General features: G+C 47.6%; 5 protein-coding genes across 10 annotated transcripts; 1 reads left to right on the top strand and 4 right to left on the bottom strand.

The window, feature by feature from the left end:
- Window positions 1–31,496: 31,496 nt before the first annotated feature.
- On the bottom strand, window positions 31,497–84,077 carry tnk2b (tyrosine kinase, non-receptor, 2b). Of its 4 annotated transcripts, XM_030115027.1 has the most exons (19): window positions 84,061–84,077; window positions 70,176–70,370; window positions 46,915–47,092; window positions 45,966–46,036; window positions 42,969–43,220; window positions 42,729–42,881; window positions 42,355–42,518; window positions 41,617–41,736; window positions 41,358–41,484; window positions 41,115–41,261; window positions 40,809–40,903; window positions 40,326–40,520; window positions 39,982–40,073; window positions 39,543–39,665; window positions 38,883–39,316; window positions 37,642–38,802; window positions 35,519–35,614; window positions 34,211–34,341; window positions 31,497–33,120 (listed from the first exon to the last, which is right to left on the bottom strand). In XM_030115027.1, exons 3-19 carry the CDS (start codon window positions 47,075–47,077, stop codon window positions 33,114–33,116), a joined length of 3,531 nt encoding a protein of 1,176 aa, XP_029970887.1. In that variant the 5' UTR covers window positions 47,078–47,092; window positions 70,176–70,370; window positions 84,061–84,077; the 3' UTR covers window positions 31,497–33,113. The 4 variants fall into 4 exon arrangements, with proteins under 4 accessions (XP_029970887.1, XP_029970886.1, XP_029970885.1 ...); XM_030115026.1 differs by lacking the exons at window positions 70,176–70,370; window positions 84,061–84,077 and adding an exon at window positions 57,876–58,069 and having other exon boundaries at window positions 39,621–39,665; XM_030115025.1 differs by lacking the exons at window positions 70,176–70,370; window positions 84,061–84,077 and adding an exon at window positions 50,085–50,614.
- A 1,568-nt stretch (window positions 84,078–85,645) lies between these two features.
- Window positions 85,646–97,718, bottom strand: LOC115405209 (transferrin receptor protein 1-like). Of its 2 annotated transcripts, XM_030114714.1 has the most exons (19): window positions 97,617–97,656; window positions 94,071–94,082; window positions 92,119–92,168; window positions 91,806–92,043; window positions 91,306–91,495; window positions 90,995–91,220; window positions 90,798–90,920; window positions 90,591–90,686; window positions 90,368–90,507; window positions 90,134–90,285; window positions 89,942–90,061; window positions 89,764–89,849; window positions 89,588–89,651; window positions 89,308–89,375; window positions 89,158–89,222; window positions 88,394–88,487; window positions 88,050–88,271; window positions 87,807–87,965; window positions 85,646–87,693 (listed from the first exon to the last, which is right to left on the bottom strand). In XM_030114714.1, the coding sequence occupies exons 3-19, from the start codon at window positions 92,149–92,151 to the stop codon at window positions 87,451–87,453; spliced, it is 2,319 nt and encodes a 772-aa protein (XP_029970574.1). In that variant the 5' UTR covers window positions 92,152–92,168; window positions 94,071–94,082; window positions 97,617–97,656; the 3' UTR covers window positions 85,646–87,450. The 2 variants fall into 2 exon arrangements, with proteins under 2 accessions (XP_029970574.1, XP_029970573.1); XM_030114713.1 differs by lacking the exon at window positions 94,071–94,082 and having other exon boundaries at window positions 97,617–97,718.
- A 4,607-nt stretch (window positions 97,719–102,325) lies between these two features.
- Window positions 102,326–116,912, top strand: rgs11 (regulator of G protein signaling 11). Its single transcript, XM_030114717.1, has 19 exons — window positions 102,326–102,528; window positions 102,638–102,885; window positions 110,143–110,219; window positions 110,521–110,617; window positions 110,876–110,926; window positions 111,674–111,780; window positions 111,981–112,032; window positions 112,141–112,199; window positions 112,333–112,409; window positions 112,539–112,620; window positions 113,280–113,348; window positions 113,765–113,788; window positions 113,891–113,952; window positions 114,273–114,386; window positions 114,491–114,606; window positions 114,828–114,915; window positions 114,995–115,133; window positions 116,207–116,289; window positions 116,365–116,912. Exons 3-19 carry the CDS (start codon window positions 110,157–110,159, stop codon window positions 116,483–116,485), a joined length of 1,404 nt encoding a protein of 467 aa, XP_029970577.1. The 5' UTR covers window positions 102,326–102,528; window positions 102,638–102,885; window positions 110,143–110,156; the 3' UTR covers window positions 116,486–116,912.
- ints15 (integrator complex subunit 15) lies at window positions 104,485–108,526 on the bottom strand. The gene is made up of 8 exons (XM_030114716.1): window positions 108,433–108,526; window positions 106,637–106,841; window positions 106,338–106,559; window positions 106,059–106,224; window positions 105,691–105,968; window positions 105,356–105,593; window positions 105,070–105,109; window positions 104,485–104,992 (listed from the first exon to the last, which is right to left on the bottom strand). Exons 2-8 carry the CDS (start codon window positions 106,829–106,831, stop codon window positions 104,695–104,697), a joined length of 1,437 nt encoding a protein of 478 aa, XP_029970576.1. The 5' UTR covers window positions 106,832–106,841; window positions 108,433–108,526; the 3' UTR covers window positions 104,485–104,694.
- A 12,498-nt stretch (window positions 116,913–129,410) lies between the features above and the next one.
- On the bottom strand, window positions 129,411–141,025 carry pgap6 (post-glycosylphosphatidylinositol attachment to proteins 6). Of its 2 annotated transcripts, none has more exons than XM_030115777.1 (13): window positions 140,883–141,025; window positions 139,289–139,472; window positions 138,946–139,147; window positions 138,355–138,482; window positions 138,013–138,275; window positions 137,537–137,883; window positions 137,350–137,446; window positions 132,470–132,584; window positions 132,224–132,366; window positions 131,950–132,128; window positions 131,724–131,870; window positions 131,533–131,649; window positions 129,411–131,456 (listed from the first exon to the last, which is right to left on the bottom strand). In XM_030115777.1, exons 1-13 carry the CDS (start codon window positions 140,944–140,946, stop codon window positions 131,121–131,123), a joined length of 2,322 nt encoding a protein of 773 aa, XP_029971637.1. In that variant the 5' UTR covers window positions 140,947–141,025; the 3' UTR covers window positions 129,411–131,120. The 2 variants fall into 2 exon arrangements, with proteins under 2 accessions (XP_029971637.1, XP_029971638.1); XM_030115778.1 differs by having other exon boundaries at window positions 132,224–132,363.
- Between the last annotated feature and the right edge of the window lie 638 nt (window positions 141,026–141,663).

Genomic DNA, 141,663 nt, shown 5'->3' with positions numbered 1-141,663 from the left:
CATTTCTGTCAAAATCAAACTATCACCTCAAAACCAGTTCTCTTGTGATCAAAACCACACTATGCGTTCAGATCTTACACACAGCAGGTAAAAACATGTTCACCTCAGATCATTCATTAGACTCTACATGAAATAACTGAGGACACAGCAGCAGTCCACACTCTGAAACCTGCTGGGTTATTTTCCCAACCCATTTTCTGGGTAGCCCTAGATTTTGTGCAGATTGGGTCACTTTTACCCAAAATGAGGTGAATTGTGTTGACCCAGCAGAGTGAGATGATGATTTTGTGGATGAAGGGAAGAGAAGAATCACCATTTTGAACTTTCCTGCAACTCTTTCTCTTTCTTGCATCTGGAGACTTCTGGCAACACATGCAACAGAAAACTGGAGTCCTGTGTTCTCACAGAAGAGTATTGAAATGGCAAAGAAGGAAAAGACGTATGACACGCCTCTCCCTATGGACATGTGTGGCTGTGGCTAAGTTGGTAGAGTGGTTTTTTTTAGCAGTTATGAGGTTGTTAGTTCAAATCTTTTCCTCTATATGTCAATGAACTGCACTGAACCCCAGTTGGCTTCCAGTGGAGGGTTTGACAGCCTGGCATGGCAGAGGGCACTTGTGTGTGAATTCTAAGGGATTACATTTTTAAAGTAACCTTCCCAGACCCGCTGATAAATCTTGACCCAGCATCAGGGTCAACTCTTCAACCCATACGGCTGGGTAGAAATAACCCAGCATTGGCTCGGTCCCTTTTGGACCCAGCGCTGGGTCAGCAATTCCACCCAATGTGGGTTATTTTTACAGAAACCCAGCAGTTTTACAGTAAGAGTGTGTAGTGCACAGAAAATGTTTATTTTACATATTGTAAATGCATTTAGTCAAAGTCAAAGTGATATCTAAATTCACTGTCTTACAGTTTTTCACAATTGCTAAAACACTAAACCCCATTGCCTGAACCAAATTCTCAGTGGCCTAAACTTATTTTTCGAATCAAACACTCTTTTGGCAAAAACTTAAATGCTGTTCTGGTCCTATGCTCAATTTGCAAAACCCATCTGCTCTTTTTTGCAAAACCTTAGACACATTCTCAGTCACTAAACACATTTCACAACATTTTTGCAAAACTGTAATCACTGGCAGCAAAATGTGAACACAACTCCAACACAACTGTCATCTTTTACACACAACAGCTCAAAACTGAACACACATATTTCTAATGATGTGATCAGACCAAGTGTGCACAAAGACAAGATGCTGGAGACTGAATCTCCATGACCGTGACCATGCAGTATGAATTTTGAATACACTATGAATTTTGACAACTCATCTTCAAGTCGGACCACTTTTTTCACTTCAGCAGTAGTGCGCCCGATAGCGCTGTCCACGTTGTGGTCACCTGCTCCACTCAACGTTTTTCCGTTTGTTTGTCCCTCCACTGCTGTGTCCTCCAAAAAGGACAGAAGACCGGCTCTCCACCTCACCAATAAGGGTTTGGATTTCTGTCCGAGGCTCCAACGTCCAGCAGCCAGAGAGGGACCCGCAGCATCGTCTCAAACCTCCACACAGTGGCAGATCCACCGCCTGCATGCGGCGCGTCTCACCTGCTGGCCGACACTTGTGTTCTGCGCCTGCAGCGAGACGCTGATCGCCCTTGAAAAGGAAAAGCTGCGTTGTACTCTGAGCATGCTGAATGAGCGATTAAATTGTAAATGCCATGATTATGCACACTTTTGCTCGTTTGGCTGATTAAAAAGTGTTTTTCTATCGTTTTCGTTCATTTCTTTATGTTTGGAATAAGATTTAATAAGTTTTTTTTTATTTGAGTGCGGGGCCCCCCTAAAAGCTGGGACCCCAGGAAAATGCCTGGTTTGCCTCTGCCTAGGGGTGGAATTGGGGCGGGATTGTGTGTGGCATCGACCACCGCCATGTTCTCCGCAGGATTTGGAACCGTTACTTGGCAATTGCGCGTACAGCTGTGCTGCGGACTTTTTTTTAGCTCCCGAATTTTTTTTGCAGACAGACGTTTGCGTTGCGTTGTGTTCCCACGCACAATTATTGTCAGATTTTTCCGCAGAGTTTTATAGGTAAGGCCCCTGATTTATCGGTGTGATCGTACCTGTTGTTTTGACACGTGCACCATTAGATGGGTGTGTGTGTGTGTGTGTGTGTGTGTGTGTGTGTGTGACTGGGAAAGTGAAGCAGAGCTACAGAAGGCCTGCATTGCCAACATCTCCACTGCCAGCTTGGCAAATTAAACTTGTTTTTCACCCTGTTGGAACCACAATGCATTGGGAAATCTCACACTTCCTTCTGAGCCGTATTGTTGCTCCAGAGAACATTACTGCATCATTACAGATCTCACACTGCGAAAGCGACCGAAAGCCGAGCCGGCAGCATTTCCACCTCTGCAGCATCAAGGTGAGTTCAGCCTCTGATAATGGCCTTAGGTGTGAACTCATTACCGGCAGGACTTTTGTCAAAGGTGACCGTGTGTTTTGACCCCTCCCCTTCCCCTTTGATGGAAAAGGTGAGCCGTCTGTCTGAATGCTGAACTCCGCAATGGAAAATGAGTAAGCTATCTCTCTCACACTGTTGATCTTTCATGGGTGAAATGGAAGTCTTTCATGTTAGGAGCACGCGAAAGGCCAACGACGGAGAAGAAACCTGTCAGAGTAAAATTTCAGTTGTGCCTATTTGATTATTTTCTTTTTTCTTTTTAAACTTTAAAGTCGCCAAGCAGCAAAATGACATTTGCATTTCAATTCAGACTTATTTTGAAGTAATATCAGTACGAAAGATTAACTTTTAAAGGTGACAAAGTTGGATGAAGAGATTACAGATTAAATATGCACATGAGCATTGCTTATTAGCTTGGAAATACATGCGCATGGACACACTGGTGTTATATACAGCTTGTCTCTGTGCCAACAAAGAGGTTTGTCTCTTCTCTCTTCTTGTTTGCATCGTCACAGTTTAATTCTAAAGGAGGAACTAAAGTGATGAATGAATAAGATTTCCACATTTCTACGTGCGTTCAGCTGTCTGATGGTATCAAATGCCATGTTTCTGTGATTTAAGCCAGTCTGAAGTATATTTAAATATATAGTGATGTACCAGGCCTGACGTTAAAGCACTTCTGTGTACTACTGTGAAGACTCAGTCATTTTGCTTCAGCATTTTTGACTGAATTTACAATTAAATGGACAATTAAAAATGGGTCGAGCTTTTATTTTTCTCAAGTGTTGTATTAAATTTCCATCAAGTGAAGAGTCAGTATTTCCACGTCTTCCTGTGTGAGCGCCTCGTGGGACTGCAGGCCATGCAGAACCTTCTGCTCTTCATAATTCACTCTGATTCAGTCACATCTCAGAGGGAATGTTCGGCGTAGCCTGGTTATTTTGCAGGTTTTCAAGCCGATTGTTGGGGAAGAATTCTGCTGGCAGCTGGTCCAGTGGTGCAGTGGTTTGGGGTCTCAAACCGCCGACCCGCAGTGAGGACTGTCCCCGTTTGAATCACATCTTCTCCCCATGCAAGTGTGGGTTTTCTCCAGGTTTTGAATTTCAAATGTGTGTGTGTGTGTGTGTGTGTGTAGGGCTGCGCGGTATGACGGTATAATACCGTGTGATGGTGTAAAAGTGTGTACCGGATGAAATTTTGTCATACCGTTTACACCGGAGAGAGAGCAGACGTCTGCTGCAGCTCGAGTCAGTGGACAGTCGTCTCACTCGCTAACAGGACAGCCGGAGCACAATTGTTTGGGTGCGTTTGTGCATTTTCACAGCGTGTCCCGACGTCGTCTGGGGTTTGTTCGCTGCGTTTCATTGGTCAGGTAAGCACAGGGTGCGCTCGCGAACAACACCAGCGTATCCAGGAGTGGTGGGAGCCATAATGGCGGACGCAGAGATTAGCGGCTCCGGGAGTGACGCTAAAAACTCAGGTCTTTTTTTTCCTGCAGGAAAAAAGTTTGGCCAGCTAGTGTGACTTCTCGGACCATCGGGAGGGTGCTAGCGGCTACCGCTAGCGTGAGGCTTTGCACCGTCTGATGGAGAGAGAGAGAGTGCCGCACACGTGGAGCGCAGTTCCCCCCCCCCCCCCCCCCAACCCAACCCTGTGTGTGTGTGTGTGTGTGTGTGTGTGTGTGTGTGTGTGTGTGTGTGTGTGTGTGTGTGCGTGTGTGTGTGTGTGTTCTCGTACATACGCAAAAGTAAGGACCAAAATTCGTTTTTCACCAACAAAGTGAGAACATTTTTGCTGGTCCTCACTTTTCGACAGGCCTTTTTTGACCTTTTTGAGGGTTATGACTTGGTTTTTGGTCCAGGGTTACAATTGGGTTTAGGTCAGGTTTAGGGCATAGGTTAGGGTTAGGCATTTATTTTTGATGGTTATGGTTAGGGTAAGGAGCTAGGAAATACATTATGTCAATGAGTGTCCTCACAACGATATAAGTACAAACATGTGTGTGTGTGTGTGTGTGTGTGTGTGTGTGTGTGTGTGTGTGTGTGCTTCTCAGTACCTGCCCTGTGATGGACTGGTGACCTTTTTCAGGGAGTATCTTTCTTCTGCTGGAGCCAGAAGGGATGAGCTCCAGCACTCATTGACCTTGAGCTGGATAAAAGATGTGTGTGTGTGTGTGTGTGTGTGTCTGTGTGTGTGTGTGTGTCTGTGTGTGTGTGTGTGTGTGTGTGTGTGTGTGTGTGTGTGTGTGTGTGTATTTCAGCTGCTTCGGTCCTGCAGACGTCGTCTCACCTGTTATCTCCAGTTATGTGCTTCTTGTTTTTAAGTCTCACTGGCACAGAGTGCTTCATTTCAGCATGTGGCGTGTAAATGCTTCGGTCTGTCCAGGGACTCCACATGAAAAACCAACGTCTGGGCTTTTATTTAAACATAGAAAGATAGATTTGAAAAAGAAAATATCAGAACAGAATACACTGACATGGAGCTGGGTGTACAGAGGAGCAGAGAGAAATAAATGGAAGGCGGCATTATTCCCCTCAGAGCTGACAGCATGCTCCTGCCCGGCCCCATCAGTTCAGACCCGCCGCATTAATCAGCTCCTGCAGATGCAACATTTGCAGAAAAACAGTCCCAGCTCTCCGAGAACAGATGTGATTGTTAAGTGTCACATGAAGTACTTTTTTAAAGCATTTTTTTCATGATCGCTGTTGTCCAGTAATCATCATTTCATTTTCCTATTTTGAAAGCTTTTTTTCTCTGATGTTTCAGACACAAATTACACTGAAGTGACTTGAAAAGTCAAAAAACACATTTCACAAAAGAAGAAAAGAAAGAAAAACAAGACTTTTTTTTTTTAAAAAGCCATAAGTTTCCCACAAGGGCTAAATGTATTAGTCCTGATAATATGCTGCAGTTTTTCATTCTAATGTGTTTGAGTCTTGTTTTTTATTTTCTTTGTTGCGAAGGAACAGTTGGTGCAGTTTGAAACTTTATCTCTGTTTTGGTAGACCAGCTGCAAGCCTGGCGCACCTGCTCTGTGCCTCACCTGTGCAGCACCATTCCATGCAGTGTTGGTCTCCAAAATTACCAATTTGTTTTCGCACGGTGGTGAAGAAATCCCCAGTGAGGAGACTGCGCTACCCTGCACTGCGCTGCGCCGCTAAATTAGAGCTCCAAATGTCTACTGGAGCAGGAAACAAGTGATCATGGGAGAAGGCGCCATATGCCCTGGGTACCTGTCCATCAAAAGGCTAGTTTATCACTTAGAGAGGTAAATCTTTCTTAAAAAATCTTTCATTTTTGCTTTTTTAAAGCTAGTGGCACGCTTCAGAAGAGCAGCGAAGACTGAGCAGTTTCGATATAAAGCTGAAGATGACAGTTTCAGATGGTGAAAAGAAGAAAAGAATCCTCACGGAAGATGTTTCAGGAATGTGGTGCAGGAGGGGGAGGCCAGAGACGAGGTGAGACGGAGGCAGGAGGTCCACGATGGCCGCCCTGAAGACAACTGCCAAAAAGAAAGAAATAGAAGTGCACACACACTGAATAAATAATGAGTGGACACCTTCACTGGTTTTGGATAGAATAGAATAAAAATCCAAAATCAGATTCTTCCTTCAGCGACAGAGGTAATCCTGCTTTAAGCATTCGATGCATTTCAGTTTGAGAAAATGTCATTTTCAGGTGGAAAAGCACTTAGGATTGTTTACAGTCAGTTTTGCTGGAACAGAGGAGGATTTCAGAGACGCTGCCGGTGACGCACTGAAGAACAATTTAAACGAAGATGAAAGTGGTGACAGAAGAAACTGATGAAAAGCAGATACGCTGCCAAACGTCTGCCTCATCCCAGACCTAATATCGCTTTAAATGCACCTAGAAAGAGCTGTCTGGTTAAAATTCAGCAAACGGTCCCAAAAAGTTCCAAAAAATTGTGAATTCAGCCCTCGGCACATAATGATGCCATACATCCAGCACGGAGTTCTGGACCGATGCATTTTCCCAACTACTTCTCAGCAGAAGACGCTTCCATCCGGTTCACCTCGCCCTGCTTCGGCTGCTCTCATCACTCCGGTACTGTTTTCTCTCCTCCTGCCCTCTTCGCCTTCCCTCCTGTCAGCAAAGCTCAGTGTTTCACCTGGCAGCCCCGGGCATCCCTGACGGCTGTTCACAGCACTAATGGGGCACTGAGAGAGAGAGAGAGAGAGAGCGGGCGAGAGAAAGAGGGATGCGTAGAGGAAGAGAGAGACAACTGAGGTATGAAGTGTGCTTGAATAGACAGCCTGATCAATACCAGAGCCCCATGGGCAAGGCATCGCACCGGGTCCACGGCGGGTGGTTTCTCCGCCCTTTACCTTTTCTTTTCCTTCCCGTGTGTCAAGCACCCGCTTGACCCAATTATCCAGGAAGGCCTCATCAGCCGTGAATCGCACACGTATTGATTCTGCTGGTTCTGGTGTCAGGGCGGGTTTAACATTTCCGAGCGCTCAGGCTCGGGCGGATCCATCACAGCTTCCTTTACGGCTCCTTATCCGTCACGGCGATGGAAAACACGCGCGGCCGTAAATACAGGAAACAATCACAGCCCGGCGCCGCACCTGCATGGTTTATGTACGCGTGAGGAAATGTGATGTTACTTTTGCCGAGCAGTTTCAAATTAAAAGTGATGACACGGCTGCAGACGGCCGATATTTATGCCCGGCTGTACGTTCGCTGCAGGCAACCAAAGTGAAATACTGCTGCAACAATGTGATGTAAACCGAGATAAAGCCAGGCATAGATAAACAAACACCGGCCGCCGCATCGGGCCTCCACGCCGATTCTCCCATTTTAGCCATTGTCGAAGTTTTTCCACAGTGTAATTGTTTGAGAAAGTTGGATTTTTCTTCCCTTTGAAGACCAGCGATTGCAGATTCGGGTTTTACAGTGTGGCGTATTCTATCTGTTCTGCTCTGTTTAACTGAGATGGATGGGCTGATCAGTTCACGCCGTTTCATTTGTTGTTACTAAAAATCTATTGTGCAATCTACTGAAACTGATGAAGCAATATACTCAACAACTGCCATCGGCCTCATTCCGCACCCTCCCCAGTATTCCGCTGGAAAATAAGCTGAAGCTAAGCAAACTGACCGTCAGAAAGTTTTCAATGTGCCAGAAGATCCCGACCTTTCAGTCATTTGCTGTAAATCACTGGCAACTCTACTGTCCTGAAACTATCCAGTCTGGATGTATAGGAGACAGAATATTGCACAAGAAGCAGCATTAATATACAGTAGATGACTGGACGAACGCGGTCATTAGAACGTATTCACGTGGGGACGCTGGTCGAAGTCCTGAACCGTCCATCCCTTCTGTCATCCTCTCTCTCTACAGCCAGCTGTTGCTCAAAGCAGTCTGGAAGCTTTTAGAATTCCACATCACGCCTGCTGTACCTGCTGTAAATCTTCCTGAGAGTTTCTGAAGTCAGACAACATCCATGAATCCTCCGGCATATTTCTGGTCTGGCCCGGCAGAGACATCACCTGAAAGAGAATTTCATCTCTTGGACATGCAGTCAGGTTATTTGGTTGTTTTCCTGAAGATTTTCACCTCATCTGTGAATATTTACCGCCTTGAAGTTTGTCCAGAAAACATCAGTGCAGCACCCACTGATAAAATTCTTTCATGAGTGATTTCAACACTAGAGTGACATGAAAAGCACAAACCAGTCACAATACTCACAGCAGGTGCCATAATGTCTTTATTTCATTCCTCAACGACAAACACACCACGATAATCCTCCGTCTATTCCTTGAAATATGGTGGCATGCTGAGTCATCGCCCGAGGACCAGGATGAAAGCCATGTTCAAGAAAACACTTGCTGATGAATAGTGCTGGAAGCGTTGGAGCCTGAGCGCTCCGTAAAGAAACAAACTCGGCAGTTTGTTCAGCACATTTCCCCTGAAGCCTGTTTAGCCTCACGTTCCGTCCTGGAATCTGTCCCTCCTGCTGTGGCTGATAAAACGATTATTAAAAGTGAGTCATCTTTAGTCTGCTCTGTGCTTCCATTGTGTCTTGTTTGTGTATTTGTTGTGTACTTGCTCCACCTCAGTTGACCCGTCGCTTCCTGTGTGTGGCTCCGTCTGGATCACTGCTCCCGTTTGGAGCATGAAGCTCGTCTGCAGACGACTTCCTGCTCTGTTTCAGCCTCCTGTTGTTAGTGAGGGATGAAAATGCTTCATCTGCTGTTTCTGTTAAAAACTCGGTGCTCGAACATTATAGCAGCAGTCCAGGTCGGCCGTGCCGCCGTCCACAGCGCTGCTTTCCTGTAACAGAAACACTTTAACACACCGTATGGTTCAAGTAGCAGCAGCAGTGAGGACTCAGTGCTAAATGAGTCTTTTATTCCCTCGGATGCAAAAGCCAAAAGCGCCACTTAGATTTATTTAGAATAACATCTCACATTAAGCAAGAGGAAGATGCAGTTTGAACAGGATAATATGGGCCAGAGTGAAAGCAGACATCAGTCATCCTAATTTAATTTTGCCATTAACGTGACTTTCAGCATTAAGATGCAGCTTGGCATTATGGGAGCTGATTTATAAACATTAGAAGCCAGACCTTAGTCATTTTGACCTTCTTTCCATCCAATTCACTTTGTTATAAGGCCACTCTTTACGCTTCAAATGCAATCACAACACTTTTCCTTATTGACGACTATTTCAGGACCGGAGAGCTCGGCTTTTACTCCGAGATAAGAGCAAAGATCAGCTGCACAATGCATCTTAATAATGTTTTCAGTGCAGAGTTAAACTCAGAAAAACAGCTCCGCTGCACAAATAGGAAAACATTCTGCTGCAGTGTTGACATAGTTATCACCTGAACCGCATTTTAAAATATGGTTATCTGCCAGGCGGTTTATAGTGGGGAGGAAGTAATATGAATGTAAGCAGACCAAGAAACACAATCTCTGTGCAGTCATGTTTTAATTTGCTGTATTTCCGTGCCGCTGCTCTCTTCCTTTTCATTCTGAGGGTTAATAAGTTTAAATCTCCGTGCTGCTGACAGTCTGAGTTGGTGGAGCAGCTGTTCACACACTGTAAGGCTACCTGGACTGTATTCACACTCTGCGTTAGAAATATGGACGGCTCTGGGAAAACGAGCCACTCGGAGCATCTCTGGAATGAGAGTTGTTGCCGTCTGTACTTTATGGTCAGAGTCGCTCGTTTTCATCTTCAGATGATGGTTGCTGACGTTTCTTTGCACAGAGTTTTTATTTACAGTAAAAATCCTCTTTACATAAAACTTAAAAATAAAGAATTCTGTTCTTTTTCTTCTGGCAGCCTCCTTCAAGAGTCTCCCCTGCAGGTAATCTCCCTCCATCTTTCCCTGCCATCTCTGCAGACACAAATCATCTCCATGCCTTCCTTCACTCCTTCCATGAATCTTCTGGTCTTCCTCTTTTCTTCCCGCCTGGCAAATCCATCTGGCCAAATATACCTATTTTCTCCTCACACACTCCAAATCCTCTCATCCTGCCTTCTGTAGCGTCATCTCTGACGTTTGAAACAGTGTGAATCTCCCCAACCATACGTCCCACCACACTCCTGGACCTCCGGACTTCAGTCTTGCTGGTGATCCTCTGCTGCATTCACTAATTATCTCTGCCTCCACTTCTTTTCTGCTCCGTCTGACTCCACCTCTCTCTCCTGATGACACATGTTTTTTGCTTTGTCCAAACTTTGACCCAATTCAGTGACTCAGTATTTGCTGAACAAGAACAAATAATCAGGTTAGTGACATTCTGTCCTGATTGTTCTTGTGAAGCAAAACGGGGTTTCGGCTGAACTGGATGGTTTTTTTTACCGTGAGAAACTGCGTGTTTGAAGGTAATACCGAGAATCCCGAAAGTTTTGGGGTGGACTGAGGTCCTGGCGCACGACCTGCTCGGTCTGTGTTGGAGTTCAGAGCGATCAGCTGACAGAAGGTGTCACCGCTGCTGTAAACAAGAGCGGTGCAGACATACAGTAGGAAGCAGGAGTGTCTTGTTTCTCTCGGATGAGCTGACGGTATATTTACTGACATTTCTGCAATCCGGGCAGAATCCTGGCAGCTGAAGGGCAGCTCGGTGCCTTCCAGACAGCAGCGCTCTGCCGCCTTACAGGGTCTGTGTTTTAACTGGGGTCGGCTCAGCTATCCTGCGGCGCTTTAAGTTCAACCAAACAGAAGTTTGTGGATGGGAGGGCCCAGACTGTCGGATCGGTGTAGCAGCTGTGTCGCTGAGTTGTTGACTCTCTGCCTCCATGTTTTCTTCCTCATCGATAATCAGAATGAGGCGATGGAGTGCTGCACGGAGGAGCGATATGAAGTCTGCCTGCTTTCTCTCTCCCAGCCGTCCTCACTTTTCTCCGGGGTCCTCATCATTTTAGCATGATTGAAATTCTGACCGCACAATCTGAATAACCGCCCGGTCAAAACCGCTTTGGGCAAGAGGTGCCCTTAAAATTACACACCTCGGAAAAAAAAAATGGTGGGGGGATATTTTGTCTCGCTGGTTGGAAAGGTAGCCACTTTAGTCTGAGTCTGGGAGAATGAAGATTGCAGACTTGGGAAGTCTGCGGTCCAGTTCTGCAATGTGTGCCTCTGATAAGAATCCTGTTCATCATTTCTCGCCGGGGGGGGGGGGGGGGGGGGGGGGGGCTGTAGATGCCAGCCGAAATTAAGAAGTGAAATTGTCTGACGGAGGAACTCCGGACGAGCAGCGGGTCCCGACAAGTTTGACAACAATTGAAAACTCACACAATACAGTAGGAACGTTTTAACACAGTGAATCTATTGTACATTTACAGTTTGAAATAAAGGACATTTTTTTAAGCTACTGCTGCCACTGTGGCGAGATCACTCTCCCTTCATCACAGATCAAGTATGATATTCAGAGTTCTTACACTTTAAAGCCTCCTGGCTGCATCTAAAGCTCAGGAAAGTCTGTCTAATGGCAGTAAAACAAGATTTTAGTGAGTCACAGAAACACTTCATCACAAAAACAACAAACCCTCAAAACCTGGAGCAGCAACTTTTTACAGCTTTGCTGCAAACGGATGGAAGGCAGAGGATCAAACAGCAGGTCAACCCAACGCCGACAGAATGGCGGCGCTCCTCCGCTTAAACATTTCCTTCCCCACTGAGTGCAGCAGCGCTGACCTCTGACCTTTAGGCCTGATTCACACATACGTGGTCACTACGCGGGCACGGGGCGGACGCGTAGACGGCGCGGGCGCTGGAGCGGCGTGTTCTGATGTCCCTTTCTCACCGGAAAAATAGACGGACCAGAACCCTGGCAAAAGCCTCTTGTGTGACCAGTTTGTGGGCAGACATGAGCTCAATACATGCATGGAAAGCCGAGCTGACGCGAGATGTGTGTTTATGCCACTGGTTTCAACGGGACGCCGTGCACAGCCCGCTCAAGTCCGCGCAGAAAGATAGACTTGATTTCTATTTAGAAATCGCCGCGCGGATTTGAACGGGCGACACGCGTTCCCCGCGCGTGGAGTGTGAAAGGACTGATCTGTTTGCATGCAGTTCTGACTTTTCCGTGCAGAAACCGTGCAAACCCGGACACATCCGCGCCCGCACAGCCGCGTATGTGTGACTGAGGCCTTACTGTACAGTAACTGTAGCTTTAGCCCATGAAAAATGTGAAATGTTGAGGGATCGGCATTTTGAAGCCTGCCGGTGCCGTGCGCTCCCATGATCCCGACAGACCTCAGAAACACAGCAAAACAACAGACACACACACACACACACACACACACACACACACACACACACACACACACACACACAGGAGCTGAGCATTTACAAAAAATAATAAAAATATAAAAATAAAATATCACAAAGAGATTGCAAAACATTCCACTCATTGTTGCATCTTTATGGCAGATATGTCTCATTTTAAGTAAGTAACTATTTTCTTTTATTTTCTTTTAATTCTGTCACTGACTGGGAAAGAAAAAGTGTCTTTCCTGCGATCCTCTTCGAGTCTCTACATTTAACACGGTGCGTTTAGATTCTGTCAGACTGAGGCAGCAGAGGCTGCTGCTGGTTTCGACGTCCCGACTCTTCAGAAATACACAAGCTATACATGCATGAAATCAGCGCATATTGAAGGAGAGGAGAATGAAATGTTGCAGGTGATTCAGTGTGTTCATGGTTTGTTTTTGTTGAGGGAGATACTGCAGACGGCTCCAAAGATTAACACAAGTTTGCCCAACGTTTAAACCATAAACGCGGCGTTGGGTGGTCAGTGTCGGTGGTGTGGGAGGTGCGTGGATCCGGGTTTTGATGAGCAGTGTTCTGTTTTTTAGCATATGATTCACTAGAATATAGAGCCTGTGTCTGCCGGTGACACATCACACTCTACTAACAACGGCTTTGTTTTCTTTCTCTTCCAGCTGCTGACAGTAACGCTTCCAGAGACGCAGCAGCAAGAAGTTGGAGAAAGTGAAAAGAGTAAACAAGCAGCACAGGATTTCAGCCATGACGAACAATTGACTTTGCAATTAGGAGCCTGCAGCACAAAGCATGTTCAGCATACCTGTTAAATGTTCTCCGCCTGGCTACACTGTCCCCCCCCGAACAAACGTGAAGCTGGACGTAAAGCAGCTCATCTAATGCCACGTTTATTTTATGGCTTCCAGGTTTGTTCATGTATAACAGAATAATTGATGACTTGCAACATGGTCAGAGTTATAAACACATATAGTTCAATAACAATCATAATATTTCTCCCACCAGGAGCATGAAAAATCAACACTTTGATGGATGTTTTTAAGAAATAGCTGAAGGAATTTTAGCCTGCTGCTGGTGCCAAAGCTGAAGAGGGAGGACAGATTTGTTTGATTTTCATATTTAATAATGACCATCAGAGGTAATTACCAGGATGTGGGTTGTGCCGGGATTGCTATCTGGACTGAAACAATGTGGGATTTTAAAAAACAGAAATAGTAGTTGTGCTGCTTGTTGTGTGGAATGAGTTTCCTCATTTCGACCGACGACCGACACAGACGTGGACACCAGGCAGAGCTCTGAGCGGAAAAGGCTAATAATACCAGAGTATCCGGGTAGATTCCCCGCCGCTGGAAATGACATCAGTTTCATCAAAAAACTATTTTTTTTTTTTCATAATTTTCACTTTAAAAAAGTGGCAAGGCGGCCCCCACAGGTCAGCTGAGGCTGAGAGACAAGTCTTCTGTCCCAGAAGTAGACCTCATCCAGGTCTCTGACGGGTCTGTCCCACCGCCCAGTCCCACTCACATTCATAAACGGCGCTCTGCTACAAACACTGCCGTCATTTCCCACGTAATTCCCTGTTTTCCAGGCGTCTTCTGGAACTCGTTGGTTTGACACCTGCAGCAGAGTCTGCCACGGACGAGGTTTAAGACACATCAAGTCCTGAATACTGAGAAATAAATCCAGAGCCCTGCTAACCCCAAATCCCGCCTCAAACTCCAGCCTCAGGCCGTCCAGTCAGCAGCATAGAGTAATTCCTGGAGTCAGAAGCAGCGCTTCACCGGACGTTTCTGTCAGATTGTTAGTTTACTGGCGGCTCTGTTCTGTCGTCATGATCTGGTTCACTTCAGTCATGTTTCTCCAGCTTCTCCTCCTCGAGTCTCCGGCTGGTCCAGTCCGTTGTTTCTGCCATGTTTGTATTAGTAAAAAACTTTTTTTCAACGTTCTCCTGTCCCATTTCAGTCGCCTTGGTTAAAGAACAGGTACCTGAAAATAATACAGTGTTTTTTAAAGGATTTTATTTTATTTTTGTAATTTCTTTGTACTTTGGGCTTTTGTTCATGTGGTGAAATCCGGTTGTGAACGTTGCACTGACTTGCTGAGGAGGAGCGATCTCTCTCATTTGGAACCGTGTTGTCGGTTTGTAAATCTTCCACTTTCCATAATTATGTTTCTGCTTCAAACTGATCCCTGAAGAAAACTTTTATAAATATCCTTGAGCTGCCAGACGCCTCAGAGACAAACTGCTAACTTTGCATCTCTGCTGCGTGTTGATGAGCAGCAGGGAAACAAAGTGTCTGCAGGGATCAGCCAGGATGAAGAAAAGAAGGTTTTCTGTGATTAAACAGCAAAACAACCAAAAATCCACAAACATAAGAGAGAATGTTTTCCAGGACGGAGTCTGAATGGTCTCTTCCTCTGGCTGGGAAAAGCCCAGAGAGCAGAAGCCACACAGGATCTGAGTTACGGAGCCCACACACACACACACACACACAGACGCACACACACACACACACACACACACTTTCAGGCTGTCTTCCCCACACCTCCAGATGAGGAGGTTTTCAGGGTTTTCTTTTTCTCCTCTGCTGCAGTCAGGACTTTCCGGAGCTCCGTCACCTGAAGTGTCACTTCACAGAAGTCATTTCTGGGATTTAAAGTCTCCGAGGTTTGAAGTCATTATTTTGTGCTTATTTAAAGAGTTTGGACTGCCTCCTTCCTCCTCGCCCTGTGGGAGCTGAGTCGTCTTCACTGCTCCTGTCACACTCTCACCGATGGAGGTGAAGCGCCGCACTTCGTAAACACAGAAAGTTGGTTTTAAGTTGTTTCTTTGTGGCCATCAAGAGCGACTCTGGTAAAATGTCCTCTTTTGTCCACTTTTCTCCTCCTGTCCTGAGCTTCAGGTGGTGCTTTAGGTTCAAATGTCCAGTTTTTTAATGTTTTTCAGGAGCCTGGAGCACATATTTAAATAGATATATCTTAATTAGACTCTTTAAATAGACATATTTAAACAGCTTGCACAGAAAACCGTTTTCAGGTCAAATGCAGCATTTGAGCACCTGAAGGCACTGTGAGTTTGTGTTGCTGGTTTTTTTTTCCTTTTTGGAAATCAAAACGTTCTCTTCCTCTGCAGGTGGTGGAGTCAGAATCGAGCTGAACACAGAGTACTTCTTTCACAGATCGCCATGTTTAGGAACGATTTGGGGTCACCGGTTTGCTGCTTTGGCTCCGGGGGTGAACCGGAGAACATGCAGGAAGAGTGTTAACCAGCTCTTCAGCCCCAGCAGCTCACCCCTTCCAGATGTTCCTCAGGTCTGCTTGTGAGTCTCTGCAGCTGGATGTAGCATAAACTCACATTTCCCCACCAGTCTGAAGACTCCAGCTGGTTTTGTCGGTCCGGCTCGGAGACGTCCTGTGGACGTCCAAACTGTCGGACTTCACTGCTGCAGCCTTGTTTCTGTTCGTGGTTCGGTTTCTGCTACGTCTGTAAGCCTTTCTTTTCTCACATTGTTTTCAGCCGTTGCCCTCAGTTGCTTGTCTCCCTTTTCTCATAATGAAATAACTTTACATTTTCCTTGCCTGCTGCTTCTATTCACCCTTTTCTCCTCATTTATCAGGGTTTTGAACCTTCAACACTGATGAGAATTAATGAGCTTCAGCTGAACGTTTGCAATCAAGGAAATCATTTTTCTTCTTTTTTTATTCCCAACCTGAAGTTTAAAAGCTTTCAGTTTGAAAAACCAAACTGATCCTTCAGCTTCTCGGTAACTAAACTTCTTTCCTTTAAACGTCAGAGACTCTGACAGGAAGAATGATCATGTGGGAGGTTTTATCTGGAACAATTCCTCCTGAAGATGAGACACATGAACATCTCAGCCTCCTCATATTTCTGCAGAATCACAGCCGATCTCATTTGCTTGAACACACTCCGGTTACTGAAGAACCTTTTCTCTGGTTGTTTTAAAGGCTGTCGCAAAAATTACAACACGCTCCTGATTCTTCGCCTCTCCAGCACCGTTCACACGTGCACCTGCTCCGTGCGCTACGCCCCGGCATGCACATGTGTCGGCACTTCCCAGAAATCCAATTACATCCATGAGTGGAGGTCGGCCAGAGGAACATGCACATAATGTACCGATTTAACAGCCGTTCACGAGCCCGGCGCTCCGCCGCCGACTCACACCTTCTGCTCTCATTATGTGGAATGACGGGACACGCTCCGCAGCTGCTCCGCATTTCTGATTACATCCTGTGAGGTCTGAGGTCTTATGGGAGATTAATTTCAGGATAAGTTAGAATTATGCCTGACGAGGCGGAGGAGGGCCGTATTGAGCCGAGGGGAAGAAATCGTTGCGATGATGGAGTTAAGAGATCACACAGGACTTCATTAGCTGCTAAAGGTTAGATAATTCTATAAAACCCACCAACAGGTGGGGGCGTTGAACAAAAGACCCCCTCCAGCAGAGAGCACAATGATTAATTGATGTTTTTCTGTGGTGTGTGCTTCATTATTGTGTCTTCGCCTTCAGTGACAGAACACACTCTGCTCTCACGCAGCGTCCCAGTGGACTTATGCAAGCAGGTGACGGCGCATCCACTGCCGCTCGCCATCGACCCGGGGACGGCACGTAATGTACTGTACTTCCACTGCACTGTTCACCAACCAGGAGAGAGCTCAGGTCACTGGCCAGAAATGACTGAGGAAAACGGGGGAAGAGGTTACTTTCTTTTCCTTTGTCTCATATAGGAGTTTGTCCAGTCTCAGGATCCGATATATAATCTGAAACAAAGGCCACAAAACAAAGGTCTGAAAGTACAGAAGCACACACTGGAGCGAGATGGTGGAAAAGTATAAAGGTCCAACTCACCGATGTGAAAACTCCGACATTCGTCTTTAAAAAATGCATGTTTTTCTCAATAATGACAAGTTTCCCTGAAACAGCAAAACATCCCTTCAACACGACACTGAGGCTCCATGTGGGAAGGAGCCACAGCTGTGGTGTTTTCCATCTGTAATGAGCCAAAGGGATTAAAAACACATTAATATGCTGTGTTTAAGAATGACTTTCACTGTAAACAGTGTGCTCCTTCGTCCTGCTTCTCCACCTTCGAACTGACTTCAAGTGAGGGGGGTCGCTCCGACCCGGTGCTGGTCGCTGTCGTCTCCAGACGGCCCAAATACAACAAGGACTTCATCAGTGAATTCACTGACTTCCTGGCGGGGATCATGCCCAGGTATGATCGTGTCCTTATTCTTGGAGACTTCAACATCCATGTATGCTGCCCTGATAAACCTCTGGTAAAGGACTTTATAACACTCATTGACGCTCTCAGTCTGACTCAGTGTGAGTCTGGTTCCACACACGAACGAGGACACACACTAGATCTTGTTCTCTGCCATGGTTTTTCAGTTACAAATCTGGAGATATGTGACAGTGTTTTCTCTGACCACCTGTCTGTGGTATTTGAAGTCGGGTTGTTCTGTGCACCAGTTAAAAGCTGCGTTCCTGCTCGGCGCTGTCGGACCTTTAACCCTTCCACCGCTATTCTCTTCTCTGCTGCCTTCAACCAGCTCTGTGTTCCCCCCGAACTAACGGGTCCAGAGGAGCTCAGCTCGTGGTTCCACTCCTCCTGCCAAACAATCCTGGACTCCGTGGCTCCATTAAAAACCAGGCAGCCTAAAGCCAAACCCGAGCCCTGGTTCAGTGAGAGAACTCGGGCAGCTTGGAGGGAGTGTTGCAGAGCTGAGCACAGGTGGAAGAAGGACAAGCTGTACATTTCTTTTCAATTTTTAAAAGACTGCTGGCGCAGATATCAGAACAGCGTTAAAGGCGCTAAGACAGAATATTTGTCCAACATTATTATGGAGAACCGCCATGACCCACGTGTGCTGTACAGAACCATAGACTCTGTTCTCAACGCCCCACAGCCTGTCTGCTTAGAACCTTCCTCTGAAACCTGTGAGAACTTCCTTCAGTTTTTCATTGATAAGGTTGTTTCCACCAGGGCCCTGACTTTGACACCTGACCATGATCCCTCTGGTTCTGGTCACTGCTCTGGTGTATTTGATGAGTTTGAGCCAGTGACCTTATCATCCTTACAGGATGTGGTTGCCCACATTAAGCCCTCAGGTTCCCCCCGAGACGCCGTTCCCCCTGATCTCTTTAAAGACATTTTTCCCAGCATTGGTCAGCTTGTCCTTGCTATCATTAACAGCAGTCTGTCCTCTGGTGTTGTCCTTGTACATTTCAAACATGCAGTGGTCCAACACCTTCTAAAGAAACCTGGCCTGGATCAGGATGTCCTGGCTAACTTTAGGCCCATCTCAAAGCTGCCTTTTGTTTCAAAGATCCTGGAGAAGGTTGTCTACTTGCAGCTGAGGAACCACCTGGACAATCACAACATCCTGGAGGTCTTCCAGTCTGGTTTTAAACCCCCGCACAGCACTGAGTCAGCTCTACTCAGGGTTTTAAATGACATCCTGCTCGTAAATGACTCTGGTGACTATGTGGTCCTGGTTCTCCTGGACCTCACTGCTGCATTTTACACCGTGAACCACAACATCTTAATATCCCGACTGCAGCACCTGGTTGGCATCAGTGGTCCTGTACTGCAGTGGTTCAGGTCCTACCTGACAGACAGAGTGTGTTTGTCTGGGCAGGTCTGAATCCTCCTCGGCTCCTCTGTCGTATGGGGTTCCACAGGTCTCAATCTTGGGGCCACTGCTTTTCTCTCTGTATTTATTACTACTGGGGTCCATCCTGAGAAAGCACGGCATCTCCTTTCACTGTTATGCGGACGACAGCCAGATCTATGTTCTATTAAAAGAAGAAGGAAGTCTTTTCGTTAATGCCTCTATTACGGTGCCTGGAGGACATTAAACTTTCTGAAGTTTAATGATAAAAAGACAGAGGTGATTGTGTTTGGTCCCAGTGATTCCTGTGAACCTCCACCTGCTGACCTGGGCCCCTTGACTGCACACGTGAAGGCAACTGTTTTAAATCTGGGTTTTAAAATGGACAGTGAATTTAAACTAGATCCACAGATAAGCACAGTGGTTAAGTCCACCTTCTTCCACCTCAGGAAGCGGGCCAAAGTGAAGTCTATTCTTGCACATGAGCACTTTGAAACAGTAATCCATGCCTTTATTACATCTCGGCTGGATTACTGTAATGCACTTTATGTAGGAGTCAGCCAGTCGTCCCTCACACGTCTCCAGTTGGTCCAAAATGCTGCAGCGCAGCTGCTGACTGGAGTACGTAAGCGGGACACATCACTCCCATCCTGGCCTCCCTCCACTGCCTACCTGTGCACTTTAAAGTCAACTTTAAGGTTCTTTTATTTGTTTTTAAGTCCGTGAATGGTCTCGCCCCGCCTTACCTCTCTGAGCTGCTTCGCCCCTACACTCCTGCTCGGTGCCTCAGATCAGCTGATCAGCTGCTCCTGGAGGTGCCGAGGTCCAAGCGTAAGCTCAGAGGGGACAGAGCTTTTTCCGTTGTGGCCCCCAAGCTGTGGAATGAGCTGCCACTGCGCATCAGGCAGGCTCCCTCACTGTCCAATTTTAAGAAAGATCTTAAAACACATTTTATTTACTGGCTTTTAACTGAGCCTGAGACTCTGCCCTTGGTGTGTTTAATATTTATTTAAATGTCTCTTTTTTTGTTGTTTGTTTTTGTATTCTTTGTTTTTAATGTTTTTAATTCTTGCACTTGCACTTATGTATTATGTGACCTTGTACAGCACTTTGTGCCAGCTGCAGTTGTTTTTAAAGTGCTGTATAAATAAAATTGAGTTGAGTTGAGCCAAGCAGCTCAGTGACGGTTTCACTAAACTCCTGTTTCAGTGGTTGCAGCCGTGAACACTCACTGAGCAATATGGAGTTTAGAGACACCTGAAGTGTCTTTGTTGCTCCTGGAAGAGTTTGAATGGTGGCTCACCTGTGGGAACGCTTGCCGTTATCTCAGCTTTTCTTTTCTTGTCTCTCTGTAGATATTTGGCGTCTCATGGACTCAGAAATAGTCTTTCTGTTCCATTTCTTTCTTTTGTGGCCTTTTCAGTGCCGGGGCTTCCCCTCCAGCGCCGGCGCTGCAGCAGGACTTCACCTCCATCCAGGACTGCTGTGATTGTTGTTTTTCCTCCCCTCCAGCAGAATGATGCATGGGCGCAGCCAGACCGCCCTCAGGCGCTGGCGCAGGACAATGGAGAGTCTGGCCAGGTGTGATTAGTTCAGGAGCAACCGGTTATCAACTCTGGTTGGTTGCTTTTGGGATTTTGCAAACAAGTGGGTGGATTCTGTAATACGAAAAACAATTGGTTTTGGATTACAACTTTTTCTCTTCGTTATCTAATGCTGGTGTTTTGTTCAGCACTTAGGTGGCCTTTGTTTTATGCTAATTTAGTTTAAGATGTGTGAAAATGTAGAATGAGAAAAAAATAAAACAAACCAGGAGGAACTGAAACGTTTCTTGGCACAGCATTGACACATTGTTACTTGAATTTATATGGAAAATTAACAACATGTATGTTTACTGATGCAGTCCTGTTACTATGAATACACACAATACACAAATTATTAATTATTCTTGAATCCAGATGTGTAGGAAGGCGTCCGATGTTGTTTGAATGGCACTCCCGCTTTTAGAGTCAAAGTCATTTATTCATAGTGTTCAAAAGGCACAGAGAAAAAAAATCCTTTTAAGCCACAATTTGGCCATATTTTATAAAAATATAACTAAATATACATCACAAAAGTCTGTTTAAGATCTTTACTGCAACACAGAATTTTATGGGGATCAATTCATGCTGGTTTCCTTTACATTCCTTTGTTTGTTTTTTTTACTTCAGTGCAAGTAAAATAACATCAAAACCGATATAAACGTCAAACAATATATAAATTAGTGCTGTCATGCAATCAAAAAAATGAATGTAATTAATTACAGGATTTGTAATTAATTAATCTAATTAATCACATTTTAATCTAATCTCTGCTTTAGTTCCCCAAGTGAAGAATTCAAATTCTTGGACGTTATAGAATTGTAGTGCTTGACTCATCAAATGAGTACACTGAGAAGAGAAGATCTGAAATCCACATATTTATTGATGATGAATGAAAGGTAAGTCAGGACGTCTTGTCCAATATAAATTCTAACCCCAATCAGGCAAGTCAAATAACACTTTCAGTGTGTTTCATTAATGAAATTCAAAAGAAGAAAAAGTTTAAAGCGATACTTCAACATTTTGGCAAATTGGCCCATTTAGCGCAATTCCTTAGTCATTTCGAACAGCATACTTACTTTTTTGTGAGGGCGAGCTGTTGTTTATTCAGAGGTGAGTCGGGGAAGGTTTTCGGGACGGACACAATGGAAGTGAATGGGATTTTTGCTTCCCCTCGTCAAACTCATCAAATACAAAATCCAACAATGCCAAAACACTTTGGTGGACACGTTATAATCCGCACATTCACTACGCTGTGAAATATTAATGCAAAATTTCCAGATTGAGTTGTTTATGCAAAGATTGCTAAGACGGAACTACTTACTAAATATGGTGTCTGGGCGTAGTGATTTCAAAAGAAAAAGTAGTTCCCAGTATTTGCTTCAGTGTCGTAACGCTACAATATTATTTGTTGGTGTTCCACAGCGTAGTGAATGTGCGGATTATAACGTGTCCACCAAAGTGTTTTGGGGTTGTTGGATTTTGTATTTGATGAGTTTGACAAGGGGGAACAAAAATACCATCCACTTCCATTGTGTCCGTCCCAAAAACCTTCCCCGACTCGCCTCTGAATAAACAATAGCTCGCCCTCACAAAAAAAGTAAGAATGCTGTTCGAAATAACTAAGGAATTGCGCTAAATGGGCCAATTTGCCAAAATGTTGAAGTATCCCTTTAAGCACATCCCAGCAAACCAGTTCGGCCTGGTGCACTATTCAAAAAGGCAGTACAAATATAGATTAAAAAAATCTTAAATAAAATAAGGCTGAGTCTCAAATAGCCTCTGAAGCAAACTAAATTCAAAATGAATACTAAAACTAACTCAATACAGCAATTCAAAATGAATACTACAAGTATAACATGCCTCTAAATAAGACAACAATTCCATTCACATTGAATTGCCTCTCAAGTGTGCTATAATTAATCTTAGATTAATTTTTTTATTGCATTAATTGGCGATGTAATTAACTAATCTAATTAATGCACTAAAGTGACAGCCCTAATATAAAAACAATATATAGGTACATCAACCACAATACAGTATTACAATGTCATTTTGAAATGTATCTTTGAGTACGAGACCATCTGTCCATGAATATGTCCATTTTCATTTGAAGACTTGCTGTGATTTGCTCCATATTATATACCTCTTTTAATTTACTCTTCCATTGGGAAATAGTGGGGGGCTCAGGTTGAAGACAGGAGACCGTAATCATTTTCCTTGCTATTAATAGTAGGATTTTTAATTGAAATGTTTCACATTTTTATTGAGTACTGTTTGGAAATATTCCTAGAATTAACCGCTCAGCCAGAAACCATTTTTAGTAGTTACTGGACGTAACTCCAGCTCTAACCCCAGTTCAGGCGGGGAAAACCCCAGGTCCGCGATCACTCACCGGAAGCGGCAGCCGGGCTAGAAGCTTCAACACGGCAAGCGGCAGAACCCCTGTTCCCGCTAAGCACCGCCACTCAATACGGCAAGCGGCAGAATGTTCGTACCCGCTAAGCGCCGACACAGTAACAACATCCGCTGGCCGCAGCAGAGCCAAGCGGCAGGCGGGAAAGCCCTGGTCCGTGACCCCAGCCGGGCCACAGGGACCAACACGATTAAGTGACAGAATTCGTGTTCTCGCTGAAAACCGACATGGCTACAGTGTCCGTGCACATATCCATCAGATATGAACGCACAAAAGTGGACATGGAGGCCCAGGAGGCAGCCTGGCAGATGTCACTCACCGTGCCACCTCTGCACAGGGCCGCAGAGGCAGCCACACGCCGTGTTGAATGAGCACGAATCACTGCCGGCGGCGAGAGATTCTGTGCCCTGTAGGCAGCTGCAATAGCGCCCCCCACCCAGTGGGCGAGACGCTGAGAGGTCAGCGGGGCTCCACCCCCCCTGGCTCGAAACCTCACAAACAGCTGGTCCGTAGTGCGAAAGCCAGCAGTGTGCTGGACATAATAACGCAGGGCCCTGACCGGGCACAGCAACTGCAGCCATGGGTCGTCCCCAGACGAACCAGGCAGGGAGCTAAAAGCGTTCTGATCCGGATCACTCGCAATCGGAAGTCCGAAGTGATCACCTTGGGATGAAAGGCCGGATTAGGCCAGAGGTGCAGGAGTCCCCCATCCTGGCTGAACAACATGCAGGATGGGTGGACCGACAAGGCGCAGAGCTCCCCAACTCTCTTGGCGGATGCTAGCGCTAACAAAATGGCGGCCTTGAAGGAGAGAAAGCGTTCTTCCGCCTGCTCCAAAGGCTCGAAGGGAGGTCCCTTAAGACCCTCCAGGAGGGAGACCACATGCCTGGGGGGTGGCCGTAGCCGACGCACCCTGCGCAGAAACCGATAGTGCAGGAGACCGGGTCCAAACCCCACTCCAAGCACCACGTTGTGAAGAGCTGCCAGACCTGTAGGCCTTGACAGTAGAGGAGGCCCTGGCACTCTGGATGGTGGAAACCACCGTTGGGGGGAGATCTAGTTCCACTAGCCTCACCCGCTCAGGAGCTCGATGTGCAGGACCTGGGCCGTGTGCTCCACAGCCTCCTGATGAGAGGACGCTAGTATGAGCCAGTCGTCGATGTAGGTGAGGATCCTCAGACCACAACGACGGAGGGGCTCCAGCGCTGCTTCGACACACTTGGTGAAGGTGCGAGGAGCGAGAGAGTAGCCGAAGGGGAGCCGGGTATATTGAAAATACCGGTTTCTTACGGCAAACCGGAGGAAGGTCCTGCGCCTCCTCAGAATGGGGATGTGGAAGTAGGTCATGACCTGTATGATGACCTGTATGTCAGGTCCGAAAAGAGAGGAGGTGGACAGGGGGAGCCCCAGGACTCCCCACTGGTCCCACTCCGACAGTAAGGAGAGGCCGAGCCACAGATGCCTCATGGCGAGCTGTGCATTGGCCATGATGTGGCCTCCGTTGACGGCGATGGCTCTGCACATCCGCATCAGGACCTCGGCCATATTTTGGATCTCCTCAATGTCTTCTGGAGAAAGCTGGGACTTCTCATGGCAGATCTTGTCCTCAGAGCCCAGCAGGAAGGTCATGTTGTTGGCTAGGGCGAACGTCTGGTTGCTGTTAGCGTAACCTCAATCCAGGAAGTTGGCCATGCGCCTGTCTCTTTCCAACGGCAGCATGGGCTTACCTCCAGGCCAGGCGGAGGATCTCAGGAGAAAGCACAGTGTAACGGAGTCCTCTATGGCAGGCACTCCGGAGACCGGCAGCCAGCCATTCACACAGCAATATTGTGCCCTTGGCGGTGAGCGGCGTACCCCAGTCCCGCTGCACATGAGCTTGGAATGATGGCACGGCGGGACATAGCACCTCAGTCCGGGACCAAGTCCGCGACTGGGTTGCTAGCCCCAGCGCAAAGTCGCGCTGAACTGGCTCCAGAGGCTGCGGCGGCAGCGCGAGGCCGGTCCACTCGGCAGCGGACGTGAACAGCCCCGCGAGGTGCTCCACAAGCTCACAGGGGGCGTCCTGTCGGCTGGCTCGCGAAACGGTGGAGACGGAGTCATCGTGACGAGTCGAACTCCGTGACACCGAAGCGCTGCTGCTGCTGCTGCTGCTGCTGCTGCTGCTGCTGCCACTGATCTCAGCCCAGTCATACGTGGCGGGGGCAGCGGTGTCCTCGGCATCATCCTCGCGGGCGGGAACTGGAGAGGTGGGGCCCATAAAGGCCGCTCACCGCTGACTCTCTTCAGCCAGTAGAGCGAGGCAGGCAGGGCAAGAGGACCGCTGGCGGTGATGCTGCCAGCCGAGGCAGAAGAAGCAGCACTCGTGATGGTCTTGCTCGATGAGCAGCAGGCGAACAGCCCGACGCCCGATGGCGACTGGTCACAGGCCGGAGAATCCATCGTCTTGATCCGCAGAATCTTGATCCGAAGAATGTCTTGTGGCTTCTTATGTCTCAAGAGATGCTGAGGAAGAAGAAGGGTTTGCGGCTGCAGCCGCCTTGGAGATATACCCTCGGCGAGGGGTGTGGTGCTGCGCCATCACGCGGTGGGCATTGGTGTGTCGAGCTTTTTGTTGTCTCAGTTGATTGGCTGCGCCAAGGGGAGTGCCACTAGCGAAGCCCGTAGGAGGGCTAAGCACTAATGACATAGAATTAAAAAATGATTTTACCTTTGTGGTTTCTCCTTCAGAATCATTTTTACCGGTAAATCCACAGTTTTCTAAATACACGTGTTCCAGGGTAACAAAATCACGTGGGCTTGATACTGATAGACTATTTGAGAAGCCAAACAAAACCTTGACAATCTTCCAATGACAAAGCCCATCTGTTCTGACAGCTCGTGTTTGGCTGGTTCTGATTGGCCATAAGTGCTGTCAATCTCTTTCACGTGGACACGACTGCATTCTATTGGTTTCAAGCTATCCAGGGCTGTGTCATATGTCGAAATCAGCCAATCCATCTTTGAGATACAGACATGCGCACTGAGACTTGAACAGGATCTGTGGATCTGACCAGAGCGCAGAGCACAGGAAGACGCACCGCTAGAGGGCGGAGAAGAGACTTTTTGTACTGTTGAGAGTTTTATATCATCATAAAACATAAAAAAAGGGCTGAGCCATTTGACCCATTTGTTGGTAATCTTTTTCTTCTTTTTTGACCATGCGTCTGGATTTACAAACAGAACTGTATCAAGAAATATAGGTGATTCTCTGAATTCGGTGCTCTTTCAGTTCTCTGAGTATTGAAAAATATTCCTCAAAAAAATTGTGAAAAATATTCCTCAAAAAAATTGTGTTTCTAATAATTGCATCTGATGAAGGCATATTTGAACCTCAGAGAAAATAGGGATTCCCACCTTAGGCATGAAATCTAAATGAATGTGAAATATTATTGATTTAAGGGACTGGCTGGTTTAAGAACAGTGCAACATTCAACCCCGTAACAGCGCTTCAACCCTGTAAAAGTGTTTTTTGTTACGGGGTTGAAGATTTTAGCCAAAAGTAGTCACACATCCACATTAGCTAGGGTGTAGAGCATCATATACCATGAGGAAAACAAGAAGTTGATTTATTTTACCAAGACAATTATTTGCTTTTACTTTAGTATCATTTATGTATGTAACAGAGTTGAAAGGTTGAGCTTGACGATGTCAATCTGATGATAAAAACAATTAAATATCACAAAGAAAGTATGCTAACACTTACCTCTCTTAACAGAATGTGCGGGAAAATGATGAGAAATGTCACTTTCTGGATGCTGAAGAACTTGAGCTGAACCATTACTTTGAAAGGGGGTGGGGGGTGGGGGGGAGGGGTGATATGGTGTTACGGGGTTGAACAAAACCGAGGGACCTGATTAAATAAAGCCATTGTATACATTTTTAATGTATTTTTCTTATATTTCTTTCATTTAGGTAATCATAGACAGGAAAATTATTATATTAGCAAAAAAATACAGTTACTGGATATTTTTATTTGGTTTATATTCAATGAAAAAGTAACTTTGGAAAGTGGGGACATCTACATTTCAGAGAATCACCTATATTTCTTGATACAGTTCTGTTTGTAAATCCAGAAGCATGGTCAAAAAAGAAGAAGAAGATTACCAACAAATGAGTCAAATGGCTCAGCCCTTTTTTTATGTTTTATGATGATATAAAACCCTCAACAGTACAAAAAGTCTCTTCTCCGCCCTCTAGCGGTGCATCTTCCTGTGCTCTGCGCTCTGGTCAGATCCACAGATCCTGTTCAAGTCTCAGTGCGCATGTCTGTATCTCAAAGACGGATTAGCTGATTTCGATGTGGAGATGTGCAGACCTCTAGACCTCGACAAGTCATAAAATGTTTCTAAGCATAATTTTAAAAATATATTTGTGTGCTATAATGCAAATACACATGGATCCTTCAAATTCTTGATTTCGAATGCCTTTTGTGATTCACTTTATATGAAAATCTTTGAGGTAAAAGCGTGGGACACCGAAGTGCACCGAATTCAGACAATCAGCTTGTTCCATCTCCCCCCAGATTGATTCCTCCTCTTGGCAACCCCATATCAACATTGACCTAAGTTGAGCTGCAAAATAGTAATTTTAAAGTTTGTTATGTTCAGTCCTCTGAGTTCTTTGGGGCACATAAGGGTTTTAAGTTTAATGCGAGGCTGTTTATTTCATGAGAGCAGCCTTAACACGGATCTGACATCTTTCTCCACATCAGTCATACCATCCGCCAGCCTCCGTCACTGGAGTTTCAGGTAATCCCATTCAGCATCAGCAGAAGAGAGAAAAACTATCCTAAAAGCATTTGAGATGAATGAAGAGCCATTCCTCACGGTGGTGGAGTGGTTGGCACTGTTGCCTCACAGCCAGGGGTCCCTGGTTCGAGTACAGTTCCAGTTTATTCACTTCCAGCTGTCAAAGTAGTGACAAATCACGACACTTCATTCCCCTCTGTAAAAATATAATTAAAGAACCGCTTTCAGACCGTCTTATTTCAGAGATAATGTTTATTTTGAATCAAACACCTGTTTGTCATTTTAATCTCTCATTTTAGAGGAACCACAGGAGAACTCAGTGGATGGCGTGCCGAAGGCGTCGCCTCTTCTCCAGCTGAGTGAATCATCAGTGTTTCCTGACGGCGAGCAGCTTTGATCAGTGGGAGGAGGGAAGAGGTGAGGCTGAGACCTGAGCCGCTCCTCTTCCTCCTCTTCCTCGCATCCCGCCCCGGCGTCTTGTCACTCCACAGCCAGCCCAGCCAACGTGTGTGTGTGTGTGTGTGTGTGTGTGTGTGTGTGTGTGTGTGTGTGTGTGTGTGTGTGTGTGTGTGTGTGTGTGTGTGTGTGTGTGTGTGTGTGTGTGTGTGTGTGTGTGTGCGGGGCACGGTGCACACTTGGCGTCGAGGCAAAGTTTCAACTCCAAACAAGAAAAGCAGCTGGTGGGGGAGAGAAGCAGCAGCGTTGGGGAGGGAGGCTATATTTACCTTTCTTAGAGAGAACACAGATCCAAACAGCGGAACGTTCATATTAATACATTTACTGTAGAAATGTTCTCCAGGAGACTCTCCTCTGCTGCTGGAACTTTTCGGCTGCTTCCTCTCTGCTCTTTCTTGTCTTTCTCTTCTCTTTATTTACCTTCTTCTGTGATAATTTCTCTGGGGATCCAGTGAGCCTCTGGCAGCGCCCCGAACACACACACACACACACACACACACACACACACACACACACACACACACACACACACACACACACACACACACACACACACACACACACACACACACCCATAATTTACCCGTGAACTGAATAATAGCACTGTACCTGCACACACACACACACACACACACACACACACACACACACACACGCACAGTCTTGTATTTCTATCCTTGTGGGGACCGTCCATTGACTCCCATTCATGTCTAGCCCCTAACCCTGACCCTTACCCTAACCCTAACCCACACCACGTCAAAGCCTAACCCTAAAGAAATGTTTTTGCACTTTTACTTTTTTCAGTAACAACAACATGGTCAAGAAAACACTGTTTCTCCTACTTAGGACCGGAAAAAGGTCCCCACAAGGCACGTCGTTCCACGTTTTGCTATCCATGTGGGGACATTTGGCCCCGACAAGGATAGAAATACAAGAACGCACACACACACACACACACACACACACACACACACATAATTTACCCGTGAACTGAATAATAGCACTAGCACTGTACCTACACACACACACACACACACACACACACACACACACACACACACACACACACACGTCTCACAGAATAGGCAGTACGTCAGGCCTCTCATTAGTGAGACGGAGTTCCTTGTGTCAGCAGTGAGGCAGTGTGTGTGTGTGTGTGTGTGTGTGTGTGTGTGTGTGTAAGTAGGGAGAAAAGGACAGTGAATGATGAGGGATTGGAAAGAATCAAAGATGATTAGCATGTTTGTGTTTCTGATTGTGTGTGTGTGTGTGTGTGTGTGTGTGTGTGTGTGTGTGTGTGTGTGTGTGTGTGTGTGTGTGTGTGTGTGTGTGTGAGTGTGCATGAAGGTTCAGTATTTGCTGAAATAGCCACAGTGTTGTTTTGTAATCAGTTTCTATGTTTTATTGAGCGGAGACATGGTCCACCATCAGGATTCCAGCGCTGTAAACAGATGAGTCGGCGCCGTGTGAGCGCGATCAGATCCGACGGCACTGGAAAGAGTCCGTGAAGCGTGGATCACGCTGCAGATGGCAGCAGGAAGACGCCGGGTCGGCAGACGGCGGTGTGACGGAGTGAATGCTGCCAGAGCTTCTGTGTCTAGAGTGGACTGTCTCAACACAACGATCACAAACAAACACAAACTTATTGATTCAGAACGACTGGTCACCAAACACCAGCACTGAGGCCAGTGGAAGGAGGAGGGATGATGGATGGATGGATGGATGATGGATGGATAGAGGGATGGATGGAGGATTGATGGATGGAGGATTGATGGATGGAGGGATGGATGGAGGGATGGATGGAGGATTGATAGATGATGGATGGATGGACGAATGGATGGAGGGATGGATGGATGATGGATGGATTGAGGGATGGATAAATGGATGGAGGAAGGATGGATGATGGAGGATGGATGGAGGATTGATGGATGATGGATGGATGGATGGAGGGATGCATGGAGGATTGATGGATGATGGATGGATGGAGGATTGATAGATGATGGATGGATGGAGGATTGATGGATGGAGGGATGGATGGAGGATTGATAGATGATGGATGGATGGAGGGAGGGATGGAGGATGGATGGATGGAGGATGGATGGATGATGGATGGATGGAGGGATGATAGATGGATGGAGGAAGGATGGATGATAGAGGGATGGATGGAGGATTGATAGATGATGGATGGATGGAGGATTGATGGAGGGATGGATGGAGGGATGGATGGAGGATTGATAGATGATGGATGGAGGGAGGGAGGGATGGAGGATGGATGGAGGGATGATAGATGGATGGAGGAAGGATGGATGATAGAGGGATGGATGGAGGATTGATAGATGATGGATGGATGGAGGGATGGAGGGAGGATTGATAGATGATGGATGGAGGATTGATGGATGATGGATGGATGGATGGAGGGATGGAGGATGGATGGAGGATTGATAGATGATGGATGGATGGAGGGATGCATGGAGGATTGATGAATGATGGATGGAGAATCAGAGAATCCAGAGAATTCCAGAGAATCATCCTCAGCAGCATGAAGCCAGACTCATCACAGCTTTAGCAATGCTCCCAGGTTATTGTGTAAAAACAGCCAGGCTCGTGATTCAGACTGAAATCTGTCGACACCATAAGTCAGATCAGACAGGGATGGAACGTTTATAGGTTTCATTTATTAGGCTGTTTTAAATGTTTTGGTTTAAAAAGGATTAAAAACAAATCAAAACAAAGCTAAACCAGTGTGTGATTGATTTAAAGGGCCTGTAATCATTACACTCCATTGTCCCTGTTGTGTTACTGCTGTTTGGTTTTCAATCATGTGTTCAGGAATTGAGAATATTTATCAGTATGAAGTGTTGGAATAATCAAGTGATTACATTCAGTTCACCCAGTTCCACAAATCGCAGTTTAGAAAATATCCACAGGAACATGGCAGGATCGTTATTCACTCTAATTTATTCAGCATCTTTATTTATTTGTATATTTTCAGATTCTTTTTTGTCACTTGATGAGTTTGTCTCAGATATAAGAGGGTTTTCTCTCCAGTGTGTGCTGCAGTCCAGGTTCTCAACCTTTCCTAAACAACAGAACCATCAGTGACGTGCCGGAGCAGCTTCTGAAGCCACGCCTGCAACACCGAAACAACTAACAGAAGAATTCACCACGTAAATTACTCTATAATATCACAGATTTATGTGAACTAAATTTATTTTATCCTAAAATTTAACAAAATTCATCAATTTGGGGTTCAAAACTGGCAAATGTTCATAAAAGTCATGGTTGTTGTATTTTTGTCATGTTAGGCGTCTGACTGATGTTTGTAGTGCAGAAAGAAAAAAACACGGGAGAAAATAAGTAAAAAATAATCAAATCTTTAATAAAAAATACATTAATAAATTCGGCAGCATGAACTTCATTTCCATCGATCCGGGAGGAGAAACACCATGAAAACCCAACGGGACAGTCGGCGTTTAGAACCAAACATTCTGGGAGGCAAACGGAGAAAAGAGGAGGAGACGGCGAGCGGAAGGAGGAAACAGCAGAAAACGAAACCAGTAGAAGACTTCTTCAGTTTCAAACCGTTTGAGCAGGAAGCGTTCCGGCAGACAGGAACGGGGATCCGGGTTCGAACACCACACCGGGTTTGATCACTTCGGTCCTTCTGACACGACAGCAGCAGCTTGAGACCGACGAGATGTGGAGGGACGGAGGAGACGGCGAGCGAAGGACGATGGCAGAACCCGCCTCCAGCCAGTTCCGGGAGTCCACTCACTTCTCTTCTCTTCAGGTCCAGACGGGTCCAGATCTCCGCTTCCTGAGGGACGGACGAAACGGGAGCGGACGTGCTGCAGCCGGAGAAAGCGTTGACCGGCAGGATGAGCTCTGAGGCCTCGGTCCGGCCGGCTGGCTCCAGAGGCTTCCTGTGGCGTCCGTCCAGACCGAGTCTCACACCGGACAAAGGGGACAGGCCGTCCTACGGCGATTCAGAGGAAGACCACTGGTTGGGGTTTTTTTTCTTTCCTTTTTTCAACATTCCTCTGATCACATGCAGATTTCAAAAGTCAAACTTCACAGGGACGAAGGTCAGGGCGAAATGTTCCGCTTGCCGACCGTCTTCACGGCGGCGGCGGCGGCCAGAACCTCTACGGTCCAATGGAGTCCCTCCAGAGCCAGAGCGGCCCTCCAGCCCAAAATAACAGCTGTGGGTTTCCGTGGTGACTGAGAGACGGGATCGTTATTCGCCGCCAGCGCAGAGCGAGCTGAGGCAGCAGGACGGCGGCGGGACAAAGTGCTTCATGGGAGGAGAAGAGTGAAGGTGGAGGAGGTGGAGGAGTGAAGGTGGAGGAGGGTTCTACTGACTGGGGAACTCCACTTTCTTTCTTCTTTAATCGAATGAGGAATGAATCTCAGAGGGTGGAGGTAAACCGCTCTACGGCTGCTCTGAAGATTCAAACAGCTCCTCCTGGTGGAGACCAGATGAACTGGACTTCCTGTCTCCAAGCGTTAAAGCAGCAGCAGCGGTTCCTCAGTGCAGAGCTTCATCTTCCTCCTTTCAGCAGCAGCCTTCATCATCCTCATCATCCTGAATGATCTCATGAGGTCAGGGTTTCCTGAACTGCAGCTGCTGCAGGAGGCTGACCTTTGACCTGGTGGGTTTGGCAGAGTGGATCTGGTGAGAAAGTGCTTGTGTGTACATTGTGCTCATCTCAGGGTTCCGGCAGAGCGGCGCGCGGCGGGTCGGCTTGACTCTGTGGCAGTGGAGACGGCGTGACGCCGGAGTCTGACATCCCGCCGTCACACAACGCGCGGTCGCTTCTGGACGGCGGCGGACTGTTTCTCAGTCAGTGCAGCAGTGGCAGAGCGTCCAGGACCCAGCGCCTCGCCGGCGCTCGGGCTGGGTTCAGCGTTCTGTGCTTCATCCTGGTCTGACGGAGGCGACGGGCGGAGCGGGGCAGGAGAACATCCCCTCCACCCCGGAGGTCTGAGCAAGGTGGGGTTCCCATCAGTTCCTGAGAGTTCTGTCACCGTCTGTAAACATGAAGCATAAAGAAGAAATGCTGAAATGAAAGAGCGACAGACAGATGGAAGCTGGTGTGAGCGACGCCGGGCTGCAGCTTCCTCTCAAAACCAAACAACATGCGTGGAAACGTTCTGCCTCCAGGATCCTGAGACTTTAATGAGAACGGCGACCTGCTAAAAACCCGGTGATGCTTCATAAATTCCCCGAGTCATTACTTCTAAACTATTTATGGAGGAAGTTTTAAATGTTCATGCAGAGCTATGCCCTATTAGACATTAACTTCTACAGCGGTCGGCCTGCGGCTGCATATTTGCGAAGCCGCAGCATTTTATATAAAATAGAGCGTTCGTTGGAGCCGTCTCCTCACTGAATAACATCAAATATTTGATGTTTTGATGAAGAGCAGTCATGACTGAATACTTTATCAGTATGTAGAAGCATTTGTGGAATTATTCTTTTCTTAAAAGCAATATTAAAATATGGGAAATTAAGTGTTTATCATCCAGGAACGACTGAGTCTACCATAGAAACAATCTGACCACTTAGGTGATGATTTCTGAGGTAGAAAGGACACGAAACACATTAATTAGTGCAAAAAACTTCACTTTGACGTCCAAAGCAAAGACGCCTCACTGATGAATCGCCGCTGAGAGTCACTTTGACCTGCTCTCCTGTTTCCGGGTGAAGTTTATTCATGACGCTCGCTGTTTGCAGAGACTCTGCAGTGAATCCCGGGCCCGGACTGCCTCGGCCATACACTAAAAAAATAAACTCCATTCTATGCATTCTCTCAATAGAACAGTTTAACGATACAGAAAAGTTTCCCGCTGTGAGCCAGATATACGTTCCGGCCTCATTAAGAGCGGCGGGGTTGTGTCAGACTGCTGCCTGTCTGTGGAGCAATGCGTTCTGGGAGGGAAGCTTCTCCTGCAGCTCCTGTAGGAAGCGAGGTTTAATGGTACATCCTCCAAAGACAGACATCATAAACCTGGTCTCTAATGAGGGACGCCATCAGACGGGACTGGATGCAGATTCTGCGAGAAGCCACGAGGGTCGAGAACGAACGGCGGTGAAACAGTGTGAGTTATAAAGCAGCACCTCTGCCTGCTGGTGGATCCATAGCTGTCCAGCATCTGAGTGCCGGCCGCCTCCAGGTTCCAGTCGCACTCCTCCAGCAGCTGGAGGCAGTCGGAGCGGCTCCTCAGGCCCAAACAGAACAGCTGCTCCACCTGGACAGAGGAAGGACGGCCCGGGTCAGACCGTCGTACCGCGACGGGCCACGGCAGAGGCGTGGCTTCACGCACAGAGGTCAAACGTCACGCTCTCACAGAGAAGGAACACGGACTTGATCTTTACTGCACTCTGAAGAGCGTCTGACTGCAGCACCGTCTTCACACACGCTCACTGCTGGAGCGCACGCTGGATCTGTGACGCTCGCATTGCCTTTTTCTTTATCTTAGAGACTCTGCCTCTCCGATAAAAGAGCACTCAAGTGCTCCCCTGTGTCCACTGCTGTCCAAACATCCTCCATCCTGCCTCAGCCGCGGCCTGTTAAGGGCACATTCAGGACGACACAGAGTCCATAAGCTTCATATATATATATATATATATATATATATATATATACACACATTTCTGGCTCTCTGCGGCAGCAGGGTCCTATTCTTCCCTGAGGAGCTCCAGAGTTCTCTTAACATATCCTGATATGAGCCTATAAAGTAGAAATTACATTCAGCAACTTTAAATGACGACCTGCTGGCCGTTCAGGCGGCTCAGACGAGGTTATTAGAGAAAACAACCTGAGACACTGAACGGGACCTCTGAGGATCGTTCACAGTACAGCAGTGAGAACCACTGAGAACTCCGCTCCTCTTCTGGTAATTGCTGTAAGCGCCGTATAACAGTCATATTCATTGGATCTTTATTTTGATGGACTGGAACAAAGAACGTGTTACTCTGTGAAACCTTAGAACGAGCTGTTTCTGTGTACGGCTCCCGAAACGATGACAAAGCTCAAGGAAATACTAAAAACCAGGAGAAAGTGGTTCATGTGTCGATATACAAACAGTATATATTATGATTTGTGTAACAACATTAATTTGAAAAATGAAGAGAAAACACTGAAAACACTGAACTGTGTGAGAAACAGATAAAAGCCTTTATGCTGAAGTCTTCTGTAGATTAAACAGCAGAAAATGAAACAGACCGAATTATTCACCAAAGTCTATGAAAGGGAGGTATTTATGAATCCGTCCTTTCACTTCACATCATTTCACAGATTTACTGAACCACCTGTGTCAGTTCGGTGTCTCCAGACCTCGTTCAGGCCCAGAGGGAACTACAGGAAGCAGATGCAGCTTGAAAGACTTTTCAGTGTGGTGAAAAAAGAGAGAGATGATAGTGAACCTTCAGATAGTGAACAGCTTTCTGTACGTTCCAGTTGTGGTTCTGAAGAGCAGCTTGGCACTCCTCTATGGTCACTCCATGGACTGCCTCCTGCACCTGCAACACACCGAAACAGCACAAATTATAACGATCTTGTTTTAATTCAGTACAGAAACCTGTTTACAATTAAAACTTTTTATGAAAGTTGGAATTTTGCGGCATCCTAAACCTTCTGCTTGTGTTTGTGGTGGTTCGGCTTATATTAGTGGAGGTGAAGATCAGTTTAAATGAAGCTACAAACCACTTTTCAGGAACGTGATGAGCAGAGCGAACCAGGAACTCTTTCTTTCTGCTCATCAGCATCAGTTTGATTTGACCGACTGGCTTTAATTCCACCTGAAGGCTGCTAGTGACAAGCATTTGACATTTACGTTTCACCTGAATAATTATTGTAGCTGAACTCACCTTGAGCCAAGTTTGATTAAAAAGAGATAACAGCATCAGAGCGCTACCGCCGTAACTATCACTCATCTGAACTCTGTATAAACAACATTCACCATCAGAAGCCTCTGGAGAATCGGACGCCGCTGCAGCCTCTTCCCGGCACGGCGGCTCGGATGTAAAACCCCGGCCGAAGCCTCAGGTCTCAGCGCCGACACCAAATACCAAACGCTGATCGACACAGTGCCGCCGCCGCCTCTGCCTCTGCTTCAGTCACTGTCACAATCGATAGCTTCATCCAGGAAACTCAGCACACTATTGTTACCTCATCAAACACTCATTACCTCATCAAACTATCGTTACCTCATCAAACACTCATTACCTCATCAATACCTCTTGAAACTATCGTTACCTCATCAAACTGTCCTTACCTCATCGATACCTCATCAAACTATCCTTACCTCAGTAAACTATCCTTACCTTAGCAAACTATCATTACCTCACCAAACTATCGTTACCTCACCAAACTATCATTACCTCAGCAAACTATCATTACCTCAGCAAACTACCGTTACCTCATCAAACTATCATTACCTCACCAAACTATCGTTACCTCACCAAACTATCGTTACCTCACCAAACTATCATTACCTCAGCAAACTACCGTTACCTCATCAAACTACCGTTACCTCATCAAACTATCATTACCTCACCAAACTATCGTTACCTCACCAAACTATCGTTACCTCACCAAACTATCATTACCTCAGCAAACTACCATTACCTCATCAAACTATCATTACCTCACCAAACTATCGTTACCTCACCAAACTATCATTACCTCATCAAACTATCATTACCTCAGCAAACTACCGTTACCTCATCAAACTATTGTTACCTCTTCCAACTATCGTTACCTCATCAACACCTCATCAAACTATCGTTAGATCATGAAACTATTGTTACCTCATCAAACTATCGTTACCTCATCATCACCCCAAACTATCATTACCTCATCAAACTATAGTTACCTCACCAAATTATCCTTAGCGGGCTTTTCAAGTCAAACTTCAGAATTAAAATTAAGATGAAGAGTTGAGGAAGAAGTGAAGAAGCCCTTGTGTTCCTGTGAGGATCGGTTTACTCTAGGAAAGTTATGTAATAAGTGAAAATATTCAGCTGTAATTTGCCATTATGATTGACTTTTGTAGTCTCAGCTCCAGAGAACTGTGGTGTTACACAACACTTCTCTGTCAGACTCTGAACAGTAAAAATATCTGTTCCATCTATTCCATATCTGAACAGTTAAAAACGAGCAGTTAACATGTTGACACGAACCAATCACTCTTCATTTCAATGCAGCGGAAAAGAAAACGTCCTTTCTCCCCGCAGACAGTCCGTGGAACCCGAGAACGTCCTTACTGAGGAACTCACACTGGCTTCAGAACAGCGTCTGATATTCCACTGCATGAGGACTGAGTCATACTCCTTCACATTAATTATAGAGGACTGAGAACAAATGGCTGTGTGGTTAAGGTCAGCGCTTCATGGTTGATTGAAAGTAATCCAGGTAATGTTAATGAGAACAAAAGGTCAACTACATATATAACAGCTGTATTTTCCTGTTGCAAGATTCATGATTAACACCTTTAATCTCGTACAATAAATCCTAACATTTTAGGTGTATTGTTCAAATATCTCACCATTTTGACCCTGTCGGCCGAGCCTCCTCCTCCGTCCGTCCTGGCACAGGGATTAGCGACGGCCGGTGCCGTCAGGCCGTCGGAGCAGACGCGAGGAAGGCTGACTGATGTCTTCATCGCCGGCCGAGGTCCACTCAGGCTGCTGTTATTGTTGGAGGAGAAGTTGGCCTTCAGCTCGCCGGGCTGGACAACCCCCGGCCCGAGAGCCTGGCCCTGGACCGTCTGTGCGCCGACCACCATGGGCCTGACGGTGGCCGTGTTGGCGTGCCGTGCGTGCCTGTCCTCCGTGCCGCCGGCGGGAAGGCCGTCCGCCTCCCTGAAGAAGCGGTCGAAGCGGTCCAGGTACGGCGGCCGTTCCGGCAGAAGGTAGTAGTGGGTGCTGCTGACTTTGCGGCCGTCGCGGACGATGGGCAGGATGCAGGGGCCTTTGCCGCCGGCGTCCTTCCCCTGCGCCTGGATCACTTTGGGTGCAGCATATTTCGGGTCTGAGGCGAAGCTGTGTGTCGTAGGCATGAGTTTCCCCGGAGAGGTGGAGAGGTAGGAGCTGTAGGTGTGTGCCGAGGGGCTGACGGAGTAGACCCTCTGCTGGGGGGAGCCCACCACCACGCCCATGGGGCTGGGAGTCCTGGAGCCGGGCTGAGACAGGGGGTCTCTGGGCGGGATCTGAGGCGGGTGGTCCGGGCACGAGCCCGAAACGTCTCCTGAGGGGTCAGCTGGCAAGGGGGAGACGGAGAGGTCCCTGGACCAGCGCGCCGCCGTGTAGTCGCCCCGTTTCACGGGTCGAGGCGGGATGGGAACACGAGGGGGGATCTGAGGCTTGTCCTCAGTGGAGGACAGGGCAGTCTGCGGCTGTCCCTCTGGGGTCTGGGGGTTCAGAGGGGTCTGGGGACACGAGGCTGAAGTCGGCTGAGCGCTTCCTGCCGGGACGTTGAGCCTCCTCATGCACTCCTGCTGGAGCTCCTGAAAGATCTCCGCAGACTGTGAGAAGGAGGTGGACAAGCTGGAGCTCTGCTTGCTGGGGAGGAACAGGTTGTCCTCCAGACCTGCTCTGGAGACCTGAGTCTCACCCTCCACCGTCTGTCCCGACGACGGCGCCTCGTCCGGGTGACGGACGTCGCTCTGCTCGCCGTGCTGCTGCTCCCAGCTGGTGATCGAGCTCACCTTGGTAGAGAAAGAAGATTAAACTTTTTGAAATCTGAGCAGCAAGCGACCATCATGTGAGGAGGATTACTGCACCATACCTCCATGTCGTCTTCGTCCTGTGCCACGTCGTCGTAGGCAGGGGGAGGGGGTAACGGCCGGGCATCCCAGTCCACCACCGGTGTGGGATGAAGAGGCCGAGGCAGCGACCTGGACGGGCTCTGAGGAGGAGTCCTGTCCATGATGTTCTCGGCCTCCAGCGCCAGCTTTGCTAATGTGGGGATCTGGATTTCCACCCCGGGGGAGGGGGAGGGTGTGGACGGGCCAAACTCCTCCCCAAAGTCAATGAGGGACACTTCGCTGCTGGGGTGGTGGCCGGAGCCCGAGGTCCTGCTGTTGCCCTGCCTGGTGGCAGAAACCCAGGCTGCGGGTTTCAGCTTGAGGCCTTTGACCGAACCGGCCTTCCGGAGTGATAATCGTTTCAGTCCGGAAAACGTTACATCCTCATCCTCATTTACTGGATCGTAGCAAGGCTCTGTTAAACAAACAAAAAACCCAACATTCATTCCTCTGTCGAACAGTTTAGAGAGTAACGGCACACTGCTGCTCAAAAAGTTCCCAGACGCGAGGTTAGTCTAACTGCAGCGACACCGCACACCTTGTTAGAGGGACGTGGCGGCGAGATGGAGCGGCGGGACAGGACTGACGGGATCACAGCAAAGTCAGGCAAGACAGGGACAGACGCAACACTAGCCATGTACCTTTGAGGAGTGGAGCTAGGAGGGAACAGAGGTGGCAGGAGCAATGGGTGGGGAGCTGCTGAGAGAAACCAGACTTACTCTTCATTAACACAGCTGGCTGAGGAGGGCGGGGCGGAGGCTCCTCTGGAAACATACAAATCCAAACCGCCGCAGCAAGTGAAGAAACAAAAAGGAGCAAATAAAAAAAAACAAAAAAAAACACAGTGGCAAAGGAAAAAGGAGACAAGCAAATTTCAGGTCAAAAAACAAAAGCTTGGTTAGAATAAAGAGAAGCGAGCTGTCTGGAGTGACCAAGGTTAATGCAAAGAAATGTGTATAAAAACCAGCGAGCTGCATCGCGTGTGTGTCGCTCCTGTAGTGATTCATTCTCTGGCTGGTCCAGAAGACAATTCACAATGTTTCTGAGAGTTTGCACGGGAGGTTCGAGTTTTCCACTCACTTCTGGCTCGTCCCGGCAGCTGTGTGGGCCGAGCGGCACCGAGGTCCAAACCCAAAACATCAGGAGGGTCCATGGGATTCCCCAGGTACAAACTGGAGGGAAGAAGAGAAACACCGACTGCAGTGAACCTCGCCATCCTGCACGGACACAGCGAGGCTGTGGACCTTCAACATAAAACATGCTACTGCCATCTACTGGTGACAGACTATTAATGCTACAGTCAACAAACATGGATCAGACTGTCAATAACAATATGAGCAACTGTGTTCATCAGTCTGACTGTATTCTTTATTTTATCATCGCATCAGAAAATACAGATCCAGCTCAGTAAATCAGGCACTCACTCATCGATCCTGTCCGGGAAGCCCCAGCAGCGGTGGGGGTTGCTGTCTCCGTGTCCCGTGTGGATGAAGCTGTTCTTGAGCGGCCGGCTGATGTCGTGCGCCGACAGCCCCGCCACCGCCGTCACCACGTTCCTGGGGAACTGTCCCACTTTGAGGGTGCGCTTGTTTTGACCTCGCCACCAGTAATTCTCCGCCCTGAAGAAAGTGAAGACATTGAGTACTTGTTGAGTTCAGCGCTTGTTGTTGAGACTCGGAGACCAACTTATGCACTAAAATTTATTGGCGTTATTAGAAACTTGATGGCAGTTTCATGAGAGCTGTAGCTGGGATGGTTTGGTGAATACCCGGGCCTGAAAGAGTCACACGAGGCAGTCACAGCTTATCTCAGACTTGGGGAACTGATCCACACAAATGTGCCATTAAAAATAAGTAAAGGTGTGTTTTGGCCTGGTTCAGTGTGAATGACGCCGGTTGAAGCCTCACCTCCCCTCGATGATGGTGATCACGTCGTTGAGCTGGATCTGGAGCTTATCGGCCTCGCTGAAGTCCTGCAGAGCACACATGTCTGTGGGCATGGTCTGAAACAAGCCAGAGACGCTGTGTGAGAGCCTTCTCCTGTGGAGTGTATGTATCGCTCTGTTTTGAGGGAAATCCACCAGGTGGAGCTAAAGGTCCACATATTGAAAGACAGCTGCGCTCACGCCTGCTCTTGGTGCACTGTAGGTGTTTGTCTGGTTGTTCCTGTTCATTTCACATTAACGGTCGGTCCAGCGACGACCGTCTCCTCACCTCAAGCAGGAACTCGCGGAGGGCGACAAACGTGGGCCTGTCATCCGGTTTCTGGGCCCAACACTGCAGCATGACGTTGAAGATGTCCTGGGGACAGTCCTCTGGCTTCGGGAGACGTTCTCCCTCCTTGTCAATCTTATGGAGGATCTACAGAGGAGATAAATGAAAGGTTAAACCACATCAGCGTACAGCAGGTGTGTCTGCAGGCGCTCCTTCTGGCCTTTCTGTGCTCGCTGTGTTTACCTGGCTGCCGTTCAGGCCCAGCCACGGCTCCTGCCCGTGTGTGAACATCTCCCAGAGCGTGACTCCAAACATCCATGTGTCTGTGGCGTGGGAGAACGTCCTGGTCTTCAGACTCTCCGGAGCACACCTGCAACACGACGAGAACCCGTCAGCAAGGCAGATTTCGAACTTTCTAATTCGCCAACATAAAATCTTAACAACGGAAACGAGACGAGCAGCAGCAGAAACTTTCATTTTCCTGCGCGTGCGGTCCACCCACCACGCAAAGGGGACCTTGCGATGCTCCTGCATGACGTAGTGCTCGTGGTTGTTGGGCAGCGCCCTCATCAGGCCAAAGTCGCCGATCTTCACTCTGTGAGCAGAGGCCAGCAGGATGTTCCTGAAGAGGAGCGACTGTGTTCAGTGTTCGCATGGAAGTTCCCAAACCTCAGTCAGAGTCATCACAGTTCTGCTAAAACGTTCCCTTGACTTTACGGTTTGTTTTTAATATAACTCAACCGAACACTACAACGTAAAGCCATCATGTGAAATGTATGAATAGTATAAATATAAAAGTGTACTTTGTGTTCTATTAAAGGCTCCCATCAAAACGGTTGAGGATTTCCTGCCTCACTCTGACTGCAGCCCTCCGTCCCGGGACTTTCACAACAGGCATCAAACTTAAAACATTCTGGTATTTACAGAGTTGAATCATCCAGCAGGACGCTGCTCTCAGAGATCCAGAATATAGTGCAGGGTGACAGATACATGGAGTCGCTGCAGTTCTAGCATCATAACTGAGAAAGTGACTAACTTCTACCGTCCGCTGAGGTTTCTCTCTCAGACATTAAAACGCTGTTAAAGTTTTAGTGAAAGTGACTAATTCGGGCCGGACCAGCCAGCCGCTGAGTCATTCAGCACACGGCCCAGTCTCTCAGTGATGGCTTGTAAATGTCTGGGTGGAGGAGGAAAGCGATGACCGTGACCTTTCGGCCGCTGACAGAGACCGGTCTCTTACCGAGCCGCCAGGTCCCGGTGGATGAACCTCCTCTGCTCCAGGTAGGCCATGCCTCCCGCCACCTGCACCGCGTACTGACACAGCGTGTGGATCAGCACGGGGCCCTGCGGGCGGACGCAGCGCAGGCGCTCCAGCAGCGACCCCAGGGGGGCCAGCTCCGTCACCTGCAGGGCGGCGAGAGGGGCGGAGCGCAGAAACAGCAGAGACGGTGGAGACAGGGAGGAGACACACCAAAGAAACCGGAGTGAAAGAAAGAACGCTAAACGCTACAGGAAAGTTTCAACAAGAAAAAACAACAACAACAAAAAGCCAGCAGCCGCTGTGTGTGTGTGTGTGTGTATGTGTGTGTGTGTGTGTGTGTGTGTGTCCACTACCATCTTCATCGGGTGTGTGAGCACCACGCCGTACAGCCGGATGAGGTTCTGGTGGTCCAGGGAGTGCATGGCGTTGACCTCGCAGATGAAGTCCTCCAGAGCGTCGGGCTGGCTCAGCACGTCTGTCTTCAGACACTTCACCGCCACGTTCAACTGGAGAAACATGTTGTCATAGCAACCAGCATTTTGACGGTAACACCGTGGTGTTTCTAAATTCGGGGTCAGTGACAGACGTCTCACCAGCTTCCCAGCAGGAGTGAGCCACTCGCCTCTCTTCACCACGCCGAAGGAGCCGTCGCCCAGCTTCTCGAACAGCGTCAGGTCCTTCTCCGGGATCAAGCAGGTCAGGGCCTGCTGCTGCTCGCCGGGGGGCGGAGCCTGGACGCCCTCCCCGGGCGCCAGCGGAGGCGTGGGAGACCGTTTACGGAAGGAGGAGGCGGGCTGGCCTTGCTGGGGGAAGTCTCCTCCGTCTGGACGCTTCCCACTGAACACCTGGACAGGAGAACCAGGAGCTCAGTGTGAACCAGGCTCAGAGAAGACAGAAGGAACAGCAGGCAGCGTAGCAATCTGAGTTCATGTTTCCTGTAGGCAGAGAGACGACGACAGGCTGGAAACGTGAGGGATATTACCGAAAAACAGCTCATTTTGCAACCAATTAGGTTGATCGACAACAAGTCAGTGAATTAATCAGGGTTGGGGAGTAACGGATTACATGTAACGGCGTTATGTAATCAGGGTACAAAAAAATGTAACTGTAATCCGCTACAGCACACACAAAAAATATGTAATCTCGTTACAGGCATGTCTGATAAAAACACGGATTACTGAACAGGATTACTTTTGAAAATCAGACGGAATATACCAGAATTACAACAGACATCCAGACCGTATACACACATTGTGACATTTTACGGCACTTTACGGCATTTTACAGCACAAACCGCCACATCACAGATCTATAAACAATAGACACCGTAGATATATAAATGATAGACGCCGCATCGACCGCTGTCTCGGAGCAGCCTCCCGCTCTACTGATATGTTTAACCCTGAATGAAACAACCCGCGTTGCCATGAATTTTACCACCTGCTGCTGGAGTCTATGTTTTGAGCAGCTGACACTTCTTCAGTCTCTTTTATAAAAAGCTCGTCCCTGCTGCAGCAGATGATTAAAGTGTGCTGATTGTGTCTATGAGAGCTTCACTGCCTGCAGCCCAGACGTTCACCGGGCAGGAACGTGTTAAGAACAGGACATCATTCTGGTCTGAAAATATCACCGGCCAGTCTCCTGAAACCCTGAGGCGTTACAGTCAGCTGCTACTGGATGAAGAGATGCAGCAAAACGTTAAATACGAAGCTTCTTCCAACCTTTTTAAAGTGTCGCTGCTGTCAAATGGTCTGAAACCGTAAAAGCTTAACTTTCACTGATTGGTGAGTTTTCTGTGTTCCACTGTGAATGAAATAAGGCTTAACTGCAGAAAGACAGCGAACACAGCTTCTCACTTTATTGTATAACATGAGGACTGTCATGGGTAAAATATGAACCTTTTCACTGCAACTCTTATGAAAACTGGAGATGCACTAAGTGGTCTGTCTTCCCCTCAGTGTGCACTTTTTAACATGAACAACAAATGAAATAAGGCACTGAGGCCAAAAAAGAGATTGCACACATATGCAAACGTGAATACACACATACACATGCACACACACACTTTAAGGAAGGGAAAGAGACATTTCCTGCCACTTGACTTGAGACAATAAAGACTGACTTACTGAGCGGTTTAGGAAGTGCTCATTAGAGAACACTATTAGATTAGGTCAGCCAAATGTTTCTCTGTCTGTACGCCTGTGTGTGTGTGTGTGTGTGTGTGTGTGTGTGTGTGTGTGTGTGTGTGTGTGTGTGCGTGCGTGCGTGCGTGTGTGTTCCATTCCCTTAAATACGAACACATGAGCCATTAAGGGAAACCTTTGTTTAGACACCCTGAATTAGATTGTTTACCAAAATAGGAATGTGTTTTCTGTGCATCAGGAACTGCAGATGGCGACGCAGCCAATAGCCAGGCTGGTAAAGGACTAACCAGGCTGGTAAAGGACTAACCAGGCTGGTAAAGGACTAACTCGGCCAGTAAAGGACTCGCCAGGCCGGGAAGGGACAAACCACATGCAGGTTTGAGTTGTTGTCAGTCGTTATGGGCTCACACCCGGCGCTCAGGCAGTATTCAAACACTATGTCATGGGGAAAAGGGGTGGCAGTGTGTCTCCAGCGCCACACACACACACACATTGGACCGGCTGGATATAAACAGCGGCGAGCGGTTTGTGGTTTCACACTCACAGCGGAGCAGACATGACATAACGCCGCAGACCTGTTTAAAAACACCGGCTCTGTGGTCACAGCGCTCACTGGGCCCAAACGGGAGGGCCGACATTCAGAAGGTTCTGAATATGGCACAGAACACACACACACACACACACACACACACACACACACACACACACACACACACACACACACACACACACACACACACGGCAGGCTGAGGATGCAGATTACTCTGTCACATGGGGCCAGAGGCGGAAACAGACAGGTGTAATTATAGACGGCAAGCAGCGCCATGCAAGTCCCACCAGTACACACACACACACACACACACACACACACACACACACACACACACACACACACACACACACACACACACACACACACACCCAGCACAGACACACACGGTTGTGTCTGCTGGGATGGATCCTCCAGCCAGAAGCTGTGGGAGAGCCGGCGCTCAGTGAAACAGGCCTGTAGTGAAGGATGGTGTGTGTGACGCTGGCTCGTGTGGCTCGCAGTGTGTTTTCCTGCCTCGTCTGAACAGGTTTACCAGCAGTGAGCTCTCTGAGGAACGGCTCCTGGCTCGGAGTTTGTCCTGTGGAACTTCTGACGACTCCACCATGACGGCAGAAGACGCAGTCCCGTGTGAGACCGTCCACATGCTAATCTGAACCCAACTCCTGACTGTCTTCATGTGAAGGCTGAAACAGGAATGTCTAATAATATCATCACATTCACCCAAACACCAGATAAGACAACGTCCCCTCAGACACTGGAGGAAACTGTGGACGGTTACTGTTTTCACATACAAACCGTCACACACACACACAGACACGGCGGCGGCGACACGAGGCCCAGCATGCCATGCACCGTACTGAGGGAGTCCTCTGTTGTTGTGTTGTGTTTGTCACCTTGCTCATCCAGGACTTGCGCTTGCACATGGCTTTCCTCCGCTTCACAGCCTCCCACAGCCGTCTCTGCCCTGGGACAGAGGGACAGAGACAAGGGACAGAGCAAGAGACAAAGGTTAGCGAATAAAGCCAAAAGAAGGTAGACTTCAGCTTCTTTAATCAAGACGCACCACGAGACGGTAAAGACTCAAACGACTGAATATCAGAGTGTCATCTGAAGGGAGCAATGACTGAGGAGACGTCAAAGTGACCTGGAATAAACTGGACAATAACACCTGACATCGATAGAACAGAAGCCAAAGAATGCATAAAAAAACTAGATGGGAGCAACAAAGAGGTAAAACAGAAAGAAGAGGCTTTAAAAGCTGTGAGAGCAGCGACATGAGGGAGAGTGAGTGAGTGTATGAGAGGCAGAAGTGGCTGTGATTGGTCTGTAAGCAGCTCTATAGCTGAAGCCCTGAGGGCCTCAGTAACTGGGCTGAGAACATTACTGCTATGACACACATACACACACACATACACACGCGCGTACACAGACACACACACACACACACACACATGCTCTGGTCCTCTGGTGTCTGCTCCCGTTGCACCTAATTACCAGTCGTGACTTCTAAACGATATTAAAGGGAATTAGTTGGAGGATTTAGCCCAGTAACACGGGGGGTGATCCAAATGACACACTGCCCTCGCCGAGCAGAGAGGCCTTGCTTCTCTTACATGCCTGCACATACAGAGAATGCAATAGTGACTGAGGAAATACGATTAAAAAATAGTGCGAATTATGCTGCGATCACCGCGATACGCCAGGTGGATAAAGGAACAGTAAAGACGCTAAATGATCTGCATCAAAGGAAGTGAATCGAAGGTAAAGCCGTGCTTCTGGTTGACAAAAGATTTTTTCACACTGAGCAGAAGTGAAGACTGATGGGGAAAACGACGGTCTCACCAGGTCGACCCATGCCGATTTTCTCCAGGTCTTCGTTCTTGACGTAGTCGAAGTGGGACAGGCGCGTGACGTTCAGGTCGTCCCGGATCCGCAGGAAGTACTGCTGCAGCTGCACCTCCATCAGCAGCTCCAGCAGCCACTCGGTGCCCTCCTCACACTGCATGCTGCTGCCCAGCTTCTGCCCACAGGAAAACACACACAGCCAGAGATTCTGTCAAAACAAATCCACGTTCAATATTCACCGACAGTTTACTCACAAGTCTGGAACAAAGTCTGAAATTCATCTGAGGAAACGTCAGAGCAACAATCAAACCATTCTGTTTGGTCGGGAATGAGAGGAAACTGAGCTCAGAGGAAATATTTCCACAGGTCCAGTTACTGTTTCTGGCCCCCTGTGGAGATCCTCAAACACCGTGCACTCCTCAACTTTCAATTAAACACACACACAATGTGGTCTGCTCACCCTAAATGAACCAAAAAAACAGAATATAATGGGTAAAAAGCCACAAAAAAGAATACTGCCAAGTTCACATCTACTGTCGCTGCAGGAATAACCAGCTAAAATTTAGAATAAAACATCCAAACAAAACAAATAAACCCAGTCCTGAAAGGGAACGTTCTATTTTTGGCTGTCTTGCTTCAGGGAAAATGATTAATGGGATGTCTCTCTGCACATCTGGTCCATAAGCAAAGACAAACACCTCAAAAAAAACAAAGTGACCACAAAGGTGTACATCAGTCCACACAACACGGAGACACACCATCAGCCTTCACTGTGAAAACAGGAGTCCCAACCTGAGACATCGTCCATCACCGTCCACTGTCATTTACACCTGATGGAGTAAAGTCAATCAGACATCTAACACAGCAATGTAAAGCACGTTTTCAGTGCACAAAGGCCTTGATGGTTACACACACACACACACACACACACACACACACACACACACACACACACACACACACACACACACACACGCACACACACGTACTCATACATACTCACAACCACATCGACAGTGAAACAGGGAGACCTCTGGGAGGATCCTCTGACCTCCAGAGGTCACCTCTCTGAGACATAATGAGACTTGGTGAATGGGGAACTTCCTGTGCTGCTTGAAGAAAGGTCACAAAGGTTAGAGGGAAGGGTCACGGGGTCAAGGTCTTTGTTCTGAGGCATTAAAATGTCCCAGTGGACCTGGCTCCAGACCACTTCCCACTGCTGAGTGACTGCAGCCAGTGTCCTCAAACAGAAAAGCATAAAGTTTGACCCTAGTTCTAAAAAGTTTGATCACTGAGTAAAATCTAGAATACAAACAGAATGTGCAACAAGTTGTTCAAGCTCTGCCGTTATTGAAGATAAACACGGCACACGCCCATTAAAAGAATGCCTATTTTAAATGTAACGTCATGCTTCATCGCTGACTCTATAGCAAGTGTTCTACACACTTTAAGTCTTCCCAGACTCAGTCCGTCCAGCATGTCCATGAAATTCAGTAGCCGGATCGGACTGAGGTCGATCGACGTCCACTCCTCAGTCTCCAATGGTTATGCCAGACGTTGGTATCCTGATACAAACCCACTCCAATCATCATGAAAGTGGGCCAGCTGTCTGAGGCAGCAGCACGGCTCGTCCAGTTGCTTTCTGATGCTAAATATCACACTGAAAAATCCATCGGGGTAAACTCTGAAATCTACTTGTTTGTGAGTTGCAAAAGGTAAAAAGGTTTCCCCCTCCCGAAGAAAAACCCAGGTAACACGATACACTGACCTGCAGAAGCCTGAATGAGATGGAGATCCGGGTGAGGCGAGTGCCAGCAGTGCCAGCAGTGCCTGCGGTGCCTGCGGCTTTGAGACTAACTACGGCCGCAGTCATTTGATTCCAGCTCCATATTCTGCAGTTTGCTGCATCATGCTAGACTCCTGCTCTCAGAAAGGTGATACAGGAGTCTGCTGGGTTGGTAAAGCTGTGCCAAAGGGGCGTGTTTGGATCGAGGAGGTTTAAAATGATGATTATTCCTGACAGAGGTAATAAAAGCCTTTCCAGCCCCTGTAGGCAACTCCGGCTACTCCTCCACCGCTCAACTCTGATCCCCCTGGCTGTCAACACACAAGTGATATTTCTCCGGACGGTGCCAAAGACGCAAGTCAGCTTCCTCCCGGGCCTCTCTCCATGACAGTGTCATATCTGAAGCACGAGGCCTGGAAAACAGCACTGAAGCATTTATCTGACCTCTTGGTTGACAAACCATTAAACGGGAACACCTAAACGGTTGTATATTTAGCACATGTTGCAGTTTTCGAGACAGGAGCTTTGTAGCACATGTCCACTAATAGAGGTGGTTAACGAAGGAAGATTACGGATTGTCAACCGGCTGAAAATAAAAAAAAAATAAAAAAAAATCACAAAAACAGTGTGTTCCCGTGGCGCTGGACTCCTCCTGTAATGAGGTGAAGATGAGAATGCAGTGAGGGGATGTAGGTTTGAAGGGGGATGCTATGTTCCAAGCGTCAGGCGTGACTTGTGGCAGCAGCCTGAGGAATCCAGCGAGGCCCGGACGGCCAGGACCGAGTCCTCAACACTTATTCCCCCCGCTCCACGGGAGGCGAAACACTTTCCCTTTATAACAACAATTAAGATGCATGGAAGAACATAAAGTTTTAAATTTACTGCTTGATAATCCAGAGAGAGAAAACAGAGAGAGAGAGAGAGAGAGAGAGAGAGAGAGAGAGAGAGAGAGAGAGAGAGAGAGAGAGAGAGAGAGAGAGAGAGAGAGAGAGAGAGAGAGAGGAAGGGATGTAAAGAAACAACATGACGGCTCTGCTGAGAAATACTTCTGGGCTGAACTCATTCCTCATGGCAGTGGAGACACACGCATGCACGCACACAAGCACACAGACACACACACACACACACACACACACACACACACACACACACACACACACACACACACACACACACCAGCCAAAAACCAATGTCCTGTTCCAGATCTCTAACATCCTGCTGCAGAAACAACAAGGCTCCCCGAGGGGAGCCGGGGTCCAGCTGGTCCACACAGACCCTGACGGACCCCCGACCTTCACCCACAACCCATGATTCCTGCGTTCGAGCCATCCACCTCACTTCAACACTGACTCAGGCAGACGGTCCAGAACACCAGACTTACTCTGTAGACGTGGAAGTGCGCCAGGAAGGGGAACGTCTTCCTCAGCTGGTCAAAGCGCCGCATCCTGAATTCCTCGTCTGGATCAGCAGTGGCTGCAAATCCAACGCATTGGCGTTTATATGGCCGGAGGCCGCCTCTGGCCCGTTACGCCATTACCGAAGCCACGGCGCTCCTGACGGGACGTTCCGGGTCTCTGAGGGAATTCCAAGAGGCACGCAGACTTTCTGGATCCAGACCCAAGTCTCCGAACCCGTGAGGGGGAAGAAACACTTCCTGCAGCCCCGGACGCAAATCTCCAACATTCCATGGCGGGGGCAGCCCTCCTCTGAGCCCCTTCCACGGCCCGGGCCCTCTCTGGGAGCTAGACGGGAATCTGTGCGGCCCTGAAGTCCAGCTGGTCTGGGACGAGTGCCGAACAAAACCAGAGAGAGCCTCCAGCAGCCCCCTGCGCCCGGTCCGGCCACGACGGCAACCAGCCGCTCATCCCAACTCTCAACTTCACAAATAAGTCACTCCTCCTTCCTCCCTCGCTTCCCTTCACTGCCTCTCTCTCTCCCTCCCTCCCTCTCTCTCTCTCTCTCTCTCTCTCTCTCTCTCTCTCTGCTACTGTCTGTTTGCTTTTCCATCCTTCCATCGAGCATGGGACTAAAAATAGAGCGAGTTTCTCCCCAGTTCCATCTCTCAGCAGCGGGGCAGGCAGCAGCGGCGTGCCGGGCGGAGTGCCGTCTCTGGTTTCAGGTCCGAGTCCGAGGGTTCTGGTGGTTCAGGGCGGCAGCAGGCGTTAGTTTGTGTTCTGGATCCAGTTAACAAATCCCCCCATCTTCAAGTCTTCTCTTCCAGGAACTCTTGTTCTTCACCTCCTCCTGTAGCGCTAACTCCTCACGCTCTGCCTGCCCGTCCCCCCCGTCCCCCCGTCCCCCCCTGCCAGCAGTTAGCCGGTCCGTGCAGTGCAGAGCAGTGCAGAGCAGTGCGTGGTGCAGAGGACAGAGGCTTCATGGTATTCAGCCTGGAGGAGCATTTGATCCGGGGCCAAAGGGTCACATTCAACTACAGGATGGGGAGCTTGTTTCCTGTGATGCCACGACCCCCCCAACCCCCCACCCCCACCCCAAACACACACACATCCATATACACAAGGCCCAGGCTGGCCGTGAAGCTTTCAGCAGAGGGACTTCTGCCACTCAAACCAGCAGTTTGAGGAATTTTCACTACAGACTCGTTCAGGGACTCAGGTGCAGGTTTTCCCTCTGCGTAAAGACGATTTCATTTCTATTTATTTCATGAACATCATTTGAGCCGATTATTCACTTTTTAAACATGCTTTAGATTCTATTAGTATTTCTGCTCCAGACCCCTCAGTCCCTGCTCTCCTTCATCCCTTCTTTCGCTCCCCTTCCTTCCTTCCCTCCCCGGGGGCCGAGCCAAACCATCGCATTTTCTTCTTTATTTGGTGCTGCCTTTTATTTCCTGCCTCTAATCCACAAAAAATGTTATCTCTCTTCCACCCTGCTGACTATAAACAAGCCCTGACCGGCTGCTCTTGAGCCTGGGCAGCGGCGAGCGCCCGCCGCTCCTCCGGCAGACGCCATTCAGCTTTCTGGCTTTCCAATTTCACAGGTTCCTGCTCTCTCATCCCCTCGTGTTGTTCGCTGAGAGTTAATCCATCAATCTGTCCACCATTCGGCTCTGTGGTTGGTTTTCCACTTGTTTTTCTTGTCCTGCCTTCCCTGGTTCATTCACTGCCTCTCCTCTGCTTTCAATTAGGAAGTTTGGAGTTTACGAGAGGAAGGGAGGGAGGGAGCGAGCGAGCATGGTGGAGTCTCCGGGGGAAACGACAGACCGCGTGTCCGCCTCTAATGAAACGCAGGGCGAGAGGTGCGGCTTCCATCGGTGATCCAGGTCTGAGTCGCCTCTCATAGACGGACACGGTCGTTCATTCAGGAACATGGAATTAGATTTAGAGTATATTATATAAAAGTTTTCCAGTGTTTTCAGCCTGAAGAGGAGTAGTTTGTGTTCTAATCAGCTCATGCAGTTGTTTATCTGCGCCTCTCGGATGGTCTCATACCGTCAGCTTCACCAATTTTAAACATCCTGACATTAAAACATCAGCTGAAGCACGCTCGCGTTCCTTAATAAACACAGAGGGGAGGATTCGTGAGAGCTGGTCTTCATGAGATGCCACGGATCCACAGTCCCTCAAGATCATCACTGAAATCTGCTCTCAGCTGTTGTTTGGCTGATGGCACTGTGGAATCGCTGTGACAAACCAGAAAAAGATGCTTGTTCTGGAGCGGTTACGTAACTCGCAGGACTGAGAGACGGAGGACGACAAATAGCCGAAATTCCTCAACGTTAGCACGGACACTGCAAATAATTATTCAGCCGACTTAAAGTCCTAATGTCTGTTGGAATCTTCTGAAAGCCGAAAGGAAAGTTCTTCACAGAGACTCGGCTCTACGTGTGTGTGTGTGTGTGTGTGTGTGTGTGTGTGTGTGTGTGTGTGTGTGTGTGTGTGTGTCAGTATAAAGAAGCTGAATTCAGAGGAGCGGGTGAATGGCGGAGATCAGCTGATGCCCGGAATGCGTCCCGGCCCCGGCGCTGTCAGCTGCCTCCTGACTAAGCAGATTAGAGCAATACGATTAATGCTGCACACGTAAACAATGCAGCTCCGCTGTGACACCACTAGGTGGCACCAGGTCCTGCCATGAGGAGGCTGAGAGAGCTTCCAAAAGCTTCCAAGCCTCCATGTGACTTCTTCATCTGTCTGGCTTCTCAACCTTTGATATATCGCCACAGATTCATACCGAGTATTGATCCCTCACCAGACGTTCATCATTCATGATATTTGCTTCCTGCTGGATCATCTGCCTCCGACTCCCCGTATCTCCTGAATCAATGTCAAACAGAAAGCCTCCTTCAATACATCCAGGAGTCTTATCCGTTTAAATATTCACTCCTTCCTCAGCAAATGTCCAAACTATCTCCTTCTGGCCTCTGCAGCTTTGTCTCTGCATTTCTCCACGAATGTCTCTCAGATCTCTTCATTTTTCCCTATCCGTTCTAAAAATATCTGTATTTTCATACCAGTTTATCAAGAATCAGCCCAAAGCAGGACCAGTTCAAAGCCAGACTGGCTGCAGGAGCGCAGCAGCACGTCTGCCTGCAGTGAACTCCTGAGCTCCGCTGGATCTTCTCATCTGACCTGAATGACCTGAATCATCACCCACTCACCGTCTGTCTTAAATGTATATTTAAATTCTATCTAACTTATATCCGTTATTACTGCACATACGTATCTGTCTCAAGTGTTTAACTTATATCTGTTATTAGTATAGTACGCATATCTGTCCGTCTTGAACATATATCTTAATTATCTCTTTGTATTTGCTAATGTATATCTTTATATCTGTTATTTATTTCATTATATCTGTCTGAGATCTTTATGTAAATTATATTTAATTTATATCTGTCAGTTTATATCTAATACTTATAATCTGTCTTAAATTTGTATTTAAATTATATTTAATTTCCATTTAATATTTAGTTCTGTCGGTCAGTATATTTCTGTTGTTTAATTATATCTATCCTAATTTTACATACAAATTATATTTAACTTTTCCTTGTATGGTTGGGCTTTTTATTTTTCTATTTTTCTTACTATGTTTTTTGCTGCTGCAACCCTGCATTTTCCCCATGCGGGACAAATAAAGGACTTTCAACTCAATTCCATTTCAATTGGCTGCTGCTGACGGGTGACGAGCACACAGCTTCATTCATGACCCTCTCGGTTATTATCCCAGCAGCCCTGTGTTAGACAGGCGTGAGGCAGTGAGGTGATGAGATACCAGCTGAGATGCCATATGAATCACAAATGTTATTACATTAAAAAAATCACCAAAAGGCTCGGTACAGGTTTGACTCCAATTTAACCATCTAAAACCAGGAATAGTTCTGGAATTACAGCGAACATATATTTTCTTTATCAACATTTATTCTCATAAAACAAAGTCAATAGAGGTCAGTAGTTATATTTCTGTACATTCATCATGAAATTAGGGTCATTTGGTGGTCACTGCATTAAAAACACAAGAATTGATAAAACCGACTATTTTCAATAAATATGTAATCTGTCAAAAACTTTCACATGGAAACTGAAATCTAGTAAAACGGCCCCTCGTGTGTGATTCACTAGGCTCTGCAGTATAGTGTCACACACACACACACACACACACACACACACACACACACACACACACACACGCGCGCGCATGTGTGTGTGCGTGCGGGTTTTCGTATGGTCGTGGGGACAAAATGTCCCCACAACATAGGAAAACCAGGCACAATGTCATTTCTGGGGACATTTCTTGGGTCCCCATGAAGGGAAACAGCGTTTTCTTGACCATGTTGTTGCTACTGAAAAAAGTAAAAGTGCAAAAACATTTCTTTGGGGCTATGCATTGTTTTGGTGTGGGTTAGGGTTAGGGTAAGGGTCAGGGTTAGGGGCTAGACATGAATGGGAGTCAATGGAATGTCCCCTAAAGAGTGGGAAACCCAACACACACACACACACACACACACACACGCAGCTTGTTTCTGCAGTGTGAGGCTGACTGTACACAGGCGCAGGCGTGAAGAGGCCTGCGTTTCATTCACACTGACCCGCAGCGCTGCTGGATTTAAACGAAGCTTAAAGCTCGTGTCCGGAGTTTTGAAAGAGATATTTTTTTTTAATCCAAAGTCTCAGGTTCCGCCCTCCCTCTGCTTTCATGAGCGACCAAGCCACGCCCCTTTGATTGTGTACGCTATTATCTGTCAGGTGAAAATGAGAGCCTCCGAGTCCTACAGCATCCTACATGTTTAGCTGTTTACGGTGGATGTTCAGCAGACAGCGGATATATCCGAGGTAAGCGGGGCGGCTGCTGCGTAGCTAACTCACCTCTGCCTGGGCGAGCGGCCGTGCTCTCTGGCTGCATGTACACGTTTGATTGACAGCACAACAAGGCGGAAGCTCGAAATCTATTGGCTGACGCTGACCGGCGCTTTTTCGGATAACATGGGGGTCTATGAGACGAAGGCGGAGCTCATAAATAAATTTTTATATTACTTTATGCTAATATTATATTGTAGTATCGAACCAGACTGACACATTTAAGCTCTGTTAAAAAATGATACTTACATTGGAAACGAACGGAAACAAACGGACACAAGCTTTAACGGCAGGCGGCGTGTTTCTACGATATGTTACAACCTTTAAATCACAAAACAACAATCTGTGGTTCGGAGCTGGACGCCCAAAACTGGCAGAGCAGACTGAAGGAGCAGCACAACAAGCAGGAGTAATTCATCAAACAACACAAACACACACACACACACACACAGATGATGCTTCTTGACAGAGGGCTGCCAGCACAGATCGAGAGAGAGAGAGAGAGAGAGAGAGAGAGAGAGAGAGAGAGAGACGCGTCATTCCTCATTTCACAACCATCTGCCAAAGTCTGGCTTTTAAGTTCTTAAATCCTCAGATTTAAGGGGCGCCGCGACCACCGTCAGTCGAGCACGAGGACTGGCGTTCAGTCTGGAGCTGAAAACAGCTGGAGCTGCCATGGAATCAGCGGAGAATCTTCACTGATGTTGTACCGAAGATTCCTCAATGAATTCAATCTTTGTCGGAGTGCAGCTGGACTCCTGATCCAGGACCGGCCTCTAATCCGCCCGGCGGCCCAGGAGGGGGGCAGATCTCCATCAGATCTGTTTAGAGGATAAAATGGCTGCTCTTGTTGAGACAACGCCAGCGTTTGACAGTTCATCACAACACTGACCAGTTTCTTCATTCTCTAAGGCTTTCTGTCCTCATTCTCGTCTCTCTCTCTCTCTCACACTCTCCCTCTCTCTGACCCGTCCGTCCTCACGCCTCTCTGAAGACAGACCCTGCTGGCAGCGAGGAGGCTGCTCACGGTTGTGTCCGGAGGAACCGCTGCATTCAGCACAGCGCTGCAGCTGTGGAGGGAGACTGATCTGATTCAGCCCCCAGCGGCCAGGACACACACACACACACACACACACACACACACACACACACACACACACACACACACACACACACTTTCATTTACTGTCTCTTGTCCTACGAAGCCGTGTTCCCTTCCATCGTGTCTCAAGGCAACAATCTTTCAGTCAATCCGGCTACAGTGACTTTCTTTTCCTTGGCTGTTCCAGGATCGTAGCATCTCCAGCCGGGCTTCACTGGCCCAAAGTTATCCTGACACAGGTGATTTCATGAAATTCTGATTATTTGTGAATAAAGTCACTAGAAAACTCAAAAACTGTCCGATTCATAAATTTGGTTTTCTAAGGCCCAAAGTTTTGCTAATGAAATCAGAATTTTAGCTAAAAGTTGAGTTGTTACGAGGCTGGCCCACATCAGGAAGTGCTGGTGTTCGTTTGGAGTTTGCATGTTCTCCCTGACAGCGAGTGGATTTTCTCTGGGTGTACTCCAGCTGATAGTGGCTGTCTTTCTCTGTGTGTTTGGCGATCTGTCCAGAGCGTACGGGAGTCATGATGTGGTAATAAAATGATGGGTGGAAGCTTTAAAGGCTTTCCAGCATCCTCTAGTTTTACTGTGACACTGCTGGGATTTTGGCAGTCGGCAAGTTGGCATCATCACACTGAGTTGAACTACAATCTTCAAATATTAAAACTGTCAGGTGGTCTAACAAACATTCCAACTTTGCAAACAGCGAGTAAAACACACTTTCTGATATTTTCACAGAGAACTGAACAGCATCGTCTGTTGTGGACGGAGTGCACAACAGGTCAGTTCTTCAGCGAACTGACCTGATGCTCAGTTTCTAAACGACTTCACGAGCAACCAAACATTACAGGAAGCATATGAACACGTTCCAACATCGGCAGTAAGTTAATACTGGGTTAATTAGCTCACAGTTCCTTTATGATTCTCGATGACAGTGAGTCACGGCGATTCTGAACTCATTCCTCTGATTTTTCCCAACTTTAAAACGATGCCTGTATGACGTCCTCCGACGACCGCTTGCAGACCGTGTTGACAGAAACGCCGCGGCCCTTTGTGAAAAGGCGTGGAGCTTTGCGGAAGCAGTGGGACGGTATAAAATGTCACGGCGCTCCTTCAGCAGCGCCTCATCAATGAGCTCACGCTGCACAGCCGGCCCTTATCGTGGGTGAGAATGGCTGACGAGGGCGCCGCTGACTCGCCGGTGTAAAAGAGCTGGAGCGGCGTGACAGGCGAACGAGCACATGGGGAGAGTTCAGACAATCCAGCCGGCGTCTCTGCTCGGCGGTCATCCGACTACCGGTTTCACTGCTGACAATCACAGTCTAATTTAGTGGAAATAACACAAAAGCATTCTCTTCCTACAGCTGTGGCTCGATAACTCCGCTCTAACAAACATCTCAACAGACTTTATAGAGGATCAAACTGAAAACAGGATTCCCTCGGCTGCCACTTCATCATGTGCTCCTGAAGCTTTACTCCTCCATCATTATGCAAACTGAACTCAAGAAACGCATCGAAATGTGATTTAAAAAACTGACATATATCAAGAAATAAAAGCAAATACGGATTATTTGTGTCTGCATTAGATCTGTGCAGTGACAGCATTTCCAGTCAGACCAAGCCATCCACGGCCTTTCATTTCCCTGTGACAGGATGAATCACACCTGCTGAGATCCCTCTTTGTCATGCCTGTTAGCGTAAAGCGGACCGTGCTAACAATAGAACGCCGTTTCATGAAAAGAGCTGCAGACGTCTACCTCTTCATCGTCGCTGGGCAGGCGCTGATAGTCCGACTCCGACGTCTCCTGCAGCCTCTGGTATTCTGCCGTCTCCCCCATCCTGGCCGGTACCTTCCCGGGGCTGCGTGTCCTCCGAGTCCTCAGACAGCCGCCGCTGCCGCCGCTCCGGTCAGTAACCCTCAGTCACTCAGTCAGTCGGTCAGTGGAGCTCGCCGTCGTTCACAGAACAGGGCGGCGTCGTTTCACACGTCCGGTTCATCACGTCTCACAGTTCGGCTGCTCCTCCGATCTGCGCCGCCTCCATCGTCTCCATCATTCAGGCTGACTCAGCATTCCTCGAAAATGGAGCGACCACAACTTCCTCATATCAACACGTTTAAAATGAGGCTGCATCCCCTGGCCGTCCTGTAAACACACAGGTGTTGATCTGTGGAAATGCAGACACAGTCCCTGACGCCCAGTGAACACAGTCTTCGATCTTATTCAGACGAACCGCAGACGAGGATCCAGTTTGTCGTCGTTCCACCGTGAGCAGCTCTGGTCGGGCAGAAGCGTGTGGAGTGTCACACTGACCACTCGCCGCTGATTTACTGACCTCCTCGAGCTACACTGACAGAAATCCCTGAGCGTCCTCAGAGCCGCCTGATGGAAGGAAGAACCGCCGAGCTGATGCCTTCAAGGTGTGGCGGAAAAAGAAAAATATCTGGTGGGCTCTGTCTGTACGGCCCCATCAACCCCTGCCCTCAATCTCTCTCTTACTCTGCTGCTGTCACCGTCTCTCTCTCTCTCTCTCTCTCTGGCTCTCGTTCACTTTGCCTCAGTGCTGGCGCATGCTCGCTCGCTCGCTCGCTCTCGCTCTCTCTTACCTCCTCTCGCTCATCCGCAGGAGTGAAATATCAGAGCATCGTAAACATGAAGAACCAGCTGTTAATCATCTTTTTGCACTGAATCCCTCTGTGGTGAGGTCCAGGGATTGTCCCCGGCTCTCCAGCAGCTGTCCAATCAGACGAGCAGCTCAGCTCTGATGAAGGCGGCTGAAATCTGGGAGGATTGTCTTTTTTTTTTTTTTTTTTTTTACACTGCTTTGTCCTAAATAGACTTCCCAATTGCTCGGCCGAAGCCTAATCCCTTGCTGTTGTTGTTGTTGTTTCCCCCGCTGCTCTCCTCCCTTCAGCCCCGCCGGTTAACCCGCTTTCTGCACCCCTCCACTTCTCCTTTCTTTTTTTTTTTTCCCCATTTCAGTCCCAGCTCGATGATGTGCTGAGTGGTCGCCTCCTCTATTGCCGTGGCAACATCAACCCCATCCCGCCTCCTCGCCGCTCCCGTGTCCTGCAGACGCAGCGATCCACTCAGCGGCGTTCCCGACACGGGCAGCCAATGGCGGCGAGGGAGGCCGGCGGGAGAGGGAGGGGGAGGAGGGATGAGAGCGAGAGGCGGGGGACCTAATGAGGAGAGTTAATCTCCCCTCTGAGAGAGAAAAACACGGCCACGCTGCTGTGTGTGTGTGTGTGTGTGTGTGTGTGTGTGTGTGTGTGTGTGTGTGTGTGTGTGTATGTGTGTGTGTGTGTGTCAGGAGCACCTCTCCACTACGGGGAGGGGAACCAGGCCATCTGGAGGCCTGCTGAGAGGACATCTGGATGCAGGAAAAAATAGACCAAAAGAACAATGTGTGTGTGTGTGTGTGTGTGTGTGTGTGTGTGTGTGTGTGTGTGTGTGTGTGTGTGTGTGTGTGTGTGTGTGTGTGTGTGTGTGTGTGTGTGTGTCACACTGCCTACTGGCCCTGTATTCTGTACAGCAACACAGTCGTCAGCCACTGATGACAGTAAACACATGTTAAACCTGGACAAACTGCACCGCGCTGCTCATCTTCTGCTTTCCTTCTCTCATCCATCCCTGCTCCTCTGCCTCTCCACCTCCTGCCTCTCCGCCTCTTTGCCTCTTTGCCTCTCTGCCTCTCGTCTCATTCCCGTCCTGTCGATGTCCTCAGGCCAGATGTTTGCAGCCCACTGAACAGCACAAGGCTTTTTCTTTCTTTTCCTTTCTTTCTCGTTTCTCCAGCTCTCCCTGCTCGGTCCTTCTATCTTTCTCCACAGAGCCAACCGTCATGGCCGTGGAAGACACGCACTGTTGCACTTTAGAAAAATAAATACATAAAAATGAAGCATGCACACAATTCCAACCAAACAACTGTATGCACATGAATGAGGAAGTGACTTTTTTCTTATCTTTTTTAGTTTCCAGTCTGTATATCAGTGTCAACAACTGCAGTCCATCTGCAGAGTCATGAGCAGGACTCACACACAGCAGAGGGCTTTTACGAGCTGCTCCCTGCTCTTGTGTCTCTTTTTATGGACAGGGCTTTGTTTTCTGCTCTCTGGGGTTTGCTGCTTTATTATTACTCTGCTCATTTTGGCTGAATCCTGAATCAATGATCCTGAGACGCCTGAGGATGAGACTCGACCATGGCACAGAGGACCGTGGGACTCAGACTTCAGTCTAAATAGATGCTATTCACACTCCGAGTCACATCCAAACAGACTATTATGCTCTATATGTCTGGTTTCATTCATTCAGCCATCCTTCAAACCAAACTGCAACCACAAACACCAGTGACCGCAACACACTGGATGTGAGAGCGTCCCAAAGTTACAGTGGAGGGAGCGAGAGAGCGGATCTCCCGCTGGACTAGCTGGTCGACTGAGGCCATGATCAATGAAGCGTGGCTGAGAAGTGGCGCGATGCGGGTTCACGGCTGCCCGCTCCGATGAGGTGAACACACTGCATCACAGCCCGGAGGCCAGTTTGAACCCAGGCTGAGCGTCTGGCTTTCCTAACGTTGAGCGAATTTTAAAAAGCTGATCGGAAGGCGGTGAGGAAGTCTATGACCTCCGTCTTTCCACTGTGAACCACACTTCACAGGCTCCGCTCTACAAGCCTGGAAAACCCTTCAAAAACCAAACTGTGGGGTTTTAACCTTTGACCCTGGAAGCGTCATTTGTCAGCCGCCCCGCGTCAGCAGGAAGTTCGAGCCGAGCCTGTTAAAGTGTGTAAACGCCTTCTCCGTCCCGTGACGCCGGGCAGCGAGGCGCGCCGCAGACAGGCGGTGGGAGTCATGACAAAGTGTTCCCAGTCCAAACATCAGAAGCCGTGTGGAGCCGGCCTTCAAGAGGCCATTTAGAGCCCTGAAAGAGAGAGGCCAGCGACTCCCGGGGCTCTGCTGTCTCTTTACGAGCGCAGACTCTGGGGGCTGCGCTAAGCGTTTCTACAGGAGCTGGACGAAATCCCTGATGTCGACCGCTGATGTGGGGCTCGTAGAGTGGAAAGATAATCAGGGCAGTAAACGGACGGTGCTGCACGGCTGGTTATGGAGTCTGTGGAAAAAAACTACTCCTCTGGAACATTATCATCTACATTACCGTCTATTCATTTCACCAGCTGAAAACGGAAGGTGTTGCTGAGATTAAGACGATTTGAACAAAACTGTAAAAACATTATTATGACTGAATCTATAAAGGGTGAGAAGATCGAGCAGGCATTGACATGTCTAAACAGAGCGATTAAAGCTCATCAATTATCAGTCGCATACAAAACGGTCTCTGTTTCTTTATCAATGACCGATGCGCTCAGGAAATCACCACAGTTTATATCAGAATCCTAAAAGCCCATAAGCCACTGGGGTGATGCTGTAGTGCTGTGAATCAGCTCTTTGGTGATTTTGTGTTTTTTCTCTGTGAGCGGCGACGTGCCACAGCTTTGGCGTCCAAAACAAATTTCCATGAGGTGACAATCACATCACATCCCTCTTATCGCATGATGTAATCCATAAACCTAAAGGGAGAGTCTTCAAACTGGGAGTCAACGTTTCATAAATCATAACCGTACAGAAAAATCAGTAACCCTGTTCACATCATTTTCCTCCTCCTCTTCGTTCTTCTTTCACTTATATATAATGTTTTTGGGGTGATGATTTTGAATGAAAGCCTCAGATGATAGAGTATTTGCAGTCATGTGACCCGGGAGTTGTCAACCGGAGGACCGCCGCCATATTTAAGTAAAAACAACCAGCGATACGTGGTTTCATTCATAAACAGCAGTATGCGTTCGATGTTCTTTAACATTGAAAATGTCTGCTGATAAGGAGAGTAGGGATGTTGTTGTGTTGTCAGATCAAGTGGACAATCTTGATGTAACACACAAAGACCGGTACCAGGAGAAACTACGGATTTCAGGCTGCAGAATGACCCGTACTTGACGCCAGCCGCCTGTTCCAGCCACGCACGGCTGAGACTCAAGAACTCCCCGATCTGGAGTACACGGACATCTACTGTTATCTAATCGATAGTTCTTCGGCGTGCACAAAAGAAGCATGAAGGCGTACAAGTAGCAACAGGGTCCTGACACATCACTGAGGGGGCGGGGCTACACCTCGGTCACAGCTTGACATGAAGGGTGCAGACTAGGGCTGCACGATTATGGCCAAAATGATAATCCTGATTATTTTTGTCAATATTGTAATCAGGTAATAGGTAAAAATACCTTTTAATTGCACTTTTTTTTTTTTAATCTGCCGCTGCTGCAGGGTTCCCTCGCTTGCTGTTTAGGCAGCGTAATGATGAGGCCCTAACCTCAGTCGCCCCCTGATGGTTGGCTGACTATTGGGTTGAGAAAGTGCTTGATTTGACATGCAACAGAGCCACTTTTTCAATTTTAAAATCGCAGACGACCATCTAAATTTAATCGCGGCAGCCAAAATCGTGAGCGTGATCATTTTACCGACCAGAATGTTCCTTCAGGCTTTGGGCCGTTTCTCTTCAGATGACAGCTACTAGCTTTCATCATCATCACCAAAAACTGGATCTAACAGATCAACACACTGACGGCAGTCACAGGCTGATCCAGCTGCAGGGCAGATGTGACTATCTGCACATACCATGTCAAGATGTGACCGAGGTTTAGCCCCGCCCCCTCAGTGATGTCACGGGATCACGATGCTAGCTAGCTTCGCAGCTACAAACAATGCCTGAACTGCTCAATAATCAAAGGAATGACAATGGATATGAGTCACAGTGATGTATATTGAAAGAATCAGTATCGACATGAGTAATGCAGCCATGACAGGCCAATAACACCAGCGTATGATGGTTTGTGACCGTCTGTCTGCACCCTCCATGTCAAAATGTGACCAAGCTGTAGCCCCGCCCCCTCAGTGATGCGTCAGGTTTTGGGGATAGTTTGGCCCGATATAGGGCAAAATTGGACATTGTGGGTGTAAAAGTGTGCCCCTTCAGACTCCCTGCTGACGAGTGATGAATCCCATATGTCCCAACCAGGACGGTATGAGGGAAATTTTTTTAGCAATTCATGTGTGAAGCGGCATTGTCTGAACAGCCCCGTCTGCTCCGCTCCGTCTGTGTGTGTATAATTACCTCGTGCAACAAAGTAGTATCATAGCATTGTGTGCAAAGCGCCGGTCAATTTATGTTCACGTGCTATGAAAAACAGTGAACACCGGACACTGTCCTGAATTTATAAAACCCGCCCGGACGCCCCAGACAGGACGTAAAAAGTGGACATGTCCGGGAAAAAGAGGACGCTTGGTCACCCTATCTACACAGCCCAGGTTACAGGAGACAGTGCAGGAGGAAGTGGAGGACAGGGTGGAAGAGACAAGAAACACTGAAAAATATCATCAATAATAAATACAAACCTGAAATAAAATGAGCTGAGCACACATATGTGTAATAAGATCTTGGATGCCATAAGTTGTTGTAGAGAGGGGTCAGGCCATTTTCTGATTTCGCTGTCAACTTTCAGTTTATGGCTTTCAGCCACAGTCGGCGCCTTTCTGGTTCCGTACACTCACTCAGTATCATATAAAATGATAGAGTAGGATTTTTCCTTTTGTTGTTGGTGCAGCCGACCACACAACAACTTTTAACCATCTTAAACTTCCCTCGTATTGTACGTCTTTACTCTGTCTAAGCGAGCGGAGACGATGGCGTTCCCCTTTGCACTAGTTGCTATGGGCCGACGGACCCGGATGTTGGCCAAATGCCCGGATGTCCGTCTGTATCAATGCGCCTGAATGTTTGTTTTCACTCCAACATGGCGGCGACTGCCCGGCGTGCATTGCGAGGCCGGGTGTGTGACGTCAGTTATAGCATTAGCTAACTAAATGTTCCCTCAGTTATCCTCATACAGAATAGATCCATGCGGCGCAACATTACGTGGTTTGGAAAAAATACGCAGCCACAACCAGAGTTGCGTTCAGGTTGACTCAGCTAACAACAGAAACTGTGTGGCAGCTTTTCTAACAAACTGGAAACACTGCTGGGTGGAGGATGAGTCAGGAAGAGCTGGTTTACATCAGCAGAGACCAGCCGCCATGCAAACAGCCAATTAGTGCCAATGCTAGCTAGCTACCGCTAGCGGCTCTAAAGCTAGCATGAGGGATTTTATATGCAACAAATCAAAGGAATGTGACAAAACACTGAGTGAACATGTCATCAACTTAACAGCTGGAACGGTGGCCCTTTTGTTTGATAACTACTGGAATGTCTGATTTCATGGGATTATGAGGTAGTGTGTCTCAATGGAGACAGCGCCCTCTAGTGGCCATATAGCACAACTGCGATAGAAAAAGATCACTAATCTCTGACGCCACGTGTAACCGGTTAACGTGGGCTAGCAGTCCCGGTTACGCGGGTAGAAAAAATTGTAAACGTTGACAGCCCTGATTTAAACTTCACACAGAAACACTGCAGCCTGCACTAAAGCCTCTCCCTCCAGTCTGATGAAGATCCCAGAACTGTCTGCGTTTAGCTGAGGACATTCAAATGCCAAAACCCAGTGGTGTTTGTCATAAAATTCACAATATTTTAATGGGTTGCCGGTGGCCCTTTTGCCCAAAAACAAAATTCCATTTCTGAAATGTGACTGTGGAGAGGACAGTCTGAGGTCCGATCCATCTGAAGGTGCGATCTCACATTAGAAGAATGGTCTTTTCTCTCTCTGGTGACCGAACAGCTGACAAGCAAACGGCCAACAGCCCCATGTACCAGGTATTTAGTTAAACTGTGTAAGCGACCCGTTTTACTTCCCAGACTCTGTCTGAATTCTTCCTACAGCCAACACATAAAGACCCACGTAAGAGGAAATTCTTCTCCCTCTAGGTCATGGTGGCAGCACCCACAGCTTCTGGTCGCAGATCCAATCTTGTTGACTTCATGAGTGAAAAGCAGACATGCAGCTACGTGACTCACGACTCCACAACACAAAGAAAAATGTTTGCGATTGACCGAAGGCGGAGGTCAGAGCTGCTGGGAAAGTGTTGACACAGTCAGAACAGCCTGATGGAGCTGCGGTCTGGCTGTGGACTCAGTGTTAAAGCAGCGATTCTCCCTCTCTTCTCATTTATACCTTCCCAGTCGACACGGCGCTAACAAGTCGCCAGTGGAGCAGAGTGCATCAGTCTCAACTAAACCTCTTTTCCTCCCTAAATCCTCGGCAGAGGCAGAAAACACTAATGAGATTCTCGCGTGTGAGTGTGAAGCTGCTGCTCATTAGAGGAAAACACTGCAGCCCGGGCTGCCATCAGGAAGCACATGGAGGCATGTTGTGTGTTTTTTCTTCTTTTCACAAAGTTAGGTTAAAAATTAGAAAACAGGTATGTCATACCTACAGAGCCCCTAAAGGGACATGAAAAAAAAAAATTAAAAAACACAACAGTTTTCTTCTCCACAAAATGACAGTAGAGGAGTTGGTGCGCGTGTATTTTGACTTGGGACTTCATTATAAAGAAATTGCCACTTTGCTTGCAAGCCGTCATGGTCAGAATTAAGCGCACCTCTTCTTTCTTGACACGCCATCCTGCCTCTTTACATTTTACATTTCGTGTACATCCATCCATAGCCGCAGAGCTGGCCAGATGTTTGACGGTGTTCCTGTATGAAATCAAATACACGATCCAAAGCGGTGTATCCTTTACGCTGAAACAGGCCAGGGGACTTCAAAAGTCTCTTCAGGTTTCTCTCGGACACTACGTGACCATGACGGCTTGCAAGCAAAGCAGCAATTTCTTTACAAAGAAGTCCAGAGTCAAAATACATGCGCATCAAATCCTGTACTGTCATTTTGTGGAGAAGAAAACTTTCAGGTGTGCATGTGAAACATTTCAGGTGCGCACAAGAAAGTTTGAGGTGAGTACCTGAATTTTTTGTTTATTTTATTTTTTGCATGTTCCTTTAGGGGCTCTGTACATACCGAAAAAGACTGAGTTTTTAGCTGGAACAGTTATTCAGTTTATAAAGAATTTCAACCCAGCTGAACATGTGAGCTTGGCTTGTGGTAGATTCAGGGAACACTACATTTATTATAAAGCAACAAAGAAGAATTCCGATTGACGTTAAAGCAAATCATCTTATATTTGTAATTTTTTTTTAAGTAACAAGAAAAATGAAACTGGCTGAATCAGAATAAAACAAAGAGAAAGAGTAAAATCCGCTTGTTCAGTGTGTGCCGGATCTTCTTAAAGCGCGTTTGCTGGAGATCAATCAATCAAGGCTGATGAGAGAATCGAGTCTCCGGATGACTCGCTTTACTCTGTATGATCCTCGACAAATCCCCTCTCAGCGCCTCATTCGCAGAAAGCTTTCCACTTCAGCCGGACAGGCTCGCTGGGCAAATCCCCCGAGGACAGAGAGCGGTGAGGAGACGGACACAGAGTACGCCCGTGTGTGAGTGACACACACACACACACACCTCTGCGCTACATAATCCGCCGCTCTCATGTTGTCTTTCTAGGAAGTGTGGAAGGTTCACGTGAGCGTGCACGGTGTTGGCTTTCTCTGGTCCCTGCCGGCCAAACAGGTGGGATTTAAGAGGGTGATCTAAAGCCTGCGACACCGGGCTGGGGGGTCGGGGGATGGGGGGGGGGGGGGGGGGGGGGGTCAGGGAGGGGGGGTCCACTTAATCTGCGTGTGCCTTTGTGCCAAGGTCGCAGGTGATGAGGAATTCAAATCATCAGCAGATCAAGCTCCCATCTGGATGCCCGTCACACACCAGGCCAGGCCGGCTTTGTGTGCGCACATACAGTGTGTGTGTGCGTGTGTGTCTGTGTGTGTGAGTGTGGTGACATTGAAGTGACACCACACATACTAACTCATTCACACCTCTCAGCTCACATGACAGCCCTGAGGCAGAGGACTCACACACACACACACACACACACACACACACACACACACACACACACACACAGAGCGATCATGAGCAGAACAACATGAACGCCTGTTGAAAATCTTTCATGTTAGGATTTTTACTGAATCCAGAACGAGGCGGCGCTGCCCGCTGAGGTGAGGAATGTCACTTTAACCTTCACACCACCCTCACACACACCCCCAAGCATTTCTCCCAGAATTTACTGATCAGCTTCTGGGTTTCACTTTGCATGTTTTTAAAATAAATGCATCTGAAGTGCAGTCTCTTGAATCTTAGACATCATGTACAATCTACTGATGCTTTTTGTCCTCCAGATGGAAAAAAGGAAAATACCATCCCTTTCAAACTCAAACTCATCTCAAACTCATTGCCTCCGAGCATTAAGTTCTCATTTTGTTTTGACTTAAACAACTTCAAATTGAAAAGACCCCCAAACTTTGAGGGGACTGTAATGATTTAATGATAATAACAGAGAGGAGGAAAGAGGTTTAATTCACTTTGAATCATCTTGAGTTTGATGGATTTGCAAGGCCACAGTCGTTCCCTAGTCTGGCCACACGGGGGCAGCGTGTGGCAGACAGAATGAAAGGAAGCGTTTATTGAATTCTTAAACTTTTTTATTTAGACAGATGAACCAGATTTCATCCATTGATATGTTCTTGATTAGATTGGGCTGCAGGGAAGCTTCTTAACCGACAGCTGACATGATAGAAACGATCTGTTCAACCGAGAGTTCCAGTTACGGCTCAGTAGGAACACATCTCAAAATGAAATCCCGTAACTACTGTGAGCGTTGCCCTCTTCTATCCCCTATTAAACACTAACTGATAGAGCTGACCCAGCCGCTGAGATGGACCAAACCCACCAAGTGACGTCCGTTTAAATGTTAATAATTCTCTGCAGCGTCTGTCTGCAGTTTCCAGGGATGTAATCTGCTCTATTTTTAGCAAACACACACACACACATACACACATCCGTCCCCTGGACTGATAATGACATTCAAAAGTGTGAGGCTTAACCTTTAACTTTGCCAAGAGAAAAAGAAAATTGAAACGTCAGTTTAATGATTTTAAAGGAAAAAGCGGTTTTCAGCTCTTAGACAGAGAAACGCCAGATTTTAAGGCGCTGCAGCATTTCACTGCTAACTTTTTGCTGTTCACTTCAATTCCACTTGTATGTGTACTTCATCAATATCTAAATACAATCATTAAAAAAAAAACTCCACTTGGCCACAACTTTCAAACTCTCAATCAACATTTCAAAAACTCTAATGTCTGACCTCTGACCTCTGAGGAGGTCTGAACCAGATTTTCTAACAAGATGTTTAAAAAAACATCTTTGTTGCGGAATGGGCTGAATGCGGCTTTCTTTCAGATTGTTTCTCAAGTAAGAGCACAGGACGTGTGTGTGTGTGTGTGTGTGTGTGTGTGTGTGTGTCTCAGGTCAATGTTTAAGCCGCTCTTCCGGTCCCCTCTGCTCGGAGTGTGTAGCAGATAAGATAGACGGAGACAACAACACACACTCACCCAGTGGCCCTGACTGTGTGTGTGTGTGTGTGTGTGTGTGTGTGTGAGATGGGACTGTTATGGCACACTAAAGCAATAATTGTGATCATTCTCATTGTGATTATTGTGAAATTAAACGGTTCCTGTCAGGTGAATTCTCACATTCTTTGTGTATTAACTTCATAAAGATCCCGTCGAGCACAGGGTCTGGAAACACACACACACAGAATGTAAAGAGGTGGTCGGAGTTAAACCAAACTTTTTCAGTTTTTAACAGTAGATGAGAAATGAGTTGTTTGGTTGAGCAGGAGATGCAGAGACAGGCTGCGTCTCCTCTAAACCCCCCGATCCAGGAGGTAAGGAGTTAATAACGGAGTACAGACACTGAGCTCAGATATATCCGAAATACCTCCAGACATACTGAGTTTCACATTCTCCTTACGAAGGCTGATAACATCTGTGTGAATCATGATGAATTCAGTTCGTCTGCAGCTATGGGAGGTGTTGGAGGTGTTTGTTTGGTGGCTGTGAGCTGCTCCAGTGTCACATGGTGATCCGTTACACAACACAAGGCTGGATACAATACACCTGGAAGCACCTGGGGGGGTGGGGGGGGGGGGGGGGGGGGGGGGGGTAATGCAACACCGGAGTATCAGCTGGGAGGATGAGAGAATAAAAGGGATCATGAGGAGGAGGAGCTGAGACAGACAGTGAGGCCGGGGGGGGGATATGGTGTGACAGCCGGATACAAGTTCATGGCTAAAATAACACGACACTCTCTCTCTCTCACACACACACACACACACACACACACACACACACACACACACACACACACACACACACACACACACTGCGACTCCCAGAGGGTCTCTCCTGTCAGTCGGGCCCCCAAGGCCCTCCAGGCATTCAGAGACACTCTCCACAGACGGCTGGCCGATCGCCACGGCTATTCTGGGCGCTTCCTCTGCCTCCCAGACCCACTGCAGTCTCTCTCTGGACGTCCTCACACCGTCCTGCGTCTGTCCACTGTCCCTCCGCGAGTCCTGCTCCTTCAGTGAGACGCTGAGGGAACGCCACTCACCGGCTCTGCCGTTCATGAGGAAACTTTAAGACGGAACGAGAACAACCTGCGCAACGACCGAGGAAACACCTGGAAGTCTGAGGAACAGAGGGTTGGTTCTACAGCTGCGAGTATCAGTCCCTTCAGGAGGGAACCATCGCTCAGACTCTGTGACCCACAAATAGAAAATAAACCAACAGGAGAGCCGACTGATCCCGTTACCACACCAACACCAGCCTGCTGAAACAGGAAGTGGTCGACTGCGTCCCTCTCAATGAGACCTGAGTCCGTAAAAACAACACAAAAACACGAAAACCAGGCGCGAGAGCCCAGATCCCGTCATCCTCACTCTCTTTAGGTAAACAGTGTCTCCCGGCAGCGAACTAAATGCTCGCCAGTGTTTGCTGTCACCTCCCGTCTGCACCGCTCAGAACAGAAAACAAACACCGCCCGGCTTCGCTCCCGTTCGCCGCCACACCCGACGGCTCGCAGCTCCACTTCCTGTCTGGCAGCCGAGGCCGGATCTCTCACCTGGGAAGTCCGACGGTCGCCCGGGAAACGGGAGCAGCTCCTCTCAGGTGGAGGGCCGCAGGTCGACCGGCCGCAGACGGCGGGCCCGGTCCATCCAGGCGGGACGCTGGCGAGCTACAGGTCCGCGGCGCTGCCAGGTCAGCAGGTCACAGGAGTTCATCTCCATCCATCCACGGTGCCGGCTGCTGCTAACGCCTGAACAGAAAGAAGCAGGACTGCAGCGTCAGGCTGTACGGAGAACAGTCTGAGTGGGAGAACCCGCAGCAGGAGACAGATCGTACACAGACTTCATCTACCGTGTTGTGCTTCAGTCTAACCTCCCTGCACTCGCTTCCCTTCACTGAAAACCAAACTTCACGTGGTGACGACTGAGTGACGTGCACCCACGTGCACGTGGCACAACAGAGTGCTGGCTGAACTGTATAATGTAATACTAATAGAAACCCATAATCACGCAACTTTCACACACAGTGACAGAAACACTGATGTGAAATAAATTCATTTTTTTATTCTTTTCAGGCATTTCTGGAACTTATCAGAGCCTAATAGAAAAGATAAAAAAATAAATGAATGAAAGCGCTGGACGCTCGGTGTCCTGCAGCCGGCCGACCGGAAGCAGCGTCCAGCGCAGGACGAGAATCGACGGGACATTATTCCACGGCAGGTCTGGGGGCCGGGGCAGGAATGCCCGAGGGGCCCTCGGCAGGAGAGGGCGGCGTGAATGAATGAACCGCGATTCACACGAGGACACGAGGACGCAGTCCTCCTCCCACCACCGAGGGGACACGCGGACCGGAGCCTCCAGTGTCCCCCCACAGCGAGACACACCAGGCGATTCTCTTTCCCCCGAACACACTCCACAGAGGGACTCTTTGTCCCGGAGAAAGCAGCACCAATGGAACTGCAGCGGGACAGAAACACACACTGATCACACTCACAGCGTCAACTGTAAACACACACACACACACACACACACACACACACACACACACACACACACACACACACACACACTCCACTGTCTGGGAGCTTTTAGGACAGAAGCAACCAGAGACGTCGATCAGTTATCGACGCATCCAGCTGGCACATTAGAGGCAGAGGTTAAAGCAGCCAACACACACAACACACACACACACACACACACACACACACACACACACACACACACACACACACACACACACACACACACAGGCCCAGTGGATTTCTACATTTTCATTACGCAACAGCAGAGCGCTGTTTGCGGGCTGCAGCCATCGCCCTGGAGCAGCAAGACACACCAGCACAACGCCGCCGCTGATGCATGGCGTGAGAACGGCAACAAATAAACCACAAAGACTCAACACAACACAACACAACACAACACAACACAACACAACACAACACAACTCTGACTCCTCCTGTCTGAAGATCAACGTCTGCAGCTTCAAGTAAAATGTCGGCTTTATTACTCATGAGAATTCAGGAGCATAATTTGACCGATGCTGGGGGATTCAGAGCATTTGAGGTGAGACGACGCAGATCAGCCGGGCGGACGGACCTTTAGAAACCCTCCAGCGGCCCTGGATTAGAAAACTCCTCTGCTTCATCATCATTTAACGTCTCGGCGCCTGGACGTCCCGGACGAGGCTCCACATCAGGAAGAGAGTTCGACAGAGGAGCTTCAGACCATCACCGACATGTTGATGTGCTCGTGGACGAAACATGAAAATATGGCTGAATATGTGACTTTTAAAGATGAAGAACTCTTGGATTTTTGCAATAGTAAAAAAAAAAATGTTTTGGTATATTTATGGATGATGGAAAACTGACAGAAAATACTGAATACTTGAATACTTCCTGAATTTATTTTCTTTACCTTAAACCATTATTCCGTGGGTCCGTTAATAATAAACAGGACACACACACACACACACACACACACACACACACACACACACACACGCCCAGTCTTGTATTTCTATCCTTGTAGGGACCATCCATTGACTCCCATTCATGTCTAGCCCCTAACCCTGACCCTTACCCTAACCCTAACCCACACCACAACAAAGCCTAACCCTAAAGAAATGTTTTTGCACTTTTACTTTTTTCAGTAACAACAACATGGTCAAGAAAACACTGTTTCTCCTACTTAGGACCGGAAAAAGGTCCCCACAAGGCACGTCGTTCCACGTTTTGCTATCCTTGTGGGGACATTTGGCCCCGACAAGGATAGAAATACAAGAACACACACACACACACACACACACCGAACAACTCTCCAAAAAACCTGTTTGAGTTGCATCACCTTCAGTTCCCCGACACCAAATCTAAAAAGAGAACTAACCTGAAAACAAAGCATCATTCATATCAATCCTAATAACTCTGATAACTCAGATTCACTAGAAACAGTGAAGAGGAGAGGAGAGGAAAGAGAGAGAACTCGCCGGCGGGACAGGCCAGGCCCAACGGCACCGAGGCAGAGAGAAGAACTGAGAGGAGGAGAGGGAATATTAGAGGAGGAGAGAGAGGGAATACTAGAGGAGGAGAGAGAGGGAATACTAGAGGAGGAGAGAGAGGGAATACTAGAGGAGGAGAGAGAGGGAATACTAGAGGAGGAGAGAGAGGGAATAATAGAGGAGGAGAGAGGGAATACTAGAGGAGGAGGAGAGAGGGAATACTAGAGGAGGAGAGAGAGGGAATACTAGAGGAGGAGGAGAGAGGGAATAATAGAGGAGGAGAGAGGGAATACTAGAGGAGGAGAGAGAGGGAATACTAGAGGAGGAAAGAGGGAATACTCGAGGAGGAGAGAGGGAATACTAGAGAAGGAGAGAGAGGGAATACTAGAGAGAGGGAATACTAGAGGAGAAGAGAGGGAATACTAGAGGAGGAGAGAAAGGGAATACTAGAGGAGGAAAGAGGGAATACTCGAGGAGGAGAGAGAGGGAATACTAGAGAGAGGGAATACTCGAGGAGGAGAGAGGGAATACAAGAGGAGGAGAGAGGGAATACTAGAGGAGGAGAGAGAGGGAATACTAGAGAGAGGGAATACTAGAGGAGGAGAGAGGGAATACTAGAGGAGGAGAGAGAGGGAATACTGGAGGAGGAGAGAGGGGGAATACTAGAGGAGGAGAGAGAGGGAATACTAGAGGAGGAGAGAGAGGGAATACTAGAGGAGGAGAGAGAGGGAATACTGGAGGAGGAGAGAGGGGGAATACTAGAGGAGGAGAGAGGGAATACTAGAGGAGGAGAGAGAGGGAATACTAGAGGAGGAGAGAGAGGGAATACTGGAGGAGGAGAGAGGGAATACTGGAGGAGGAGAGAGGGAATACTAGAGGAGGAGAGAGAGGGAATACTAGAGGAGGAGAGTAAGGGAATACGAGAGGAGGAAAAAGGGAATACTCGAGGAGGAGAGAGGGAATACTAGAGAGAGGGAATACTAGAGGAGGAGAGAGGGAATACTAGAGGAGGAGAGAGAGGGAATACTAGAGAGAGGGAATACTCGAGGAGGAGAGAGGGAATACTAGAGGAGGAGAGAGGGAATACTAGAGGAGGAGAGAGAGGGAATACTAGAGAAGGAGAGAGAGGGAATACTAGAGAGAGGGAATACTAGAGGAGAAGAGAGGGAATACTAGAGGAGGAGAGAAAGGGAATACTAGAGGAGGAAAGAGGGAATACTCGAGGAGGAGAGAGAGGGAATACTAGAGAGAGGGAATACTCGAGGAGGAGAGAGGGAATACTAGAGGAGGAGAGAGAGGGAATACTAGAGAGAGGGAATACTCGAGGAGGAGAGAGGGAATACTAGAGGAGGAGAGAGGGAATATTAGAGGAGGACAGAGAGGGAATACTAGAGGAGGAGAGAAGGAATACTAGAGAAGGAGAGAGAGGGAATACTAGAGAGAGGGAATACTAGAGGAGGAGAGAGGGAATACTAGAGGAGGAGAGAGAGGGAATACTAGAGAGAGGGAATACTCGAGGAGGAGAGAGGGAATACTAGAGGAGGAGAGAGGGAATATTAGAGGAGGACAGATAGGGAATACTAGAGGAGGAGAGAAGGAATACTAGAGAAGGAGAGAGAGGGAATACTAGAGAGAGGGAATACTAGAGGAGGAGAGAGGGAATACTAGAGGAGGAGAGAAAGGGAATACTGGAGAGAGGGAATACTCGAGGAGGAGAGAGGGAATACTAGAGGAGGAGAGAGGGAATATTAGAGGAGGACAGAGAGGGAATACTAGAGGAGGAGAGAAGGAATACTAGAGAAGGAGAGAGAGGGAATACTAGAGAGAGGGAATACTAGAGGAGGAGAGAGGGAATACTAGAGGAGGAGAGAAAGGGAATACTGGAGGAGGAAAGAGGGAATACTCGAGGAGGAGAGAGGGAATACTAGAGAGAGGGAATACTCGAGGAGGAGAGAGGGAATACTAGAGAGAGGGAATACTCGAGGAGGAGAGAAAGGGAATACTATAGGAGGAAAGAGGGAATACTCGAGGAGGAGAGAGGGAATACTAGAGGAGGAGAGAGAGGGAATACTAGAGAGAGGGAATACTAGAGGAGGAGAGAGGGAATACTAGAGGAGGAGAGAGGGAATACTAGAGGAGGAGAGAGAGGGAATAATAGAGGAGGAGAGAGGGAATACTAGAGGAGGAGAGAAGGAATACTAGAGGAGGAGAGAGAGGGAATACTAGAGGAGGAGAGAGGGAATACTAGAGGAGGAGAGAGAGGGAATAATAGAGGAGGAGAGAGGGAATACTAGAGGAGGAGAGAGAGGGAATACTAGAGGAGGAGAGAGAGGGAATACTAGAGGAGGAAAGAGGGAATACTCGAGGAGGAGAGAGGGAATACTAGAGAGAGGGAATACTAGAGGAGGAGAGAGGGGAATACTGGAGGAGGAGAGAGGGAATACTAGAGGAGGAGAGAGAGGGAATACTAGAGGAGGAGAGAGGGAATACTAGAGGAGGAGAGAGAGGGAATACTAGAGGAGGAGAGAGAGGGAATACTGGAGGAGGAGAGAGGGAATACTGGAGGAGGAGAGAGGGAATACTAGAGGAAGAGAGAGAGGGAATACTAGAGGAGGAGAGAAAGGGAATACGAGAGGAGGAAAAAGGAATACTCGAGGAGGAGAGAGGGAATACTAGAGAGAGGGAATACTAGAGGAGGAGAGAGGGAATACTAGAGGAGGAGAGAGAGGGAATACTAGAGAGAGGGAATACTCGAGGAGGAGAGAGGGAATACGAGAGGAGGAGAGAGGGAATATTAGAGGAGGACAGAGAGGGAATACTAGAGGAGGAGAGACGGAATACTAGAGAAGGAGAGAGAGGGAATACTAGAGAGAGGGAATACTAGAGGAGGAGAGAGGGAATACTAGAGGAGGAGAGAAAGGGAATACCAGAGGAGGAAAGAGGGAATACTCGAGGAGGAGAGAGGGAATACTCGAGGAGGAGAGAGAGGGAATACTAGAGAGAGGGAATACTCGAGGAGGAGAGAGGGAATACTAGAGGAGGAGAGAGGGAATATTAGAGGAGGACAGAGAGGGAATACTAGAGGAGGAGAGAAGGAATACTAGAGAAGGAGAGAGAGGGAATACTAGAGAGAGGGAATACTAGAGGAGGAGAGAGGGAATACTAGAGGAGGAGAGAGAGGGAATACTAGAGAGAGGGAATACTCGAGGAGGAGAGAGGGAATACTAGAGGAGGAGAGAGGGAATATTAGAGGAGGACAGAGAGGGAATACTAGAGGAGGAGAGAAGGAATACTAGAGAAGGAGAGAGAGGGAATACTAGAGAGAGGGAATACTAGAGGAGGAGAGAGGGAATACTAGAGGAGGAGAGAAAGGGAATACTGGAGAGAGGAATACTCGAGGAGGAGAGAGGGAATACTAGAGGAGGAGAGAGGGAATATTAGAGGAGGACAGAGAGGGAATACTAGAGGAGGAGAGAAGGAATACCAGAGAAGGAGAGAGAGGGAATACTAGAGAGAGGGAATACTAGAGGAGGAGAGAGGGAATACTAGAGGAGGAGAGAAAGGGAATACTGGAGGAGGAAAGAGGGAATACTCGAGGAGGAGAGAGGGAATACTAGAGAGAGGGAATACTCGAGGAGGAGAGAGGGAATACTAGAGAGAGGGAATACTCGAGGAGGAGAGAAAGGGAATACTAGAGGAGGAGAGAGGGAATACTAGAGAGAGGGAATACTCGAGGAGGAGAGAGGGAATACTAGAGGAGGAGAGAGAGGGAATACTAGAGAGAGGGAATACTGGAGGAGGAGAGAGGGAATACTAGAGGAAGAGAGAGAGGGAATACTAGAGGAGGAGAGAAAGGGAATACGAGAGGAGGAAAAAGGGAATACTCGAGGAGGAGAGAGGGAATACTAGAGAGAGGGAATACTAGAGGAGGAGAGAGGGAATACTAGAGGAGGAGAGAGAGGGAATACTAGAGAGAGGGAATACTCGAGGAGGAGAGAGGGAATACTAGAGGAGGAGAGAGGGAATATTAGAGGAGGACAGAGAGGGAATACTAGAGGAGGAGAGACGGAATACTAGAGAAGGAGAGAGAGGGAATACTAGAGAGAGGGAATACTAGAGGAGGAGAGAGGGAATACTAGAGGAGGAGAGAAAGGGAATACTAGAGGAGGAAAGAGGGAATACTCGAGGAGGAGAGAGGGAATACTCGAGGAGGAGAGAGAGGGAATACTAGAGAGAGGGAATACTCGAGGAGGAGAGAGGGAATACTAGAGGAGGAGAGAGGGAATATTAGAGGAGGACAGAGAGGGAATACTAGAGGAGGAGAGAAGGAATACTAGAGAAGGAGAGAGAGGGAATACTAGAGAGAGGGAATACTAGAGGAGGAGAGAGGGAATACTAGAGGAGGAGAGAAAGGGAATACTGGAGAGAGGGAATACTCGAGGAGGAGAGAGGGAATACTAGAGGAGGAGAGAGGGAATATTAGAGGAGGACAGAGAGGGAATACTAGAGGAGGAGAGAAGGAATACTAGAGAAGGAGAGAGAGGGAATACTAGAGAGAGGGAATACTAGAGGAGGAGAGAGGGAATACTAGAGGAGGAGAGAAAGGGAATACTGGAGGAGGAAAGAGGGAATACTCGAGGAGGAGAGAGGGAATACTAGAGAGAGGGAATACTCGAGGAGGAGAGAGGGAATACTAGAGAGAGGGAATACTCGAGGAGGAGAGAAAGGGAATACTAGAGGAGGAGAGAGGGAATACTAGAGAGAGGGAATACTAGAGGAGGAGAGAGGGAATACTAGAGGAGGAGAGAGAGGGAATACTAGAGAGAGGGAATACTAGAGGAGGAGAGAGGGAATACTAGAGGAGGAGAGAGGGAATACTAGAGGAGGAGAGAGAGGGAATACTAGAGGAGGAGAGAGGGAACACTAGAGGAGGAGAGAGGGAACACTAGAGGAGGAGAGAAGGAATACTAGAGGAGGAGAGAGAGGGAATACTAGAGAGAGGGAATACTAGAGGAGGAGAGAGGGAATACTAGAGGAGGAGAGAGAGGGAATACTAGAGGAGGAGAGAGGGAATACTAGAGGAGGAGAGAGGGAATACTAGAGGAGGACAGAGGGAATACTAGAGAGAGGGAATACTATAGGAGGAAAGAGGGAATACTCGAGGAGGAGAGAGGGAATACTAGAGGAGGAGAGAGAGGGAATACTAGAGGAGGAGAGAGGGAATACTAGAGGAGGAGAGAGAGGGAATACTAGAGGAGGAGAGAGAGGGAATACTAGAGAGAGGGAATACTAGAGGAGGAGAGAGGGAATACTAGAGGAGGAGAGAGAGGGAATACTAGAGGAAGAGAGAGAGGGAATACTAGAGGAGGAGAGAGGGAATACTAGAGGAGGAGAGAGAGGGAATACTAGAGGAGGAGAGAGAGGGAATACTAGAGGAGGAGAGAGAGGGAATACTAGAGGAGGAGAGAGAGGGAATACTAGAGGAGGAGAGAGAGGGAATACTAGAGGAGGAGAGAGGGAATACTAGAGGAGGAGAGAGAGGGAATACTAGAGGAGGAGAGAGAGGGAATACTAGAGGAGGAGAGAGGGAATACTAGAGGAGGAGAGAAGGAATACTAGAGGAGGAGAGAGAGGGAATACTAGAGGAGGAGAGAGAGGGAATACTAGAGAGAGGGAATACTAGAGGAGGAGAGAGGGAATACTAGAGGAGGAGAGAGAGGGAATACTAGAGAGAGGGAATACTAGAGGAGGAGAGAGAGGGAATACTAGAGGAGGAGAGAGAGGGAATACTAGAGGGGAGAGAGAGGGAATACTAGAGGAGGAGAGAGGGAATACTAGAGGAGGAGAGAGAGGGAATACTAGAGGAGGAGAGAGGGAATACTAGAGGAGGAGAGAGAGGGAATACTAGAGGAGGAGAGAGGGAATACTAGAGGAGGAGAGAGAGGGAATACTAGAGGAGGAGAGAAGGAATACTAGAGGAGGAGAGAGAGGGAATACTAGAGGAGGAGAGAGAGGGAATACTAGAGAGAGGGAATACTAGAGGAGGAGAGAAGGAATACTAGAGGAGGAGAGAGAGGGAATACTAGAGAGAGGGAATACTAGAGGAGGAGAGAGGGAATACTAGAGGAGGAGAGAAAGGGAATACTGGAGAGAGGGAATACTAGAGGAGGAGAGAGGGAATACTAGAGGAGGAGAGAAAGGGAATACTGGAGGAGGAAAGAGGGAATACTCGAGGAGGAGAGAGGGAATACTAGAGAGAGGGAATACTCGAGGAGGAGAGAGGGAATACTAGAGAGAGGGAATACTCGAGGAGGAGAGAAAGGGAATACTAGAGGAGGAGAGAGGGAATACTAGAGAGAGGGAATACTAGAGGAGGAGAGAGGGAATACTAGAGGAGGAGAGAGAGGGAATACTAGAGAGAGGGAATACTAGAGGAGGAGAGAGGGAATACTAGAGGAGGAGAGAGGGAATACTAGAGGAGGAGAGAGAGGGAATACTAGAGGAGGAGAGAGGGAACACTAGAGGAGGAGAGAGGGAACACTAGAGGAGGAGAGAAGGAATACTAGAGGAGGAGAGAGAGGGAATACTAGAGAGAGGGAATACTAGAGGAGGAGAGAGGGAATACTAGAGGAGGAGAGAGAGGGAATACTAGAGGAGGAGAGAGGGAATACTAGAGGAGGAGAGAGGGAATACTAGAGGAGGACAGAGGGAATACTAGAGAGAGGGAATACTATAGGAGGAAAGAGGGAATACTCGAGGAGGAGAGAGGGAATACTAGAGGAGGAGAGAGAGGGAATACTAGAGGAGGAGAGAGGGAATACTAGAGGAGGAGAGAGAGGGAATACTAGAGGAGGAGAGAGAGGGAATACTAGAGAGAGGGAATACTAGAGGAGGAGAGAGGGAATACTAGAGGAGGAGAGAGAGGGAATACTAGAGGAAGAGAGAGAGGGAATACTAGAGGAGGAGAGAGGGAATACTAGAGGAGGAGAGAGAGGGAATACTAGAGGAGGAGAGAGAGGGAATACTAGAGGAGGAGAGAGAGGGAATACTAGAGGAGGAGAGAGAGGGAATACTAGAGGAGGAGAGAGAGGGAATACTAGAGGAGGAGAGAGGGAATACTAGAGGAGGAGAGAGAGGGAATACTAGAGGAGGAGATAGAGGGAATACTAGAGGAGGAGAGAGGGAATACTAGAGGAGGAGAGAAGGAATACTAGAGGAGGAGAGAGAGGGAATACTAGAGGAGGAGAGAGAGGGAATACTAGAGAGAGGGAATACTAGAGGAGGAGAGAGGGAATACTAGAGGAGGAGAGAGAGGGAATACTAGAGAGAGGGAATACTAGAGGAGGAGAGAGAGGGAATACTAGAGGAGGAGAGAGAGGGAATACTAGAGGGGGAGAGAGAGGGAATACTAGAGGAGGAGAGAGGGAATACTAGAGGAGGAGAGAGAGGGAATACTAGAGGAGGAGAGAGGGAATACTAGAGGAGGAGAGAGAGGGAATACTAGAGGAGGAGAGAGGGAATACTAGAGGAGGAGAGAGAGGGAATACTAGAGGAGGAGAGAAGGAATACTAGAGGAGGAGAGAGAGGGAATACTAGAGGAGGAGAGAGAGGGAATACTAGAGAGAGGGAATACTAGAGGAGGAGAGAAGGAATACTAGAGGAGGAGAGAGAGGGAATACTAGAGGAGTAGAGAGAGGGAATACTAGAGGAAGAGAGAGAGGGAATACTAGAGAGAGGGAATACTAGAGGAGGAGAGAGGGAATACTAGAGGAGGAGAGAGAGGGAATACTAGAGGAGGAGAGAGGATCGTTGTGCCAGTCCTGCACACACAGTAACTGGAAGGCGTTTTCAAGACAGCGGAGGACAATCATTTCAATATTTTTCTGCTTGTTTCTGTTCCTGAGTTGAACCAGTCATGGTTCTTATAATGTTTTTGCACTTGTTTCAGGAGAGTAATATATTACCAAAGTAGGACTTGATAAGCAGATTATCTATGGAAAAAAATCATAATAATCACATTAAATATTTTACTTAATTATCAACAAAAGTGCTGCAGAAATCAAATCTTTTTTTCATTACTTCATTATATATCTGGCTTTTTGGGGGGGCATTACTGTGAATAAATGATTGGCTGATTAAAAAAAAAGTGTTTTAGCTCATCTGTACACAAAAAGCAATTGTTTGGAAGCTCTTAATACCACTGGAAAACCTTTCTCCCTCTTCGTAATGTGGCTACATCTGTAGATAACACACAGCGTGGAGTGTGTGTTCATGCTTACTTTTCACTTCAGCATTTTGGGATTGAAGTTATTTTCACAGCGTCACACGAAGCTCTCGCTGCCGATTCATATTAAATGTATAATGTATGCACAGACAGGTGGAGAAACTGACAGGTGACCGGTTTACTGCTCACGTCATGCTAGCGGGGATTTATTCAGCAGCATGTCGACGTTTTGTTCCTATATTTAATGAGAAGCAGATAAAAATACAATCTGCAGACATTCAGGTTCGGGTTCCAGTCAAACACCAGGGAATCTGTCCTCATTCATCTGCTGATCAACCTGCAGAACCTTGAACCCGTCGGACTAAACCAGAGTGTGGAGTTTGGCAACAGTCTGACTCACGGGGAGTTTCTAAAGACGAGGCGGAGCCGGAAGATGGACCAACACGTCTGTGGTCTGACGACATCCAGCTGGAGGACATGAAGACATCTGCCGTCTTGACTCCTCTCTCATGTCCAACCGGCTGGAATCAAACCCTCAACTCACTGCTCACAATGTCAAGGACGCACATTTAGTGGTTTTTAAAAGTATTTCCTTGAACAAATGTTAAGCTGAATGTTACTTCGCTGGTGATTTTTGTGACAGAATGAGCTGGCCGTGAGACGAGCAGGACCGTCTCTGTCTTCGCCGCGTCCCAGTCATGTGACGGTCAGCCTCGTCCATCAGTTCAGTCCTCAACGCAGCATCCTGTCAATAACGAGATTACGGCTGGACTTCCACTTCAGCAGAGAACGTCAGAAACGCTTCAGATCCAACAACTGCATCATTTTCAAATAAAGTCCAGTTTTCTTCATTTAGGTTTTTAAATTCAGTAAAATCCAGAATCTCTCTCTTACATACAGTAAATGTTGAAAAGTAGATAAAACTCCTCAACTTCAGCCTCATGATCTCACTGCCAGACTCAGGAAATGAGTCCAGGCTGTGTGTGTTTTGCTGGATGACGACTGACATTTTCACAGTGTGTAAACACTGAACGACCATTTAACGCCCTCAAAGAGGTTTTTACAGAAATACTCTGACCAGCAGGAAACTCCATCAGCTGGCAGGAAGGACGCCTGGCAGCGCCAGCGGCTCTGCTGAGGACCGGCGGGGCGTGGCGGCGGCGGAAGGCGGAGGGTTGAGGGGTAAAGGAGCCGAGACCAAGAACAACAGACGCTCCCGCATCCAGGCCAGACCTCCGGCTTCACAAGCAGATTCAGCACAAAGGATGCCCTGAATTAGCCGAGAGCCCAAAATAAAACTGCATGAGAAGAAATGTCTTGTGAGTATTGACAGTTCTGCACAGCTCGGCGCACCTGAAGGGAAACGGAAGCGTCCGTAATCAAACACAACGCTCAAACAGCCCTTTGGTTTCTGCAGTTCCACCTCTGATCCAACGAGACGCTGAACCAAAACACACCCAGAAGCCCCGTCGTGAGCCTTTCAGCACCACTTCCTGCTTTATCGGCGGCGTGCTGCAGCAGACGTCGACGTGGACTTTGTCCCGGAGAGACTGGGTCAAACCGACTTCACTATCAAACTCCAGCAAACTGCGAAAATTAATTCTGGCTGGCCTTATCTTCTCAGTGAAGGTGTGTGTGTGTGTGTGTGTGTGTGTGTGTGTGTGTGTGTGCCATAGCTGGAATGTGGAAGGCACGTCTGGACCGAGGCTCACAGGACGCTCTCATCACACCGATCTAACTTAATGAAATAGATTTATTACAAGACTCCTGCTGATGAGGACCGATCTGGATTTATTTCCCCGGTAGTTCAGCATGGCGGGAAGCTGAGCTCACAACAGGATGTCTGCTGGTAAACGTCCCATAATGCACCAGTAATTGCTCAGATTGTGTTATTTAGTGTCAATCTCGTGACAATCAAACATGCAGATCCTGTGATAGTGTGTGGCGGCCCATCCATAAGGCACAAAATCACCTTTCTGCAAATCTATTATTAGAATCCATCCATCCTCCATACCGCTTCACTCTGTTCAGGGTCGCAGGGCGCTGGAGCCACGGCAGGACGCACCCTGGACAGGTCGCCAGGCTAGAGCAGCCTTATTATAATCCTTCCTGCTATCATCATTATCATTATTATCATCATCATTATTATTATTCTTACTGTTCCTGCACAGGTCAGAGACTTGGCTCATCCTAATAATCAGTCATAACCTTTGCATTAAATGTGGAATTCTGAAGAAAACAATAATAGACTGCTAATACAATGAAATCGAGCAGAGGATGAAGTTAGACTGTATAAAGCTCTATAAATAAACTTGTGAATATAACATGTGTTAGGTGTAAACACTCACTATGTCTGGAGGACAACTAAGCCTGAAGTCTGTATGTTTGTTATAAAATGATCCATAAAATGATATTTTTATCACGCGGTATAAGCAGACGTCATATTTACTCAGAAAGGGGTAAAAGTACTTTTACAGGAAACTTCAGCAAAAGTGAAAATATTAAATTATCATCTATTGCACAACTTTTCATGACTGTATTTGATGAAATAAGTCCTTTTAAGATCAAATGTGTATTTTTCCAATAGAGATAACAGAACATCACGACGGTGACATATCAAACCAACTAATACTTCCAAAAACTGACTGCAGTTCCAAAACATTTAAAGCTCGATCATAAAAAATATTATAATAGGAAACTAGTGTGCCTAATAGTCCTAATAACTGTACATGTGTTCATACTTTGGTATGACCTGCTTCCTTTGTTAAATAGAGAGATCAGAGGTTCAGATTTTCAGTGACATCTGCAGGATATGGATTGTTCCATTGGAATGGTTCAATCCTGAGAGCAAAGCAACAGAGAGGATGAGAGGAAAGACACTGAGTGATGTAGGGCGCTTAAAAGTTCAATAAACAGAGAGAAGCGATTCAGCTTTCAATAACAGACGGTCACGTGTTTACATGTCTTCCAAATCAACCCGTCTTCATGGTTTTGAATGACACTGAAAAAAAAACCGTGCAAGCAGAGGGAGAACATGCAAACTAAACATTTCCCAGCCAGACTTGAACAGGTGAACTTTCCTGCCACGAGAGGAGAGCGGCCAACCACTGCACCACTACTGACCAACACAGCTCGGGGTTTTCCTCCGCAGACCCTGCTGCTGCAGGCTCACCTGCTGCCCGGTACCGACCGCAACACCTGCACGTCCTGAGCGCGCGCCTACCTGTCAGTCTCCCGCGCCTCTGGTTCCGGAGTGAGCCCCTCTCCTCCTCCTCCTCCTCCTCCTCCTCCTCCTCCTCCTCCTCCTCCTCCTCCTCCTCCTCCTCCTCCTCTCGGACAGTCGGCCTACAGCCCGCCGGGCCCGGACATCCCCGCGGGGTCGAGGCTCCTCGCTGTGGAAGTTTCCAGGTGACCGTTCGCTCCGCGGCTCCGCTGGAAAACACGGACTAGAGGCGCGAGGCTGCCGCCGTCCCGTCACCGCGCGCCGGACACCGCGAAGATCGTCTCTGTGTGAGAAGAGGCATCACTACCACTTCACGGGGAAGGAATGTCAACAATGCCCCCAAGAATTATCAATAAATTATACAAAATCCAAAATGAATATAAAGTCTATATGTCACATTACTGACAATCAGAAAAGGGAGTAGCTGATTACAAATTATGTAGTATATTATTTTACATCTAACAGTTTTAAGTATGTAATCTTTATTTCAATTTAAATGTTCACAGATCAGCAGTCATAATATTCCAATCTTATGATCTGAATGTTTGTCGGCAACAACTTTAATCTTTTAAACTGAAGTCCGTTCAGCTGCGGTACATCGCTTCACCAAACGGTGTAAAAGTGACGCTGAAATCAGTTGCAGAGTGAGAGGTCTTGATTTTTCATGTGTCTCTGCTACACCTTCACCCTGTCGGCCCACTCTTAAAGGGACAGGCCTCCTGCTGCGCTGCGCCGCTGCACTTGCTGCTAACGCAAAGTGACTTCATTGTTAAAAGTTGCAAAACAAACGTATTTTGGACGCCTTTTTGCACAGAAAAGGGATTTGAAAAGGACAGTGAGATTCCCAGAACATTGAGAGGAGCATAAGACGGACAGGCCCTGCACTGTTTACAGCCATAAGGTTCACACAGTGTACCAGTAGTTTGTTGCATATCACGAATCACATCATATGATCCTGATTTGTTTCTTTCTTGAGTGTCGTGAGGAAATTTTTCACAAAAGACAAGAGCAGTTTATATTAGAATCGTTCGCTTTGGCTCCACCATCCGGACAAGTACTGTCACTGCAACTCTACTTCCCCTGTGTTGTCTGCTATCGGGAAGCCTGAACATCCATCTTCTGCTCAGAAAACCGCATTTAGGGTCACCAATTAACCCCACATATATGCCTCTGGACGGTGGAAGGAAACACACAGGGAGAACATGCAAACCCCTCACAGACAGGGTAGGCTGGCATTTAAACCCAGACCTTCTCTGTGAGGTGAGGGATAACCCATACATCCAGGCTATATTTCCCAAATTGTTTATGTGTTTGCTGTGGCTCCTGGTTGAAAAGATGGAGATAAATTAATATATTTTGAGATTTGGGAGCTTCTTTCTTCATAGCACTTGACCGTAAGTTTTATATTACAACCTGTGATTATTTTCCTTTGAAATGGTGCCACATTTATAGGGAACATGCATTCTGATGCTGAAATCCTTTTCTCAGAATAGAAGATTGAAATCTGAAAACATTGGAAGCATAGTCTTCATTTAACATTTCTAGAGAGGAAAAGCAGTGTATAAATGACTCGGTCAACACTTCAAGAGATGTGATTGTTTATTGCAGCAACAAAACAAAGCTAAGCCAATACAGTTTGAGAAGAAAAACGTCATACTTTCCAAGAAATTCAAAATGTTCTCAATACATTAAACGATTCTTCACTGTCAATTTGTTTCACCAGTGCGTTGATATTTAGAGCTCAGCAGATCAATCCCGCTCTCATCTGGAGTGACGTTAATACTGAACTGAAATAAATAATCCTCATCGATATCTGAAGTGGAAACAGTCGCAGTGAACATCAGGGACGTCCAAATCAACTGTAGAAGACCAAATGGGTGTGATTCTGAAATGGCTAACACTGGTTTTTGCTTTCTTCACTTTAATTCTGTGGCTGTTGCAGTCAGACAGGCTCTCACCAGTAACTTCATTCAAGCAGAGGACAGGACAAAACAAGACACTCAGTCAGAAACTCAAACGAACAAATACTGATCGTTCCAAAACCCGTGAAGCTCACGAAACAAAAAGGCACAAGGAAAAAAAAATCTCAGAATGAACATATTAAAATAGAAGGATGTACTTTCACACAGAGGGAATTATTTAAAACGATAGAACAGGAACTTGAGCAGAGAGTCGATCACGTGCAGAAATAACGGCCAAATTCCCAGCCGCCCCCGGAGAGTGACCCTAGGAACTACACGCGCGATTAATGTGAGACCAGACCGCCGTCTGGAGACCCGGCCGGCGCTGCAGAGGAGCGTGAGAACGGAGACGCAGCGAAGCCCTGGTTATTTACACATTATGGGAAACACTGTCCCCGATAATAAAACATCCACCCTACAGTGAAATATGGAGGACACTGCCTCCGATATGGACACGCGCCGGTAGACAAAAACTACCTTCTTTTTTCCCCGCATTATGGAAGACACTGCTCCCGATAACGGTGTTCCATGAGAAGTGTGCACGGACCGAAGCGCTGGCGCCAGAGCGGGCGACATCCAGAGGCGTGTGTGTGTGTGTGATCGGTCCAGTGCAGCGTCAGCGATTTGCCGTCCGGCGCCGGCCGTCGGTCCCGACGTGCACACTTCCTGTAGCAGATGCTGCTTTTGTCATTTCGACAGTATAACTGTCATAATTATGGAAGGCACTGCTCCCGATAATTATATTTCTTATAAAAGGCGATAAAAAACTATTTATAGTGAACCCTGCCACTGATAAATAAATAACAAAATAAATAGACATACGGTTGTTTCAGTGCCACGTGGTTGGAGACCCTCTCCCTTGTTTTTTTTTTTTGTTTTGTTTTTAGAAAGGCCGTCATAAATGAGCGAGAGAATCCGTCGGGTCGTCAGTAAAATTGTTTCATTTTCTGCATAAACTGAATCGTCAGTGACCTGGACGATTGTCTGGAGCAGCACAAAACACCATTGCTGTAAATCCTCCTGCAGTCTGCAGAGTCCAGCAGGGTATAAAACTAGAGCTACCGGCGGCCGACCGAGGCGGTGAAGACCTGGAAAACACTCGCTTCACTACATTCAAGTCAATTTAAGTAGAACTGCCACGAAGGGCATTTTGCTCTGCGAAGGTATTTGTTTTTAGCACCAATATCGTCCCTATTGTTAAAGGCTGTTTCTTTGCAGAGCGGTAGAATCTCTCTTTAAGGCTTAAAAACTGAGATCGTCGCGGTTTGTGCAGACGGTGAAATGAGGCCATCAGAGTGATGGCTGCTGAAGTGATGGCTGATATTTGCGTTCATTGAGGAGAAGGCAGCGTTACTTCCTGAATCGAGATGCTGCCGGTTGAATAACGGGCCAAACCATGAACAAGGGAGGGGAAGAGGGCGGAGCGACTTCAGATTTCGTTGTCCAGGGACCAGATGTCCCCGGCAAGAGAGTTGGCGCAGCCCTGAACGGTCCAAGTGGCCAGAGCGAAGCGGTTCCGGAACAGGTCGACGTCCGGGTCGGGGAGGTCGGTCCTGAGCGAGTCCAGGTGGGCGGACAGGGCCTTGAGGGTGTGGGGCCCCGACCCCAGCAGGATGTGGCGGAAAGGACTGTCTCTGGGTGAAACGTAGGGCGACAGGAAGCTTCGCTCCACCTGGAGCGACAGGAGCAGAACTTCTGGTAGAACCTCTCAGAACCGGCAAGCAGAGCTTCTGAAGCGAGCTTTACTGCTTCTATGGTGCAGAGAACCTGCAGGTCAGTTCTTACCGTCATCATGCGGTCGTTGATGAGGCGACACATCTCCACGTCCTCCAGGTCGCTGTTCTGGACGTCCGCCGTCAGCGAGCGAGCGGCTCGGCTGAAGGAGCCCGAGGCGGAGATCAGCCACTGCGCCGTCAGAGTCGAGGGCAGCACCTGGGGCTGGTTCTGAAGCACAAGCATTCACAGGCGGGTCAGCGCGAACCCTCCCACAGGCCGAGGCCCACAGCCCGGCAGCCCGGCGGCGCTCACCCTCTGCAGTATGCTCAGCTTCCGGTTGATCTGGGCCACCTGCGAGCGAATGATGCGGTCGTACTTCAGGAGGTCCAGCCTCAGCAGGTGGTCGTGGACCAGCCTCAGCGCCATGTGGCCCGCGAACCGGCCGGCGGTCTCGGCCAGCTGGGGCACCCGGCCGGCCGTGGCGGCATTCAGCTTGTCCAAGGTGTCCAGCATGGTGTTCAAGTAGGAGTAGCCCTGGGAGGGAGGAGCCAGACCGGAAATCACACTGGAGAACGAGCGTTTCAGAAAATGACAGAACAGACAGAGACACACACAGACAGAGACACACACAGACAGAGACACACACACAGACTTACTGGAGAGTCGCTGATGAATCTGAATGAGACGGAGGGAATGCCAGAAAACGCCAGGAAGGGATACGCTGCGCTGTCCTCCGTCAGCTTCTCCAACCTGCAAACAGAAACTCCACCCTGAGCCAGACGAGACAGTGACGACGGCCCGCACGTTCCAGAGCAGCGGTGTTCAACCTGCGGCTCTGGGGCCACATGTGGCCCTTCAGTCCCTCTGTAGCGGCCCCATGAAGCCTTCGCCACATGACACCCGAATAAACATTTAACTTATTGCTATCACTCTTGGTTCAAAGGGATTCAAAAAAGGTTCAATTAAAACTGGGAAAAATAGCAAAACCACAAGAAATCGGGGAAAAATATGATAGAACAGCTTAAAAAATCTGAAATGTCTCCAATTTATAACATAAGAAAATGAAATATGGCAGAAAAAAGCACAGAAACTGTTACTGTTTAGAGAAAATGTTAAAACAAGTAAATTAAAAAAAAAAATGTTTTGTCAACAAAAGCAGGGAAAGAGGAACAAAACTTATATTGAAATAAGCTGAATGTAATAAAATGTTCAGTGTTCTGAGCTGTAGTTAAAACTACATAAGATCTTGTGAAGCCTCCTGAGCTGCAGTCGCCTCACTTTAAAGGTTAAACGTTCTTTATGGCTCCAGAACAGCAGGACTTGACGGAAAGTCACTGAAAGGCTCTTCTGGTCGTAACGGTTGCAGAGCCCTGCTCCAGATGTAAGAACGACAATCTAAAAGACGGTAAGAGGGACTCACACGTTGGCCTCCCAGTTTCCGCTGGCGAACTGAGCCAAGAGAGACTTTCCCTGGTTTGACTTCACCTGAGAACAGATTCAGAACATCCTGAGTCTTCAACAGGCCTGCAGGAACCAGTCCACCGAGCCTTGAGGCGCTGCCGGGCCTTACCTCGTTGAGCGTGCTGCCGACCAGGCTGTGCAGCAGAGGGCTGGCCGCCACTTTAAACCCACTCTGCCCTGAAACAAGACGAGGAGCAAACGGTTGAAGCGTTACAGCAACACGATGAGCCCCGATTCAACATTCCAGACACTGGCTCCGGCCTGCCGGCATCGCACCGACTGCGTCCTTATTTCAGATACATGTGGAGGTTTGCGTGTATACATGTGGAAATCTGATTTTGTCTCTGCTAGAAGCACACCGTGTGGAAATGTTTCCTAAACACACCCACCTGTCACAACGCCGTCCAGGTTGATGTAGGCACAGGCCTTCATGCTCAGAGACGACAGATATCCCTGCAGCCATGAAAGCACAAGACTTAAAATCAACTCTTGACAATTAAAAGCTGATTACAGAGAACACTTGAAGAAAAAAACTGCGGTAGAGAATTTGATGCGCAGTTCTTACCTCCAGCCACTCGGTGGCGCCAACGCTGCCATATTCACCAGCGCTGAAGCTGGCAAACACGATGCTCCTCCTGGGCTTGAATCCCTCTGTCGGGATTGGACAAAATGTGTTCGTCACCACAGACGGCCCAGTGGCGGCCGCCCCGCCCCTTCAGCCAATCACGGCTCTCCGCACTCACCGTTCTTCACCATGTCCGAGATGGCCCGGGCCAGCTCCACCAGCACGCTGGTGCCGACGGTCGACGCGGCGAAACCTGGGCCCCAGGCGTCCCTCTGGGCCCCGATGACCACGTATCGATCTGAGGACCAGGACAGACGTTTTGATTCGTCTCCTCTATACGCCGGGATTCACACTCACACACTCCTCGTACCTGCGTCCACGAAGCCTTTGATGACCCCGAACACATTGGTGATCTTCTTCTCGGCGAGCACATTGCGGACCTCCACGGTGATGGTGTCGTTCTCGTCCCCCAGTCTGTGGTAGCCCCTCCAGCCGTCGGGCAAGATCGGCCCCCCGAGCTTCCTGATTGGTGCAGACAGAAAGCGTGTCACTACCGGAGGCGTCCGGAGGGGCGACGGCGAGGCGTGACTCGACGGGCGCTCGCCTCAGGATATCCAACGCCATGCGCTTGGTGATGGTCTGGGCCAGGATCTTGGGCAGGCCTGAAGACTGGACGGGGGGGAACTGGGTGTGGTTGAAGGAGGGGAAGCCGGGGGTGTACGGGTCTCCTGAACCCATGTGGACCTGAGCAAGACCAGCCACAAGTCTCAGCACCTCCCGTTACAAGACACAGCTAGACGGCGTAGAGGAGGCGAAGACTGGCTCACATGTCCAAAGATCGCGGTGTTCTCATCGAAGGAGAAGTCCTCCAGGTCCGGGTAGATCAGCACGGCGGAGGCGTTCACTCTGGCAGCGTTAGCAACCTACAAGAAGCAAGAACAGGTGATGGAGTTTAGGGGCGGGGGGCGTTAAGGACCAGAGACCAGCTGGCGGCAGAGACGTCCTGCGCCGTCCTCACGCCTCGCGTCGCTCACCTTCTCGGCCAAGCTGATCCTTCCGGCTCGGACCAGCAGGACTCTGCCGTTCATGTCGATGTTTTTGTCCCGCAGCGAGCTGAAGTCGGATTCCTGCCCGTATTGCCCGTACAGCACGGCGCCCTGGACCGAAGGAGACAAACTTCCCGTCAGAAGACATTCACACTCTCCCAGAAGCACGGCGGCTCGGTCGGTACCTTCACGGTTCCGGTGGCGCTGTAGGACAGGAACCCGACGGGCCGCTGCTCCGCGTCGCTCTTGAAGGTGAACCTGTTGTAGCCGGACGCCGGGGCGTCCTGCACCTTCACGAAGTGCTCGTCCGTCCAGAAGTCCATGCCATACTCCTTAAACTTCCCGAGCACCTTGTTCCCCAGAGCCTCGTCCCCGGGAGAGCCGGCCCGGTGGCTTTCAGAGGCCAGAGCGCTGCGAGAAACGCCAGAAGAAGAAATGACTCCCTCAGTAACCCTCAAAGCTACGTCTCCTCACAGAGCACTGGGTTTGTTTTTACCGGAGAACCGGAGCCAGCGTGGCTGCGGAGAACTTCTCAGCAAAAAGTTTCTTGACGTCGTCCCAGTCCATGAGGGGGGCGGCGCCGGTCTCCTTCACAACCACTACACCGCTGTCAGAGGGCGCGGCGGCGGCGGAGCAGGCCGGAGCCACATCCTTATTCCGATGGACCAAGTAACCAATCAGGTACCCTGGAAGTCAAAGCGGGTTCAGAGTGAGAGGAATTCAAAGCGCCACGGGACACCGCTGCCGCCACAGCGCCACGGGACGCCGCCGCCACAAGGCACGGTTTACACCTCTGACAAACTGGACCTTATGCTGCGTCTCGGGAGACATTTGGGTCGACTGTCCGTCGGTTCCTGCCGTTCCTCCCGACACAGCTGGGACGATCAGGACCGAAACGTCTCCCGAGAGACACGAGCAAGTCCAGCTGTCCTTCAGTTCATATTTTAGGACTGGAAGTCAAGTGGTGGTCCGCCAGACAGCAGGGAGTCCTCTCACCGATGATGAAGATGAGGAGTGTAGCCGCCGCCATGAAGCACAGGTTCTTGGGCGTTCTCCCGAGCGCCTGCGGGGCGGCGCGCTTGTTGTTGGAGTTGTGGTTGAGGTGCTCGCCCACGCCGTTGCCCCCGGCCTCCTCGTCCATGTCGGAGGACAGCTTCATCTCCACCTGGCTGCTGTCGCCCTCCATGTTCTGGGTCAGGTTGAAGCGGGTGTAGGAGTGCGGCTCCCCGTTGAACTGAGGAAAAACAGCGAAGCAGCTGAGAGTACCAGACCATGAAACAAGCAAGATCACTTAACGTATGTTACTTACGATTTTGGATATGGTCGACCTCGCCTGGTCCATGGCTGCTTTCTACAATTCTGAAAATCAAAGCAAAATCTCAATGTCAGACTTTGTCCACAGTCGGGTGTGTCGTGAGTTTTCAAGACAAACTCAAAAAGCAGCCTGCATGCAGACTGCTACCCAGCCGGTTCCCTGTCAGCATGTTCCCGTTTCCCTGGCAGGAATAATGCCGAATCCCCAGAACACGTCCCACCTCCTGTCCAAACATCCATGGGGTTTCCTCTGCGGCCAGCGAGAAAGGCTGCACTGTTCCCCGTCACAAAAGACCAGTGTCCAGCACAGGTCAGCACCGAGGCCGAGCCTCCATGTGAACCCCGTTCACCAGCCCAACACAATAACAGCAACGTTCTTCCCACAAGGTCCGGCTGAAAGCGAACGCCAAGCAAACACCAAGCAAAGATGAGCAGAGGAGGACGGCCTGAAAGGTAAGTCTAAGAAAATATTCTTAAACGACGATCCACAGCGAGAGGCGGTCATGTGACTGCTGAGCAGAGACGCCTCGTCTCTCCGGGGCTTCAGCCCGAGACCGGAGCGCTCAAGGAACCACTCGACCCACCGCTCCTTCCATTCTGCACATATCAGGATCAATGTCAGGTTTCACAATTTCTAACCACGCAGTCGATTTTCCAGTTGGTTTGATGAAATCTGACACTACTCTTTCATTTCGCATGCTCCCTGCTCCCTCTCTTTATTCTAACATCAGGTGACTTTAGCGGTAGAATTAGAAATAAATGAAGATGTCACCGCACAACTTAAAACATTTAAATTCCTTTACTTGTCCAGAGCAAACCCCGATGAGACCTGCATTACAAATCTCTATCCAGGTTTCCCCCGTATGAAAGACCAAATGTTTACATGAAAGGCAGACGTCAGAAGCCGCTATCACTGAGCAGAGAGCAGATGTGTAACCTTCAGAGAAGAATCACACCCTGCCCTCCTCAATAAACCAGGTCTTATCAGGCCAGCAAGTACGTTAACTCTGCAGATCATAAGTAGGTGAGAGTAAACGACCACAAAGGTCAGGCTGGAACAACAACCAGATCCGCTGCTCGTGGAAAGAAGCTTCTGAATACGACGGCAAGAAATGCGAAGACAGTGTTTTAAAAACCCTGAAGGCCACCGGCGGCAGACGGGAGCTCCCACACTGGACGTTGCGTGAGGAGGGCCGCTGTGGGCGAATGCCAAGGGGGGGGGGGGGGGGGGGGCGCTCAGGGTGGCATGCCCCATTTCCCAGTGCCAGAGCAAGGCCTTGGTAAACTGCGATGGCAGGCTTCCAAGGTTGAACTCTGCGTATTAAGCATATTTCAGTGAAGCAAAGGGTTTAAACATGGCGGACGAGTTCACCAAGCAGGAAGACACCGGTGCTATTCCCGTCTGTGTGAAGCGCAGCTAACTTTAGACTGCGGCCTGACCTCAGACAGCCCCGAACCCGCCGGCCACCAAGGTCACAAGGCCGCGCACACACACACACACAGCAGACTCACACACCTGGTCATCCACAGCCTGCTGGGAACCCGGCCGCCGCGGTACCGGGCCTGGATTAGCCGCCGCGGACGGCTAATTAATTGCTCCCAGAGGTGGGCAGAGCTACGTCCATAATCTCACATACCAAACATGCCAGACCTTCGCAGATTTAATACTTTAATCAGATTAGCCGCCGCTTTTAAATGTAGAAGCTGTGGACATTTGAAAAAGGAGTAGAAATGCAGACATATGAGCAACTTGTTTTACAAACTAAACTAAAGCAGCTTCGTCCAGCAGTGGGCGGCTTCTTCAAGATCTTCCGAGATCGAGGGGCTCCACCGGCGTTGTCTCTGTGCTGAAGACTCTGCGTGCACGTGTGTGCACTAGAGATAGCAAGAGTGAACTTGCGTCACGCCCTTCTGAGAATAAGACCAGAACGCGCCAGCACCCAGTACCTTGAGCTTTACCTAGGAAAAAAAAAAAAAAAAAAACACACACACACACAGTGTTCCTTCAGTCAAGGTGATCAACGTTGTGAGTTACGAAACTAAACCGGTCACATCCAGCCTCCCTCCCTAAAACCATGCGAAGTCAAGGCTATGAGTTTATTTTCTGCGTTTCACTGAGAAAGTTTCTAAATGGGACAAAAGACAGTCGGAGTCCGAGCTGGACGGGTCGTCTCCCGCCACGCCGCAGGTCAACATGTAGAGACAGCTAGGGGTGTCCCGATCCGATATTGATATTGGATATCGGTCCGATATCAGCCAAAAAACGAGTATCGGATTGAATCTAAAATCTCCGATATAGCAGTTAAAGCTCGTGTCTGGAGTTTTGAAAGAGAGAGGGTTTTTTTTTAATCCAAAGTCTCAGGTTCCGCCCTCCCTCTGCTTTCATGAGCGACCAAGCCACGCCCCCTTAATTGTGCACGCTATTATCCGTCGGGTGAAAATGAGAGCCTCCGAGTCCTACAGCATCCTCCATGTTTAGCTGTTTACGGTGGATGTTCAGCAGACAGTGGATATATCCGAGGTAAGCGGGGCGGCTGCTGCGGGGCGGCTGCTGCGGAGCTAACTTACCTCTGCCTGGGCGAGCGGCCGTGCTCTCTGGCTGCGACGCTGCGTGCACACTTTGATTGACAGCACGAGAATGCGGAAGCTCGAACTCTATTGGCTGACGCTGACCGGCGCTTTTTCGGATAACACGGGGGTCTATGAGACGAAGGCGGGGCTCATAAATAAATTTTTATATTGCTTTATGCTATTATTATATTGTAGTATCGAACCAGACTGACATTTAAGCTCTGTTGAAAAATGATACATACGTTGGAAACGAACGGAAACTCCGGACACGAGCTTTAAGCAGTCCATTTTCCGCTCCAGCACTTCTATCCAGAGGTGACTCTGGTTCACATTCTCAAACAGTAGGTGGCAGTAATGCACCTTAACATTGGTGCCGTCTGCCACAAACGCCAAAGAAGAAGAGCACCCAGATCCAGCCAATAGAACGTCTCTGATCCAGCATGCAGACAGTAAAAAATAACTGAAGAGGACTGGAATTGTTTGCACTTTTAAAGTATAATTTGGTTTTATTGGAGTTATTTAGGTTATTTTTCAGCATAATCTGATGTATTTCTTTTCTTATTTTATTCAACTGTAGAACACTGCAGGTATTATGTTGAAGGTTAAAATTTTTTGTAACCAATCGGTTAATAATAAATGGGTCAGTTTTTCCTCATACCTACTGTTGCTGACTATTGTTCTCTGTGTAACATCACTTGATAACATCACTTTCCAACATTCCACATTAAAATTCGCGCTGATATCGTACCGTGCCAATATTGGTATCGGCCAAAACTCAAGGTTGCAATATCGGTATCGTATCGGAAGTGAAAAAGTTGTATCGGGACATCCCTAGAGACAGCAGCTCAATCATGGCGTTCTCAGAAACGGAGCAAATCCCTCAACGCAAAAAAACGACTATTGCTCCATAAACAGGAGGGTTGAGTCACGGCGGCGGTGGCCGGGGGGGGGGGGGGGGGGGGGGGGGGGGGGGCTGTAACATCAATTTACTGCCACAGCTGAAGACCTCTGAGGAGGACAGAAAGGGCTGGGAGTCCAAGTCAAAGCTACATAATCGCTCACCTAATTCCAATCATTAACTTCACTGGATCAACACGACAAACTGGAGCAGCTGAAAAACACCGAGCACCAACTTACAGTTCCAGCCTGTATTTAACGACTGGATGGGAAATTAAGTTTTAATGACATTCTCATCAACACACCTCTAAAAAAAATAAAATAAAGTACTAAAAGTGTGTACCGTGACATTTTCACCAGCCGTTGAGAGGAAAACTATTTCTACCTGTAGGAGCGTCACAAGCTCTGCCTCTTCAAAAAATAAAGTTTGTTTATATTCGGCTCTTGCAAAAACTCTGGGCGTTGAACTACAGTGAAGAACACAACACAATGCAATGCATGAAAAGCATCTCGACTGCGTTCCAAGAGAAGCTTCACAAACTTCCTGCTGGTAAAACGTCTTGACTGTTAATGTTTCCTGAAGCTCTGGAGCTCCACCCAATCAGAGGAGAGCCATCGATCCAGTGGCTGAGCTTCAACTGTAGACACAGAACAGGAGGATATATGGACACATTACGCACAATATAATGTCCAACACAGGTAAGGACAGGGGATTTGACCTTCAGATCTGTCCAACTGACTTTCAAGGAAGATCCAAAAATGGAGCGCCACCAGACCAGCTTAGCATTATCTCTAACTTTCACCACTTCACAGCTCTTCCAGAGCAAATCAGTCCTTTCAGACGACAAAATCAAGAGTGACGAGAGAAGAAAAGGCAGGAGGGACAGGAAGACAATGAGATTGCACTGGAGGAGGACAACAAAGAGGAGAGGGGCAACTGCAGGGGGGGGGGGCAGGAGCCGGCCGCCGGGCTGCAGGGGCAAATCATATGACGGTCACACTGGGAGAAAAGCTCCAAGCGGCCCATGGGAAACTGCAGCAGAGCAGTGATTCAGGAATTTCCACACGAATTCTCAAATCCCATTATTCTCAGGGAAGCTAAACAGAGCCGGCTTCCACTCCATCATGTGAGGATGAAGGAGGCACAGCGTTTCATAACGACCAGATGAGAAAAAAAACAATATTTATTCATGTTTTTTTCTTACATAAAGTTAATGCTCTTAATTAAAAGATCATTAGAACAGATACTGCTGAATCCTGCTAGACTGGGTGATCTAGAACTAAACTAGGGCCTCGTTACTGGGGCTGTCAGCTTCACCTGCTGCTCCAAGGTGCTGAGAGAGGAGTCTGGTCTGGGGGGCCCTCCTGGGGCCCTCCTCCCCCCCCACCAGATCTACATCTCCAACGTGTCCGTTTCCCCAGAAACGACTGGACGAAGCGGACCTGCCGGGGCTCCGGGGGCGCGGTGTGAACGCGCTCCAGAGACGCGCTGCTTGCGCGTCGGGCGCTACGCGGTGCGTCAAGGTCAGCAAACGGGGTCAGTGTAATAATGTCTCCCTCCTGTCGCCGCGGGGTCAGCGCGAGGCGCTGCTGCGTAAAGGCAGGGCGGATGTTCTTTTTACGCAGCGCTCCGAGCCGAACGTGACCGGCCGCCGGTCTCGTTATGGCGCTCTTGTTGCACCGGCAGCGTGACAGCCGAGATAACAACCACCGCCATCTGCTGCGAGCGGAGGACGGCAGACGGAGAAGCACCGCGTCCCGCCGCGCGAAGGGGGCCGCTGGAGCTCACGCACATACACGCAGCCTCAGTCAAACACTTTCATATCAAGAGAAAAATACACGGTTTCACTGAAAATGCTGCTTAAGATGACCAATAAAAATGCACGATGTATCAGGACTCGAAAGCCACGCACGCCACAGAAGCATGGGGTTTTATGTGATGACAGCCAGCGGGCGCAATAAGCGACAACAGTCGCGCGCGTGGCTTTCGCGCCAAAGCGGCTGAGCGGCGAAATACATCCTCACCTTTTCTTCACAGCACGTCAAACAGACACGAGCGTCTCCGCCGGAGTCCTCCCTGTTATCAGGTCTGGCTCAGCCGGTGTCCTGCACCACGTTTCTCCCCAGTTTTATCTGGCATTGGTCAGGCACGCGAGAGGCGGGGCGTCCTGACGTCACTTCCTCCATCCCGCCTACCCCGGAACCATGCTGCTGCTGCTGCTGCGCGACCCGGTGCTTCAAAGGCAGGTCAGCACGTGCAGTCTGGCAATGTCAGTCTGAATTCATGAAACAGGAATAAAACTGAAGACTTGTCTCTGTCTGGTGGCTTCGAAGCTGCTGGATCAGAGAACGAGCACGGCTCAGCGTGCCGAAGCAAACTGTCCACATCCGCCAGCAAGAGATAAGCAAAGGTGACTTAAGGTCACAGATAAAGTCACTGATAAGGTGACACAAAGGTTCTCCTCTTCAGAGGATTATTATATGATTAAATCGGAGCAGGTCTCTAAACTAGTTTAGGTTTAATAAAGACCAGGTAATGAATTCAGCCCTTCTTTGATTCAACCCTCTTAAAATAACTAGTAATGTGTATTCACGTAAGAAAACAAAATATTGACACACTGTTCCTTATAATTGCCACTTTCACAGTTTTGAGTCCTGTAAATACAGTTTACCGGCATGGCGGTTCTCTGAGTGGTAGTTCTGACGCTGTGGAGTCGATTCAAACCTGCTCAGCTGGATCCTCACCTGGAATTCATGTCCCTGTGTGTCACACCTCAGACTTTTATTCTAGAAAACACGTAAAGTCTGTGTTAGTTTGACCTAGTGTTTGTCTGACATGAGTTAAGTGATTTTTGTGGAACCATGGATAACCTAGAAAGACCCGATTTATCCTTAGATAGATTAGTTGCTTTGATTTAAAGCATGTTCATCTAGAAATGGGAATAAACGTCGCTCCGGTTTGCCAGGCGCCTTTATAGACCCCGGTCCACTAAACAGTCCTCTCTTCATACTGCAGCTGTAAAAATGTCGGCTCAAGTCAAAGAAAGGAAGCGCCGGCTTATTTAGCTTGGACAGTGTGATGAAGTCAGACACAGTTTTTCCAGAGAACTTGTCTGGAACCACTTCTGCAGAAAAAGTAGTTCTTGTTCTTGTAAACTTCTACCAGCAGCTACTCTTAAGCTTTATTCCTGTCAAATGCAACCTTTGAAATGTTCAAAGCCTCATTCTTGAAGCCAAAACTTTTCACTTTTCAAAGAGAAAAAGGAACTCCTGAGGAACAATATTGACAATGTGGTTATTATTTTACTTGTTGCTGTGTCCATACAGACAGAGTTGACCAATGAATACCCTCTGGGATTGGGCATTAGCGGTGGGCAGGATAAAAACTGTCGCCACTTGTGGTTAATTATTACAAACACCAACAGGCAGCTTTATTTATTTTGATGTCTCGTAACACAGTGGCGCTGGAGCTGCTAAAATGCTTAATTATTGATTCTTAAACCAACAACAGGCTTGGTAGGGTTTGGGGCATACGTGTGTGTGTGTGTGTGTGTGTGTGTGTGTGTGTGTGTTCTTATAATTGGTCTTTTGGGTTGACTTCAGTAATGACATGTTTATGCCTGTCGCAGGCTGAAAACACATATTTTGTCCTGAAGCAGTCATCGGCTGATTGGCTGAGGTGAACTCGTGTCTTAATGCTGTTCCCACGCCGCAGGTTCACCACCGATAGTTCTGTAATCAGCCTCAACAACATCTCCCACTTCATTGTCCATGAGCCTCTAGAAGATGTGTGTTTGCACCCAGAAATCAGCCGGGTGTGTGTCTGCTGCTGGAGCGGACACCTGGCAGGATGAGGATGTTTGGGCTGCCTCTCCTGGGAACGGTGCACCCTCATGCAGCCATTTATCTGTTAGAAAGTTCAGCTGCATTTTTTTAAGTCGTTGCTGGAGTTTCATGTGGTTTATTGCCAAGAACCTAAAGTTACTGCAGAGTCGGTGGACAGAGTGGATTTACTGGTAGATGGAGGTGTCAAGCCTGAGGAGTCCAGCACTCCATCTGGCCAAGAGTAGAGAAGGAGTTTTTTTTTTTTTTTTTACCCCAACTTCTCAAGGTGGTGTTGATTTTGCAAGTTAACTGGAAATTCTGGATAAAAAAAAAGGAAGAGAAGAAAAAAGAAGAAAAATGTGTGTGGTCTGCATACTGTGGCTCATGGCATTAAATCCACTCTGCTCTATTTTCATAAACGCCATGCTTCACCTTCTTACTCATCAACAGATTGTCGTATTTGATTTCTCGTAGTAACTTTATTGACAGTGATTTGACCAGTTCTTGGCCCGAGCACATATGCACAGAGAATGTATTAGATAGTACAAACATTTCAAAACTGCAGTAGAAAAGCCAACACGTTTTAATTCATTGGTTTTAACTCAGCCTGAGATTCTGCTCCTCGCTTTTACTCTTTTATTTGATGTCTTTTATTGCTTTCCTTTTTCTTATTGCATTTTATCGTGCACTTTATGTATTTATGGCTTTGTGGCTGCAGCAGTTGTTTTAATGTGCTATAGAAATAAAGTTGAGTTGAGCTGTAAAACTCCAGAGGACAGTTCTGTAGTGCTGGAGCTCCTGAAAAGTGAGTGAATGTGCAGCCAGTTATAATACGACCACAGCTGCCAGGACATCCCCTAAAACAAGCACTATATGCAACCCTTCTTCTAACACTAAGCATTGATGGTTTGGATTAAAGTACATTCATTTTGCATTTATCACACAGTAACTTATGAGGAAATATTTGTTTCTACTAATTTATATATTTATCTTACATACTCCAGCTCTCTGAACATATACTTTTGTGTTTTTTAATCATTACTCTTCTTTCTGCAGCCTCACTTGGAGGTTGAGTGAAAGCACTGATAACTGTTGGATGGACCATGATGACATCTGCTGCTGACACTCAAGATTTTACAGATCTCGGCTTTTGATAATCCCTTTCCGATGTAAAAGTTGAAAATCTTAACTCATTAACAAATAGCAGTGACATTTGATTGAACATTTAGCAGCGCTGGACCTAATCGATATGGTGAAGGCTGTGCTGCTGGTGCTTTCGCTGACCGACAGCTTCTCCTCAAACGTGCTTTATTTTGCGAGATGCTTGTTCAACACAGACACTTTAATACGTGGACAAGGAATTCAACCGCCAACATCTGGACGCGAAAATGGCTCTACCAACTGAGAACCTGAGGATTTAGCCAATAAGTATCTGAGCGTTCACTGTAAACACCGGTGCCTCTGCTGAGCGACTTCTGCCAGTGCTGTGTGAGAAAGAGACGTCTCTCACCTAAACTCTTCTGTTCCCTCCTCACAGAAATTACCAGTCATTTCGCTGTGTTTCCAAGGCAAAGACAATTATGAGCTTAAGCTGTGCAGGAGGTGAACTCAGTGGCAGAGATCCTCTGAGAAAAGCAAACGAGGGGAATCTCTTCTCAGCCTCAGCGGGGCTCGGAGCGGTTAAAGGCTCATGTTGTAGCACATGATGAAGCACCGCTGATAAAGATAGCTTATGATAAATACACAATAGATCACAGTGAACTGTAAAAACGATCCTTCTCAAATCCAGATGAAATGCATCTGATTGTTGTTTTTTTTTTCTTTGTCTCCCTGCATCGATGGTTTGATATTTTTCCGTTTGTGAAAACATAACTAACTCTCCGCCGTCAGACCGTCGACGCTGACCTACAGGCGTCTCGCAGGCTGTTACTGTACAACCGAGGAAGTTGAAACCCACACACTCTGAACACCTGCTCACTAGAAAAACACTTAAAAAAACACAGAGTCAACAGGTTGCATGGCATGAATGTGATCTTTGATCCTGTTTGATTAAGCGTGGTGTTATTTCAAGTGATGAAGGGTTTTTTTTTTTTTCACATAAATCTTACGACTGGTGCAGATGAGTTTATAACATGTTCAGCCGTTCTGTCGACAGTAAATAAAGTTTACTCTTTCAGTTTGTGGTGAATTTAAAGTTCTCAGTCGGGTCTGGTGTTTCCCTTGCAGGAAACCATGATCCTGCAGCTGCGAATTCAGACGGTCCCACACAACCACAACACACACACCACACCACACCACACACACCTGACAGGAGGCCACCGCGGATGGCTCTCCGCTCAGACTGAACAGTGTGTGTTCCACATGCCTGCTGCCTCAGCTCTTTATTTGATTCTATCAGAACCATGCTGGCGTTCCCCAGCAGTGCAGCGGTGCGCTCTTTAGAGAGGTCCCTGGTTCGATTCCAGCCGGGGCTTGTGGACTTTGTGTGTAATTTTCATGTTTTCACTCTGTGTGTGGAGGTTTCCTCTGAAAACATGGAGAGTGTGTGTGTGGTAGTCTGGACTGTGGTCCTCTCCGTTATGTAACGTCCTCCTCCCATATTCAGCCAGCCTCAGCTTCAACAGCTCGAAACCCCGACTCGGATAAAACGGCAGGAAGGACTGGATGACTGTTTGCGTAGTATAAAGTAACTCGGGACCTGAAATGTAAGACAGTCGTATGACGTCTCCGGAGTCTGGCCTGCGACTCCACCGTGAAGACCAGCTCTTCTCCATCCCGCCTTTTTGTCTTGCTTATAGTATCTGTATGTGTCACCTTTGACGGGCCCCAACAGTAAAGCATCACTTTCTCAGAAAAAGATCTTATCGGTGACCCGCCCTCGAGCGCCGCAGAGCGAACTCGCCGCACAATTGACGTGTTACAATCAGCATTCTGCTGATTACCTAACAGCTTTTTTGGAATATATCTTAAAAAGACAAAACAAAAACAAGGCAAAAACATAAACAGAAGTGATAAAGGATGTTCATGACAGCACTGCTGAGGAGGAGCGAACGAAGGCTCGCCTCACTGCTTCACTTCCTGCATTCCAGGATTAGTAACCAAAGGTTACAAGGTAAAAGTACAAAAGTTCAACGCTGAGAGATTACTCAAGGCCACTTTGGATTTCTGACAACTGACTCCTTCACTGCTTCAACCTGTTCAATCATTTCTGTATTTTACAGGAAGGAGGAAGTGGGAAGCTACTGCTGCTGGCGCTGCTCAAGAAATTCTGGAGATGATGCAATTGCCAAGCTCGATGAAATCAGATGAGGCTGTGGGAAGGGTTTGACTCTTCTGTGGCGCTGCAGTCAGAGATACGTTATCAGCCTTTGACCAGCGCCGAGCCAGGGCACCACGGGGCTCGGCTCAAACAGACGGGAGACGTCCTCCTCTTACGTAACCAAACAGTGGGCTCGGGAGTCGGACAGAGGTGAACACTTACTTTTGGATGAATGTCCATGTTGCTCTGGGCACGGGCCCAGAAGCATTTCTGCTGTTAGAAGTTAACAGATAACGACCCATTTTCTCTGACCCCAGTGTAAACAACATCTTCACAAAACAGCCAAGTAACGCATAACTTCAGGTTTTCAGAAGCTTTTTTCAAAGAACTGCATTTCACTAAAACTTAACTGTCGTGGTTATGACTCAGCTGCTCAGGAGTCAGAATCAGAGGAGCCGTCCATCCATCCATCCATCATACTGCTCCATCCATCCGCTGGAGCCTCATCCTCACTCTGGATCAAGGCAGGATACACACAACCAGCCACACACTCACACCCACCATTCTAAAATGACAAGTCAGCACCCAGTGCACGCCTCTGGTCAAATTAGAGAAAACACACACTCCAACTGGTCTGAATTGCCTTAAATTACTTATATATTTCTATTATAGTGAATATTTTTAATAACTTGCTGACCTTGACATGAAATTTCCCCTTGTGGGACTAATAAAGGCATAATTCATTCATTCATTCAGCTTCTTCACATATGACGAACCGTAAAACTGCTTCTTCATGCTTTGTATTACTTGGTTCCCTTGAAACATCTCTGAGTTTAACAAAAGTCACTGAGCTCTGCTCGACAGAGAGCCACAATAAAAAGCACAGGGAGCCTGAATGAAAGAAGAAAACACTAACAAGGTGTTGCAGTCCTTCATATTCAATTGTCTGTCTTATTCAGAGCTGTGTCCAAAATCTCTGCAGTGACTGAGTCTGCCACACTGCAGCAGCTAAACCCACACATCACTGGAAAGTCTTTGCATAAATGAAAATAGACACACTGCCTGCCCCGAAAGACTTCTCCTGGCAACGCGCTGTGGCTTATAATATTAGCATTAGCAAACGATCAGTGTCTCTGCCTGTAAGGTGAGGTTTCTTGCTGGCCAGCATTGATCTTTTCCTCTCTGGAGTCTGAACTCCGCTCAGCTTCATGTGTTTTAGTTTCTTCTTCTTCTCACAGCACCAACCTTCATGAACTCCCTTCCTCACACACAGTTGAGAAATACTTCAATTTTATAATTCAAGTTTTTCATTAATTTAGAAGCTTTAAAACAGTTTTTTTTTTTCTGATCATCTTCAACTCATTTGTTTCTTTGGATTTGTTGTTTTGAAATTACTCACCTGATGTAAAATGAGGAAACAGAACTGATGTGTGAATGATTGAAGTCACTTACCTTAAAGTTCATCACAGCTCAGTTTTGTTCTTTTGTTTGCATCAGTAAATAACCTACTGACATTATGAAAGATGTTTCATTCCTGAATATATTCAAAATCCTGCACTTGTAACTGAATGGCCCCAATAATGCCACAAACACAGTTTCATCTGGCAGTTTAAATTATTCCTCCAATAACTTACTTTCCAACCATGCAGGAAAATTAGAACTAAAACAGCATTTTGGCATTAAAATAATTTATGTACTTGAAATGTTTTTAATGCCATCTGATACTTTATAGGAAATGTTTACATAAATCTAAAAAAAAAAAAAAAAAAACTTGAAACAGCCCGTCCTCACAGAGGAAAGCTTGAACAACAGTGACCTCAAGTGGTCGACATGGAGAACAGCACCAAGGGGGAAGTAGAAAAATATTTATTGGACAAACGTGTTAGCCTCACAGGTTTTCTCAGAAGCAAATATGCTAACAACATTATAATACTTATTAAATCACACACGCACACGCACACACACACACACAGACACGCACACACACACACTCTCTCTTATCCCCCAGCAGACGGTTCCTCAGTGGCTGGGCCGGTAGGGGAAGGGCATCCCGGTCATGAAGGGCTGAGCGGGGTACTGAGGGTGGGCAGAGGGGTGAGTGGCCAGAGGTGCATGTGGGGTGTGTGCCGGGTGCGTGGGCAGTGTGGGGTGTGTCGGGGTCATCGGGTGTGTGGGGTGTGTGGGGTGTGTGGGGTGTGTGGGGTGTGTGGGGTGGGAGGTTATGGGTGAGTGTGCGGCGTGGGGGCTGAAGGCCAGCGGCGGGGTGTGGATGTTGTTGTAGTACATCACCGGACCGGATAACACCAGCTGGAGCAGACTGGACCAAGAAAACAGGAGTTCAGTGCCGAACAGAGAACCAGGTGTGAAGGAAGAGAAAGGTGAATCAGCTCTTACTTGTTGTGGGGAAGACGGGAGCAGATGGCTCTCAGGTCCTCTGTAAAGACAACATAACATGTCAGCAGCTGTAGTCCAGGCTGTAGCTTATACCGTTTGTGCACAGCTGGAAATGTTGACATATACAGTATCGAGGCTAAAAGAAGTAAATAGAAGCAGCTATTTTAAATAGTGTTGAGAATTCATCATATTGAAAACGTTGAGCACCAGTCTGCGTGGATTCAGTGGAGTGGTGTTTGCTGTCTGGTCCTGAGCTAACGCCCCTGACCCGAGTGAAGACTCCCACCTCTGGAGCACAGCAGGGCTCCGCTGGCCATGGACACCTGCAGGGCCTGCGCCAGCCGGTCCAGGGCCAGCTGGGACAGCGTGTGCACGTCTGCAGAGGACAGGTGCGTGTGTTTGTCGGCCTGGTCCAGGAGTCGGGAGAGGTCGGATACGAGTGCTGCCAGGGCCTCCATCTGAAGCAGGGCCAGGCGGCCGTACAGCCCCTTCTCGTTCAGTATGGTGGGCAAAAGCATGAGTACCTGGACGCAGCAGGGATTGGTAGAACTGATCAACAATCTGCATCATGGCGTGTTTCCCTCCGTGCACGGTTACTGTTAGACATGCTGAAACACAGACCTGCAGGACACTCAGATGGAGGGCAGAGAAGAGGGGCCCTACTTCCTGCTCACTCTCACAGCCTCCACTGCTCAGCGCCTGCTTCTTGTCACTCCTGTACGCCAGCGGCGCCTTGATGCACCAGCGCATCAACCCCCCCAGCGGAGTGACGTCCAGCGAGCTGATTGGCTGGTTCCCGGACAGGGGCGTGTTCAGGAACGTGATTAAGACGAGACGAGGGTCATCTTGGATCCACGACACGATCATCTGGAGGAGTTCTAGCGGAGGGCTGAGCTCCTCTGAAACGCCAAACACAACAACCCTGCTTTAACCTTTTCACAGAGGTCTGGCTGACGATAGATCTGTGTCTCGGTGTATTTCTTCCTCACCTGAGGTGAGATCATACAGGGTGGTGACGGCAGTGATGAACTGGCAGCAGAAGCGAGGGCTGGCGCTGTGGATGTTCTGCAGAGTGGGTACTGAGCCTGGCACCATGCTGCAGTAATCGTCCACCAGCACCTGCGCCAGGCGGACGCAGTACACTCTATGGGTTCTCTGCACCCACAAAGCAAACACAACAGAATGTTATGATCAGTATCGACACGTCGGGGGATGGACACACAAATATGACCAAAAGAAAAGCACAAAAAAAAAACTCAAAACATCACCTGTAGCCAGGTAGCAGCACATTCTAAGATCGGGACTCGGCCCACGGCGATCGCCATTGAGACCAGCTTGCTCAGCAGTGCCATGCGACTTTCGTCTGCCTGGTTTCCTTGGAGATTGAAGAGCGCCGAAAACATAAGCTGGCGGACAGTGTCACGGCTCTGCTCCTGAAAACAGCTGCACATGATCTCCAGCAGCTGCAGCTCCTGCAGAGCACTCATCCTCTGGGAGGAAACAGACAACATGCCATCAGCTTCACACGTTCAGAGACGCACGAGCATCCCAGACTCTCGTTTCTTACTCTGGTCGGGGTGTTTCTGTCCTTGGGTGCATGCAAAATGAACTCCTCCACCAGCTCCAGGGTTTTGGAGTCGACCTGCGGAGGCTGCCTCCCGGACTGCACCAGGTTGCAGATGTAAATGTCGAGGTGGTAAAGCAGCTCCTTGGCTGCACTCAGAACGTCCCGAGGCAGCAGGGACTGACGGATGTCGCCCATCCCTCACGATCTGCAAAAAAAACATGACCGTGTCAGGAACTGAGGCCGCTGATGTGGAAAACTGGTGAGATTTAAAATAGAAGTGACGGCAGAAGAAACATACAAAACCACTGACTAATCCATAGCCATTCAGGATTTTAAAAAATATACTGGATCTCTGCAACGGCTGCAAGACGAATAATTGACATCAAGATTTGGCATTTGGTCTAAAAAGCTTTGAATATTCTTACACATTAATACATCTGAGATTTACTGGTATAATATGAACCTCTGGACCCCCGACGTCCTCAGGAAGGGGGTAGTGTTTCCAGAGTCAGAAGCAAAGGTGAAGCAGCTTTTTAATTTCAACAGTCCTGACCTGTGGAGCAAACTTCCTAACACTTATGGACAGCTGACACGCTCAGCTCCTTTAATCAGGCCTTCAAACTGAATTACTGTTCAGACCATCCCGTAAATAACAGATTGGCAATTCCTCCTGCTGCAGCCCAGATTTCACACCTTTGGGTAATCGACTAGTTGTCACATAATTGGATTTTACATTTACAATTCAGTGAATCCTTACATTTTTCTCTTTAAAAGTACCGAGCACAACAAAAATAAAGCTGAATTGAATTGTTTCAATATAGTTTTAACTGAATGCATGCTCCTTTTATTTCTTAATCGCTTTGTTTTACTGTTTTTCTTCTGTCTACTCACCTCAGTTTCTTAACTGCCTTCTTGAATATATGTCCTAGTAAAGCAGTGTGAACTGCCATGTGTCCGACTGCTGCTGTATTAATAAATTTCCCAATCCTTTGTGCATCAAATATGTAATGCTTTCTTGTATTTAGAGAGAATTGTATCTATTCTAAACAATTTTCTCACATAGTAACAACAAAGTACTTATCTATTTAAATTCAATAAGATCCCCTTCACATGCATCAGGTAATATTAACAAGCACTCTAACGCCTGTTTACTCTTCAGTGTAAAATGATGCTCCCTTTCACTTCAAGACAAGGACAAAGTAGAAAGACAATTAAAATTTTACGACGTCCAGAATTAATTACGTGCGGAAGAATGAATACAGTGATGAATTATTAAAGAAAGTAAATTAAAAGTAATGAAAACTATTTACCACATAGAGGAACATGCAGAAATCCAGCATCAAATGAATACATAAATACAAAAATGTATAATTTTGAAAATGCCAGCACTTCTATTCAATCACAATGGACACATTTAATTCCACAGCAGAGTCACTCTTGTAATGTTGATGAATGAATTGAGTACTTCACAGTGGAGACTGGCTTGCATGGAATTCTAACACAAATCAATAACTTACAAGTGCGGGCAGGAATGGAGTTCAATGGTAGTGTTATCATAAAACCAAGCTTCGTCATAACTTATACTTAAATTAATAGACGAATTAATAGACGATATTTCAGGACATGAAGCCTGTGAGTGTTTATTCTGACAGCTATCTCCACACTGACCCGTCTGCTCCATCCTGCTACAGCTACTGCTAGCAACCCTCCGCTAAACGGCTCCTTCCTCCTCCACCGCGAACCGGACGCGTCCTGGCTATTCGACGGACATTGAAAAACGAGTCTTAAAGCCTTACCTTGTTCAAATACGCTCTAAACTCGCTTAAAATTTGACTAATGACGAGACAAGTGATGAAAGGTCTCACAACGACGGCGGAACCACTTCCTGCCTCTACGGAAGCCCCGGAGGGACTAAACATAAAAAGCGAATGTCTCTTATTATTGTTGAAGAGCGCGTGCATTGTTCTCAAAATACTTCTGTCTTTGCAGGAAAATTGAAAAAAACCACACATTCTTAAGCATTTCGCACATATATATTAAAAAGGAACATTCCATTGCATTCCATAGTCTTTTAGAGACACAGAAAAACATAAAAATGGAAGCACATTCGTTTGCATGTTCTTACAGTTTGACAAAGGAGTAAGATAAATGAAACAAAAAAACATCTGTATTCCTTTTTAAGAAAATATCGAATTTTCTTATTTATTCATGACATTTCAATTTAACAAAAATCCAAGCAAACACAGGAGCCACATGCAACCCGATTTCATCTAAATTCCGGTCCAGTTTGAGCTGGACCGACTGCATTTTACCATGGTAAAATACTACCATAGTAACTTTTAGATTTAAATTTTCAAGTTCTTTTTTGTTGCGGTGAAACATACGTGTGATGAAAATGTTTTTATTTTGGTAAAATCAAAAAATTACTTCAAAAACAATATTACAATCATATAACCAATCTCAAGCTTCTGGCGCAAAACAATACAGAGAAAAGCCCAAAAAAATCCTTATCATAAAGTTATCATAAAAACACGTAGAATGTCACAGTTATAGAACTATGGCATTGCAAATGTTTCTATGATGGTTTTGAGAATAATGCTGGTTTGCCAGGTTTTCCCTGAATATCTCAGTTGAGTCTCGGTGTTGGAGTTGTGTTCAGTGGAAGTTTGTTTAAAAATCAGTGCTTTCTTTGATACTGTAGCAATTCACTTGGTGGTTTGGCAGCCCAGACTGGAGGATCTTATAGTGATGGTTTTGGCCCATGAGCCTTATGTTTGGCGCCCCTGGTGCAGCCTGAATTTAAAGTACTTCACAATTGGACTGCGAAATAAAAAAAATAAGCACACGAATGAATACATATAGATTGCTATTTTGAGAATGTTATTAATTTTTTTTATATTTTAATTTAAAAAATCATATTAAACATTTAAGAATTCCACCTTCCTCTATCCCAATGACACTTGTATTTCACATTGTGTAAAACCAACGTGATACACAGCTTATTTTGAAAGGAAAGCTCTTTGACGTGAACATTTTTTGTGTAAAAGCTGTCTTATGATCTTCGCATTAGTTTTTATTACTGTCGGTAAAGTAGATATTGTTCAGTTGGAACTTACATGCATTGTTTGTTTTTTAAAACTCAGTAAAAAGAATTACACCCCCAAAGCAGCAGATATTTTCTTTCTTTCTTTCGGGAGGTGAAAGTTGTCCATCCCCTCGTAACACTGATGTGAGATCATGTTTTCAGATGGGACCGTGCAAAGCGCTGTTTTTGTTTTTTTTGTTTTTTTTTTTGTGTGTGAGTGCAAAAACTATCTCCCATATTGGAAATGACTTTGCTGCAGACTGTAATCCCCTCTAATCTGCGCAGGGGCGCGCCCGCCGGGCACGGGACCGCCTGATGTATGAAAAAAGAGCCAAACGGTGATGCGCTCTCACTCCGCGCGGTCCCGGTCCCGCCTGCGCTCCTCTCTCCGCTCCTCTCTCCTCCTCTCTCCGTCCCACAGATCCGAGCAGCAGGATGACCATCAACACCATGGCGAAGGGAGGCTGGCGCCGGGAGCAGATGGCCTGCTTCCGAAAGGTACGACCGATTTTACTCCATTGTTTTATTTCCCTTTTTCTTTGTAATTAATTAAATAATTTATTTATTTATTTTAGCACAACATAATCTCGACTCAAGCCCGGGTAAATAAATGAGGGAATGTGCAACTCTCATGAACCGGGGCAAAGGGAAACATGTTAATGTGACAGTGAATAAATATCGTACAAGTATTTTTTTTTCTTTCTTTTAGACTGTGTGTTAACTGTTAAGTGTTTTATATCATGTGTGTGTGTGTGTGTGTGTGTGTGTGTGTGTGTGTGTGTGTGTGTTCCTCCAACAGATGGAGAAAGTGATTGTGGCCATGCAGGACCCTGACATGGGCATGAAGATGAGAAACCAGAGGCTGCTTATCACTGTCATTCCACACGCCATGACAGGTGTGTGTGTGTGTGTGTGTGTGTGTGTGTGTGTGTGTGTGTGTGTGTGTGTGTGTGTGTGTGTGTCCAGACTCCTATATGCCACCATGCATCACAACCTATGTGCATGAGTGTCTGAGCACGTTGCAGCTTGTCTTGTCCCGACCGTCTTGCAGAATGCAGCGGTGCATTTTGGAGGATCCTGAGCTCTGAGTGAGGAACGTCTTCATTTCCGCTCTGCTATATTCATGCTTTCATCTGTTTTTCTCCTGTTTTCAGGTCATGATATCATTACTTGGCTGATCCAGAAATATTGTATCTGCGAGGAGGGTAGGTGATGCTCCTCAGGTTGTGTGTGTGTGTGTGTGTGTGTCAGGACTGCTGTGACTCTCTGTAAGCCTGACCCATTCGGTGTGTGTGTGTGGTTGCTAGTGTGTTGCCAGGATATGGTGTTTTCTCTGCAGCTGACGCGCTCCTGATTCATGCTCACATTGTGGGGCTGCTGTTTCCAGTAAACAGGAATGGGTAGAGCCCCAGTGGGTCCAAGTTTGATTAAGTCACCTGATGATCTGGCTTTGATTAGCGTCCCTGCGGAGGCCCTCACCTCAGGAGATCTCACACAGTGCCTCAACTAAATTAGTGCCGTGGTTGGAAGGAAAGGGCGGCCTCCGGTCCCTCCTGCCTGGAGGCAGGCTGAAGACGGAGGGCTGATTAAAATGCAGCGCACAGCTTTTTGGTAGCTGTCAGTCATAAAAGTGGGGCTCTTAACAAATGAGCAGAGACGGAAGATTGACGAGGCGCTTCATGGCTGGAACACAGCCTTGATTTGGGAGAGTTGCTGACAGTGTGCTTGGGTTTGATGAGAACTGTTCACAGCTAACTGAAAATACTGCATTTTGCTGTTTTTAATGTATTTTCTATAAATAGCTCAAGCGAGAGAGCATCAACATATTGAAAAAAATTGCAAAACACAGCAAAAGCTACTCCGCTAGAAATGTAACATGAATGAAATCCACCTCCGGAGCGACTGCAGGAGGAAGCAGGCCAGTGACTGGTGTGGGGCGTCTTCTGTTTCAGAGGCTCTGCACGTTGGCGGCATGCTGGTGAGATACGGATATATTTACCCTCTCAAAGAGCCCAGATCGCTGGTGCTGCGGCCCGACGAATCGCCCTACCGCTTCCAGGTCAGACAGAAACAGGCTTCTTTCTTTTCCTCTGTCCACATCGCCTCCTCTCCATCAGTCTGCCTCCCTCCTGCACTCTCACTCCATTAGCCCACTTCCTAATCTCTCCTCCATCTGCCACTGTTTGCTGCCACTTTTTCATCATCTGCTATAACATCAATAAAAACAAGTGACTGGGTTTTTTTTTTTTTTTTTTCCAGACTCCGTACTTCTGGACCAGCACCCGCTGGCCTGCGTCAGAGCTGGACTACGGTACGAAGACTCCACACGTTCAATATCCAGGATTGCACAAATCCTTTCTGACATCTGTTCTGATGCTGCTTTGTTGTTTTTAATCACTCATTTATTCCCCCTCAACAGCGATCTATCTGGCCAAGAAGAACATAAGAAAACAAGGAGAACTGATGGAATATGAAAAGGTGAGGAAACCACATGTCTGTGACTCACAGAAAGGGCCTTTATCATGAATTATGCAGGAAGGAAAATTGGGGCAAGAGGCCTGTGGCATCGCTCTTCCTTCCTCTTTAGTTTTTGCTCTCGCTTCCGTTTTAGGAAAGGTACAGCGTGCTGCACAAGAGGATCAACCACACCTGGGACTTCGTGGTGATGCAGGCAAGAGAGCAACTCAGGTAGACAACGCACACACACACACACGCACACACACACACACACACACACACACACACACACACACACACACACACACACACACACTCAGCTAAACATGTACCCAAACTTACACTGTAATTCATGTTCAGGGCGTCCAAACAAAGGCGGAAAGCTGACCGCATTGTTCTGGAGTGTCAGGAGCAGGCGTACTGGCTCATCAACAGGCCCCCGGTGAGTCTATATGATGGAATATGATACGATACGGGGCCGTGCCGTGCCGTGCCGTGCCATGCAGTGCTGTGCAGTGCCGTGCGATACTGCAAACAATGACTCTGTGAAACTATGAAACAGTTGAAGGTCCTGCCAGTGTTCGCCCACAGTCCCTTCTCACGCCTGCATGAAATATTCAGCCTATCTGGTAAAAGCCTCAGCTGACGACTGGAGAAAGAGAAAGAAGGAGGGAGAGAGAGCAAAAAAAAAGGAAGACAGGAGGGGGAAAGATGGAGCGAGAGAAGAGGAGGGCAGGAAAAGTAATCACATTTCATGTTCTTTATGTGAACATGTCACAGTCCATATTATCTCAGACAAGAGGAAAGGACTGAAGGGGTGATGGGAAGAGTGAGGCAGTGCTGCAGGGGACAGGAGAGGACGGGGACGGGGACGGGGGTCAGGAGGAGGAACTCCAGCTGACGTCAACCTTATGAATTAGGGACGAGGGCTTGGAGAAAAAGAAAGAAACCTGGGAATAACAGTCAGAGCAAGTGGAGTGGAAAGCATGGGGAAGGATAAGTGCTTCTCTCTCTCTCACACACACACACACGCACACACAAGACACAGGCACGCACAACAAAGATGCTACTGGGTGTGTATGTGTGTTTCTGCTTTTGCAGCCTGGGGTGCAGAATGTGTTGGACATGGGTCTGGAGCGGCCAAATAACTTCAGCTCCCGAGTTACACTGGTTCGTGATTTTATTATTATTTTTATTGTATTGAAGTCCCTGAACAACTGGATAACACATCTGTCTGTCTCTTGTCTCTGTGTTTTATTGTTTTCATTTCCCATTGTGCTTCTGGCTTTGTTTCTGAAGTAAGTGTACAGTGAGCCTCATCAAGGCATTCAGGGAAACCGTGAATTCTGACATTACGATCACATAAATCACCCCACACATAAAATAGTGGCTGATGGAGCCAAAGCAGAAGCAGTGGAGTCGTAGTTACGTGATGTATCTACTCTTTCTGAGTCATTAACATACACACCACACACTGCAGTCTCACATGAGCCTTGGCTGTAAGCTGATATAAGCTGTGATGTGCTGTGACGTGTGTGTCGGTGTGTGTCTCACGTCAAGACGTTGTCTTCTCTTCACAGAACTAGAACAGCGACTACTACAAGCGAGAGGTAACCAGTCATGTATGACCGAGTCGACAGCGGTCTGAGCGCGCTGAGCGTGCACTGTGGCCTGCGTCCATGTGAACGCGAGCTTCCTGCCTTTGTCTACAGATCGAAGCCTGCAGACGGGCCCTGGGAAGGAACCGTGTGAAGTCGTCCATCTGCCTGGAGGGGTACGTGTCAGCCGGGTGACCGGAACGCACGCCACACACACATTCAAGGTCTAGTGGGTATGCTGCTGCCGGAATCAAACTCTTTTTCTTCTGGTACGCACACACACACACACATAAAGCTTAGTGCTCGCACTATGAGAGCCACTAATGGATGCTTCCTGGGGCAAGTTGGAATTAGTGGCCATTAACTCTTATGATCTGCACTGGTAATACAATAACACTCAGTGTGTGTGTGTGTGTGTGTGTGTGTGTGTGTGTGTGTGTGTGTGTGTGTGTGTGTGTGTGTGTGCATGCCTCTGCACTGGTGTGTGGTCTTCCAGCTTTGTGAAATACAGCGAGCAGTACCAGACCCACGATCCCATCATGCAGGGCTGCCTTCCCAGTAACCCCTGGATCTCTGACGACACGGCGCACTGGACCATGAACGCAGACCTGTAAGATAAAGCTTCTGTCCTCAGCTGGTTCAGTACAAACTGGACTGAACATGTCAGAGTGTTGCGGTACCTGTTCTGAGCGGTTTGCGCTGCCTTGCGGACAGGGTGCCGATCCCGACACGCCTTCGAGTGGAGCGCTGGAGCTTCAGCTTCGTCGGGCTTCTCAACGACTCCATGGGGAGGAAGGAGTTCATGACCTACCTGGAGAAAGAGTTCAGTGGTGAGAAAAACAAGAGAATTGTTGGATTGTTAATGACAGAGTCAGAAAAGAAGACAGGGAATTAAGATTCATTTCTAATCATGATACAGCTGAATGAAATGATTTGAAAAGTTAACAGATCGTGAAAGTGAACAAAGGCTTGAAGGATTTGTTTATCATCATGTGAAAAAGTGCCAGTGCCGGCAGCGAGCCTCACTGTGCCTGACTGTCTCTGCTCACAGCCGAGAACCTCTGCTTCTGGCAGGCCTGTGAAGACATCAGACACGGGGAAAGTTCCAAGATCGCAGAGAAAGTGGAGGAGGTCTACAAGTGAGCACTCACTGCTGCACAAACAGAAAAATAGCTTCCCTCCGTCAGGTGAAAGCCCCTCTCTCTCTCTCTCATCCAGGAATTTCCTGGCTCCTGGAGCGGCCCGCTGGGTCAACATCGACAGCAAGACCATGGATAAAACCTTGGAGGGGATCAAGCGTCCGCATCGCTTCGTCATGGACGACGCACAGATGCACATCTACTTCCTCATGAAGAAGGTCTGATCTCCGGGGACCAGAACCGTGTGAAAACCCATCAAGTAGACCAACGAGAAGCACACAAAATGTGGAAAAATAGTTAGTCCCGCTGAACGCTAACAGAATGGGAGGCAATTACTTAGACCGTAGACAATAAACCCTCCGTCCTTCCATCCTCTGAACCACTTTATCTCAATCGGGGCTGTGGGAAGCTGGAGCCGATCCCAGCTGACTGGAGGCGAAGGCAGAATCCAGTAACTGTAGAGAGGAAATGTTTAATTAACTGACGCCACTAAATACGTTATAGAACCTTCAGAGAGCAAATGTCAATAATTGTTTCACGTTTTTTGTGATTAAAAAAATATTTAAAGTGGTATGTTTTCATTCATATTCAACATGTGCAACTAGAGGTTTCATACAAAGTATTCATATGAACTCCGTATTTGATTTGGACAGATTTTTTCGAATGGACACAGATGTTTTTCTCTCCTTTGTATGATGAACAATGCACATATTTATTTGTGATTGGGAGTCCAATACATAAGCTTTAAATAACTGCTACCAATCTGGACACAGAAAGAAATTTAGTCTCTTAACATATTTAATAAAAATCTGTAGGTGCTGGATTAACCATATTCAGCAGAGATAAAGTACACAATTTGCACTTTTTTTCAACCTAAAACCTGTCTCTCAGGTCAGTCTATTGTAATGTTCAACATCTTGTGGACTCAGATATTTTTTACCACTTTTATTTTCCATTCTAATTCTGACCACCTTTAATGAAATAGCACTTTGTTAAAAATGTCATCTCTTTTTTTTATCAATATTGTATAAAAATCCTGTGTCGAAAATGTGAATTAAGCCGTTTTTTTAAGTTTTTGTGAAAGTTTTCTGACAAAGTTTCAAAAAATATTGTATACTACTGTTATTTCCAGTGTTTATGCAAAGCATCGCAAAAATCCCTTGCTCTTTATATACTTTAGTTGAATAAAACTGTAACATCGTATGTATTGCTTTGTCCAGTGTTATGTGGAAGTATATCTTGCTGTTTCATTTTATATCAACTAAACAGGACGTCTTGTGTGTTTCTTTAGGATTCCTACCCTCGATATCTAAAGTCTGACCTGTACAAAAACATGCTGGCCAAAGCGATTGTTCCTCAGGAAACCAAAAAGAGGTAAAGTTTCATATTGATCACCACTCTGGGATTAAGACTCCACCTTCCTCAGCTCCTCTTTCTCCATCCTCGCAGTGTTTTTCCGTTCATGAGGCGCCAGCGGCACTCCAGTCCCTCCCCGGCCCAGGCCGTGACCCCGGCCGCCGAGGACGACGGGCGGGCCAAGGGGGCCGGCCAGGCGGGGACCAACGCCTGATGGCGGGCCCAGGGGGCCGGCCAGGCGGGGACCAAAGTCTGATGGGGTTTCAGATCCAGTCGCTCACTCTCCATCATCTCCCAGCAGTTTCCTCTCTATCTAAAGAAACTTTTCCTTCACTCATATTAACGCGCAGAGCTTCCAGTCAGGAAGGTTTTAATACACACATCAGCAGCAGCATCACTTCTGGGCACGAGCTCAAAAAAAGAGCTCTTAGTGCTTCTGTTGGAGCCTTTCCTGCTGCGTTATCGTCCCATTTCAGACAGTGAGCTGAACTGTTCCGGACAGCTCTCCCTCACATCACATGTTCATTTCTCCTCTGACCAAACTCACTGCTTTCTAGAGGACTCCCGTGTTTTCATGTAGGGGTGGTTGATTGAGAGTACAGGTGTAGATTTGCCTCTGCATGTCTGTGATTACCATACAGTCTGCTTGTGTCTCACTTCAGCAGGAGCGTCACTCTGCGATTGTTGTTTCTGTTTTTTTTTTTGGCTCAAGCAAGTTTTCTTTCCAATAAAATGTCACAAGAGCTGTCCGTGTGACGTCTGGCTCTCAGATCTGTGTATGTGTGTGTGTGTGTGTGTGTGTGTGTGTGTGTGTGTGTGGTGTGGTGTGTCAGTGTGATCCAGCTTGAAAGCTCCTTTTAAAGCAGAACTGTACAACTTTTGCTCTTGCGCTCCCCCTACTGGTCGTTTCACTGACATAAATGTTCTCGGCATCACCCCACCCCCACCCACCCACCCCTGCCCTGCATGCGTCCCACTCCCGTTTCCTTTTTTCCCGCTCATCAGACAAAGGTTTTTTCTGTCTTGTTCTGCCATCCGTGAGCACCTAAGGGTGGCGTTGCTAACGCTAGCGAGGGTTTCGTGTTTGTTTAACGCGCTTTTACACTTGTACTCCCGTATGAGTGCTGTAAAGCAGGTTTGTTCTCCGCTCCTCTGAAAGTTGCAAGTGCTGTTTTCAGGACAGACACCAGGGTGTTGAGGTAAAAAAGTTGCATAGTCCTGCTTTAACTAGGGGTGTGACGAGACCTCGCGAGAATAAATCATGACGAGATTTCTCGTTTAAATGAAAATCTGTCTCGCGGGCAGAAGCAGACTCCTAAAGAGCGGACACCTTGCGAAATGCTCACAACGGACTAGTTGTTCTGGCAAATTCCAGCCCGACCGGACAGGAAAACGGTCAAAATACAGTTTTAAGTCCGTCTTCCAGAGTCCTGCAGGAGCTCCTGGTGTTTTTTGGTTTAATAAAGCTTCATCTTCTGCTCTATGTTTTTTTTACAGAGGAGTGGAGTGTTTGCGTCGTGAACGAGACCCGCCCACTCCTACTCCACGTTTGGATTTTGGAGCTCGGCTCAGTCTGGATAGGAGCCCATAGAAACCTCGTGCAGGGGGCGTCGGTTACTCCTTGGACTGACAGCGTACTTCAGCCAGTCAGCGCTTCAAAACAAATACGTCACCAAAATGCGTTAGCTTCATCAAGGGTTAGCTTTAGAGCTTTAGCTCTAGTTTCTCTACACACAGAGGCTGTGTCCGAATGTGCACACTATTTCCTATGTAGGGCACTACATAGTGAAGACGCCATTTCTAGGGGTGTCCAAATGCCCAGATAGCAAAAAATTAGGGCACTAGAAATTTCCCACAATGCATCTTGAAAAGTAGTGAGCATTGATGCTCCCTAGATGGCTCGATATTACCCATTGTGCATTGCGAATCTCCAGCAAAGTGATTTAAGAGCAGCAGCGCGAGCCGGGAGCCGGAGCTGTGACATATAAATGTAAGTATTTCATTGCAATATTGTTAATTTGCTGGGCATGAATACGTTAGAACACGGTAAAGGTTAAAGATGTGTAAAGTTTCGGCCACTGTGAACATATATTTGACCCAATGAAGTTGAAAGTTAGCCCTGGTGCTATTATTTAGCCCATTTTAACTACAGTGCATCGATATCTTCGGCATTTTCTAACGTATGCTAAATACTTAATGATTAATGGTGCGTTCACACCGGACGCGTCGCGGGCGTCGTCGACGCTTGGGACACCTCGAAGCTGACGCTTGTGACGCTTCAAGCACGACGCTTGACACCAGGTGGTCACAAAGCTCGCGACGCTCGCGACGCTCTTGACGCGCGTCAGTTTATTGGTGCGCAGGAGGATGATTTCTGTTTCCAGCTATGGCGGATCGCATCAGGAGAGCGGCTTGGCTTTATTTGTTAAGTAAAGCTAGACCACGTCGTCGTCGGAAAAGTCGCTATTGGCTGGTCTGCTCCTCTCTGCTCTGACTGCAGCGGGGAGCGCTGCGTGAGACTGACCGCTTGTGAGTGCTTTGGGACGGGGGAGGGGCTCACGCAGCACCTGCTGCTCATTGACGACAGCAGCGAGACGTCCTGTCACGTCTCCAGAGCACCGGAGAAGGTCGCTAGATTTATCGCTAGTTGCTTTTGACAAAAAAACGTTGCCAAGAGGCATTGGAAAGTCGCCAGATTTAGCGAGAAAGTCGCCAAGTTAGCAACACCGGCTGGCCCGCATTGGCGCTCGGATCACTCGTAGTGACGTAGCACCCGAGGGATCGTCTCTGATTGGTTGACGCCCAGCGGCAGCGCATCGAAAGTTCAGTTTTCCCAACTCTCAAAAAGCGACGCTCACGACGCTCCTGACGCCGGGGACGCGGGTCGTGGGCGTCGACGCTCGAAACGCTCGAAAAGCGACGCTCATGACGCTCCTGACATGCCGCCCCGCTGCCCGCCGCTCCATGACGCTCGTCCACCATAGACTTTGCATAGAAAAGTGCCACTCACGACGCTTGCGACGCGTCCGGTGTGAACGCACCATAACAGTTCATCTTAGGGGTGGGCAATATGGCCTAAAATTTATATTACGGTATAATTTGACATATAAATGTCAGCATAACAGTCTTTTAATGGTTACCATACCACATGGTAAAAGCATGGAAGCAGGAAGTAGTTTTTAAACTATTAAATAACATAAGTCAAGTTACTTTGAATCCAAACCATGTCCAGATTACAGATCAGGGGTCTTGATTTGGCGTCATGCCATTTTTTTTTACTGATCCCCGTTTGTCGGTGGCTAACAGCTAAGCTAACAGCTGACTGAGGCACCGTAGCGTCTATCAGCAGGCTACTTTTACGAAGCGTCCCTGAAGGCAGCAGGAGCTGCATGGCTCAGGTTCTTCACTAACGCAGAGGGTTTCCAGGTGTTTCACAGGTAATGAAGGAGGTTTAGGAGGATACTAACAGGTTAATAGATGGTGTTACTGCCTCCATGAAGCAGCCATCGCTGTTGTTGTGTACTTCTTCTTCAGGGAACCGGGCATCTAAAAAGTTGCATTACTGCCACCCAGAGGACATAATGTGCTATCGCGGTTGGGCGGTATGACCAAAATCCCTACCGTGGGCCAAATTTATATCACATACAGTTTACCCACCCCTAGTTCATCTGATAATATGTAAGGAATAATAGTAAGCGTTTTGGGACGCAAAGTGTGGGATCACTACAAGTTGAAACGAAAACATAGTGCAGCATGTCTATGGTGCATCGGAGTTATCCTAGCATAATAGCACATCGTATGCTACACCAAGACGTAGCATGTTTATTATCAGAGCAGCGTCGCTGCAGCAGGTTAGTGAAAATACAATTGTCCCATAAATAAGAAGCAAACAAATATTTTTACAATCAGCTGTTTACATGTCTGAGTCACAAAGGAGAGCCAGCAGTCGTCACCAACTGTCTTTGAATGCACCACACCGCCGAGGAGGTCCTTGAATGCAACGCAAAATTAAATGGAAGTGATTACACAAAAGGGGGACAATATGTTCAAAAGTTAAGGCTGGATTTCTGAAGAATGTGCCATTTTACAAACAGCTGATATGGCAACGCTTGTCAGTTATCTCGAATGTGGCAAAATGGGTGTGACCAATCATAGTGAGTGGAATGCGCACATGGATGAGACTTGGATGGAGTCAACTGAACAGAGTGCTTTCGGAGGAAGGAGGAAAAGCAAGGAAGCGGCGCAGTAGAAGACACAGATCTAAGAAGCTTTCCGTGCCGGTTATCCTGTATAGGCCCTCTAGGGGGGGCTAGAAATTAAATACGAATGAGCAAAACCGGCCGATCAACGTCCCCTTTAAGGCAACTTTACAAAATTTACCTCAGTGCTGCCGCGATAGGCGCAGTGGGTAACTGCAGCCACCAGCCAAGGTGGCACGGGAGCGCGCACAAACACTTTACAGACTGTCCGTCGGTCTTTTCTTTTTTTTTTTTTTGACTCATGAGATAATGCTGATGAAGTCCTTTTTATTTCCGTGATGGCACTTTTTTGTGGGCTTTGAGCGGATCCAGGTCATTTGATGGCTGCTGAAGGAGTCCGTGTCCACGGCAGCCATGGTCTTCCTGTTCAAGAGATGTCGGCAATGCGCATACAGCGTCAATTTACGTCACATCCCCACGATTGCGTGGAAAATTCGGACCCGGAACTGCAGCCAATTATGTGGCACACAGCCTGTGTAAGGCAACAGACAGATACGCGGATTGGCCTGTTATTTTAGGTTTTTAATACTTCACGGCCCATTAGCATTGAATAAACTGGAAATGCATGTGTAGTTTTTCACAAATCTTGCCTTAAGTCCCTTTTAATAATATGTTTTATTTATTCTTCAATGATTAGAAACATGACAAGGAAAGTAAAATGCAGAATAAGAGCACATTTAAAAAAAACATTACATCTTAGCAAGCTGGTGCATGTGGTTACCATGATACCGGCGGAGGGTCACATGATCAGCACTGAGGGAAAAAGTAAGGAGCTGAGTGTTCGAATCGCCAACGGATTCAGGGCACTATATAGTGCACCATGTAGTCCAGCACTATATAGTGATTGAGGGGTTAGGGCATAGAGTGCAGATTCGTAGCCTCGTGAACCAGCCCCGCCCACCCCACATCCACATTTGGATTTCGGAGCTTGGGTGGGTCTGGGGACAAGGCAATACAAACTCCTTTGACTGACAACGCACTTCAGCCAGTCAGCACTTCAAAACAAATACATCATCAGATTGCGTTAGCTTCTCTAAGAGTTAGCTTTAGGTCTTTAGCTCTAGCTTCTCCACATGCAAAGACATGCGAAAACATCTTTTTCTGTTAGAAACTCACCAGGCGCAGACTCTTGCTCTTGCTTGATTGTTGTGATGCTTGGTATTTTGGCTGTAACTTTACTTATTGCAGCTTTCAGATGATGCTTAAAGTCCGTAATCTCTGCTACGCTTGGTGATGACGTCACTTCCGGTTTAGCCGCTGGAATTCGCCAAAAATTTGAAAACAATAAGCGGCTATGCTGATTAGCTCGGCCGTTTCATGACCGAGCCGCATTCTCTTTCTATTGGCTTGTACCCAGACCCATACCAGCTACTAAATCCAAATGTGGATGTGGAGTGGGCGGGGCTGGTTCACGAGGCTAGCACATTCGTCAAAACAAATTGAAAAAAAAAGCGGCAACGCTGATTGGCTCGGCCATTTCACAACCAAGCGGAATCCCCTTCTATGGGCTCCTACCTATGACTCCTACCCAGACTGAGCCCAACTCCAAAATCCAAACGTGGATGAGGAGTGGGCGGGGCTGGGTTACGAGGCTAATGGAGTGTGGAGCTCCGAGCTCCCTTTCTTCTCCACCGGTGTATTTCTGGCAGAGTTTCAGAGTTACAAAGCTACAGCGCCTCCTAAAGACCAGGCACATGAACTACATTGTTTAGAGTCGTTTACTCACGATGGCCTGTGGATTGAGACATACTTAACCCCAAAATGTATTCCTATTCGAGGCAAATTTAGGCTCAAAGTTGCTTTTATTCAACCCTAAAGTTTTTTTTTTTTTTTATTTTATTTTATTTACCGGATATGATTGTGGCATTTTCCAAAAGTTAATAAGATGATCATGTATAAGAAGCACCATTGTGGAAAAAAAATTATCAGATTTTATTTTCATTTAAACAAAAAGTGGAATTTCCCAAATTATTCACACCCTTCTCAATAAATTAAAGAAAAGTCTTCATTAGCTATTACAGTAATCAAACGCTTCCTATAAATACTGAGCAGTTTTTTTCATGTCTCTACTGCTATTTCTGACCATTAATTTTCAGCCCATTTTTATTAATTTTAAACATATCCTCCATTTAGTCTTCATAGCCTGTCCCTCTAAAGAGACGCCTGTCTCCAGAGGACACTACACCTTGGATTTTAGGATGTCTCCTCATTAGACTGGTGCACAAAATGCACCTGTATTGTTTTGTGACTGTTAGATTAAAAGGTCTTTTTTCCCTGCATATATTTTGTCATGTTAGTTTTCTTTAAAGTAAAGTGGACATCTTCCCTCGTCTTGTGAGCTGAGTGTCTCCCCACATGGCTAAATTAGTCTGGCCAAGTAGTGGGCCACACATCTCACTCACACTTGGTCCACATATCGCAATGAATTATGGCACTTGGGAGGGCCACATCTGGTTGCCACATATGGCCCATGATTTTGCCATGTCTCACCCACCAGTTTAGCCATATGTGGCCCTGTCCTGGCCCAGTGTTGGGCCAGATAAGTTTTAGTTTTTCTCCCAGATGTCAACCACCTGTGTGACCACAGCTGGCCCGAAGTAGGACCAGACAAGTTTCAGAACCGGCTCCAGATGTCAGCCTGAACTAAACCGTAACCAAGCCACTTCTTTAATGCACTCACTTGCCGTATTTGGCCCAGAAAATAAAATGCTCCAACAATGACAGTATCAAATATCTATTTATTGATACAATTACAATACAATCTTAAAACAGTATATAAAATTAACAAGTTTAATAATGAACCGGATGGAGCGTGAGATTGACAGCCAGATCGGTGCAGCGGCTGCAGTGATGCGGTCATTGTATCGGTCCGTTGTGGTGAAGAGGGAGCTGAGCTGAGAGGCGAAGCTCTCGATTTACCGGTCAATCTACGTTCCCACCCTCATCTATGGTCATGAACTTTGGGTTATGACCGAAAGGACAAGATCCCGGATACAAGCGGCTGAAATGAGCTTCCTCCGTAGGGTGGCTGGGCGCTCCCTTAGAGATAGGGTGAGGAGCTCAGTCACCAGGGAGGAGCTCGGAGTAGAGCCGCTACTCCTCCACATCGAGAGGAACCAGCTGAGGTGGCTCGGGCATCTGTTTAGGATGCCTCATGGACACCTCCCTAGGGAGGTGTTCCAGGCATATCCCACCGGGAGGAGACCCCGGGGAAGACTCAGGACAAGCTGGAGAGACTACGTCTCTCGGCTGGCCTGGGAACGCCTTAGGATCCTCCCAGAGGAGCTGGAGGAAGTGTCTGGGGACAGGGAAGTTTGGGCATCCCTGCTGAGACTGCTGGCCCCGCGACCCAGCCCCGGATAAGCGGTAGAAAATGGAATGGGGATGGAATGGAATGCAAAGTTTAATACTATAAACTTTTAAAAGCAAAGCAAAAGTTTTATACAACATATATCCCACACTGAATACAAATGCCCCCCAAAAGTGAGATATGTAGTTGAAAACAGTAATCAAGCAGCAGAAATAAAGTTTGGAGTAATTGGAAAACTTTTGAAGGACTGGAAAAAGCGGAAGTTACTCTTACTGCAATGAATACAACAGAAAAAGTCGATGTAGTCGATGTTGAGCACATACAGAAGTCGAAACAGCATAGTAGTGTGAGTGTCCTTGATGCCATGCAGGATGATCTGATCCTCCAGCACCACAGCCAGGTCACTCAGATCCTCCCCTTCTGGTATTCTGAGGATTCCCACTTTCAGTCGCCTCGTCATGTCAACCTCCATATCTGTGGGCTCCTCAAAGATAAAAAGAAAACAAAAAAAGCACTGTTAGAATTTTTACTTGTCTGCAAGTTCCTTAAAGTCCGTGTAAAGCAAAATCAGCCATTTTCTTCTAAACACCTTAAATAGGTCATAAATGTATTTATTTACAACATATAAAAGCCATTCCTCCATTAATGATTTAATTTTTGAGGTAACTTCACAGATTTCTTTCAGCGCTTCTGTATTCAGGATTTAAAGCTAGGGTCGGCGATCTTGGAAAACTAGCATGTATTTGAATGTAGCATCTCCCAAAGGCTCCGCCTAGCTCCCATCCCATTGGAGGAGCTCCCGTTGGGAGCAAACGCACTGGACGCAGGTGCGTGCGCGCGGAAACACCACGCGCACGGAGTTTGTGATCGCCTCCAATGTTATTAACCTTTCTGACTGCCCGCACACAACTCGTATAGAAGCGCAGCGCACCTGCTCCGCTTCATTCTATTTTTCACGCGAGCCTCGAGTGCCGAGAGCGCCTTGTCAACGCGCACGCACACTGAACCAGGGCCAGTGCAATGTACACGCAGGGGGCTAGTAGAACGGCGAAGGGATTTGATTGGTTTCTTAAAGGAATATTCCACCCAAAAAACGATTTGGCCTCATTTTCTACTCACCCTCATGCTGAGAAACACTCTGGAGCACTTTTTTGACGATTCAAATGCAGTTGGAGATGTTTGGGGATTTTCGTGGTCAACAAACAGGGACCGACAGAGCCCGACAGAAAAAATGGTCCATAAAATCCACAAAACGTTCCCATTTTCCTTCATACTGCTCGTCCGCTGTAATCCAAGTGTCCTGAGCGCGTAACGTCCATAATTAATTCTTAACGAGGTCATTTAGTACATTTTAAGAGCCCAAACAGGGCGCTCTCATACAGCTCCATTGCATGTCTGCGCGCGCACCCTGAACTACGGAAGCCGCGGCAGACCAAGCAACACGCTTGTGCCCTTTCAGCAGGACACCGAATTCAAAGCTTTAAAACAGTAGCCAATCACTTTTGTGATTGTCCACAGCTCGGTCACTCACGGCAGAATATAAACAGCGGAACTTCTTCTTCTACGCTTGCAATTTAGAAAAGTAGTCGCTGAAAGCTAATATTAAGTCACTGTTTACAGACAAATCCAAGGTGCTGTCCATGGTGCTGAAATAGCCCATCCACCGCTGTAGTGCAGATTATCAGCCGGTCAGGCTTACATGAAAATTCCAAGGCACTGTCCGTTGTGCTGAAATAGCCAATCCACCATTGTGGTGCAGAGTATCAGCTGGTCACTTTATCGGTTAAAATCCAAGACGCTGTCCATGGTGCTGAAATAGCTAATACACCGTTGTGGTGCAGAAAATCAGTGGGCTGCTCTTTCATAATGACTCCAAGGCACTGTCCATGGTGCTGAAATACCCAACCCACCGTTTTGGTCAAGATTAAAAGTGGGTCTCTCTCTGCTGATATAGGCAATTGACTGTTGTGGTCATGTAGCGTCAGAGCGAGGATGGTGCAGTGTATGCTCGTGCTAATATATTTTGGGGGATTTAGTTTGAGGGGGCACAACATTTATTTGAGAGGGCCAGGCCCCCTCTTGCCCCTGCGTAGACCCGGCCCTGCAGCTAACAGGCATGTCACCTCCATGTCGCTCGTTCATCTTTCCTGAGTGCCACAGTGTGTAGGGTAACAATGCCGTCAGCGGGAGACTCCGGAGGTCTCCAAGCCGGCGGAGGAGCGCTGCTTGCGGGCCGAGGGGCTTGTGCGCGGCTGCTGGAGCTCTCCCGTCAGCGGGAGAGCTCCGAATCTCCGCTCCCGGGTGGAGACACGCTCCGTGCCAGCCGCGTAGCATGCAGGGACCCGTTGCACGGCTCCTGGAGCCCTGTCCTCAGCGAGAGGTCCCGGTTCTCTGCTCCCGGGCGAGGCGCGTTGGCCGCGGTGCTGACACGCCCCCAGCGTTTCATGGCAGAGAGAAGTGCTTGTTTTTCCATGATTTTGAGACCTCATTTTATATACTTAGCAATTTTTTTAATCATTCAAATTTGGCTCAGTGGTTAATGACACATCTTTATGCAGTGTGACAAACTCATAACACAAATTTATTTCTGCTTTACATGGACTTTAAAGTTTCAAAAAAGACATTTAACTCTAAAGTCCACTGGTTTGCTCCTGCTAAATCCATGTTGTCTCACATGGGTTTGGAGAGACTTTTGAGACTTGAAAAAACACACACAATCACTGTAAATGCAAGGGAGAGCTAAACTTCTTCCATAATGACCATGGCTGGTTCTGAAGTGTTCAAGTGTTCTTCTGTGTTTCCAGTGACAGAAGTGCAAAACTTACCTGTCCATCTCATCCATGACGCAGCCAGGTGGAGCAAATACGATGACCTACAACATGAAATCTCACATTAGTATAGTGACAATGGTTACAACACACTCAACAATCATAACTGTTTTGATTTTCTAGAGACTTGCACATATACTTGCCTACTAATGCACTGATAATAGTTTTTGTGTCAAATTCAACAGTTTACAGGATTTAAAGGGGCAGTATCATGCTTTTTTAGCTAGTCCAAACCCTAGAAATGGCTCTAACATGGTAATAGTTTATTTTTGGCGCTAAGGAAAAGTAATTTTGTGTGAAATAAAAGATTTTCTGGGGCTAATTCTGAAACCCGGAAGAGAAAACGCTCCGTTTCACTGAAAATCCCGCCTCTCCCCCTGTGGACTTTGACTGACAGCGTACTTCAACCAATCAGCGCTTCAAAACAAATACGCTAGCTAGCTTTAGCTCTTTAGCTCTAGCTTCTCCACGCGCAAAATCATCTTTTCCTGTGAGAAAATCACCAAGCGCAGAACCTTCAGATCCTTCAGACTCTTGCTCTTGCTTGACTGTTGCTTTCAGACGATGGTCAAAGTTTATCCTTGAAATCAGAGTTACAAAAAGCAGCAACACTGATTGCCGAGGGCCTGCGGGAGGGGGGCTCAGGGGAGCCATCTTCACAGTGTGACGTCAACGTGGGAAAACAGAGCGTTTTCACGGGTGCGGGAGGGGCTGCATCTCTGAGCAGCACAAACGGGAGGAAAGCTTAAACACGCGGGCACAAAGGAAAAAAACGCTTTGGGGGTGTTTTTGGTGAGTACATAGCTATATAACAAGGTTAAAACATACAAAAAGTGAATTTTGCATGATACAGCCCCTTTAAAAGCTGAAAAATATTTTAGGTGGGCTGAGGGCAGCAGCATTGTATTGTATATTCCTCAACTAAATTGAAGACATGGACCTTTAATTTAATAAAAATAGTGAACACCATAAAAATAAATATTGTTTTCACTTAAAACTGAAAAAATGCTTGTTTTTGAATTAGACTTTTAATGTCAGAAACATGTAGTGTTATGGAATCTGTACTGACAGATTTACAAGATTGACAGATTTAAATCCTCCCCCCGCCGCACGCACTCTGCTCCATGCACCCCCACCCGCGCAAGCCCCATGTGACCCCCCCATCCGCACACTCCACTCCATAAACCAACCGGCTTCTCGTCTGCCACGCCATCCCACATACTAAACTGAACATCTGGCCCACATCTTCTTTTCCACCTTAAAGCGATACCAACTGAATGCCACCTGTGGCCCACCGCTCTTTTTTGACATGTTTGGCCACATATTAAACTCAACATCTGGCCCACATTCGGTTTGCCACCTTAAAGAAGGCACCGCCTCTGCCACACCTGGGCCATGTTTGGTTCACATGCTGCATGCCAGTGCTGACCGAATGCCACCTGTGCCAGCTTCCAGCCAAATGTGGGCCAAATGTCTCTGCTATGTGGGTCGTCACACCCTAACTTTTAACTGAAGGGCTCTATTGTGTATTAATTAGCCCTTTAATGGGAGTTATTTTCACATTTACAAACCTGATTTTAATTTCCAATGTCCTCCTGCACCTGTTTCATGTCAACAGTAAATTATTGAAATGGGACTACTATTTAAGTTTTTTTGGACTGAAGTCAGAATCCCAGCTATTACCCCATGAAGGTTTTTTATGACTTGCCTTGTTGGCTCATATGAGAATGAACAATTCTTTGATGCTGTGTTTCAGAAGGTTTTTTTTTTTTTTTTTTGGTCTTTTGCCCCTCGGTTGTTCTGTGGGAGCTACAGTTTCTTCAGTTTCACTGGCTCTCTCTACCGGCTGTAACACTGATACTGCAGGAAATCAGACCCTTTATCTCCTCATACAGAACTGCAAAAAAAAAACAAAAAAAAAAAAAACAAGTACTTACAAGGAGAAACAGTGAAGACAGGTTTTTAGCAGCAAAGTGACATGACAATGTGCCTGAAGAACAGCACAAAGAAGTCACGCTGGAGTGACTGTATGTTTAAAGACTGAATAACTTTGTGACACGGTGGAGATTTTTTACATAGAGCCAATAATAAAGACCTATAAAGCCATGTGATCCGTCTCTTGCTGCAGTGAATGATTACAGCAGAACGAGTTCTTCTAGCGTCACTTTGGAACGAGATGGTTCTAGATTTAAACCGAACAGGTTTAAGGAGCCACTGCTGGAGACTCATTTATTAGAGCAACAGAAAAAAACAGAAACCAGGTTTCTTCCCTGTAGGGCCAGCAGCAAATCCAGAATTTACTTTTTTAACCTGATCTGTGAATCCCTCATGTCATAAAGCTGAGTAACTCTTATCAATGAAATCAGAAGCAGTGTTTTAATGCCTCACACTCCCTTTCCTCCCGTCCAATCACAACACAGCAGGTAACCCGGGCTGAGTGATCTGTAAGCTCTGACCATCACATTTACTAATGGATGCAAGATATATGAGGGAAAACACACACACACACACACACACACACACACACACAAACACACACACACACACACACACACAAACACACACACACACACACACACTTCAATGGAAGCACTTGCTGCATTTCGAAGGATTATAGTAATCTGTCTCCCTCTATTTCCCATCCATGTCCCGCTGTGTAGGTCTCAGTGTTTGTGTGTTTGTGTGACGTGAGAAAAACTAAAAATATGTCTGTCAACAAATCAATAAATACCAGTTTCAGCAAACGTTTCCTTTTATGCACCCGCTTTATTTTTGGTGGTATAATAAATGCAATTTTCATTTTTCACCAGAAACATAATCATTCAGAACAGAGAGGAAAAAATAAAAATAAAAATCATATTTCAGGTTGGACATAGCATTGTTTTGTTCTTGTTTATTCCATCCTCACACGGTGTGAGCCGCAGTCCGTTTGCAGTTGGAAAACAGCTTTTCAGTGTGAAAACAAACTAAATGAAGTTGCACACTCGAGGTTTCAACAGTGAAAGAAAAGCTGCGAACGCGCGACGGTGAGAAACATTCCATTTGAACATCCCAATGAAAACGACTGTCACAGTGTGGGACTCTGAGAGGAAACAAACAAAAAAACAGACACAAACGTAAAGCACGGAGCGAAGTGAGGAAAATGTCACACATTCACACAGTGCAGACATTGACTCACAGGGACGATAAACAGGAGGCACCGGACAGGGTGGCGTTCATCAATATACATTCATTTGGTTGCTGATTCATAGAAACATGATATTTACACTAAATCTGTCATAAAAGTGCTTAGAAGCCATTGGAGAGGTTCAAGATCCTGCACCCAGATTACCATGCCTTCTACTGACATCCACTCAGTGAAAGCTGGACTGGAGGATTTCAATAGAAACCACGACAGACACACACGAGGACGAACGTTGAAGCAGGACCACAAAGCACGAGACGACAACCGCACTATGGAAAACAAGTCCAAGAAAGTCAAAGCAGCCAAGCTGTGATCAGCTTCAGATATTGCACTGTGAGCAGAGAAGGGGAGGCCTGCATGGCACAAAACGAGATCTGAAACCGAGGCCGTCAATAACGATCCGAGAAGGCAGAACAAACCGGATCAGGAGTCACTTGGCAAGGGGGGGGGCTCTTCACATGTAAATTCAGTTTGAAATGCACTGCAAAAGCTTTATGTGCATTCAATTTCAACAAAATACTCATCTAAAACATCCATGAGCTCCTTGACTTGAGGCACTGAGTAGTGGTAATTTGACACCAGCCTCATTTTATTTCCGCGCCGTTTATGCCTGGAGGAGATGATTAAAAGAAGACGTGGAAGCAGCCAGCGTCAGCTCCTGGAAGCTGCTGTGTTTGATTTCTGCATGTTGGTCACCGCCTGACTGCCATTTTGGCCACATTGGATAAAAAACAATAATCCAAAAAAGAAAGCTCGACTTTGATCATGAGGCTGAACCGATGAGGAGTGTGTCACTGGCGGTGGGTAACATTTCATCAAGACTCAAAGACAGACTGCAGAAAAAGATTTAAATTGATCCACAAAGTGCTTTTCTTCATAAATAATTCACACATTCATTTCCTACTCTAGTGAAATATGTACATATAGAATATGCACCGACTGCTCGAGAGGTGAAAGGTCAGGTGGTCCGTTACCTGAAGAGTTTGGTGTTGTGGCCTGAGCTCCGGAGGTGTCCTGAGGACCTGCTGGAGGTCGATCAGTTCATTTTAAAACTGTGATTTAGAACTTATTTCTATTCAGATAATAAAAAACGTTCACAATTATTGGAACTGTGGAGGGAAACAAACTGTAGACCTATGAGAATATAGGATTATCTTTGATTCTGAAATGCTTCATTAAAGCTGTTTCCTAAAGAAGGGGTGGAATTCTGCCGGTTTGAGGTGTCTGACTGTCGTAGCGTTGTTTACACTGAGAACAGCTGTAATCAGCTACGTGACGGTGTAGAGCTCGTCTTTGCCGTTCTGACAGAGCGTATATCCACAGATACGAGGCCTCCAGCTCCAGCTCCAGGTCCCGCTGGGCCTCCAGTCCTGGCTCCAGCCCAGCTCCTCCTGCTCCCTCTCCCTGGGCGGCAGCAGGAACACCACGCAGCTGGCCACCAGGAGGTGCCACAGCGAGTGTGTGTAGTAGTAGTTGTCCTCCGTCTCAGCGAAAATGTACAAACACACTCCGATTAGGGCGCAGACCGCGCCGGGGATCAGGAAGAAGACCCAGCGCCGCCAGGAGGGCGGGTAACAGCGGCGCCGGCGGACCCCCCGGTACACCTGCGAGCAAACAGAACGCTGTGACATCGGCTGCAGCTGCACAGACCGCTGCCAGACTCTGCAGAGCTCCTCTCACCCAGGCAGCCACCATGAAGGAGATGGCGCAGAGGATGGGGCCCAGCAGGTTCCACAGGCCTTTCCGGTCCAGCTGCATGGACATGGCGATCAGCAGAGCCCCGAGCACGAACAGCGTCTGAGGAAGAGACACACGGTCAAGACACAACCGCCGCTGTGCAGTCCCCTCCGGACGACCAGTGAGCGTCTCACGTGTTTGAAGAGGTCTCTGAAGCGGGCCATGCACAGGATGGTGACCCAGATGGAGCAGACGGAGCCCAGGAAGTCGCAGTACTGCAGGGCGTCGTAGTCCATGATGCACAGCACCGCCACCCCCGGCTGGTCGCAGGCGTGGTAGAACTGCAACGACGGGGACATGAGAACGCTGCGCCGCGGACCGCCGCGGACCGCCTCACACTCGCGGCTCTGAGCGCGTTACCGTGGAGAAGAACATGGTGAAGAGGTAGACGGCGGCCTCGGCCAGGTAGCAGCGCCGGACGGCCAGCAGGACGGCGGGCAGGAAGGACAGGTTGCTCAGCGTGAGCAGCAGCGTCTCCAGCAGCTGTCGACCGTACGACTGAGCCGCCGAGCCGTCGGTGCAGCCCCAGCCGCTCCAGCCTGCACACACACACACACACACACACACCGGACCGGCTGACTCGCCCTGTCTCCCCTTCATGTTTTCACCGTTCTTTATGCGTGTGACAGCGCACCTGCCTTGCAGACGCAGGACGCATACAGGTAGCTGTAGGACCTCATCAGTCGGCATTCCCCGTACGTCCCGCAGTCCTCCACACAGGCACTGACAAACACCTCGGGGACGACGGACACCACCGACGTGTCCCCGCAGTCACTGCTGAGCAAACAGAGCAGAACCCGGCCCACAGCCTCCAGTCCATCGCCTGCATGTGTCGCTGTAAAGAGTTTGTGGAAGTTCTGCCGGTGCAGGTGAGGTTTACCTGCTGCACACGACCTGCAGGGTGAGGTACCAAGTCGCCGACTGAGGAAAAGGCAGCCGGATCACGTCTTTAGGAGCGCTCATGTTCACAGCAGCGCCATAACCTCCAAACAAAGCTGTGGGCCAGTCAGTGGTTCTCAGTTATTTTTTTTTTGGAAAAGATACTGAAAACAACAAAAAACAAAAAACCTACAGCAGCTTTCATAAAGTCAGGGTTCCTACATGTTTGCCATTTCAAAATTCCATACTTTTTCCATACCCAAATTTCCAGACTTCTCGCCAAAAACATCAAATAATTTGTGACATTTTAGTAATCATAGTGCTCCGCGGAAGGAGATACCGGCGCACAGCGGCTGAGTCTATGGCTGCTACTGCTGTGCTCCGGTATATCCTTCCATGGAGCACTGTGCATGCGCAGGTCTGTGTATCAAAACGTTATTTTAATGGATTGAAAAGAAAACACGTCTTTTAAAATGTTTTATAACCATTCGGATTTACTTCACGTGCTAATACGCCATCCCCTGGACCACTGGAAGGAGTATTTTGTCCACTTTCGTCAGTCCGGTTCTGATTCCTATTGACTTCCAGCAATTGAGCTAAGCTAACCACGATGCTAACAGCTGAGAACCAGCCACAAAGACACAAAAAAGGTATTTATGAGCTTGTCTAACTTTGCCAATGATAGGGAAAGGGCGTGGGTCCAAAATCTTTGGAGTAGTCATTTAAGGGGGCATTTATCCAGCAGCTTTGTCACAGCTGTGACAAGGAACTCCTTGGTTTCCATCCTGAGCTGTGTTTCTTCCCCATCATGTGGCTCAGCACCGCCGCCTCCCCCATGTTGGTGATGTCGAAGGACTTTATGCAAAGTCTGCATTTTGCTTTTCTTGTCTGCCCGGAATCCTTTGCCAACCAGCCTTTGTATTTGGGATTTTTTAGCCACTCCTCTGTAGGGCTGGGCACCATTAGATATTTTTCGGGTACAAGTACTTTTTAATACCTCATGTATGGTACCAGTTCCTGAATGGTACTTTTTTCGGTACCTGCCTTTACGGCGCACAGACGACACCATGACTGCATTTGCACTTCATGCCACTAGGTGTGCTGTTTGCATGTTCAACCTTATTTTACACAGACATCACAGAGGAAGAAGGGCTGCAGGCTCTCTGTGAGGCTCTCTCTGCATGTTGTTAGAAAGAGTGTGAGCCGGTAAGACGTGGTAACATGTTCAATGATGGATGCACCATTTTTTTCAGTAAAAGAGAAGAACTGAACCATCGTTTCCGCGCATGTTTATTGACCACGCAGCCACTTTAAGAACCGAAACTGATACCAGTACGCACGTCTCTTGTTCGGTACCAGTATATACCGGAGTTTTCCAGTCGGTACCACTGAGGTACCGTTAAACGGTACCCAGCACTACTCCTCTGAAAATTTACATCTTCCCATTTTAGCTCGCTCATGAGCAGTAACTAGTTCACCTGCCCTATTTCTTCTTCTGTTGGTTTTGCTTGGTGGTTGGCATCCATAGATATCCTATAAGAAGTAGATGCCTTGCGGCCTCAGTATGCTTCCCCGTTGCAGCGACGTCGTTCCTACGCCGGCAACTGAACATATCTTGCTTCAGCGTCAATTGAACGCGCTCCTCTGCAGTTTCACCGCCAAGCCGCTAGGCAGTCACAACAACAATGTGGCTTCCGTAGCTCCGGCTTTTACCTAGACATAGATCTATAGACATAGATATCTAGACACACGTGCACTGACTGAACATATATCTGCATATATGACATATCTGGTGACACCGGGCTGTGGTGAGGAGAGGCTGAGCGGACCATGATGAAATATTGGTGAAACTAATGAGCTTTTGGACGATTAAAGCCGTTTTAGGAGCGGCTATACACATAGCCCCGTCTGCTAACAGTGCTAACACTGCTAACAGTATAGGATGTACAGGATGTGCGCCGCTCAATTTTGAATCTACACTTCTCCCGAAGCAATGTTCGGATCAGAAAAGCATACGGGGAGAGTTCTACTTCATTCTATAAACAACACGAAAGCGGACCAATCACAGCCCTTGACGTTCACGTCACCACTCGTCGCCTCGACACGAAGTCAGGATTTTTGGCAGGTGCGCGTCAAGCCTTAGCGTAGGGCCAACATAGGGCGCGTCGCAGACGTTGTAGGAACGATGTCGCGGTGACGGGGAAGAATACTGAGGCCTTCAAGGCGGAGTCAACAGCATCGTTCACTGGCAGCCATCTTTGGACAGCACTCCGGGGCGCTCTGTGTAATCTAAGGGAAGGTGAGTGATTTACACTAAAATACTCGGAATTCTTAACGGATTTACAGACGGTTTGATTTATTACAAACGTTATGTTGCTATGATTCAGATTAAATGTTAAAATCACAACTTTTCTTTTTGCATGCAGTTAAATATCTACTTGTCTGATGTTTGTAACAAACCACGTGATTTGAAAATCGAGCAAAAATTGAGCAATCAACAGCTATTTCAAAGTTGACGCTCAATTGACATTAAAGGGCAACTCCGGTTTTTTGATACTTGGACCTTATTTATAGGTGTGTGCATGCTCATATACTCACTCAGACAAACATCGTGCAGCTCGGAGTCCTTCAGAAGTTATTTAGATCCAGCCGATGTAGCGGGGCCACGGCAAGGGAGCTTCAGCGCGGGACATAATCTCTGCAAAATCATTCAATTTGGCTATATTTTTTCATCCATCGCCAGTGTTATCATAAAGTCAGCTCGTCTACCGTCTTCAGGGGGGTCAGCTGACAGTTTTCGCTTACTTAGCCACAATTAGCTTGGATGGGAACGTTGGAGCTCCTCTCCCCAGCAGAAAGGCACCGAGTCGGCCTTGCTGTCACGGCGCCCGGGTGTCTGACTTGCCAGGAGGCTGCATAAAGTCAGCTCGTCTACCACCACGGTCGGACAGCCAGGGGTGGCCTGTGCGTGGGTCCAGTCGTCCGCCTGTGGAGCCCGACTGGGCCTGGAGGCTGAGCCGCTGGGTCGGGGGAACCGTCCACCACGGCGGCGGCGCTGGGCGCAGTGCAAGCGGGGGGGCCCATGGTGGCCCCGGGTTGCCTTTCGATCCGGGGTTGGATGCTAAAAGCTCTGCTCTGCTCTGATAGGATCTGTTGCGCTTCGCTCTTCTCCGACACCGTGCTAACTTAGCCACAATTAGCTCGAATGCTGGAGCCTCTCCCGTCCGCCGTGCCGCAGCCTGCACACAGTGCTCCTCGCCCGGCTTGGAGACCTCCAGAGACTCTCGGTGAGGAGAGACTTCCAGGAGCGCCCCGCAGCCCGCATGCAGTGTGCCTCCGCTGGGCTAACTTAGCCACAATTAGCTCGGATGGGAACGTCACGGAGCTGCTCTCCCCAGAGAGGCACTTTGAGTCGGTCTCGGCTGTCACGGCGCCCGGGTGTCTGACTCGCCGGGAGGCTGCAGCCCCCCGCCCGGCATGGCAGCGACTCAGAGTGCCTCTCTGCTGGGGAGAGGAGCTCCAACGTTCCCATCTGAGCTAATTGTTGCTAAGTAAGCGAAAACTGTCAGCTGACCCACCTGAAGACGGTAGACGAGCTGACTTTATGATAACACTGGCGATGGATGAAGAAATATAGCCGAAATGAGCAGTTCTGCAGAGATTATGTCCCGCGCTGAAGCTCCCTTGCCATGGCCCACGCTAAATCGGTTGGATCTAAATAACTTCTGTAGGACTCCGAGCTGCACGATGTTTGTCTGAGTGAGTCTATGAGCATGCACACACCTATAAATAAGGTGCAGGTGTCAAAAAACCGGAGATGCCCTTTAATGTGATGAGTGAGTGAGCGGCCCTGTCCCAAGATGGCCGCCATGTGACGACGCTAGTCCCCACTGGGTTACAATGGGCATGAGCCATCTGAGTTTGTATATATATATCTATGTTGGCATCCAGTTTACAGGTGCATTGCTGCCAGCCTGCCACCTACCGGACCGGAGTGCAATGGCAGCTGAGAAATCTGCCCAAATGTTTTCAAGGACCGTAACCGTCTGTGTGCTCTCACACAAACATTTTTAGCTGCTACCAACAGATCGATGCATTTCTCTTTTTTTCTATATTCCTTTTCTTTCTTTCTTTTTTTGTTTTTTTTGTTTTTTGTTTTTTAGAAAATATAACAATGATAGAAGTCTTGGAAACATGAATATTTTTCCATACAATAGTTTAAATTTTCCATACTTTTCCAGATCTGGAAAATTATAAAATCAAATTCCATACTTTTCCATACTTTCCATACTGTGTAGGAACCCTGTAAAGTCTTACATGACTGCTTTTTAAAACACTGTCCAGTCAGGTTTTCCACCAGAGGCGGAGTCCTTCATGATTCCTGGATGTAATTATTATTAATGACGGCTTTCTAATTGAATGGCAGGAGGAAGGTGGTTGAACAAATTAGCAAAGTATTATTGTAATTTTCTTGAGGTCAAAGTAATCAGAATGTTTCAGGTGTTTTCATCAATTAAGCAATTAAATCAAATTATAGAAAACTTTACTGGTCCTTTAGTGGAGTTTCCCTAAAAGAAATGTAATTCCAACAACATGAGCAACAGAATAAGTAATGATCAACAACAGGAGTTTTAAAATTACATTTTACCTGCAGAGAGATTCACATCTACATTTGACAATAAATGCAGAGAAATTCCCCCTGGGAAAACTATTTCCTATTCTCATCTAAATCACAGCTGTTTGAAACAGCTAGAAACAAAATATCTTATTTTTAGAATATTTAATCATCAATATTTTAGTAAAACCATCATAAAAAAGTCAAACTAAAGAAAACCTGAGGTGAGAATTTCCTCCTTCCTGTGTGAGTCGGTGCTGCCTTACCTGTTCGGCAGGGCAGAGAGTGGTTGAGCTGGAAGACCGGCGCCCGGGGAGCGAGGCAGGCCACCACACTGCTGCTGTTCCCCAGCGTCGAGTTCGTCTGCAGGTTTCCAGCAGAGACAGACACTGAAGCAGGGCAGCAATGGCTCCCGGCGCCGCCGGCGGAGCGCAGGGCGTCGGCGTTACTCACGGTGTTGAGTGTGAGCTGCAGGTTGAGCGTGCCGCCGGTGGCCTGTGTGTGCACGGGGTAGGCCAGCAGTGTGGGGTGTGTGCTGGCGACGCTGACGTTGGGCCCGCCGACCGGGGTGTAGCGCAGCGAGAGGACGTCCACCTCCTCGAACAGCACCGGGATGCTCCACACGCACGCCGACGGCGGCAGCGGAGTCATCACGGACGCCGAGCCGTTGATGGAGGTGATTCCGTCTTGGCCCGCCGAGCTGTTTGCCGCCGCCGCCGAGCTGGGAAGGCTGCTGTTGCCACGGAGGAGGTTAATGTCATCGTCTGCTTTAAGGCCGACGCTTTGAGGCTTACATCCCACTGAGGGGAAGAGGGGACGAACAGGGAGAGGGAGAGGGGAACAGGAAGAAGACGAGATTAGAAACAGATACATTTCCGTCCCGTCACTGAACAGACCCTGGAGTGAAGCCGCCGTCTTCCTCCGCTCACCGGTGTAATTCGAGACGATGCTGAAGGTCACGGTTCGGTTGACCTGGCTCTCCACCGCGACTCGCAGCCAGGCGTCCCAGGGCGGGTCGGACGGCTCGGCGGAGCAGGCGGTCCCCGAGCAGTCCACCGTCAGCGGGTCCTGCTGCAGCGAGGCCGAGCCCAGCCGGAGAACCAGGGAGCAGTCGCCGCTCGCCGCCGCCTCGTCTGACGAGCAGCCGGACACCGACACCGAGAGCGAGGAGGCAAACTCTGGAACATGCAGCCTGGAAAACAGAGCAGTAAGTTCCTCGAGCAACAAAGGCAGCAGAGGCAGCGCAGGTCTGAGGACCAGACGGGGTTTACTTAAGGCGTGCGGGACGGTCTGGGGCCGCCGTCTGGGAGAGCGGCCGGCCCTGCTGTAACTCCGGAGTGTCCACCGCTCTTCTGATTGATAACTGAGGCTGAAAGAAGAAGGAGCAGGACGGAAAGCCCTAGAAAGACACACACACAAGAAAAACCTCACTGGGAGACACCGTGGTGCACAGATCAGCTGACAGAGTTAACAGATAATGAATCACACAAAAAGAAAGTAATTAACACACACTAAAACGTTTCAAAATACACAACTGAAGTAAAACTAAACAGCCTTTCCCCAAAAGAGAGAAACTACCAGCTGTAACTCTGCAAGACAAATAAAGGCCAAAAATGTGGTTCAGCAACTTTACGTAACAAAGTCCACCTGCGAGCTGCTGCAGGGAAACACGCCGGGCCACAAAGTAATTTATAAGTACAACACAGGAAACCTGAAAGTGTGATTAGGTTCATGAATGCCGAGTATTTTTTAATTGGAGCATGTTCAGTGTCAAAAATTCAGCAAAAAAAATTTGCCGCAGCACGCCTGCAAATGTCTCTGTGAGTTGAAAGATCTTGAAGGGAGTCACATTCAACACAAACCTTCTGCTCGATGCGGCCGTCGTCTTCTGGCAAGTGGGCAGCGACGTACCAGTCCCCTGGAGCCGGGTCGGACAGGTTAAAGGTCGTGGAGCTCTGCGACGTTACCGGGAGTGTCAGGGTCAAACAGGGGCTCCACAGGGTCGCATTGGGAAACTCGGACCCGGTTGGGTTTATGACGGGTGGAGAACCCCATCGAAGATGACTACAAACAGAATCCAAGCAGAGAGATGATAATTTAACGAAAGGCAGGAAATTCAGAAAGCTACGTGAAGGAAAGGGGAAAATCAGGAAACATTGACAATCAAAACAGATTTCATTGAAAATGGGGGACATTCGTCCTTACATTGTGACATTGTGCTGCCCGCAGTAGAAGTTGTGGCCCTTCGTCACAGAGAACAGCCAGCGAGCGATGGCCGTGTCCTCCGGGATCTGGAACCTCTGCAGCCTCACGCTGCCGTACCATCCATACTTGGACAACTTCTGAGCGGGTTTGGACGAGAGTTCCGATACAAATGTCACCGTCCCATCTGTCCAAGAAGACAGGGAGGATTACCAAAATGGACAAACAAAGCGTCTGCCAGTCCTGTGGGTTTTTGGATTGTGGCGGTACGCTAGAGAAACCTTTAGTCCATAGAAACGGCAGGCCTGGAATGGAACCTGCATCAGTCTCCGTTTGAGATAAGAGTGCCAACCACTGCTCCACTGTCTGGGGGGCAGCTGTCAAATCAACAAAGTTCTAAGAAGATTTACTCACTGAACATTGTGGATGCTACCCAATGTATGGTGCCGACAAATATTTATCAATCTATCATTTTCTCTAGAAAAGCAAGCATTGTTAAAAAACGATCAAGTGTCAATATTCATTATCTTAGAACTGTTCATTGTATACTTGAATTGTGTCTGAAGCTTGACTGTTCACTCACAGAACACCAGTAACAAAAAACTAGAAAGTGCAACGTGTTTATTAAAGCACTGAAGGAAAACAGGTGGACTGTGGTTGTCACCCACAGGACCAAGCAGGTCACGTGGTTCTGTCTGGAGGATTTACTGAATTAGTGCATCTTCATTCTGCTAACAGACCGATTTCAACACTGCATACTGTAAAACCAAAAGCAGCTTATTCTTTTTTTTTCTCCTACTTAACTAACATTGTTACAATCCCTTATTATCTCAGTTTGTGCAATACATGAGTCGTTCGCTTATGAACTTATGATTAAATGTGTAACTGGTTGATGCATCGATGCAAATGACAGCTGATGAGCTTAATTCATTTATTAGTTCTGACTGTTTTTGGGTGCTGAATAAATTGTTGTGAGGGATTGGAACATTTCCCGTTCACACTTTAAATGAAAATGGTACTTTATGGACATTTAAATCACACTATGAATATTTTATAGACTGAACAAATTTAAAGTAAACATCGCGTATGAAACCCAACCACAACCACAGAGAATACCAAGCAACACACAGGAGACATACAGCGGTGTTTCGGATTAGGAAGGGTCTCCTGTTGAAGCTAGAAAAAGCAGATATTAAAACTCAGCCAGCTGTCCTGGCGAATGCACTTCATCCGCATTTAAAATAAAGTTTCGAAGTGTCGCGCCTCTTCTATACACCTGCTGCTCCCAGCCGCCCGGGTCACCAGTTCACAGGGGAAGCAGTTAGTCCGAAACACCGGAACAGATCCAGCTCCAGTGAAGTGAAAACCTCAACTTTATGCAACCAAAGGCAGCTAGCTACGCACTGGCATTCTCCCAGTTCAGTCATAAGCCACTGGTGACTGTGTGACACTGTCAATACACACAATTGCACTCATTTTTAAACGGGAGAAGGGGCAAAACGCCAAATCAAATCGACCCGCATTAACTTCAAAGCAGAACACCTCGACTGTATTAGCAATCGTGCTAACTCCACCGTTCATCCGTCAGCAAACTCACCGTCTCCCAAAGTCCGAGCCGACAGGACGACCAAAACAAGACCACGGAGAAAACTAACTTCCATGTTTCCCTTTCAAGTGTCAGAATCATCACATCTCCCGTGTGAGCCTGAACCGTTAGGAGTCGCTCTGTGGCTCTGAAGCTCCCGGGACAGCACTTCCGCATCTGGATGTAAATATGTGACGTAACGTGCGTCGCCAGGCGCTGCCTTCACGTTCGTTGGAAAAAAGAGTATCGCACAAACGTTCCAATAATCCCCACACTTCAGCCTTCAGTGTATTGCCAGTTATTCCCCAAATTCCACGTGCATCATTCTGCATATTCAAAGACAACATTACAAAGATGTGGAAAATATGTTTTTCTTTGTTTTATTTAAAAACGAATAGACAGTCAAGGAAATATTGCGATCTAGCAAAATGTAAATGAAGCTCAGAAAATACATCCGTAACCAAATTAATTCAAAATCAGTTCAGTAAAACAACCTTCATATATTTAGAGTAAAAAAAAAACATCTTAGATATATCTTTTATATTTAAATGTGCAACAAATATTTTTTGAAAGTGCTGACAGTTGCATAAAGACAGGTTTATCACATTAATCAATAAGAAGTAAGCAGTCCCTTTGTCTGTTTGGAAGTTGGTGGTTGAGAAATAGCATCAAACCAAAAATCACAGATCATGTTTTTAAGAAATCCCAAAAATGTTACATAATCCTGGGACTCTACTTTAAAGGTGCATTAAGGAGTTTTTCAACTTTAAAAATACTTATTTTCCACCATAAA

Source organism: Salarias fasciatus, chromosome 18 (genome assembly GCF_902148845.1).
Source record: "Salarias fasciatus chromosome 18, fSalaFa1.1, whole genome shotgun sequence".
Lineage (NCBI taxonomy): Eukaryota > Metazoa > Chordata > Actinopteri > Blenniiformes > Blenniidae > Salarias > Salarias fasciatus.
Note: the sequence above shows the minus strand (reverse complement) of the source record. Positions and strands in the feature narration are given on the sequence as shown.

What these genes read in the sequence shown, in the direction of transcription:
- LOC115405209 (XM_030114713.1), bottom strand. Translation starts at nt 92,151, where the DNA reads ATGGACCAGGCGAGGTCGACCATATCCAAAATC. An exon ending in GCGCCACCGGAACCGTGAAG is followed by an intron (nt 90,921 to 90,994) that starts GTACCGACCGAG and finishes CCTTCGGTCCAG; the next exon opens with GGCGCCGTGCTGTACGGGCA. An exon ending in GGATCAGCTTGGCCGAGAAG is followed by an intron (nt 90,687 to 90,797) that starts GTGAGCGACGCG and finishes TGCTTCTTGTAG; the next exon opens with GTTGCTAACGCTGCCAGAGT.
- rgs11 (XM_030114717.1), top strand. Translation starts at nt 110,157, where the DNA reads ATGACCATCAACACCATGGCGAAGGGAGGCTGGCGCCGGGAGCAGATG. An exon ending in AGATGGCCTGCTTCCGAAAG is followed by an intron (nt 110,220 to 110,520) that starts GTACGACCGATT and finishes TTCCTCCAACAG; the next exon opens with ATGGAGAAAGTGATTGTGGC. An exon ending in AACTGATGGAATATGAAAAG is followed by an intron (nt 112,200 to 112,332) that starts GTGAGGAAACCA and finishes CTTCCGTTTTAG; the next exon opens with GAAAGGTACAGCGTGCTGCA.
- pgap6 (XM_030115777.1), bottom strand. Translation starts at nt 140,946, where the DNA reads ATGGAAGTTAGTTTTCTCCGTGGTCTTGTTTTGGTCGTCCTGTCGGCT. An exon ending in GGGCAGCACAATGTCACAAT is followed by an intron (nt 139,148 to 139,288) that starts GTAAGGACGAAT and finishes TTCTGTTTGTAG; the next exon opens with TCATCTTCGATGGGGTTCTC. An exon ending in TCAGAGACCTCTTCAAACAC is followed by an intron (nt 131,650 to 131,723) that starts GTGAGACGCTCA and finishes TCTCTTCCTCAG; the next exon opens with ACGCTGTTCGTGCTCGGGGC.
- tnk2b (XM_030115025.1), bottom strand. Translation starts at nt 50,147, where the DNA reads ATGCGGCGCTTTGACCAGCTGAGGAAGACGTTCCCCTTCCTGGCGCAC. An exon ending in TCACACACCCGATGAAGATG is followed by an intron (nt 42,519 to 42,728) that starts GTAGTGGACACA and finishes GCCGCCCTGCAG; the next exon opens with GTGACGGAGCTGGCCCCCCT. An exon ending in CACCGGGACCTGGCGGCTCG is followed by an intron (nt 41,737 to 42,354) that starts GTAAGAGACCGG and finishes GCTCCTCTTCAG; the next exon opens with GAACATCCTGCTGGCCTCTG.
- ints15 (XM_030114716.1), bottom strand. Translation starts at nt 106,831, where the DNA reads ATGGGCGACATCCGTCAGTCCCTGCTGCCTCGGGACGTTCTGAGTGCA. An exon ending in GTGCTGCTACCTGGCTACAG is followed by an intron (nt 106,225 to 106,337) that starts GTGATGTTTTGA and finishes TTGTGGGTGCAG; the next exon opens with AGAACCCATAGAGTGTACTG. An exon ending in CCTGTATGATCTCACCTCAG is followed by an intron (nt 105,969 to 106,058) that starts GTGAGGAAGAAA and finishes TTGGCGTTTCAG; the next exon opens with AGGAGCTCAGCCCTCCGCTA.